This window comes from Ursus americanus, chromosome 20, assembly GCF_024610735.1.
Source record: "Ursus americanus isolate L20-20 chromosome 20, mUrsAme1.1.p, whole genome shotgun sequence".
NCBI classification, from domain to species: Eukaryota; Metazoa; Chordata; class Mammalia; order Carnivora; family Ursidae; genus Ursus; species Ursus americanus.
The window spans coordinates 7,174,102-7,286,003 of NC_142146.1; the positions used below are offsets into that span (position 1 = coordinate 7,174,102).

The 111,902-nt window shown below is 44.2% G+C and overlaps 1 protein-coding gene across 2 annotated transcripts; it reads right to left on the reverse strand.

The window, feature by feature from the left end:
- Positions 1 to 33,026: 33,026 nt before the first annotated feature.
- DCLK3 (doublecortin like kinase 3) lies at positions 33,027 to 79,844 on the reverse strand. 2 transcript variants are annotated; one of them, XM_045798276.2, is made up of 5 exons: positions 79,580 to 79,843; positions 57,048 to 58,843; positions 41,238 to 41,370; positions 38,466 to 38,633; positions 33,027 to 36,086 (listed from the first exon to the last, which is right to left on the reverse strand). In XM_045798276.2, exons 1-5 carry the CDS (start codon positions 79,644 to 79,646, stop codon positions 35,893 to 35,895), a joined length of 2,358 nt encoding a protein of 785 aa, XP_045654232.2. In that variant the 5' UTR covers positions 79,647 to 79,843; the 3' UTR covers positions 33,027 to 35,892. The 2 variants fall into 2 exon arrangements, with proteins under 2 accessions (XP_045654232.2, XP_087726205.1); XM_087870079.1 differs by lacking the exons at positions 33,027 to 36,086; positions 38,466 to 38,633; positions 41,238 to 41,370 and adding an exon at positions 44,366 to 45,849 and having other exon boundaries at positions 79,580 to 79,844.
- Positions 79,845 to 111,902: the final 32,058 nt, after the last annotated feature.

Sequence of the window (111,902 nt, forward strand, 5' to 3'; positions counted from 1 at the left end):
GTGAGCAAGCTAGTTAAAAGTGGATGAAAGGAGGGAAAGTTGAAGTTCACTTCCTTTTCCACTCTCCATTCCAGGATGCCTTACATGTCACTATGGACCTTTAAGAGAGTCTTCTTCCTCTACTGGACTTTGCAGTCCTGCCCATCAGTTATTCATGGCTTTGCAAATAGACTTTCATTTAAGTTCTCCCTACAACGTAAATGTGATTTGAAAAAAGAAGAAAAATTCCAATGAGGTTCAAAGTTCTCACTTTTCCAGGAAGGAGGAAGTAGAGTGGCCTGCCACCCATGGGAACTACATGAGGCCCAACAAGAAGCTACAGGGCCAGTCAGATTCCTAGATGAGGTAAGACTGAAAGGAAGCACAATATGCACCTGCTAAATATCTCAAAACACACAGCTTCCACTCTGCACAACTGGGTGAATCCTTCACATCTCATTCACATCCAGCTTCCTTCTTAAGAGTCGGACAGACCCTCAAAGTTGCTTGTCTTTAGGAAAGTGTACTATGTATCTTCATGAACCAAATGAAACCTGGAGACTTTCCAGAATCCTATAGTTAGGAAGTGGTGCAGAGATTAGAATTCAAGTCACCTGTCTCTCAGCTCAAAGAGACAAGCATAAAGACTACAAAGTAGACAGGCATCATTTTGCATAATTTGGAGAAATATAACATTTGAAGTTTATCATTCTATTAAAGAACAAAAATTCAACTGAGAAATTTGAAGACCTAATTGTCTTTATTAAACAATTGGACAGCATCCCATCTGGTAGAGAGATGCTCAAAGCAGTTGCACGTAGTGGAAGGTTTTTATAGGCAAGAGGGTGGGGTAAGAGTTATCAGGAAAAGAAAAGAAGGGATTGTTCCAGTCAAGGTCACCTTCCATTAGGGATGAAGGCAGAGGGTCATATCATGCAGATTACATCTCCTTCCTTTGGGAGATGGACAGCCCATATGACAGATTACCTCACTGGTGCTGATCAGAAAATTCCTGACTGACCCATTGAGACTACATTTCTGGGGGAGGTTGAAACTGCACTTAGGTTAGGTATTAAACCCTGGTTTGGGGACATGGCCTAGCATTAGCGACTACATCTTGGGCCTGTGGTTTTCTTTTTGACAATTACTTCAGCAATTTTTTTCCTTCTATCTTCCCTTTCTTTCTCTCTTTTTTCCATGGAATATAGTCATGCTGTGGATTTTCTAATATATAAAAATTGAACATTTTATTCTTATTATCATATTTTGCATAGCTGAACATGAGATTCAAGACCTAAAAGATCTTCTTTTCAATACACAAAGAAACTGATGACCACATTACCATTAATCATTATCACCAATCCTGTTTGGCAGAATTCTAAGATGACCCTGAAGTGACATTTGCTCTTTGTGAGTGGGAAGAACCTATGAAAATGAGAAATTGCTCTCATTATTAGGTTATGTTATATGACATAGTTAACTTTAAGGGTGATGGTCCAGACGGACCTCACTTAATTACGTGAGTTCTTTAAAAACAGAGAGTTCTCTTGGGCTGATAGCAAAAGCAGTCAGTGATTCAAACATCTGGAGCATTCAACATGTCACTGTTGGCTTGAACATGAAGAAGGCTATGTGAAAAGAACCTACAAGAAACTTAGTTGCTGAGGGTGAGCTACAGCCAACAGCCAGCAAGAAAACAAGATCTTAGTCTTACAACCACAATGAACTGGATTCTACCAATGATCTGAATAAACTTGGAGACCAATTCTTTCCCAAGAGATTCCAGGTACCTTTGAGCCCTGGAGGAGAGAATCCAACCATGCCTAACTGGACTTCTGACCTTAGTCCTGTGAGCTAATAAGTAGGTATTGCTTTAACCTTCTAGGTGTGTGGCAATTTGTTATGCAGACAACCAATACCCCAGTCTTAGATTTAAAATAAGTATATTCACACAAAGAGAATAAGATCAAGGAAAAAAAATTTCAAGAAACTTTGTTTCTGCTGGTAATCCAATGACGGGACATGGATTTATATACCCTGGATGTGCTAGAATTGGCTTAGGGAAGGAGTTATCTATTGAGAAAACATGATTGCTCTCAAAAGGTATGTGTAATTAACAATCATCCCTTCTGATTCTTGCAGTTACAAATCTTGAACTTTCTAGGGGAGAAAAAAAGCTTCAAAAAGGAGTAGTAAATGCTTCTAGAGGCAAAGACAAAGGAACAGGTTTTTTTCTGTATCTCATATTTGCATTTGAAACACAGGGGTCACTAGAAGTATTCACCATTGGCATGCTTATATCCAAAACTCATACACCATCTCCTCTAAAGGTGCTGTTACCAAAACAAAAAGTTAAACATGTAAAAACCAGGGGAAAAAATGATACCAGATGTAAATCTACAGTCGGGCAGTAAATAACAGGGATAAGGGTGAATATCTCCTGAAAAATATCTTTAACTGTCATTACTGGGATAGTAAATTCAACTAACTGTAAAAACGTGCCTCTTATAGAAATGGCTTTGTGAAATTATTCTCTAGGAAATATGAAACTTTATACATTCATTCCATCAGAAGAGAATTTAAAACCACTCGTCTGTTACCAGTTTATAGATAATGAGAGATGAAGGTTCTGTATCAGTAATAAAGATACAGCGCTAAGGTCAAGATGCTTTCACAATAGCAGTGCAAAAATGAGCCTTATAGCAGTTTCCCTGATCCTGAAATATCCTAACAATAGGGAGCTTGCTGGCTCACAAGGCAGGCTACCCCAACTGTGCCTGCCTAAGAGGCGGGAAAGAGGAAATTTATCAGTGAGACTGAAGAATCCTCCAAAACCTTCATTCCAATCTTCATTGGTCTTAACTTCCTTCCACTGCAGCTTTCTAGTTATAAAATACCAGCAGAGATGTATGTCTTTATACCACATTTGTTATATTCATCTTTGAATTCTGTTCAAGAGCAAAACTTTATCATAGTACATTGAATGAATAGAATCAATACATCATATACATGGAATGAATATAACAAGTTAAACTTTCGTAAATATTTCCCAATTCATGTCCTCTTACCAGTAAGACAATTTCTCTGCCTGCACGAAATCGATTATGCCTGAACAGAAAGCAGGGCAAATGTTGTATCAGCAAAGAGGAAGACATGACGGAGGGTAGCCCACACCCAACAAAAGAGAAAGGAAGCCCACCAGTTAGATCTGGAAGACCCAGGCATTTCATAGTATGTAGCAGGTGCAGAGGCTCTGGAGAAAAGCTGGATCTGTAATAAGAGAAATAAAGAAGCAAGCTTTTCTTTCCACATTTGAATATGATGTGAGTAAACCTGAAAGCCTCTCATACAAAGGTTTGATAGCAGATTGAACAGAGGGAAGTGGGAAGAATGGAGTTACCAATGGTCCAAAGCAGTAGAGGCAGAATGAACTCAGAAGCCTGCATCTTAGGGTCAAGGTTGGTGCCCAGTTTGCATTGCATGTCAATGTGTTGAGTGATCCAGCTTGACCAACTAGTCCTGGCTTGCCTGGGAATTTCCTGGTTTTAGCACAGAAGTCCCGTGTCTCAGGAAACCCCTCAGTCCTGCGTGAATTCTGTCTCTGTGTATATCAGCTTGCAACTGTGCATTATGAGTACATATAGTAGGAAATGTAAGACAGAGAAATTTAATTAGATTAGGTACCTAAATCACACAGATTTTAATAATGTGGCATTACTAACCTTATCTTCAAGGGAATGTAGAAGCCTAATATTCCTCAATGGATTCTCATTTAAACTGCCTTTTAAGAAGCACTTACTGGTAGAGTTTCGGCATGAGGTCTGATTTCTTAAAACAAAACAAAACAAGTCTAAAACTAATCTATATTGTCTTGACAAGTCCTTAAGATTACAATCATTCTTTACATTAAATGTGCCAGGATAACATACACATATGTTAATTTGTGTTTGCTTTAGCTGCTGTGGGACACCTGAAACATCCAGAATGGTGGGGACCAGCCAGCTGGAATAGCACAAAGGCAGTAGCCACAGATCTATCACTGACATGAACTACATCGGGCAGGGGGGGAGTGTGGGATGAAAGGGTCAGCCCACCACCTCTGTCAATGTCCTGTCTACATGCAGGAGGAAGAGCAGATGGAAGGTAGGAATGGAAGAAGGCTTAAAAGTCCCACCTCATCCTTACCCTCACCCCAGACAGAAGAGGTCACATGTCCACTGCCTTCAGCTACTAATTTTAGCTTCTAGAATTGATCGATGATATGCATTTCTCTCATCATACAAAATCAATAATAAACTTACCAATGGCATCCGTGCAAATTATGACTACTTTTAAGGGAAATGTGTCCTATTTAAATGAGTCACATTAATGTAAATACCATGTAGACAGGGTCAGCATATAATAATAAGGAGCTCATTATTAACCAAGCTCATTTGAATTTTAGACCCATTTGAGTATTACTTTCTCTCTTTTCACCCCCCAGTCCCCTGAGAGATGTGATAATTAAAAGTAAAATGATATCAAACTGCATGAATAATCAAAAAACTAAATAATTACCTTCCAGTAAAAACACATTTTTGTAAATATATTTTGTATCTATTTCTAGTAAATACATATATATATAGAAACAGGAATATGCTCATCTGCTACAATCTAGGGCTCTGACACAGTGAGAAATGAAATGGGAAGTCCCATGTCCTTGTAAATAAAAGATGCAGTGGACTGATGGTCTCTCTCCAGAGGAAAATGCAAAGCGTTGTAAAAGTGTCTTTTCTGTATTAAGTATGGGGAGGAAAGGGGCTGGGAGCACCTCCCATCAGGAGAGAGAAATGAAAATGGGAAGGACTGCCACAATGTTAAATCCTGCTAAAGCTACCCCTAACCACCATGCTCTCTCAGTACATAAGACTCTAAGGGGATGTTCCTGGCAGTGCTCCACCCAGATCCCCTGGATCTTCCCACTGGTTAGACATGCCCCTCCCCAGCCTCTGTATTCTTCATTCCTAACAGTTTACATCTGGGGATCTCTTCAGAGAACTGACCTTGTGCTACCAGAGCTGTATTGCCACAATATACATAAAGAAAGCCAGAGGTTCCCGGGAGTTTATATCCTCCCTCTATGGCCCATGGCCAGTGACTGACAGGTAGGTGGGTATAAAAGTCTAGCTCCCTCCTTGAGGGTAAACACATGCTGCTGTGTGGTTTATATCCCAGAACCCCTCTCAGAATTAAGTTGAAGCAGGACTTCCCCTGAAACCACACCTTTGCTTGGCTTCCCATACTCTCTCCTCCTTCTCCTGGGAGAAGTTCCTTCATAAATCATTTGTACATAAATCCTTGTGTTGAATTCTGTTTCTGGAGACCCAAGACTTCATTCCAATGCTTCTTTTTGGAGAAAGGAATCTGAAGTTAAGTGTTATAAGCCCACATAAGCCTCGGTAGCGTTTCTAATGGAAAGACAAGCTGATTGAATTTTGTGTGCGAAATCTGGGACCTGAGAAGAGAATCCAGACATAGCCAATGAGCCAGCTACTACCCTCCATGTGGAGTTAAAGTTCTGTGTCATTCATAGTTATTAAGGGGAAGAAATCTCTATCAGTCCAGATCATAAGGTGACAAAAGAACTAATCCTCTACAAAGTTGCACATAAGGTCCAAAGTTAGGCTGCCTTCCAAAAATTCAGAGAAGGAAGGTGTCAGCCTTTCCCTTTCTTCAATAACAGTGAAAACATCAAATGTTACTATTATTCCTAAAAATATAGGCTCTTTTGCCCCCTGGTCCTGTCCAAAGATTCAATGGGAAAAGCATGGGATAGGCTGGAATCAAAACCCATGTTGTATACCAACAATGAACAATTAGAGTTTGAAATTGAATAAGTAATACTATCACATTACACCCAAGAAAATGAAATATGTAGGTAAAAATCTAACAAAATATATACTACCTATTGCAGAAAAGTTATGAAACTCTAATGAAAGAGATGAAAGATCTAAATAAATAGAAAGAGATTCATATTCATGCTTTGAAAAATTCAATGCATGCTATTGGTATTGGAAAAAAGAACATAGCTATAGATATATGGGAAATAGATCACATAAGTATTATCATACTGTGAGGAGGGATGAATAGGTGAAACACAGGGAATTTTTAGGGTGGTGGAACTATTCTGTATGACACTGTAATGGTGGACACATGACTATGCTTCATCAAAATCCACTGAACTTTATAGTACAGAGTGAAGTTTAATCCATGCAAATTTTAAAAATTATTTGGGAGGTCAAGAGGATCCTAGAATGGAAAGCAGAACATAGTAAAATAACCTAACTGTATTTAAAAATGTAAGAAATAACTTTGCTAAAGGGGTTGGGGAGGAAAGACGTTGATCTGTCTTTGGAACTGAATAGAGTATGTAAAACTAAAGGCAAAAAAAACAAAAAACAAAAAACCTGTGCATCGGCACTGTGCTCTGGTTGATAAAGTAGTTTCCTACAGGAATAATGAGTTAACAATTCTGATACTGCATACATATATGCAACTGAAAAATTAAGTATATGGATGGCAGATGGTAGGAGCCAGGTTTCTCACTGTTGGAGTGGGAATTTACAGTTAGGATTAGAAAGGAGGCTAGAATGATCCATGTAGTAATAGAGTACAGTTGGAGACATCGGTATAAACTTATTTAGCTTAGTATAGATACAGATTGTTATATACAGAAAGATGTATGGGTATGTATATACATCTAGATGGGTTAGTATATACATATATATTTTCTTGCTCTGTCAGCTTAGAAGATCTAACAATGACACCCCAGTAGCAACTAGCACATCCAGCACCCAGATCTTGGTTTCTAAAATCATTCTCCAACAAAAGGAACCAGGGCTTCTTGGAGAAGTGGCTGATTCAAGGACTGGAGCAGGAAATATACAACATGAGCCCAGAGCATGTTGCAGTGTCAGGAAGTAAGGCAGTACTTAAACAAATAACCACACGATGATGGGCGTGTGTGAAAGGGACACAGGAGCCAGCTGAAAGAGCTTCTAACAGCACAAGCTGGAACAATTTGAGCAGCAAAATTAAGTCATATTGGATTATAACCAAAGTATAAAATAACTGTCCTTTGAAAAAATTATTTTATTATGCTTTGAAAGCAAAGGAGAAGTAAATACTTTCCCAGATAAATAAAAACTGAGGGAGTTGATCACCACCAAACCTACCCTCAATGGTAAAGGGAGTCCTGCAAATTGAAATGAAAAAATAGTAAATACCAAAATGAAAACATATGAAAAGTAAAGCCCACTGGTAAAGATAAATATATAGGTAAATACAGAATACTATAATACTGAAATGGTGGTCCATAAGGCACTTTCAATTCTGGCACGCAATCTAAAAGACAAAAGTATTAAAAATAACTATAACTTTAAGACTATGAGAAATGGATATACGATATATAGAGATGCAATTTGTGACATCAATAACATAAGGTGGGGTGGAGAGATGTAAAAGAATAGAGTTTTTGTGTACAATTGGAATTGTTACTAGCTTAAAATTGTTATAATTACAAGATGTTTTACATAAGCCCCATGGTAATCACAAAGAAAATACTTAAAGAAAAATACAGAAAAGGAAATGAGAAAGAAATCAAAGCATGTCAATACCAAAAAAAAAGTCAATAAAACATAAAGGAAGGCAGCAAGAGAAAAAAGGAGGAAAAAATAACTACAAGAAAGACAGAAAACAATTAACAATACGGCAGTAATATGTCCTGCCCTATAAGTCTTTATTTTAAATGTAAATGGATTAAGGAACCCAATCAAAAGAAATGGAATTGCTGAATGAAAGTAAATAAACAAATAAGATGAAACTATATGCCATCTTCAAGAGACTCACATTAGATGTAAAGACACATAGGCTGAAATGAAAAGATGAGAAAAGGTTTCCTATGCAAATGGTAACCAAGAGAGCAGAAGTGACCATACTTACACCAGAGAAAATAGACTTTAAGTCAAAAACAAAAGTCACAGGAGACAAAGAAGGACATCATATAATGATAAAAGGATCAAGTGACCAGGAATATAGCAATTATAAATATGTATCACCTAACATCAGAGGTCCCAAATACATGAAGGAAACCAATATTTCCTTCAGTAGGAGATTTTAGTACCCTACCTTCAATAATGGATAGAACAACTACAGAGAAGATCAAAGGAAATAAATGACTTAAACAATACTAATTGGATCTACAGGTATAAACAGAACGCTCCATGCACCAGCAGCAGAGCACACATTCCTCTCAAGTGCACATGGAACAGTCTGCACAGAGATCACATGTTGGGCCACAAAACAAGTCTTAACAAACCTAAGATTGAAATCATACTATCTTTCCAACCACAATGGAATGAAACTAGAAATGAAGAGTAGTAGGAAAACTGGAAATTTCACAAATATGTGGAAATTAAGCAACACATTCTTTTTTTTTACTTACTTTATTTTTTTTATTTTTTTGTATAATTTTTATTTTGTTATATTAGTCACCATACAGTACATCCCCAGTTTTTGGTGCAATGTTCCATGATTCATTATTTGCATATAACACCCAGTGCACCATGCAATATGTGCCCTCCTTAATACCCATCACCAGCCTATCCCAATCCCCCACCCTCCCCCGAAGCCCTCAGTTTGTTTCCCAGAGTCCAACAACACATTCTTTTTTTTTTTTTTTAAAGATTTTATTTATTTATTTGACAGAGATAGAGACAGCCAGCGAGAGAGGGAACACAAGCAGGGGGAGTGGGAGAGGAAGAAGCAGGCTCATAGAGGAGGAGCCTGATGTGGGGCTCGATCCCAGAACGCCAGGATCACGCCCTGAGCCGAAGGCAGACGCTTTAACCGCTGTGCCACCCAGGCGCCCCCCAACAACACATTCTTGAACAACCAGTGGGTTAAAGAAGAATCACAAAGGAAATTAGAAAATATCCAAGACCAATAAAAACAAAAACAAAACATACCAACACTAATGGAATAAAACAAAAGAAGTTCTAGGAGGGAAATTTATAGCAGTAAATGCCTATATTAAAAAGGAAGATCCCAACTCGACAACCTAACTTCACACCTTAAGGAACTAGAATAAAAAAAAAAAAAAAAACACTAAACCCACTCTAGCAGAATGTACGAAGTAATGAAGATTAGAGCAAAAATAAACAAAATAGAGATAGAAAAAAAATGATGAAACAAGAGTTGTTTGTTTTTTTAATAGATTTACAAAATTGGCAAGCCCTTAACTAAATCAACTAAGAACAAAAAGGGAAGACTCAAATAACTAAAATCATTACGACTAAGGAGGAGACATTACAACTAATACCACAGAAATACAAAGGATCATGAGACTTCTATGAACAAATATAAACCAACAAACTGCATAACCTAGAAGGAATGGATAAATTCCTAGAAAAATACAGCCTACCAAAACTGAATCATGACTAAATAGAAAATCTGAACAGATCTGTAACTGGTAAGAAAATTGAATCAGTAATCAAAATCTTTCTAAAAAAAAAAAAGTCTAGGACCAGATGGCTTCACTAGAGAATTCTACCACACATTCAAATAAAAGTTAGCACCAATTTTTCTCAAATTCTTTTTAAAAATTGAAGATGGAATACTTCTAAAGTCATTTTATGAGGCCAGCATTACCCTGATAACCACAGCCAAACAAAGATACAAGGAAAAAAGGAACTATAGCCTATATCCCTGATGAATATGGGTGCAAAAGTCCTCAACAAAATACGAACAAACTGAATTTAACAGCACTTTAAAGGATCATACATCATGACCAACTGGGTTTTATCCCTAAGATGCAAGTATAATTCAACAGACACAAATCAATGAGTGTAATACACCCACATTAACAGAAGGAAGGGCAAAAAAATCACATGGTCATCTCAATAATGCAGAAAAAACATTCAACAATATTCAACACCTTTTTATTATAATAACACCTAACAGACTAGGATTAGAAGAAAATTACCTCAACATAATAAATGCTCTATATGAAAAGCCAACAGCTAAAATCATAAGCAAATTTGAAAAGCTGAAAGCTTTTCCTCTAAGGTCAGGGACAAAGTAAGATGCTGACCCTTGCCACTCTTACTCAACACAATACTAGAAATCCTAGATACAGAAACTAGGTAAGAAAAATAAATAACCTCCACTCAAATTGGAAAGAAAGAAGTAAAATTATCTCTTTCTTAGATTGTATATGCCATAACACAGATGTGCCTGGAGGTTATTAGGCTAAAGGAAATAAGCCAATCACAAAAAGACAGATACCATATGATTCCATTTATATGAAGTACCAAGAACAGTCAAATTCATAGAGAAGAAAGAATGGTGGTTGTTAGGGACTGCAGAGAGAGAGAAATGGGGAGTTGTTGCTTAATAACACAAAGATCCAGTCATGCTAGATGGAAAACTTCTACAGATTTGCTGAACAACAATGTGCATATAGTGAACTATACTGCACTGCACACCCAAAAATTGTTAAGAGGGTAAATTTATGTTACTTGGTTTTTACCACAATAAAAAAAAATAACTATTATATCAGTGACCATAGGGGTAGAGGTGGTAAAAAGGTAGGGCTTCAAGAATTTTAGATTCATGGGTTATTTTTCCTGTAGACATTTTAAATAAGAGTTTTTCTTTGTGGTTATATCCCATAGTTGCAAAATCAAACATCACTGAGCTCATATAGGGTTTTATTTCCCATGGCTGTTGGGCAACACTAATGCTCATGTTTCCCTTTCACCACCAGCTCATTTAGCAGCCCTGGTCTCTTCACACATTCATATCACTTTTATCCTGCTTATAACCCACTTGTAATGAGTACTCTCCATTTGCTGCACCCCAGCTCTTGTCTACATTTCCCTGCCCTGCCCTTGACCTCAGAAGGCTGACCTTGGTGCAATGAATCACCCAGGCTCTTTTTCCCTCTAGCTTCTGTTGGCAAATGGAAATACCACCAAGCACCAGAAGGGCAGGGGAGAGAAGTTACGTGCTTATTCCCTGGCTCCCTCCTAGCTAGACGACACCTTGACAAATGTCTGCATTTTTCTACTCAAGATTACAGCTCCTTTCAAACAGCCCCTCTCTGACAGCCACAGGTTTTGCCACATTCCCATTGCCATTCCCACCCCTTGCCCACCATGCAAGACAATGACTTCACACTGATTTGGGTCCCTCGGTGATTCACTATCCCTTGTCGGTACCTTTTATCTTATCTACACTTTTATAAACACCTTCTCATGAAACTCTCCTAAATTATATTTGCATGTGCCATCTGTTTTCTGTGGGACCCTGACCAATCCACCACTGTCAGGATAAACCAAGCACAGAGCCACCCCAACAAAGTATGGGTTGTGAGAAACAACTTTTTCCTATATTCATGGAGAAAGCACCATGTTAGAACCAGTATCTCTCCACATTGCAAACCAAGCTTCCTCAGTAAACTAGCACATCATTACCAATCTGCATTATGAAAGTTTGTGCTAGAGAGAAATGTCTGTATTGTGAAATCCTGCCACAAAGGACTGAGTCGGCATCAAAGAAGAAGTATTCCAATGTCAGAGAAGACTGAGGGTGACAAGGGGTGGAGGAGGGGCTTGCTGGAGGGAGCCAACCTTCAGCAGGTGGTGTCAGGGTGGGTCAGAACCAATCTCGAGGGGTTAATTCAGGCTGTTCTGAATGGCTGGCCCCAAGAAGACAATTCAGAGCAGGTGACACTCATAAGCAATAGGGCAGCCGAGAGTTCTCATGGTGATTAATGAAAGCTTTGGTCTCTGTCTCCCTCAAGCTCACAAAGAAAATTAAATTTTCCACCATATCTCTCTCCTGCCTGGGGCTAGAGAAGCCAGTTGTTCATCCCCTTGGGATGGAGGCAGAGAAAAGAGTTATCATAAGAATATACAATTACCTGGGTGTCTAGAGCTGCCTCACCTTTCTAACTGCCAAGCGTCAGCTAAGCTACAATGGAGCGATAACCTGTACCAAGCCTCCTGCCATGTGTGGAGCACTTTCCACACATTGTCTCCTTCAGGATGACTCTCTGCATTGTCCTGCAGGATGGCCATAGATAGAAGGAGCCCTCCTGGCCTTCCTGGTCAAACAGAAGTCAAGAAGCAAAGACACTCTAGTTAAATATTCCAGGGTCATAGAAGAGTGTCCTGCCTTTCCTAATCCATTTATCAAAACAGAGCAAGGGGGTTTCAGAAAGGGGAGAAGGGAGGGTAGGTGTGAATAGGTGAAGCACAGGAGATGTTTAGGGTGGTGAAACCATTCTGTACGAAACTGTTATGGTGGGTATATGTCTTTATGCATTTGTCAAAACCCATAGAACTGTATAACACAAAGACTGAAAAATTAATACAACTATGGATTATAGTTAGTAGCAATGTATCAATATTGGTTCATTGATTGTAACAAATGGACCACACTAACACAAGAACTCTGTGCTTGTTATGGGGAGTGGGGAAGGGGTTAACAATGAGTATATGGAAATCTGTGTACTATCTGCCTAATTATTCTGTAAATCTAGAGCTATACTAAAAAAATTAAATCTATTAATTACAACGATGTGTAATAATAATCCCACACACTGAGCACCTGCCCTTCCTATTGCTTTGTAGTGGGTCTGGCCTTTCTCCCAATGAAAGAATAGGCTATGTTGTGACTGAGAATAGTGGCTGATGTGTACATGCAGGACATGGGGGATGGTCCAGCATTAACGTGTACAGCTGCAATGAGTATCAGAGGATGCTAAGACCTCAGTGGGGGAAAGTGGGAGAAACCTCCCGGTCAAACGTCTCTGAATTAAGGCTGAAAGTTATAATGATAGGAGGACTCCTTCTTGATAACACTGAGAGCATGTGACAGAAATTGGGAAGGGCTGTGAAATGCTCCTGTGGTTACATTTCATTTTGTTTCTTTTTTTTTTTTTTTAACTTTCCTTCATTCATTAGTGAATGTTTCTGAGGTAGGGAGGAGATAACTGTGTCGAGATTCCCATAATTTAAATTTAAATTAAAACAAAGAAAAAACCTTAAGATTCTAGAAAATCCAGACCTGCCTCTGGATTTTTAAAGATATCCCAGGAACCCAAGTCCAGTTACTTAAAAGAATCTTGTGTTGCTTTGGGTTCCCAGGAGGGCAAAGCTGAGACCAGTTTATTAGAAGAGTGATTCCCAAGAAGTACGGTGCAGAGTGAGGAGAAACAGGAAAGGAAGGGAAACCAATATAGGCAGGATAAAAGGACTTAATGCTGTCAACTGCTTGCTGACAACAAAAAACTTCCATAGACCCCCAAAAAGAATCAGATAAGGCCACTCATGGTAGGTCAAGACAAAAGCAAGACCACTCCATAATCATGAATGAACACAAAGATAAGGATGCTGTGTGACCATGAAAATAATCAAATATCCCCTTTTTCTGACATGAGTCCTGCTTCTTTATCAACAACAACCCAAGATCTGCTTTGTTAGTCCTGCCTCTTACATAAAAATTATTAAAATATGCTGTCATCAAATTGCCCTGAGCTCCCAATTCAGCACTCAATTCAGGAGTAGGGGGATCAACTCACTTCTTACAGTCCTTTTCAAAATCACCCAACACAAGTCCTTCTGTACTAAAATCTCTTTAACTCTCTCACAGTCGCCCATGGTATGTATTCTCCCTGTGGCAGCAAACTAATCAACCTCACTTTGACTTTGGATAGGGTCCTATGACCTTTGGCTGATGGACAGTGACACCAATAAAAGATGAGTTACTGAATTAATTACCATTGTGGGCAGCTGGGATTCAATCCCACTGTGGACACTAAAGAACTACATAGAACACATCTCAGAATTAATTGTGCCAGAAGATGGAAGAAACCAGGGAATTGATAGCCGACTCTCACTCTCCTTTACTTGAGAGTCTTCCCTGGGGTATTACTCCTCTGCGTTTTTGCATTGTCCCTGCACCAGTTGGGCAGCCTCCCACAGCTTCGGAGGAATCCCAGGGACAGCAAAACAGAGAGGCATCTTGAGTTCTGATCTCAGATGCGTTCTGCGGACTCTGACGAAGTCTGTGGAACTGTCCACCAGAGGTGTGCTGATCCCAGGTGGTCCAAGAAGATGTAGTGCAGTGTCCTACACTGCTAGTGATCAGCCACATTTTACAGATGCAGAAACAGAGACTCAGGTTAGAAATGTTAAACTGGGGTCACTTGGCCTATCTCTCAATGTTAAAAGAAACAACATTTTTTTCTGCCAGAGACACATTTCTGCTCATCTCTCCTAGATGTGTTTCTATGATACTCTAAACAAAAGAGAATGTGTTAAGCCCCACTTCTCTCTTTATCAAATTGCGGAATGAGGTTTGGAGATTATCTGCTACCACAGACCATCTTAAAGAATGTGCAAGACCCTTTGGAGCAGTGATTTGGAAAGCCCTGTAGTCGTGAAACCTCTTTTCTCTTCAGAGGCAATCTTATGGGGAACATAGAGCAGAGATGAGGCCCAGAGCTTCTCCTACTTCATGACCTCAGTCAGCTTGTGAGGCTCCTCCGAGAATGCCCAAAGTTCATAGAGCACAGAAGTAAATCAAAAACGAAAGATTCAGGTGCCTGCACCCACCTGACTTCTATCAGCTTGTTACCCTGAATGCATTATATTATTTTACCTCTGAGACAGGGCTCCTATGGCCCTGGGATTCCAGTGTCTCTCTTATATTACATTGTAGAGCTATCTCTGTTATCAACCAATGATTGAGGGCTAAGTGAGCTGATTAAACAGCCCAACCCTGCTGACATAATTCACAACTAATCTTGTTCATTCTCCAAGTGCAGATTCAACCACTTGATCCTCACCATACATCAGTGGCGCCTGCTGCGGTGCCCACCCTCCTTTATTATGTGTTCAAATACAGTGTCTTGTGCTCCATGATATCGTTACAATAGATACGTAGCTGAACACTGAGGCAAAGCAAAACAAAATCCTTTATCTCTTGTTTGCTATTTCCCTTGGGAAACAAATGGAAAAGCATGGCAATGTCAGGTGATTGTCTGTGAAATAGACTGAGCAGAAACCAGGAGGCTTTAGGAGCCTAAAGATTGAGGGAGGATGGAAAAGATAAAGGATAGGGGAACACTTATCAATAGGCTGCTACATGTATTTAGGGGTGAAATGGCATGACTTTGGGATTTGCTTTAAAATTCTCCAATATGATAAAAAGTGGGAGGACAGGAAACAAGATTGGCAAAAGTCTGCTAATTATTAAAGCTGCATCTTGGGTACATGGAAATGTGTTCCTTTCTGTGAAATTTTCCAGACCTAAAATCTTCATTATAAAAGGATGTGGTTGGTTGTTTTTGTTTGTTTGTTTCCAAGTGTGTGTGATGCCCATCTTAAACGCTTTGCACGTTATCTCATTTAATCTTTAAAAATCTGATTTGCTTTACAGATGAAGAATCTGAGAGTCAAAGCAATGAGGTAATTTCCTTGGAGTGCTGGAGCCAGGATTTCCCTTGAGCTGTCCAACTAGAATGAGGGGCTCATGAAGAGGTTGAGTTGGAATTGGACCTTGACTTCTCAGCATATACAGGCATCCTGGGAGAGGGAACCACGTGAACAAACCTCCTCAGATAAGACCTACAGGATGAGATCCACACTATGAGAAGATGGTTTTGCAACTCATAAGTGCATATTTTATTACCCAGCTGATACGAGCTGATTGTCTCATTGCCTGATCAATTGTGAGTAAACTAATAGAGGAAGAACGATGAGAATCAGGTGTTGAAGCAGATGACTGAGCAATCTGAGGGTGATTCTGGGACTTGAACTGATCCAGTGACTTGCTGTCTCAGCTGTGTCCTAACTCCAATGTGAGAATGAAGGGGAAGAGGGAGCCCTGACAGCTAAGTGAGGCAGAAGCTCTGGCTCCTCCCAGCTTTTCAAAGACTAACTTTTATTTCTCCTTCCTTTTCCACTCCCAGCTCCTGGCCAAAAAAAAAAAATATTTACTTAACATACTTACTGTATGCTGGTCAGGGTGCAGGCAGGATGTTGGGGATTTACAAGTGTAGTAAGTCTGTTTATGCCTTCAGGGACTCCAAGCCCAGACCGGCAGCCACAAAGGAGGGTGATAATGTAAATTCTGAAGGGGAGGTCTGTGTTGGGGTGGGGCTACTTAGAGGAAACAGAACCTGCATTCCACTCAAAGCAAGGGTAGGGCTTAGGCAAACAAAAACTAGAGAGGGCTACTTAAGGCAAATGTGGACATGTTTAATATGTATTTGTCTGGGGAGTAGGCAGAGAAGGGCTATAAAAAGTTACAGAGGAAGGTAAAGAAACGAATCCCTTTAAATTTGAGCACTAGACTCAGGGTAATGCAGAGTCAGTGATGTTTTCTATGATTGCAGAGAAGCATCTCATACACAACATGGTAGATTACATTCTGGGGGCCAAATTTTTATACCTCCCTATATCCATACCTTTTCCCATATGACTTTGCAGTTTCCCCATGTAAGCATGAGTGAGTGCATTTCCCCATCTATTGACTTTGAGATCAACTATAAAACTTGCTTTGGCCAATGGGATCTTAGGAGATGAGACAAAGCTAGCTTTTGCAGAGGCCCCTCCCTCTTGAACTTCTGCCTTTGCATGACAAAGATATGCCCTGGATGGGCTGTTGGTCCAGAGAGGATGAGACACACTGCCTGAGATCCACAGACTTGAGTGAGAACTGGAAATTCCCCAGCCATCACAGCCAAAGCTGAATGGCTTAGCCATGCCCCACTTTGATCAGACAACCTCCAGCCAATTCGTGATGCTAAACAAGTCAGGCTGAGATTAACAGAGGCATATAGCTGACCCACAGATGCATGAGCTGCATAAATGCTTTTTGTTATATGCCACTGGGATTTGTTTGTGGTTGCTTGTTACACAGTAATAGCTGACTGATGCACTCACCATGCTTCTCTCTCCCCAAAATTCAGAGAATTTTGTCAAGACTAGTCAGTTCATGGAAATCATGGGCACCTGAGAAGCTAAAGTTAGGGATTATGTCTCTCTTCTTCTCAGGCTCTAAGTAAGAAAATATGCACACAGTCCTCCTATGTATTTGACCTGGCCTAACTCTCCCTAAACTAGAAGAAGCAATGCTTTTTCCTAGAGATTAGGAAATTAGATTTCCTAGATTCCTAGAAGATTCTGAGAAACTTTCAACCAATCCTGGGAGTTGGAAAAAGAAAAAAAAAACTGCTCTAGAAAAGTAAACATTCTAAGTCCCAAAACTTCAGACTCTTACACACACACGCACACACACACACACGCACGCACACAACACCTTTCAAACCTAAATATTTCTAAGGTTTTGCATTGTGCAGGGATAAAAACACATTCTTATCATATAAAGAGAATTCCCTTTATAACCAATCTATCTTCTTCAACATATGAAAACTCATGCTTTGGAACCCATAACCAGTAGGGTGTCTTGAGCACATTTCACACTATGATTTTAAAATGTTGGCTGACCCTTAACTATTTTAGAAGGTTAAAATGGTAGAGGCCTCACAACTGTCAACAACTCTGTTATTAGGGGGGAAAAATGTACAATTTGAACATTTCAGCCCGAGATCGTATCTCCTTTTCATGACAGCTAGTTCCAGGCAAGATTGGACAAAGTAGCCATAAGCTCTTATTGCTCCCCTAGGAATCAGAGCTGTTAGCTGTTGAGAGAGAGAGAGAGAGAGAGAGTTGTCCCCAGAATGGACATTCAAACCCTAGTGAACTTTTTCTTTCTCACAGATGGAGATTTGGGCAGAAATGAACCCAGACTGCTTTGTACCTTTGAATGTGGCCACAGCCCCCAGCTTGCTTCATGTCCCCAGCCCACATGCATCAGAGACTGCTTCCCAGCAGATGCTGCTCAGCGTGTGTCCTGGTTAATCCAGGAAGAGATGATTTCCCTGAGCCTCCCATAGAACGAATTGGGACCTTTCAAAGCAGCTATTTGACAAGGCTCTTCTAATATTTAGGATGTTTTTATTTAGTCTTTTAAGGCATATATAGAAACATGGACCTTATTAAAGTATTAAACTATTCCTTTTGAATGTTTGCAGGGTGTGTGCTGAGCCCCTCCCACAGCTGCACCCAGGCCTTTGGTGCACTGGAATCTGAACCTTTCCCCTTTAACAGCCCAGCCCTCTGACCCCCCAACAACTTCGTCTCATCCTTCCCCTGGCCCTTTGCCCGAGCTCCAGCCCCTGCCTGGGTCTGTCCATCCACACCCCCTCTCACCCTGATGTCTGGGACAGATGGGGCAAAGCTAAGTCAGGGAGTCTAGGTAAGGACGGGGGCAGGGCTGCACACTTTAGAGCTTATCCATGAAGCTTTTCATTGCCAGGAGCAAGAACATCTTGTTACAGTGACACAACCCTTATCTTGTCTGACAGAAATATCCCATTTTGAAAGACTAAACCTAGCAGGGCAGAAAATGAGAAAGATACCAAACCCAGATTGTCAAGGAAAGCATTTATCAGAAGCCAATACAACAGAGATCCCTCAGGTACAGGGTCAGGAAGCAGAAGCCAGACCCAGGCATTGTTGCGCTTTGTTAAACTGAGGTCGTCCCTGATCAGAGCCACTCTGAGTCCTCAAGCCCAACACAGTGCCCTGGGGACAAGGACAGATTCCAGGAAAACCTGCCTCACCTGGTAGTGGCCCTACAAGCGCTGCTCACAGCGCCATCTAGTGGCTCCTTGATGACATGTCAGCCTGCAGAGCCTAAAGACCCCAGCAAAATCTCAACCAGAAGGGTTCAGAAAAGTCAAAACCTCACCCTGCCTTTAGTTATTTCTCCCACCTGCTCACTCTTGTTTAATTGTCAAGATTTCCTTGTCCTCATAACGAACATGGTGAGAAAAAATTCCTCCAGACCTCAGTTCTATTTGAAATAAAGCAATTAACCCATTTGCTTTGCTGGGATGTATTAGACATCCCATCAGCCAGACCAGTGCTGGAATGTTCCAGCCCATGTGGAGTGCAGTGCTTTTTCCCACTTGTCCTCCCCTTCAATGACTTTGCAAAGGCAGGAGATGAGGATGGGGAGAGCCTCCCCCAGCTGCCCCCCTGGGCCTGCAGGGTCCTCTTACTCTCTGAATGTGATCTCCAAGGGCTGTCCTCAACCCAGAAGGAAAATCTACAGCTGCGAAATGTTTTAGTGGCCAGTGATACAAAGTCAAGGCCTTTTTTTTTTTTTACCTTTTCCAGTCCTCATTCAAATACATCAGAGCAAACCTCTCCTTACAATTAATGTTCATCCCAGTGTTAAAATGCCACGAGGAAACAATATCCAGGTCTCCTCAAAAATCTTACTGCAAACACGAGAAGATGGGTGGGGTAACCGAGCAGTAACACCACTGAAGGCAGATGCCTCAGCTAAGATTATTGTGCTCTGAGGGTGTGTTCTTCCAGCTCAACCAGGCACAGGAAGTGACTCTTTTCAGGTAAAAATATTCACTACACCCCTTCCATAATCATCCTGATCATACCAGAAAAATCACAGCAAAGAAGGGGATACAGAACATTCTGGACAGTGAGCAAGAGAGAAAATGCTAGAGCATCATAAGCAAAACAGTCCATCGGGGTAATATAAACATTGGCAGAATATTTTTTTGAGATATTGGCCTATGTTTTTCTCATGCTATTTTAATATCCTTCAATTTCATGCAAGTAGCCTTTGTAATTCTTCCCCTCAGGGTATTTTTTACAGAGCAGGATACTGATGGGACTTGAGGTCAGAAGCTTATCCTTTTCCTGTCCTCTGTAATGACTCCCTGATAAATACTAGGTGTCCCAGGTGTGGAGTGGACAGAGAGAAGCCTATGTTGGCAAGGAGAGAATGCAGGACAGGGCTAGGAATATCTATGAGTCCCATATCTATGATGCCGGGAATGTCTGAGTCATGAGGATAGCACTCCGAGGCAGGGTGGGGGATGAGGGGGTCACAAGACCTCAAGGGGATACTAGGGGAAGGAATGCTAGACCCAAGGACCCAAAGCTCAAAGCCTCACCAAAGATTCTGGCATTCCAAATTAATCTTGAACATCCCCAACAGGCTGGGACAAGGGGTATGTCTCAGCACTAATCAGTGCAGACCCATGACTGATGACTGGAAAGACCTTGCCTTGGCTTTACTACTGTAAGTGACCCCAGGACCCTGGCACAACCCCAGGGTCTAGAGGTGCTTACAGCAACCAGTCCACCCAGGAGAATGGGGCTCCGCATTAGGACATAGGAAAGGTGATCCTCCCCACACACCTGAGTTCAAGATTCATATTCACACTGCTTCAAACGTACTGGCAGGAACAGACTTTGCAGGAGCCTGCCACTAGAGTTACAGAGATCCAGAAGGAAACATAAAATGGAGACTGAAGGTAAAGACTCAGCAGTATGGAATTAAAATCCAAGCGTTTGAAGCCCAGAGCCACACACAGTGCCCTCAGTGGACCTAGACAGGCCTGGTGTTTGACCACATTGGTGAGGGTGACTCCCAGATTGTCAGCAAGGACACACAAATCAGAGCCTGTGGTAGGCAGCAATCGCGCTTTGTGTGGCCCCCTTGCCTTTTGAGACCTTAATAACACTGGCCCCAATCATCCTCTCCCACAAGCTGTAGGAGGCACGGTGAATTCCTGGGACACTCCAGGGCTTGGTCCTCTTAAGAAACTCAGGAGAACCGACAGGGTCATGGAGATGTCAGTCTTCCTCCCTTTCCAGACAAGCCCTGAGACAGTGATTTGCCTTCCTTCGTACAAATTGTATTACTCCATCCTCCTTAAGACTTAGATCTATAGTCAGGTTTGTCCTCAAAAAGCAATTACATGGTTGTCAAAACCCATCAAGCTGAATACTTAACATTGGTGCATTTTATTGCATGTTAAATAGCCCTCGCCTTAAAACACACACACACACACACACACTCATGCGCGCACACACACACTTGCTATGGGCATCTCTAAAATCTGGAAACAGACAAATATATATATGTCATCAAAGACATCTTCAATCTGTAAAAAATGATACTTCCACGCTTTAGGACCCTCGAGATTTGGATTAGGTTACTGAAGACAGAATATATATAACACTCGCATTCTAGGTGCAGGTTCAATCATTCTCAACACTAGGCATTACCTGGGTAGGACAGAGCAGGTGAGCAGCCCATGACATTGTGCTGGCATGGTGACGTGCATTGAGTTGGGGCTGTAGTGGAGGAAAATATCATTATGACTTTTTTAAAAGCGGGATTGGGAGGGGGGAGAGCTAAACTCATTACACACCCACTGTGCTCCCTTGAGCAAGATGATTTCCCCTCCCCACGCATTAGATATTCAACGGTAAAAGGAGTAAGATGGGTAAGGTGATCTCTACATTTTAAATTTTATGATCGATTCTGTATTTATCTATCTTGTAGCACTCGGGTGACTTGCATTATAAATCATAGAGGATGTAAGTGAGGCTTCTGATAAGTGACCGTCCCCAAGGAGATGCTGCTATTCCACGTTTCTGAATGGAAAACCAAGGCCACATAGCAACTTGAAAATGAAGTGCCCTCTGATATCCACACCACTGAAGAAAAATGCACACTGGATTTCCATGTTACTAGGGGTAAAATCACCATAACTGCATTTATACAGGCTCCTTAGACTGGTTGTAGACCAGAGCAGACCCACCCCCTTGCCGTAGCACCAGAAGCAACCCTCCAGCCTGCAGGTGTGGGGCTCTGGAGTAGACTAGAGCCAGGAAGCCGACTGCCTGTGTCTAAAGAGGGCCCGAAAGTATCCCAGCAAACCATCCGCTGCTAGGCTAGAACCAGGACTGCATACATAGCCTAGAAAAAGGTAGAACACAGCCCAACGACCAAACCACAGCCTGGTCACCAGCCTGTGCTGCATTAGGGCTAAACTTGGCCCAGATAAGGTCATTGCAGACAGGGTGTATTTTAAAAACGAAGAAACAACAAACCTACTGCAATGCAACACCAGCAAATTGTATCCAAAGCTGACCCGGGAACCCAGCACTGCAGAATGCAGTGTGATTCCGAATGTCAAGAGCACCACCTGCTGCCCAGATTGGGGAAAGCCTGCTTTGTCGGTCTGCCTGTCTCTTGAACAACACCAAACAGAGAGTGCTTTCATCTCAAACTGGGTGCAGGTGCTCAGGATCCGAAGTTCTCTCCAAGACCTGTGAGCTGTTTGTCTGTTTTTGTGTTTATGATGGCCTAAAAATCTTTACACAAACTCGGTCACATGCTGGATCATTGGACTGATAAAGGAAAGGAAAATCATTAAAACATGCCTGGCCTCTATTTTGCATTTGTTAGGATATCGCTAGGAAGTTGTGTCCGGGCCTACTATTTTAACTGTGGCATGTTCCTGGATCAGAACATTGGTGGACAGCCTCCTCCAGGAAGTATTTATACTAAGTAAAAGCCAAAGGACTCAGCTTCGAGCTTCATAGCGATTGTAGAAAAACGGGGTGAAAACCGAGTCATCACAGGGGACTCACAATGGTACAAGCACACCTAACTCAGAAGAATGTAGACAGAGCAGAAAGGACCATATCTGCAGTGCACAAGGCAATTTAGTGGAAATAAAACATCATCTACGCCATCAAAGAGATACAAATTATGATGTAGCTTTATTTGAAGCTAATTTGTAATTTGGTTTTGCTCCTGTGATGAAGTATGAATCATAAGGATAAGAAATGTATACCTAGTATTGTTTGAAATATTTGTTAAATTAGGGACACCTGGGTGGCTCAGTTGGTTAATCTCCTGCCTTCAGCTCAGGTCATGATCTCAGGGTCCTGGGATTAAGCCCCATGTCAGGCTCTTTGTTCAGCAGGGAGTCTGCTTCTCCCTCTCCTTCTGTACACACTCTCTCTCTCTCTCCCAAGTAAATAAATAAAATCTTTAAAAAGAAAAAAAAGAAATATTCGTTAAATTACATAAAAATGATTTACTTCTGACTCCTAACTGCTCTCCTTAGCTCTATCTTTCCCCTCCAATGTACACACACACATATTCAGTGTTATTCGTTGAGTGAATGAACAAATTCTGTCGACACAGAGGGTTCACTAGAATTTTCTCCCTCTAAAGGGGCCGCATGTATGACTCAGCATCAGTCAGGTTTGGGCTGCAGTGGTGGCGTGCTACATAACAAACAATCCCAACTCTCACTGGCTTACAGTGACAACTGTCTGTCTTTCTCACCAACAAGTGTTGTGGGTCAGTTAGAGCCCCTCCGGGTCTGCAGGCCAAGTTCAGGTTTGCTCCACGTGTCTCTCATCTTTGAACCTGGCTCACTCTTTTTGGGGCCGATGACAGGGGCACAGAGGCCACATCAAACAGGCGGACACATCTAAGCCTCTTTGCCCATCACATCTGTTCGCGTTCTTTGGGCCAAAACAATAGGGTAAGGAAGTATATTTCTGCCATGGAAGCGGAAAGAAGCCAGGACAGGGGGGAGGAGGGAAGGTAGAGTTGTGTACAGACCATACAACCTATTACAGACCCACATTTTAGAAATACTGCCTTTATTTTTTTTTTAAGATTTTATTTATTTATTTGAAAGAGAGAGAGACAGCCAGCGAGAGGGAACACAAGCAGGGGGAGTGGGAGAGGAAGAAGCAGGCTCATAGCAGAGCAGGGAGCCCGACGTTGGGCTCAATCCCAGGGCCCTGGGATCAGGCCCTGAGCCGAAGGCAGATGCTTAAAGACTGAGCCACCCAGGAGCCCTGGAAATACTGCCTTAAGGAAAGGGATCATTTACATTCCTATTGCTCCCTTTTAGAAATATGTGTAGAATCTCCAACCCAAGTGGTAATTAAGTCTCTGCATTTTACCAACAAAAGGGCCCCTCTGGGAGGAGCTCTGGCCTCCTCCCGGCCTGGCCTGCCGCACAGACTTCCAGCAAGGGCCCGCCTGGAAAAGTGAGAGACGACTCCAGCACCCTAGCTCTCACCGCAGCTCTGAACCGATGTGGTCGTAGACAGGGGTGAATGGTGTTGCAGTCAGCCAAAAGCAAAATCCAACAACAGTGGCCCTCGGCCTGCTGCCCACGCCTGTGGGAATGGGGCCACAGGGTGACCTTGCTTCTCAGAGGCCCCCCTGAGCTGAGGGTGTGGGTAGGGAGTTGCATGGTACACAATTCCTGCTGAGAATGGCTTTGCCATGGCACTAGGCAGGCTGGCGAGGGCATCTTGATCCCAGCAGCTTCCGTCTGCTGACATGCACATGGACGGGAAGGGCTCCACGGAAAGGAGGGTCTCCCGTGGTGAGATGGCTCCCTCCATGGAAAGGAAGATCCGCACTGGCTCTCTCACAGTGTCCGATATTATACAAACCAGACCAGTCTAACCTATGAGGAGGAGCAATCAGAAAATGACCTGAAGGAGAGAGGGTGGGGGAGGGGCAAAACAGGGGAAGGGGAGGGGGAGGCCCAGGCTTCCAGTTTTGGAATGGGTTAATCCTGGGGATGAAAGGCACAAGATAGAGAACATTGTAAATGATCCTGTAATCGTGCTGTAGGGTGACAGATGGGAGCTGCGCGTGGGGCGAGCACAGCATAACATATAGACTTGTCAAATCACCATGCTGTATACCTGAAACTGATGTAACATTGTGTGTCAACTGTACTGCAATTAAAAACGAGAAGAATCACCGGATGTACAAAATGACTCCACAGTGTCGAAGCAGCAGCCCATAGTAAGTGAAATACAGGGCTTCTGGAACATGGGTTAACAGGTTAATGAAACTAAATATAGTCTAGATATATTGATGCATACATTGGTTGATTGAATGCATAAGAAAATTTAGTATATAATAAATAAGATATTCATGAAATTTTTTTTAAATGGGTAAGTCAAATAACGGTGTCAGGACAGCTGGCTAGCCACTATGGGGAGGAAAATAAAACTGAACTCCTTATCTAACTCCTTGCACCAAAATAAATTCTGGATAGATGAAATAAATGTTTAATAAAAATACACATAGGAAACAGTTTTAATATTTAATCTCAGTGCTGGGGGGGTGCTGCTCTCCAGGCAATAGTTCAACATCAGAACCCAAAACAGACAAGATCAGGGAGTCCGACCACCAGAAGAGCATTGTGTTCCCTTGAAAGGGAAGCTTACCAGGGTGTGCCCGGAGCACTGAGCAGCAAGCAGGAAATGACACCTAGGGATGGCACTAGAAATGCTGGCTCTCTCCTGCCCAGCGTACACTGTCCTCTTCTTAGAAAAACTACTCTCCATTCATGCTTCTCCGGAAGGGGCAGCCCACATCTCATGCCACCTGCCACCACCATCACACACAGCTAATGGGGCTAGGGGTGGGCACCTGACCCAAGCCAGCCAATCGGAATTCCTCTCCCAGGAATTTGGAAACAGATCCCTGTGGGTGAGCCAGTTAGCTCCAAGGAGACATGCTATAAGGTCACAGAGAATCCAAAGCTGGAGAAGGCACAGGACGGCCGTAACTGTGAGCGAGCAAGACCCAAAAGCTGGCATGAAGCAGGATGATGTGCAGGGTATGAGGAGAGAATACCCAGCCCAAGGCCTAGCAGAAAGCCCCTGGGCTACCTCTCCGTGAGGCTGGACAGTCAGTGCAGGTGACCTTTGGTTCTTGTGAGACCTTCTTGGTGGGGTCCCCCATGACCTTGCAGTATGCGCCCTCTCTACCTGAGTCACTTGAGCTGCTCATCGCCCTTGCAACATCATGATTCCTAATGAAGATGCAGCTTATCAGGATGCACATGCTAAGAAAAGCACCCTAAGAAGGAAGGAACAAATCAGAGCTAAGGGAGGTGCGGGGAGGACAGGTCACAGCTGGCTCCATTCTGTTTGAGAGTGATCAGAAGGGACAATGAAGCAGACCTAAGAAAACCAGACAGTGGAAACAGCGTGCAGTCACTCAGCCTTCAGAAGGTGGCCTGCATCCCAGAGTTTGGCAATAGAAAATACTCAGAAGCCATAAATGTGGGACAAAACATCCCATGGTGCTTCTGTTATTTTCAAGGGAGTAGGCAAAGCAGAAAAAACAGCGATGTTCAGCCCTTGAATGATTTTTAGGAAGGCTGAAAAGCCTCGCCAGGCAGCTTGAAAGGGATTGCCTCCCGGTTTCAAAGGCTAGGCTCTCTGATTCCAGGCAGGGGGAATAGCCCTGCTGACTTTTCACAACCTCCCATTCTTTCCCTGGGATTGGTTTCCACCCCGGAGGGCAAGTGTAAAGAAAGAGGCACAATAAAAGGAATTACCCTCTGGTTTGAAGATTCAGCTCCCCTCCTCAATTAGAGTGCTGTGTGGGTGCCTTGGGCCAAAGTAGGGCCTTTTGTAAAAATAGAATCAAGCTTCACGGATTACATTTTGGAGAATGGAGACTCTTCTTGAAAAGGTGTTTTTGGTTTGGGTTTCTGTTTTTAATGAGTGCAAAGCTGCAGAGCAGCCCTAACCAGAAAGAAAGCAGTTGAGCCTCAAAGAAATGAGGGAAAGGGAATGAAGAGCCTTCCAGAGGGTGAGGGGCCACTCTCCTTCCTGTTGTGATTTTTCTAGCCAGGAAGGATTTGTCAAGTGGCCGTGTCTCCATAGCCAAGAATCTGAGCTGAAAACAATTTGAATTCCTGCTGCAGCCTGCAGTGGATGAGAAAGCCGGTGTCTTCCTCTGGGCACACTGTCCAGGAGCCTCTCCATGTGATCCACAGCCCAGACAGGAGAGCTGGACCGCATTCGAGAGAGAGCCCCACCCTCTACCTCTGTGTGGCTCCGTGTGTCTTGAGATGTGAACTGATGGTTTGTCCTCCCTGCACTTCCCTCCCTCTTTCCTTCAATTCTAGTCGGTTCTCAAAAGGTACATGGAAAGACAGAAAAGACAAGTAAACTGCAGGATCTTCTGGTTTTGTGTCCAAAATCCATCCATGGCAGCATTAAGGTGAGACAGGTGAGGCACCATCCTCAGCTACAAAATCTAAAGAGCCACCAAGAAACTCAGAAGTCAGGATAGATAATATTTTAACGTTATAGTAGGGATTTTCATTCACCTCACCCTAATCCCAGCCCTGCCCAGGGGAGAATCTGGAAGACCCATGGAGGGTGTAAGGAGGGAGAAAGGAGCTTACAGAGAGAAAAGGAGAAAGCCCCCCCCTCCCGCCCCAGCCATACAAAGTAATCCTTCCCGGCTTGAGGAAATAGAATCCTACAGGTTCCAGAAGCCCCAGGGATCCAAGTGCAGCCCCGCTCAGGGGTCAGGACCCCAAAGAAGAATAGTCAGTGCAACCAGATTATGGACTATTGTACAAAGGATTCCCAAGCCCTGGAGTGGCAAGGGAGCAGCAGAGAGGTGGGCTGGGACAGAGGGTGTGACAGCAGGAACCCGGGGGTGACTGATCACTGAAGGCTGCCCCCCTCCATGTGACACTTGACAAGAACCCAGAACTGTGATCACATGTGGAACGAATGGCTGAGGTCACTGCCCAGCAGCCAGCAGGATGGGGGTACAGTCAAAAAATCATTCAGCTGACAGAAAATAAAATTATGCAAGAATTGTTGCACACCCGTGGTTTCAGACTGATAGTAACACCTGCCATATCCAGACAGGGAAACTGAAGCCAAAAGGTTAATTAAGCAACTTGCATTAAGCTTGAATTAAAAAAATAAAATAAAAAAATAAAAAAAGACTGCATGAATCTACATTTGACTGCAAAAATATCCATTTCAGCATATCAATTTAAAATGACATCCTTAGTTTTAGAAAGAATGATTATTAAAATATTTCCTGTTTCCTGAGTTACCTCCATGATGCTCCTGCATAAATCTCTCTGTCAAAAGCCTAGGAGGGGCGCCTGGGTGGCTCAGTCATTAGGCGTCTGCCTTCGGGTCAGGGCATGATCCCAGCGTTCTGAGATCGAGCCCCGCATCAGGCTCCTCTGCTGGGAGCCTGCTTCTTCCTCTCCCACTCCCCCTGCTGTGTTCCCTCTCTCGCTGGCTGTCTCTCTCTCTCTCAAATGAATAAATAAAATCTTTAAAAAAAAAAAAAAAGGAAGCCTGGGAGCCTTGGTGAAGGCTGATGAGAAAGGAGAGCGATCTAAGAACCACCTGCCTTCTCGCCCCCCTCCCCCCGAAGTTCTTTTGGGAAGTTGGAGCTCAGAATTTATGCACATGCTTCCTTCTATCAGATCAGGGGAGGGCCCAAGATCTCTCAAGTGAAATACACTTTCAGATCATGATGAAACTATTGGCTTTCTGTTGACGTAAATTACACAGGTACCACAATAGATGAAGCATCATTTTCTCTGTGCTGCATGGTTTTTATAATAGCAGCTGGATTTCTCAATGTAATTTTTCTTAAGGTCAAATATTCTTCTCCAAGTATATTCGGTGATATGAAACTTGTCAGAACAAATCTAGATATATCTTTATGTTCTTGTATTATTCACTTCCCAGATCGTATCAGGGAGATAGACAAGGAAGAAAAAAATGTACCATTAACAACAAAAGAAATATCTGATGCTACTCTGTATGGTATCTGTGTAAAACTGAAAGAATATAACCCACGGGAAAGAGAGAAATCTCCACTCTTTATTCCAGTACCACTGCTTTCTTGAGAACAATTACAGAGTTTTCACTGCTATTGGTTTCCGGATTCTAGGACACCACCACTGTAGGATACACCCTAGGTTTAAAAAGAGCTTTCAAGGGGCCAGGGAAACTACGCATCATTTGTAAAACGCACTTCGATTGAAGAAATGCTACGATATGGGAAAGTGTCCAATTCAAATGAGAGAGAACAGCCATGGAGATTCTATCGCACGGCAACTCAGCTCTTCGTATTTGCCGTTAGATGGGTGGCCACGGTGATCCCACACTGACACCGAAGGCCAGCTCATAACATGTGGGACTGAGATCCAGAAAAGGGGAGAGGTATGGTTTCCCAGGTTCTCTAGGCAAGATGCCATGGAGGGAAGAGCCACGACCTTCCACAGTTATGGGTTCAGGTCTCAGCTCTGCCATCTGTGTGACACGGGTCCTCAGTTTCCTCATCAGTAAATCAGGGATTTCTTCATTCATGCAACAAATATTTATAATGAGCCAAAATTTTCCAGGCACTGTTCTACACACTGCTGATACCTAAGGGAACAAAACGGAGAAGGTCCGCACCCTCCTGAAGCCTAGGTTCCAGCAGCGTGGAGGATAAGGAGGGGCAGACATCAGGCAACGAAATAAGCATCTGAGACACTGGGTTCACTGGAGGAAATTAAACAGCAGAAGGGACGGCGTCTCGGGGAGGCAGCATCTCCAGGAGATAGCCTTTGAGCCGGGATCTCAGAAGGCTGAGGAACATCATTCCAGAGAAAGGAAAGAGCCGGTCTGAAGGCCCCAGAGGGTGCTGACTGGACTTGAGGAGGCACCGGGGTGTTTGAGTGAGGACAGCAGCACTAGCACAGGCAGAGGGTGGGAGATGCGATCAGTGTGGGTGGGAAGTGTGCTCAGCTTCTATAGGCCACAGTGAGGAACTGGGTTGCATTCCAAATGTAGCAGGAAGTCATTTTAAATGGCCGTGACATGATTATATTTCTGTTTTTAAAATTCCACTCTGGCTATGAGCATTCATGCAAGAGGTGTGGGGTGGGATACTAAAGCCTCTGGGATTCGCTGAGAAAATATCAGGGTCCTGGCAGAGTTCCTGGCTCCGCATCTGTGCTCCTAAATGACCACTATTAATTATAATATATATGGAACCCTTTGAATATCTCCTTCATTCCATTTAATCATTGCATGAAATGGTCAGCTTTGGGGCCTGTGTCCCCGACAAGACATAGCTTCTTGACAGAGGATAGCATGCTCTATCCATCATCGTATTTTCAGGACCTGGTACAGTGCCTGATTCATGACAAGCACTCTATCATGTTTGCTGAGTAAAGAGCTGAATGCACAAATGATTTTTTTCTTGACGGAAGGAACCCCAATAGTTTCTGTTCTTCCACCATGAGTATTAAGAGAGACTATGGACTCTGGGAAACAAACTGAGGGCTTCGGGGTGGGGGGCGGACTGGAATAGGCTGGTGATGGGTATTAAGGAGGGCACATATTGCATGGTGCACTGGGTGTTATACGCAAGTAATGAATCATGGAACTTTACATCAAAAACTAGGGATGTACTGTATGGTGACTAACATAATATAATAAAAAATATTATTATTAAAAAAATAAAATAAAAGTTATATTAAAAGCCAAAAAAAAAGAGAGACGGAAATTCAGGTTTGCAAAGATGAGTGGGTTAGTAAAGATGGTTGATGCTCCTTGCTGGGCACGGTAGATGTGGTAAGATGCCAAAATGGCCATGGAGTCTAATCTCATCAAGCTTCTTCCATCAAGAGTTGAATCCTGTTTCTTCGCCCATTAAATCTGAGCTGGCTGTGTCAATTGCATTAGCCAGTAATGTGGTGGAAGTGATGTTATGCGAGCTCCAAGGCTAAGCCTGAAGAAACGTCACAGCTACCAACCTCATGCCTGGAACCCTTCCACCACCATGTCATCGAGCTCAGGCCAGCCTGCTGGCTGGAAGATGAGCAACCATGTAGAGTGAGGAGTCCCAGCCATCCCACCTCCTCTAACCAAGAACAACAAAGCACTGCCTAGATCAGGGCTGCCCAGCTGAGCCCAGTCCACAATCACAGTCCAAAGTTTCATGAGAAATACTAAATTTGTATTCTTTTCAACCATTAAGTTTGGTTGTTTTGCAACAAGAGCTAACACAGCAGAGCTAGAGTAGAAATCCAAAGCAAGTCAGCAGGGGAAGAAAGACCAGTTAAAATGAGGAGAATATACAAAAGGCAGTGAACTCCAAAGCATGAATGAAGAGCCAGACTCCTCTTTTACTCCTGCATGCAAATAGCACACCACCCTGCCCCATTTTAGAATGGAGAGGGTCCCCGTATTCTGCTGCCTTGCTGACATGGCCAGATCCACTGTTGGACTGCCAGCCCCCTCCACCTACCTGCCCTTTCTAAAAGCCTGCTCCTTATCTGTCCTAAGATGTCACTGGTGGCATCTGCCTTTATTCCCCATCCCAATGACTGGAACTCCCCCGCCTAGCTGGGTTGGAAGAAATAGAAGTCATAATTTTCCCCATGTTCCCCAAATCAATCTCTGAAAAGCATGCAGGCAGAAGCCTCAGGGCCCTGTCTCTCTGGGCCATTTAAAAGTTGTCACCAAAATGGCTCACCTCCAAGGATCCCATGTGCCTCTGACACCACACATCCAGGAAAATAGGCTGCCAACCCCAGCGAGTGACAATCCCAGCCAAAGGATAATTTAACAGCATCCAAGAGCAAGCCCCAAATGCCACAACCTCCACTGTGATGCCATGGATTCACGAGGGCCCTAAAACCTCTCCAGAATCACTTTGATCCAGTTTTCTGTCATCCTTGTCATCTTTACAATGTCCCTGCCCCCCCCCCATGGCTCTGGGGCACTGAAGGGAAGTGTCAGCACCACAGCAAGTGTATAGTGGCTCCCACATTTCCCAACTTCACACCAACACCATGCATGCCGTGCCCAAATCCTGGAGGCCCTGCATCCTCTCTTCCTGTGTGTAGCAGCACCGCCCACTGTCCTATCAGTTACCCAGAGGCCCCCCCCCCCAATAGCTGTTACAAGTGCCCCCAGCTTCCCATGACTCTGCATGAAGGCATCAACAGATGTGAAAGCTTTAGCCCAAAACAGGCCAGAAGTGGCAGGGAGTTCGTCCATCAGGAAAATCACTCCACCGGTGGAAGGACGGGCATTGGTGGTTAAAACCCCAGCTCTCTTTCCCAGGAGTGGGAGGATTCTGAAGTGTATCCTACAGGGTATCTCAGAGCTCCCCTGCCCCATCTGGGAGCAGGCCTCAATTGGCCACAGCAGTCCTCAGGCATGAACGCCTGCTTTCTCGGCTTTTCTCCTTTTCCAGACTCCCTTCCCCACACTCACCAGTTCTTGGAAGACATGTCCCTGTCTCAGCCTCTGCTCTGGAGAACCTCAGGTTCCCAGAATTCTCCCAGGCAGGTTTGGCTTCCTCATCTCCTGGCCGGAAACCTCCAGGACCAACTGCTGGAGCTTCTTCCCTCCACTCCGCAGCCCAGCTACAGGGCTGGAGCCCCATTACTCACACAGGCTCCAAGAGTCTTGTGGACACACTGGAACTAGTTCATATCTCCCCCTTGGAAGAAAGGAAACCAGTTGAGTCTGTAACCCCTCTCTGAGCTTTGTCGGTCCCTGAATTATATGACCCTGCCAAAGTTACCAGGGTCCACCCATTCAGGGAGCCCTGAACCCAGAGCCATTCTGTGCCCTGGTACCCTGGGGTTCACCTCAGTCTGGGCGGCCAAGCATTAGGGGGTCCATTCCAGGTATGGAGGGTCCCTGTCAAGAGGGTCTTCCATGGCTTTTTGTGAGAAGGTAGATCAATTCAAAATCAAGTTGGCAATACCCTCCAAGTTAAAGTTTTTCTAGGTCTAAAAGAAACTCTCCCATATGTGCACAAGGACATGTATATACAATGGTGAATGCAGTGTCTTTGTAACAATATAGAATTAGCAAGAAACAACCTTGATGTCCATGAGGAGAGGAACTAAGAAAGTTAAGGGGCCAGAGTCAAGGAACACTAAGGAAGTAAAGCCAGTGGGGTTGGCCTGGATTCGAGGTGGGGGACAGAGGTATCAAACTGGGTGCCTGTGTTTTGAACTTGCTCAGCAGACCCACTCCATGCAATAGGGAACAATGGAGAAGGGCCAGGTGTGGGGTGATAATTACACATTCTGGTCTGGAGGAATTTATGTCCACACAGATGGTCCGAGCCATGAGGAGAAGCCTGGGAGGAGGGGGGGAGGATCATATGCAAATTGATAGCAGGTACAGGTGAAGGGAGAGTATGGGGGTAAGGAAGAGGGTCTAGGACTGGTCTTGATGGAACTACAACCATTTTTTTAACAGCTTTATTGAGGTATAAGTGATACACAATAAACAGCACATATTGAAAGTGTACAACTTGATAAGTTTTGACATGTATACACCCATAGATCTAGTATTACATTCAAGATAATGAACATATCCTTCACCTCCAAAGTTACCTGGTGCTCCTTTGTAATCCCTCCCTCCCTTCTGTCCCCAGGCAACCCCTGATCTACTCCATTGCTAGAATAAGTTCTCATCTTCTAGAATTGTATGTAGATGGGACCACACAAAATGTAATCTGCTTTGGTCTGACTTCTTTCCTTCACTCTAATTACTTTTCCTTTTTGTTTCTGTTTTTTTTATTTTGTCCATGTTTGTCGCTTGTATCAAGAGTTTCTTCCTTGTTATTGCTAAATTGTATTCATTGTATGGATGCACCACAATTTGTTTATACATCGTCAATGTATGGACATTCAGACTGCTTGCACTTCTGAGCTACTACAAACATAGCACCTATGAATATCTGCGTACAAGTCTTGGTGGGGACATACACTGTATCTTCACTTGTAAGAACCTAGGGGTGGAATGGCTGGATCATACGGTAGGCATATGGTTAGCTTTTAAAGGAACTGCCAAATTGTTCTCCAAAGGGCGGAGACTATCGAACATCCCCACCTGCAATATACAAGAGTTCCAGTTGCTCCAACTCCTCACCAACACTTGGTAGGTCAGTCTTTTCATTGTAGCCATTCTAATAGGTATATAGTATTATTTCACTGTGGTCGTAATTTGCATTTCCCTAGCTACTAATGATGAAACAACTTTTAGTAACTGGAAGAAGACTGAACCTATCTATTCAGGAGAGCCAAAGGAGAAGACAGAGATGCAGGAAGAAGACCAGAAAAATGTGGCATCACAGAGGCTAACAGAGAAATGGCTCAGAGAAAGTGGTCAAAAGAATCAAATGATGTTAATGTGGCCTGAAAATTCTCGTTTGGATTTAGTACCTTTGGTGATATTCCAGTAGTAACTGGTTCCACCTTCCAGCCTCTCTCCACCTTTGCAGAACAAGAGTCCACGGTCCTGCCTGCTGGGTGGCACCTTCTCCTCAGGGGTGTGGGCCCCAGCTCCGTCCTCGGAGCCCCTGAGGTGAAAGCACCAGCTGACACCACCTTAACAGCAGTCCCACGTTTCCAGAGGGGGGCACAGGCTCTGTCTCCTGGGAGGCCGACCGTGACATGGAGATTAGCATGCAGAAGTTTCCCTGGGGACTATTCTCCGGCCGGTCACCTCTGAGAACAGAAAAAAGCAAGCCTGGGCGAGGAAGACGCTGGGATGCTGAGGCTGGGATGGCCCTTCAGTGTTGTCCCCACTGGGGGCAAGGGGGCCGAGCCTTCCTTCCTTGCGTGGCCCAGTCACTGGACACAGCTTGCCCCAGGAGGGAGGTGTGACCCTGGGTGTGAGGCGACTCTTTCAGCTGAAAGTGAGGTCCGTAGATAGTTTCTGCTGAGGACTGCCAGCCCGGCAACCTATCCCTTTCATCTTCAAGAGGGATCAGGGTGGCACACTCGGCATCCACTACAAGCGGTTTCTCCTCCAAGTTTCCAGGTTCTAATCACCCAGTCTCTTCTTTGGGCTCCCCACCTCGGACTGGAAGCCATTTCCTGCCGTTACCATTGCTAGATCACTTCAGAGCCTCTGGTGCATTTTTGCAATGTTCCAACGCCCATTTAAGGGATTCCTTACACTAAACACTCTCTCGCTCTTCCCGGTTTCCTGATGTGCTCCTCCAGCCCAAATGACTCCAACAACATTAGGGAGAAGGCGGTGGGGTGAGAAGCCCACGCCTGTGAACTGGTTCTGTGTCCCACTGGCTGGGTTACACACATAACCCAGAAAGGTCAATTTGGGAAATATCAGGATTATGTTTTGCTTTCGGCTCATGCATACCCCCCAGTCGGCTGAAAAGACCAACATTTCCATACAGAAATCTGGAATGAATCAGAGAACATGTACCCTGAGCCCTCCGTGCGTCTGCCCTGCAGGTAGGAACGTGCCTGAACTCTCTGAGCAACTTGGAGCCTGAGTGTAATCCATTTATGGCACTGCTGACATATTAATGCACTAAATGGCTCCCTGGTGATCTGCAAACGTTAACACAGTCACAGCCTGAGTGCCTAACTTCATGTGGAAATGACTCAGGCTCGGGGATAATCGGCTGAAAAACGGTATAAAGGGGTGCTGTAGGGGCAAGAATACATCAGTGACTTCTCCTTTCCATTTTTCCACCAGCACCAGAAAGGATTTTCAGTCAGCGCTGCACAGTGAGACCAGCACATCCTGAACAAACAGGTGCAGCCAATTAATCAAGGGTCCATCACAACATTTAGATGTAGTCACAATGGTTTTAGGAGGCATGTCTAAACTCTACTTCCCTGGTTCCCCTCACCAGCATTAAGAAGTCATCAGAATACAACCCACTTTTGTCAGTCAGAGCACATTTTATTACTACAGACAGACCATGATTCACCTTGTTCATCCTCATAGGGGGAGTTTAGACCCTGGTAAGCACCACTCATGTCGTATACCATGAACTTGAGGAGGAGGAGGAAGCAAAACACAGCATCATTACCAAAAAGTCCTCGCTGATAGTCTTAGCCCCCTCCCAAAAGAAACGTATTAAAGTCTTCAAATATACAAATCTAAAAATATGTTACAACATTTAACATTAAGACTCAAGTTTGTTTTTTAAAATATGCTTTAAAATATACTAAGCATCTCTCTCCTTCCCCTGATTCTCCAATGATGGGCAGAAGTCTTCCTCACAGTCGGCCTCCTGGATTTCTGTCTCGTTCTCTGTCCTTGGGGGGAAGGGGCTGCATAGCACCCGAGGCGGCCACTACGAGGCTTGCTCAGCAGACCGCTTGTGCTGGCTCCGGACGTGGCCCTCACTGCCAGGGGGTACCTCCTTCTGGAGGTTCGCCGCGCTAGTCTTTCCCGCCGTTTCGATCCAGGGGTGCTGAAGGACCTGGTGGGCAGTGTAACGCTTTTTGGGGTCTACCACCAGCAACCGGCTCACCAGATCTTTGGCAGCTGTGGGAGTGCGAGAAGGAGGGGAAAATTAAATGAATGCAGGCTGTTCCAAATTTGTCTGCCCCTCGAATGAACTGAGATCACAAACAACCATGTCAGCACCACACACTAGAGGGCGCTGTCCCACAGAACTTTCTGTAATGCTGGGAACCTTCATGTCTGTACTATCCATTGAGCTTCTGAAATATGGGTACAGAGGGGTGCCTGAGTGGTTCGGTTGGTTAAGCATCTGCCTTTGGCTCAGGTCATGGTCCCAGGGTCCTGGGATCAAGCCCCGAATTGGGCCCTCTGCTCAGCAGGGAGCCTACTTCTCCCTCTCTCTCTGTCAAATAAATAAATAAAATCTTAAAAAAAAAAAGATTCTCTAAAATACAGCTGTGGAGATTGAGGAGTGGAATTTTTATTGTTCTGACTTTCAACGAGTGCACGTTTCAATTGCAATAGCCATGAGTGGCTAGGGGGCTACCATGTTGGGTCAGTACAGCTCTAGAGGATGTCCGCTCATTCTAGAGTCACGGGGCCAGGCCTACCCCTGACTGCCATGGCACCCCAAGCAAGAGAACAAATGGAGGCCACATGCCATATGTCCACATATCTTACATTTTGAAATCAATCATCGGGCTGCTAAATAAAATCTGTTCAATCTCCTTCCTAAGTTGGTAAATATGCCTTCACACTGACAAAATTGAGAAACATGTGAAGGAAACCAAATTCGAAATGAATTTCATTTTCTGCCCAAGATCATAACTGATTCTAGAGGGATGGGGTAGCAACTGGCGGGCCAGGTGGCAGGCAAGGGGGAGAAACAACTTCTCTGGGGTTTGCTGGCTCTCCCTGGCCAGCTCCCTGAGCCTCCTTTTCGATCACGTGAGATCAACAACACCCACTTCTCCCCACCTTTCTTGGGGGATGACTCTTGCTCAAGATGAGCTGTGCACCCACCAATCAGCCCCTCCTCTACACCACTGTCCAGCTGCCTCTTATGCATGGCAGCCACAGGATTTCTCCCACCTCACCCACTTCAAACTGGGTGAGTTCTGCCCACAAAGCACCCGGGCACCCACCCCGACCAGCATCACTCCATCAAGATCTTCAAAGGACTCAGCGGGGAGTGGGTCAGGTTTAAACTGGGAATTCTCAGACTCACATGTACAAGTGTGGACAATTGGACTCCCTGCCAACAAGTCCAAGTTCTCTCTACCTCTCAGAACAGAGGCTCCTTGGCTATCCTGGGGCATGATGGGAAGTGTCTGGGTAAAGAGGTCTCCCCAGTCTTGGAACTGGGCCTGCACCATTCGGTCAGGGAATTCTGGGGTTCTGATTAAGTGACCTAGCAGAGGGCACCTGGGTTCTGGAAGGTGCATCTCCTTGGCTCCAGAGTCCCCTCACTCTGTGGGGTGGATGTAAACTGATTAGGGTCCTCTAAGGCATGAAACTCAGGGTAGGGGCCACTATACCCAAATCTAAGGACAGTGCTGCACAGAACTTTCTAAAATGATTTTCAGTCCTTCAATTCCCAAGTCACCAATGGCTTGAGTAGCTCAAGACCCTCACTCTACCTACAGCACACCACCCCTCTCCCTACCTTATTTAAGGAGGAAAAAATGAAGCTTTCTCCTCGCCTCTTCCCCAACCCCAAGTAAGGAGACTGAGGCTGGGGATGAGGGCAGTTCGATAACTCATCTTAGATGACGTGGTTGGGGAAATTGAGGGAAAATAAAGTTATCACTCCTATTCTACTTTATAAGCTAAAGACTCAAAGACTCAAAACCCCCGAATATCTAGTTCCCAATTTTACAAGGGTAGCGGGTGGTACTGACAAATCAGTAGCAAAAAGGGAAAGACTGCATTTGAAAGGGCCAAAAAGGAGGAAGACCTCTCGTGCCTCTGCTCCCCTGAAGGTAACTAAGACCACCCCCTGCCTTCCAGAGCCTCTGCGCTCCAGCTACACCCCTCCACAACACCTGGCTGTTTGTAAGGAAGGTATGCATTCCCCGTCTGCTCAATTCCCAGTGCTTGCATATACAAGATGACTGATCTTTCCAAATGAGGGTTTAGGTTTCTGATATTCTTCAGTTCTGAGGTCCCTTCACTGCCTTAAGGAAAAATATCTAGTGACTGCAACCAGCGGTCAGACTTTTTCACTGACTCTACAGCAGGTCTTGTTCCCCAGGGTGCCACACAAATTAATCTACACGAAGCCCACACTTCACAAAGGATGAAGCACAGGTCGACAGCCCCACTCGTGCCCGGTTCCGAGGTGGGCCCCCTGCACACCTCACTACACAGCTGACCTAAAATCTGCTCTGCCGTCGGAACCCAGCACGGGTTCCAGCTCTAACGTCGCCTCGTCTCCTGCTTGGGGGAAGCCCGTCTCACCGTCAGAAATATTGTCCCAGTAAGGGGCCAGGAACTCAAAGCGGCCCAGCTGGATGATGTTAAAGAGCTCGTCCTGGTCCCTCTCCGGGCTGCGGAAGGGGGGGAAGCCACACAGGAGGATATACAGGATCACGCCCGCGGCCCACATATCCACTTCCAGCCCGTAACCTGTGCGACGGCAGAGACACAAGCGAAACTGAGACCAGGCTGGATCAGACAGGAGGAGACAAACGTGGGGAAGGGTAGCTCTAGGTGACAGAGGACCGCAGCTTTCAGTAAGCATGAGCCACTTCTAAACACATGGGGGGGGGGCATTTGCTGCCAACCCCTACAAACGGGGGGTTGACACCAGTGTTACCCAAAGCTTGGTCCTCAGACGAATGCCAGTTTGTAATCCTTTATTACTGGTCTGGGATAAAATGAACATAGAGACTGAAAGTAAACATTTGGAAACTCTAGCAGTGGGGCATGGCCATGACATCCAGCTGTGTGGTCAAGGACACGTCTCACAGAATGGAGTATAGGGCAGAGTTCAGGGTTTGTCAAACACGTGGTAAGTCACGTGGCATGAGCAGTGACCTCGCCCTGTGTAGCAGGGTCCGCACTATATTAGAAATTTTAAAACCTTCACCAGAGATAGTTCGAGAAGCCCTGGTCTACCCCAGCGGCCTCTCCGTCCTAGTCATTCATTATCTTCTCGCACTGAAAAAATATTTTTAATGGCTCTCTCCTATGATTATAAAGAGACCGACATTACTCGCTATATCCCCATGAGCACACAGACACACACAAACACACACCCACACACATTTATACTTCCTGTAACAAAATTAGGATCCCACTGGACATATTTTATACCCTATTTCATTCACGTAATATATCATGCCATTTCCTATAAAGAATATTAAAAAATTCTTCTAAAAATATGACTTCTAATAGCTGTCAGTATTCCCCTTATATAATGAATGCTCTATGCTGTAATTTAAGTGTTTTTACATTATAATTCTGTGGTGAACAACCTTATCTATTAAATATTTGTGCACATCTCTGACTATATTCTTGAAATAACTTCCCAGAAATTAAATGCACAATGTAATACACAGTAGAGGTTTTTCATACATACTGCCCAATCATCCCCACAAAACCCTGTAACAGCAGTGTGGACATTTCCAAACACGTTCTAACTTTTTACCTTTGGAAAAGGAAACCCCTCAGCAGCTGTAATCTGGAAGTTGTATATTCATTATTAAGCCCCAGAGCAATGGTGTCAAGACAAATCAGCAAAAAAAATATTACAGAAATAAATCATTGCTGACCTCTCTCTGGCCAACTTTACTGGCCTTTTCTCAGTTCTGTACCACCTTTCACACTCAGGAGGGTCTGGCTCAGCTTGGCCTCCCATCTTGAAATTTGCCTCTCGACCTCTGTGACACGATCCTTTCCTTGTCCTCTTCCTGCCTCCACTGCCTTGTCCCCTGCCAACCCGTCCTTCCTTCTCTCATCCCCCAACTCTGAGCCTCCCTCCAGAGTCTGTCCCCAGCTGCCCTTGCTAGCTTCAGGAGGAGCTCCTTATCTTGCCCACTTGGGCTGCCGTTTCCAAGTCAAGGAGTCTCAAAAGCACCCGCTCAGCCCAGCGCCTGACCTCCCTGCCAACTGGACAACTGCATCTGTCCGCCTCATACCTGCACCAAATCAGTGTGTTTAAAATCTCAACCCACCCACCCATCCCCCAAAAGAGCTTTCCAACACCCCGTCTTAGCTGGTATTAGCACCAAGGCTGTGGTTCCCTCAGCATTCAGGGAGACTATTTGCTTGCCTTCTTCTCTTACCCAGGTCATCAACGCCTCCACTAAAATGTCTATGGTTTCTCAGCATTCTCCTGTCCCACTGTCACCACGCTGCCATGGCTACTCTGCCGGCCACATGGAGTTCAAATTCCTCTGCTCAGCCTCCCCAGTTGTGGAGACTCCAGACTCAACCTAGTCAGCCAACTAAACTTCCCTCTGCAACACTGAGACTAGTCTTCTCAGTGGCTCTACCACCCAACCTCCGTGCATATTCCTGCCTCCCTGTCTTCCCTTCCCTGATGCTCCTGCTGCTGGGAAACTCTCTCCCTTCTCCCCACCAACCCCACAACCCCCCCAGAGCTTTACCATCTTACATACGGCACCTGAACTGATTTCTCCCAAAGTGCCACGATGGCTAAACAGTCATTCATGTGATCTCACATAGCTCATTTGGAGCCATGTGATAATAATCACGGTTTCGTTTTTATGTACTTTATAGAATGTGTCACTAAAACAGTTCATTGGATCCTCATATAATATTAAAACTGGTAATAAATATTACTCGTGGGCTTTGAAATGGGACACCCTGTTCCTTAAAATGCAAATTTGGTGGAGGAGTTTTTAAGCTGATTACCATAGGACCTGCTTCAAAATTTTTCCAGTAGAAGTGGCCTTGGGTCAGTGGCACAAATGGCCTTGCTTGCTTGAGTTTCCTGGCAAATTTTCATCATCTTTTATCTTATTGTCCTGCCAACACACACACACACACACACAATCCCTCCTCTATAAGGGCAGCCCAGATGAGGAAAAGGTCCACATGCTTTTGTCAAGATCTGTTTCAAATATTCCCATTAAAATCCATGTGCAAGCCTATTGCCAACTCTGAGATTTCTGATTGCTCCATATTGAAAAATATTAAATATTAAAAATGAGACATTTGTTAGTAAGTGAGCCAGAGTCCCATGGAGCAATGTATAACACGTACCTTTCTCAGAAAGAATTTCAGGAGCTACGTAAGTCGGAGTCCCACACACAGTGAATATAGGTCTCACCACATGCTTTGCAAGGCCAAAATCAGCCAGTTTCAAGGTGGTAGATTTGTCCTCATTTCGCTGAACCTGTAAGAAAACAAAATCCCCAAATCACCAAAATTGTGATGAGAACAAAGAAGAAAAACTAACGAGACAACAAGCATGCAAGGTCAGGATAATCAAACGATAAACCTACTCGAGCTCATAGTTGATAAACCCAACCTGATTTCAGTGATGGGTACTCACATTTTCAAGTAAAACAAGTTAGATTCACTGTGCTGTCTGCTACGGTAGCACCATATTGCCACAGATGGCTATTAAAATTCATATCAAATTAAAAATTTAGTTTCTCAGATGCACTAGTCACATTTCAGGTGCTCAAGAGCCATTGATGGTTAATGGCTACCATATTGAACAGTGCAAATATAGAACATTTCCATCATCACAGAATCTTCTATTGGGCACCACTGAGTTAGAACAAGGATCAATGATATTTTGGGCACGGATTAATGTTAGTGAGGACCAGAAAATGCCTCTGGGGGATGTGAAATCTGGGCAGAGGAAGAAAGGAAAGGGAAAGAACCAGGAATTAGGAGGAAGAAGTAAACAAGCAGGGGAGAAACAATAGGTACAGATCCTAATTTGGGTGCGGGGAGGGGAGGCATTAAGGACCAAACAGACCAGGAGTCTTCAGTTCCAAATCCAAGATTTGCCTCTAGATTGTCTTGGACAAATTTCTTTACTCATCTAAGCCTCTGTTTTCTCCTTTAAAAAGGGAAGGAGGTGATCATTTCCAGCAATTAGGCTTGTGTCAGGAGTTCCAATCAGTGTTCATAATCTACCCTACAAAGTCCTCATCTAAAGTAACCAACAGTCCCAGGCTGCCAGGGACTGAAGCATTCCCAGGATGTGAGATTTTCATTTTTAAAACTAGGACAATTTCTGGGGTACCTGGGGGGCTCAGTCCGTTAAGCTCCCGACTCTTGATTTTAGCTCAGGTCATGATCTCAGGGTTGGGAGATCGAGTCCTGTGTCGAGCTCATTGGTGGGTCTGCTTGATATTCTCTCTCTCCCTCTATCCCTCTCCCACTCTCAAATTAATTAATTAATTAAATTTAAAAAACTAGGACAGTCACAGGCAAACTGGGATGATATTGTTGTCCTTGTTTGCACAGAATACAGAATTAATGCTGTATTAATTAATGCTACTAAAGCGGAATTTATTCCTATATATATATGAGAACTGACAGAATGGGTTCTGTTAACGTTTTTACATGAAGGTAAAAGAAGTTAGTTCTGATTCTTTAGACCCCACTTCCACTGGGTTTTAGAGAAGGGGAAAATCAGTCATTTTCAGAGCACAGAAAAGACAGCTACCCTCACTCTGAAATGAAGGAGAACCCCTGCTTTCCTTTGTCCTCCTCAAAATGGATCCCACCTGCATCTCATTTTTTCAAACAAACCCCGGTGACTGGCTTTCTGATCATGGTAAACCAATTCCCACTGCCCAGCTAATGCGTACTGTCCTCCTTCACCCTCAAGGTATCTGCATGCTAGATGCTGTGTTAGGAAGAGGTGGGTCTTCACCTAAAAGAAATGAATCTTAAGAGGTGAGCCTAGCAGGTATTTAGACTACCACGCAAGACATGATAAAAGTAAAGATATGTTATATTTCACGTAAAAACCAACAGCGAAGGGACAAATCTAGCATATTTTGCAGCAAGTAAAAGATGCATTGGTTCCCTCCATGCTACGCAGGCCGTTTTCCACTCTGGGGAAAGGTTAAATCTTCGGGCACATCAGACTCCAACCTTCTGCAATGCTAGTTGGCACCCAAACAAGTAAGGTAGAGGGTGACTCATAGGAGGTCTGGCCTCCACACATCAGAGAGTGTTAAGACTCGGAGCAGCTGCCTTCCCCAGGAGCTTCACCTTGACCGAATCTCAGGACACCAAGAAATAAAGGCACAAGCCAAAGGTGCCCACAGCCCCTTGTTCTGGGAGGCAAGAAGCAAAGCACAGCCAGGCAATACCTGCCTGCTTCCAACTCTGTAGCTAAAGCAGCCCTGGGCCCCGCTCCAGCCCCACTCTGCAGCAATCCAGGCAGCCACACCTGGCAGCTGGTCTGTGCACGCCTGGAAGATGCTGGTTCCCTGTGGGGAAGGCGTTCCAAGCCCCTTTAGCAGCCTTGCCACCCATCATTCTGACCTTATGTTCACAGAAAGCAGCCTACGCAATCTCTAGCAGGGAGCTTTGAATGGTAGATTCTGCAAGTGTGGCATCTTTTCCTCCCTCCTGTCGTCTGCCTCTTGGGAAAGGTGCAACCCACAGGACACCTGTCATCACATCCTGCCTGGCACCTTTCCTCTCAACAGAAAGGACAAAGCTGGGGGCTGCCAAGGTCTCAGGCCCGGAGGGGAATTTATCCATAGAGGGCAGAGCGAAGAGTGGAATCTTAAAAAAGAAAGAGAAGAAAGAAAGAAAGAAAGAAAGAAAGAAAGAAAGAAAGAAAGAAAGAAAGAAAGAAGAAAGAAAGAAAGAAAGAAAGAAAGAAAGAAAGAAAGAAAGAAAGAAAGAAAGAAAGAAAGAAAGAAAGAAAGAAAGAAAGAAAGAAAGAAAGAAAGAAAGAAAGAAAGAAAGAACTCCTAGAAATAAAAAGTAGAACGGCGGTCACCAGGGACTGGGGAAAGCTGGTGGTCCAAGGGTATCAGCATTCAGTTGTAAGACAAATATGTTCTGGGAATCCAATGTACAGCGTGGTGACTGCGGTTAATCATTCTGTATTGTGTACTTGAAATGTGCTAAGAGAGATCTTAAACATCCTTATGGAAAAAAAAGCCACAAAAAACAAGGCAGCTCTATGAGGTGATGGACGTGGAAATCAACTTGAGTGTGGAAATCCTTCCACAATTTATATGAACACTTCAAATATATTACAATTTTATTTGTCAATTATACCTCAATAAAGATGGAGGGAAGAAACTAATGCATAGTTTTAATTAAAACAAATTTTGTTAAATATAAAGTTAAGTAAATTTATACTTTGGGGTTTTTTTTCCAAGGCACATTCTCAACAATTATTTTCTGCTTGAAAAAATAATTACAGTCCCTATGGCTGTCTTGAAATCCAGACAGACAGCCAGTGATCTGGGGATTCTGGCTACACAGCAGAAGTGTCCCCAGGAAGCCAGCCACCCTCCCCCCTGGAAGGAACCCCTCTTGGACCCAAAATGAGAAGTGTGGGAAGCTGTCCTTGATATCTTCCTTATCCAAACCAAAGGCACCCATATGGGGCAGGGCCCTGGTCCATCTTCTGCTGTGTAAGCTTCACCCCCTCTCAACTCTTGCCTGCCCTGCATCTCATCATAGAAGCTGAACACTCACAGCAAAGGTGAGCTGAGCCGTTAATTACTGAGCTACGATAAAACAGGGACAAGGCTGGCTGACAGCACCCCAGGGGAGAGGCTCCTTGGGACCACCTATAGGTGAAATTATCAACCTGTCTGTAGGCACATGCTCTCCCATCTCTACTGCAATGGGGACAAAGGTTCCCAATGCTCCCACCAGTGCCTGGGGGGCCAAGGGCAATGGGAAGACTCTGGCTCTCCCTGTACCCCAACAGAGCCATGGACACAGCAGCACCCAAAAATACAGGGCAGGCACTCCCCAGTTTCCCCAGACAAGAGTGAGTTCTCTGCACTTGCTTTGGATTCTGCCAGTGAGCTTACATCTCTGGGAGCAGAATGTGTCTTAATTACTGAGTCTGAGTTTACCGCAGGGCAACCTAATCGATGCCTCCCTAGTTAACCTAACTGAAGGGAAAGTCACAGATGCAGTCAAAAATGCGACTCGGCTGTGGTCTGCAGAGCGAGACAGATAGAGCCCAGAAGGAGACGGGGAGGTAATGATTAGAACAACTTAGACTAGAAAATCGAGTTTGGAAGGGAAGGACAAAAAAGCAGTGTGGTGCCTAGAGTTTCCAGCTGGATCATCTAGAGTAATCACATTTGCTGGGTAATTGCTGAAAAAATATGTCCCCCATAAATATTTGTGAATATTCTCCCAACCAAATGATCAGCAGGAAAAGCATCTGGCTGCCTTGATACACCAAAATAAAATATGCCCCCATGAGAAATAACAAACTAGTCCCTTCCTCCGAGAAACCCCCCAACTCCAAACCCCGGCTCCACTGAAGTACCAGCAGTTTCAACACGGTGGAAAGTCCGTCTTTTGTTTCGCACATTTATTAGGTTAAATGTCCAGATGCTGGTGCATGCATTTCCAAACACTAAATCCGTGTTTTATATTATTCCATGGCCTTTCTAACACATAGTATGCTGCTGCTTGTCTCTTCACGGTTTTGTCTTGTTCCTTGTCTCGGGCATCCCCGTGGCACCCCCCACAGCAGACGCTGAGCCCCAGGCTGGTTGAGATCTGTGGACTCGTCTGTCCCGTCCAGAAAGTGGCTCGAGACCACCGGTGTTTTTAATTCTGCTCTCTCCAGCTTCTGCTCTCAGTAGGGACATCACATCCTTCAGAGCCGTCCATGTGACTTGAGGCTTCTCACCTATTTCATCGACATGAACAGCTTAATTACACTTAAGGTCCTGCACTGACTGTGTGAGTTTCATTTTGCTTTGTTTCAACAGGCACCTCCCATTGTTGGCCTCAGAATAATTCCTACCCTAATCGTGAAATCAAATGAGTGACATCCTCCAGGATAACCCTTCTTCCTAGCATCTGTTGGACTTCTGAAACCATCAACTTTTCCACCCAGACAGGAACTTGTGTAAAAACGACTGTTCACCTCTGATTGAAATCTCAACACAGAAGGATTCCCACAACTTTATCCGGCATCTCATCCCATTTGTGGCCAGTTTAACTTGCGAGGAGGTTCCCCTATGTTGATTCCAAATTCCAGCCCCTACACGATTGTCTAAGTCTGCCCTCTGGGAGGGTACTGAAGAAAGACACACTTGTCCCACAGGGAAACAACTATCGTGGTCCCCAGGTCACCTCTGGTTTCTCTAACTCACATCTGAGGATACCCCAATTGATCCTTATAAGACCCACTCTCCTCGTCATCCTCCCTTTCTCGCTCCTTCCTACACTAAGTTCACTGCCTGAACCAACAGCACAGTCATCGCTTGGGAGCTGGGCAGAGATCCTGGCTGCCCAGACCCACTGAACCAGAACCTACATGTCGACAAGACCTCAGGGTGATTCGTGTGCGCAGTCAAGTTCTAGGCGATCTCCATTTCATCGATGCCTCTTTTAACAAAGAACGCCCAGAAATGAACACTACATGCCACGTGTGATTTGATCAGGACAGCGGACCTCAGGCCTCAGAGTGGATGGGATGCTGGGTTGCCATAAAGACAAAGACTCCACTCAGAGTCCCATTCTGATGCCCCTTCCTCAGAAAGCCTTTGTAGGGGATCAGAACATGCCACTCCAAATTATGCCGCTTAGACATGTTGATTATTAAACAACTCCTATCTTCCTCTAGTTTTCCCATAATTTTACTTGCCACAGTTTGCTTCCCCTAAAAGCCTAGAAACCCTTTTTGCTTTATCTTGTCACTTCTCAAAAGATTTATTGTTCTTTTAAGATGCTCTATAAAGCCCCAAATTCTAACTCCCCGTTTGAGTTACTCATCCCAGAGTTCCTCCCATGTGTGTGCTGCATATGTGCACGCGTCTGTTTTTCTTTTGTTAGTCTGTCTTTTGTTGATTTGATTTCCAATGTCCTGCCAAAGAACCCATGAGGGTGGAGACAAAAGGGGTTTTTTTCCCCTTCCCTACACCCTAGTGGGCCAGGTTTGGCTGAGAGCCCGCCCACCACCCCAGCGCACACATCTGAACTTGCTTCACTGATATTTCCATTTCTCTGTCTTCTGGCCCATCGAAACTCACTGCTCTGGGTCACGTTCCTTCCAGAGCTCGGTTTTCAGCTCCTCTCCAACTGCAAGGGTGTTAGAGATGAATTCACACGGCCCTGTTAGGACTGCTGATCCATCTGCATCCATCACCCCCTGTCCCAGCCACACCAAAGTTCCCTGATTTGAATCCAGGCGGTCTCTATTATTTACATAAGCATCCACATAACAAACACCTGGAGGGTCTCAACGCTTCAAGAGGAATCTTTATTTTTCCGAACAATGAACACCTCCTGTACTTCAAGGTAACCTCAATTTAAATGTGATCTTGCAATGTTCATCTCTGAACAGGAGATGGCAGCAGACTATAGACCAAACAGCAAGCAGCCACCCTCCCCCCACCCCCCCACCTCCCGCCAAGAAAAATTCAGATGTGGTTAAGCCTACTTTATACTGGATTTTTCATGGTCCTTCTGGCCTTTCCCTCCAAGGTTCCATTTTCAACTGGCTATGAGGACTTTATGATCTTAGAAACCAACTCACACTGAAATATCAATGCCTAGAATCAATTTACATTTCAACAGCAAAAGATACCAAAATACAAAACAATGATTGAAAGCATCTGTGGAAACAAAGCCTTCCCTGGGACCTGCCATGACAGGCCAAAGACAGGCCTTCATCCCAGGACTTTTCTATTTAATTAACATCTGATATTCACCCAACAAATATTTAGATGCCTACCCTGTGGCAGGTACTGTTCTAGGTACTAGGAATAGTGGATGAAACAGGTAAAGTCTTTGTTCTTATAAAACCTTCTTTCTATTAATAAATGATATTCAAACGAATATGTATGGTCCCACAGTGATAAGTGTGGTAAAAAAAAAAAAAAAAAAGAAAAAGTGAGATAAAGGCTGTGTTGTCTGTTAGTTTCCAAAAACCACATGTGGCTATTTATTTTCAACAAAATTTAAAGTTCAGTTTCTCAGACACACAAGGTACATCTTAAGTGTCCATGTAGTAGTGGCTACTGTACTGGGCTGTGCAGAGACAGGACATTTCCATCATCACAGAAAGTTCTAGTGGACAGTGCTCGAACTGACAGCAGCAGGGGCTGCTATTTTAAATGGGGTGGTTCAGGCAGGACTCACTGAGAAAGTAGCATTTGAAAAAAGTCAAGTGTGAGCCATATTCAAATCTGAAGAGAAAGCTTTTCAGGTGGAGGAAACAGCAAGTGCAAAGGTCATGGTGCAGGACCTTGGAGCTCACAGAAATGAACTTGGAGTGTGACAGAAAGCCCGTGCTGACTCTGAGCAGAGGAGTTATGGGGTCTGATTTACATTCGGAGATCACTCAGGCTCCTGGGAGGAAGACGGCCTGCAGAGGAAGAGGGAGGACCAGTGAGCAGCCACTGCTGCAGTCCCAGCAGGAGATGATGGTGGCTTGGTCTCCGGTGGGGAGAAGTGCCATCCTAAGGGCGAACAGAAGGCTTGAACGGGGAGGGCGAGGAAGGAGGCTCCGGGGCCACTGAGGTTCCTGCCACCAGCAGCTGGGCCGGTGGCAGCCCCATGTGACAGAGAAGGGGGCTGCGGCATAGTATGGGGATGAGAGCCCTCCTGGAGTTCAGGATGGAATGGAACGGGAAAACTGCAAACAAGGTGGACAGACACCTCTTTCAGGAGTGGGGGGGTAGTCCATAAAGGTAGGGTAGTAGCGGAGGGGGACGTGGAGAAAACAAAGTTTGTTTCCTTCAGTTGGGAGATAGCACCCTGTTTATGTGATGATGGGGCCGCGCTCTGGGCCAGAGAGGTCTGGGAGAGGCGCAAGTTCCATGTGAAACCCAGTTTCAGCATCCTGAGTTTGAGATGCTCAGCACATCAGACAACCAGGCGGTGACCTGAAGTGAGCGCCGGACGAGGGGCCCTCCCTACGTGACCCAGGAAACATCTCCAGTCCACCCTCCATTCCTTCATCAGCGGGGCTGGCCACATCTGAACCTGACACTGAGTTAAAAACACAGGGCATCCAGGGACTACCCCACAGGCTCTGTGGCCAGACCTCTGGCCATCCCCTCAGTGTAGTGTGAGGCCTTCCTCATAGGGTTGATGTGAGAATTCTATGAAAATGCGAAGTGCACAGAATCGTGACCAATGTGCCAGACTGACAGGACCATGAAGTTTGTGCCTGCTCTAATGGGACATGGGCTCTAAGCAGGTGGGAGCACAGAGCACAGAGTCAATGTCTCAGTGCAACAAGGATAGGCAGTGATTCTCCAGCAGGGACAGTGGTCCACCACCACCCCAGAGATACCGGACAGTATCTGGTATCTTGGTTATCACAGCTCGGGGGATGCTAGCGGCATCTAGCGTGCAGAGGCCGGGAAGCTGCTAAAGCTCCTACAATGTTCAGGACAGCCCCACAGCAGGGTCAGCCCGCCCAGACGCCAACAGTCCCATGGGGGAGGATCCTGGTGCAGATCAAGAGAAACAGAGCCATCATCGTCAGGTTCAGACCAAAGTGGTAACTCCCTGGTAAAAGAGACCACTGAGGTAACTAGCAGGAGGTTTCCAAACCAATGCTTGGACTGACGTGTGATTTCCATACTCTCCTATCTCTCTGGAAACACAAGGAGTATGCTCCTCCCCACCAGCCTCCCAGTCTGGAACCCACCCAGTTTCTCTGCTCTCAAAGGACCAAAATCCACATTCAGCATTGAACTTTCTAAGGAAATCATTTAATCCAAAGTCAAGCAACTGAACTGCCAACATGTATTTTGCAAAAGAGCTCAGAAGTAAGATTGAAATTACTTGGATTTTTGTTTTAGCTCTGCTTACACCAAAAGAGCCAGATGGCCCCCACCTTGACTTTTTCTGAGCCTATGCTACCACCTATAATATAGGAGAGGTCTCTAGACTTCCCATGCAGACCTAACTTTCTGTGGTTATGCTACAATCAACCAGGATTTGAAACCATGCAGCAAGAAAGGATCTTTTTCATCTCGGTTTTAGCATTTAGGGACAGGAAAAAAAAATGTTAAGATCGGCCAAGCACCAGTCTAGTAGAGTGCCCAGGAGCTTGGATGGGTCCTGGGTTCAAATCACGCTTCTCGTTTGCTGTGTGACTCTGACCAAGTTACTCAACCTCCCTGGGCCTTAGTTTCCTCCCCTGTAAAGAGAGGTAAGCACACTTACTGCACAGGGTGTATATATAGCAGGCAGCAGGAGCAAAGGGCCTGGAGTAGGGCTGGGTCTATTGCAAGCACCATGTACCATGTCACAGGTATAATTCGGTCCCTTTGAATTACTTAACCAAAAGGAAGTAAAGATTTTTTCAGTCTCCCTGATTCTATCCTTCACCACCTTGAGTTCCTGATATTTGTTAAAACTAAACTTTTATGTAAAATAATATGAGAAACATTACCATTTTGCAGCCACACCTAAGTACCTAAAAGCTAAACAGCTTTCACTTGCCCCACCCCAACCAGTGATTGTGGGAGGGGCTTGATCCGCAGCTAACAGACAAACTGACACATAAAATCTAAATCTGAAAACAGAAAAACTAGCGGAGGAGGGTGGCTGCAACCACAAGGTCATTCTTGGCACAGCCTTTGAATAAGCTTCCCTATGGCAAGGACCCTTCTCATTCCCTACCAGAGACCACTGCCCCCACACATGTGGAAACCAAGACCAAAGGGCATGGTTATCCCAGAGGCAGCCACAGCTGGACAAGGAGACAGTGGGGATCAGAGCAGGAGGACTGGGGCTCTGTATGCAGAACAGCAGGGTTGTTATCTCTCCACCAGGGCAGGTTAAACAAAAGCAGGCCGAGAGGAAGGGAAAGCATTTGAGAGATGCCTTGTCCCATGGGATGAGGAGGCCCAACTTTCCATGAAGTTGGGGGCCCCTAAGAGATCCAGAAAAATTACCCATGAAGTTTGGATGATTCTAGAAACAGAGACCTGGAGGGCACTTCTTATCTATGGCTTCCTGAAAGCTGTAGTCTCCCAGATTTGCCCTACATTCAGCAGTCCCCAGATCTCCTGAGAGAGGACTCGGTAGCATCCTTGTGACCCCACAATGGAGATGGGGAGAAGAGTGAGGGAGGACGTGGCAGCTCCCCCCTCCAAAATGACCCTGAGCCAGCTCCATGCTGAGGGATGCATCCTGGCCAACGAGATAGAACAGGAAGTGTACTGAGGAATCTCCTGAGCCAGACTTTCCTCCTCTTGAGAAAGGGAGAACACCAGCAAGAGTCCACCCCCCCACTTTTCCTGCCATTTATGTGAGTGTGACAATGTGATCCTTGGAGCATGGTAGACATTTGGGGACCCTGAGGGAAATGGCAAAAACTGCCTTGAGATCTCTGATCTGCTCCATTAACCATCCCTGTAACCACCTGTCTCCAGGCTGCTTGTCACTGAGAGAACTAGATGTCTTCATTGTTTGAGCCCTTGTTCCACAAGGTATGCTCTGCAGAACAGTAACATCACCTTGGAGCTTATTATAAATGCAGCATCTCAGGCCTCTCCTATACCCACTAAATCGCATCTGCATCTTATCAAGATCCAAGATCTGGGTGATTCCCATGCACATGGTGGATTTAAGAAGTACTGATTTACCCCACTGTTAGTCACATGGTCCCACGGCAGCTGGAAGGTAGCTCAGCTGTAAGCGTGTCCGCTCCCTCTCCTGAGCTGCTTCATGGCCCTTACAATTCATCCCACTCCCCTGGATGCAAACATTCAGGCAGTGTCTCCACTGGCACACATCTCTATGTTTCTGTTTCCAAGTCCTTCCCAGAAAGGTAATGAACTGACCTAAAACGCCAAGCCCACCATAGTATGGCCGTGAACATAATTTATCAAAATTCACAAGGTCGAGGTCCTACGCAGTAAAGCCAAAGTTATTATCAACAGAATTACTATTGTCATGGTCACCATTACTTATTCATGGGCCTCCAGTGTGCCCTGGGATCTGACAAGGTCAAAACATCAGAGACGGTTCCTACAGGAGAAATTTACCACCTTGAAAAGGCACCTGGGGTCAAATGCCTGAGTGTTGCCCACATGAGATTCTTAGACAAATAATCCTTTAACCTGATTCTATATATTCTATCTGACTGACTGAAAGGGATTTTAAGAGTTTTATCTCAATACGGGAAAGTGGAGTCTCCTTGCCCAAAATGGTAGTTAGAAATTAAAGGTTGGGGGGCACCTGGTGGCACAGCGGTTAAGCGTCTGCCTTCCGCTCAGGGCGTGATCCCGGCGATCTGGGATCGAGCCCCACATCAGGCTCCTCCGCTATGAGCCTGCTTCTTCCTCTCCCACTCCCCCTGCTTGTGTTCCCTCTCTCTCTGGGTGTCTCTATCTCTGTCGAATAAATAAATAAAATCTTTAAAAACAAAAAAAAAAAAGAAATTAAAGGTTGGGGAGGGATCAACAGTATATCTGCACCCACACAGAATGCCCAGTTCTACCCAGTCCTTAGCCAGACGGCCCGGTCAGAACATGCAATCATGTCGGCAAGGTTTAATGCATGATACACAGCTGAGTTGTCCCCTCCCCACCTCTATCTCTATGCCTTTATCTGTTTTAATCTCTCCCACCCCTCCCTTCCTTCCTTCTTTCCCTCCTCCCTCCCTCCCTCCCTCCCTTCTCTCCATCTTTCCTCTCCATATCCTCACATAACGCCTAACACGTAGGACATCTGGAAGAAGCTGAAACAGAGCCAGGGGTTTTATATTACTGCAATTAGACAACCAGATCTTAGACCCTGGACACAAATTTGCTTCCTCAGATTGAGGGCATTTTGAAAATACAGATTTTTAAGAAACTTAATCTTAGATCCTCAAATGGCTCACAAGAAATTGCTCTCAGAGTGGCAACAACACACATGAACACAAGTATTAAGAGGACATTAGCGGACTGCTGTTATTTACCTTGACTAAAGGACCTGAACTTCAGGACTCCTTGGGGAAATGGAGTCGCAATTTTAGAAGTGATTTAACAACCTTCAACAACATTTTCAATCGTGCTTTAAAGTTGTCTCTGTTGCTGATAATTTACTACAAACAGTAAATTATCAGACATCCATCTGTGTGGGTGACTCTTTCAAAAGGAACAAACAGAAGAAAATCTCAGTTATCAAAATGACCCAGTATATAGAATTTTGAAGGCTTTAAGAAATTTCCTGAAATTGCTAGCTGGGTAGTCAAGCCTTAGACAATATATGGGTTCACTGACTATATGGATACTTTTTATCTTCCTGGAAACTGTTAAAGTGGAGCCACTCTCACTCATACAAACCTACAGTCATAACTCTGAGGTCTCCTGCTGGAATTTACCCTGGGATTCTTGAGAAGATCTCTTATAAACCTGTCTTCTCACAAACTTGATCAATATTGGCCAATGACTTAAAGGCTTGTATCACTGCACTTTTTCTTTAGTGATTTCATGTTATTGCTGAAATTCCCATTTCTTGATTTTATTAAGACTATCTTAACAAGATATGCTTCATAGGCACCAAATATTTAGTGAATGCAACTGGTATATAAATGCATTCATGAATACTTGGACCATTAAGGAGAGGACCTGGACGTCTCTATCTTAGATGCTAAGGGGAAAGGAGATTGAAATTGGAACTGGAAAAAGAGAAGTCATGCTGGCCAGGGAGAATTGTGCATCACAGAACCACTCACAGCACTAATTACTGAGTCCTTCTTGTGCATCCCAGTAGATGTGGAAAAAAGAACTTAGAGAATTAAAATGAACAAAATGACTGGATAGGTTTCTTTTCAAGGGAGAATGGGCAAGAAGTGTGTTGGACCATTTTTTATCTTCCCAATGTTCCTTACCAGCCTTGGGGACATCAGTCACTGCCCTGTCCTAGTTGCATTCAGCTGTTAAAAATCTAGAAAAGTCTGTTCCTTCCCAGAACCCCATAAGAGGCCAGAAAGAGTACAGCCTTTATTCTTGATGAGCTATGACCTGTCCCCACAGCTGCCCACCACCATTTGCCCTGGATTTCAAGGGTCTCTGCCTGTCTGACATCTCTTCAGTGTCTTTCCCCACCCACTCTCTCAGCCTTCTTTGCTGTAGGCAATATCTCAGCTGTTGGCCATCAGGAGCCTGGCCTGCCCACTTTCCACCCTGTGTGAGCTGCTTTCATCGTCCTCACCTATCTGGCTCCTGTCTGCCCCCTCCCCTCCTCCCAGGGCCCTGTCAACACCACATAGCACATTCCAACCCCACAAAGGGAGCACATACTGCTAGAAAAAGCAATTAACATTTCTGCAAGCTGGAAGTTCTCATAATTAAAACTTCTTTTGCAAGATCTCAGGAGTCGAAATAACCCAAAGGGAAGAGGAGCACTAGCATCTTATCAGGAAATGTGATCAGTTGAAATAGATAAACTCAGTAATATAGGCCTAAAATTGTACCCCAGGGCCCAATTATTAGACACGAATATTTCTGTTGATTAAAATAACATGATAAGCTTGCTATATTCATAAAGAGCTCTTTGCACATCCAGAAAGTCTCTAAAAGAAGCAACAGTCATAATCACTCATGTAGTCGGATATTAGTTCTAATGTGAAATCACTTTCCTAAGTTTAGCAAAGTCAGGTCTTAATACAGACAGGGGCCATCTGCTGAAGGATAAAGCAACAATCACTTTGATAATACAAAGCTCAGCACAGGCACAAAACACTAAATTAAAGGCAACTGAAGAATATTCATTGAGGGACAGTGGTCACCACAGTGGTATTTAGGAATAGTAAGTCTTAGAAGACCAAGCAAGTTTGTGATGTGGTTATCAGACCAGCAAGTTGAGAGATGACACCCTTCTAAGCCCAGCAATGAGACCACTGCCAAATCCAACACTATCCAGAACTCTGTCTGAAAAGCCAAAAACATTGACATTAGAGAGCATTTAGACTTTTGACATAACAATATGTTGAACTTTCTCAGAAAAAGGACTAACGTGGCTTATAAATGTGACAGACCTGTTCATTTTGACAAATGCAAGCTGACAAACTATCCACAGGACAGAAAAGATATTAACCTGTTTCACAAAAGATGGCTCAAATATGGAGCCTTTTGCACTTTGTGAAGGAGCCATGCCACCACGAAAAAAAGGTGGTAGTTTTTTTTTTAAGTGGGCCTTCTTTGAAATCAGAAAAAAGAAAGGATCTAAATACAAATTACAATCAACACCAATAAATAACTCATGTATTGAGACTGGAAAATTACGGCTCCCCTGCAGTTGCGCCTCTCAGAACACAGGCGCACACACACACGTACACACTTCATTGCCCTTAAAGGCACTAAAAACACACATGTCCTGACATTTAAATCCATGCAGAGTTGTCAAATGACCTCTCAAAGGCAGTCAGCTTGTCCATACTAAACATGTTCCTTGCAGTTTCTCTAATTCTTCAAGTAAATTTCTCCATGAAATCTAAACCGGGGCTTCCTCCATTTTAAAAACTGCTGACAAGTAAATCCCATAACACAAGTGAGAGCCGCTACTGCCCAAGAGATAAGCTGGCTCAACGCACTGGTTCTGGGACCTTGTTGAGAAAATGCACACTGAGATGACTGTTCCCAAAAGAAAACAATCCTAGAGGATACCTTATCTCATTCCACATACTCGAGAACTTATATAACCGTTATAAAGCTTTATTGGGCACACGCCCAAAATGTTCAGCAGAGGGGCACCCACCCAAGCCTCTAATCAGACCCTCTTCTGCTGAGACAGTTCAACGAAAATATCAGAAGCTCATTCCAACGTGTCCATGACAAACAGTGCACAGTGCACCACACGGAGAACACTTGGACTTGGACCCAAAGACAGAAACAATCAAAAAAGCCACTGAAGAAAGGATGAGAACACTCAGCTAATGCAGAAATGAAATTTTTTCAAAGGGAGACACCCGAAGATAATTCAGACCTCTCAGGAAAACCAGTCAAACTGTCTCTTCGATTCTATAAATTTGGTCAGAAACAAGGTTGCTCAACTTAGTGGTCAACATAGACCTCATATCACCAGATAATTAGTTTGATTTACTTGTTATTTCTGTTGGCTTGTGGGAACAGTTTACAGACAGATGAATGCATCGTGGAGTGATGTACCCAGGCTGGGTCTACAGGCATGAAATTTAAGAAAACAGACTAAAGACCTGCCAAAAAGAAAAAAACAAAAATGTGGCTTATGGAGATCATTGTCCCCATTCGCTGCTGCTCTATCTGCCTGCTCATGATATCCACCTTAACATCAGAGTCATTTCTAAAGGAATAATAATGATGGTAGCCACCACTGACGGAGTACATGCAGTTTGGCATGCAGCATGCTATGGTCTGAATTCATTCCTTCATCTAACTGCTATTTAAAGATGGTCCACCAGGGCTCGCCTCTGCCGTCAGTTCCGGTCACGATCCGGAGTCCTGGGATGGAGACCCGCGATGGGTTCCTTGCTCAGCGGGGAAACCTGCTTCTCCCTCTCCCACTCCCCCTGCTTGTGTTCCCTGTCTCTCACCGTCTCTGTCAAATAAAAAAATAAAACCTTAAAAAAATAAAGGCGAGGGGGGAGTTTCAGTGGGAGGGTGACACAAAGCCCACGGGAGAAGCTGTTGCTGACACCGAGGCCAGAGGCTGTGCAAGTCACTGTCAAGGTGGAAGCATTTTTCTCCCAGGAACAAGGAAACATTTCCCATTTTATTTAAATTGGAAGGCTGCTTTTTCAATAATTTCATCAACATCAACGCATCTCAGGAAACCAGAGTTTTAAATACTGGCGCAAGAATGTTAAAATAACATCAAGGCAGCGCTCCAGAATGTGGAGATAACAGCGTAGGAGATGGACTTCCCGACCATCAGGAGGTCAGGGCTTACCAGCAGGTTTTCCGGCTTGAGGTCCCGGTGGACGATGCTCTTGTCGTGCAGGTGCACCAGCGCCCTGCACAAGTCCATGAGCATGAGGGCGGCGTCGCGCTCCGCGAACTTCACGCTCTCGATGATGGCATCGAAGAGGTCCCCGCCCTGCACGTACTCCATGATCAGGTAAATTTCTGCCTCCGTCTCGTACACCTCGTGCAGCTTCACGATGTTAGGGTGGGAGAGGCTCTGAATGATCAGGATCTCGCTGTCCACCATGTCCTCCTTACCCTTGAGCTTGGACTTGTCGATGATCTTCATGGCGTAGGCCTGCCGGGTCTCGCGGTGCCGGCACTCCTTGACCACGGCGAAGTTGCCATCCCCGAGCACGCGGCCCATCTCGTAGTGCTTGTGCACATCGGTCGCCAGGAGCCCCACAGGCCGCCGCTTCCGGCTGCCCCTAGACTCCCTCTCCCCTCGAGCGGCTGGCTTTCTGGCCCCTGACGCAGGCGTACAGGGCTGCTTCTCCCAGTCCGCGTCCTGCTCACCCCCGCGGGTACCGGGAGGCGCCTCGGGCCTGTTCCTGCAGGCGCTCCTGGCCTCCCTCCTCACGTCCCGCAGCCCCTCCTCTCTGACCGGCTGGGCTTCCCCAAGCTCCCTCTTGGCCCTGGTAGCTGCCTGAGCATGACCTTCATGACTTTCAGGGTCTCTGTCCTCCTTCTTGTCCGGGTTTTTCCCGGGCCTCCTCAGCTCCTGAGTGGGGTTCCTGGGGCTGCTCCTGTGGCTCTCGCCCTTCCACCCTTCCTCCCCAGATGCAGGGTGGGCCTCAGGGGACCGTCTGCAGCTCCTGGTCCTCACCAGCTTCTCCGCTGCCTCGTACCTGTGGCACTTCCCCAAGTCCAGCTCGCTGGTCCCCAGGGACAGCCGCTCCCTCTGCAGGCCCTGCTGGAGCTCCCTCTCTCTCTTGCACTTCTCACATCGGATGATCTCACCCGAGGTCTTTTCGATCTCCACACCCAGGTGCTTCTCTCCACTGGCAGGTCTCTCCAGAGTGGCTTCCTTGGGTGGCCTGCTGCTGGGCTCAGGCTCCCACTTCCCCCCGACCCACTTCTTCTGGGGCCTGGCCCTGTCCCCCAGCTCCGGCTCCACGGGGGCCTTTCCCTGATGTCTGATAGCCGCCTTGGATCGGGCAGCCTCACCACAGCTCTTGGCAGTCTCAGTCTCCCCACAGTGGTGCCCCCCTCTCAGGGCCCTGCTATAAAGCCTGCTTCTCAGCCTCGGAGAAGGGGCTCGGCTGTGCTGGGTCAGTGTCAGGGCCCGCGCTTTGCTGGGGTACAGTTCTTCTATAGCTACCTGAATGTTCTTCAGCGTCAACGGTTCTTTGCCCATGGCTATGAAAGCATCCCCTTCCCGGAAGAAATCGGAGACACTCCTGATCTCCCTGCCCTTGAGGTTAAAGAGTTTTCTCACGCGATCGTTCTTCCATCTGGGAAAGCCCAGGGCCTCGGAGATGTCCGCCAAGAGCTGCTCGAAGCTCTGCACGGACCGTCTGTTGAGGAGCAGAGTGATCTTCCGGAGGGGGTGTCCACCCAGCTTCACCACGGTCACCACCCTGGGCTTCAGCGTACTACTGTCAGCATGCACGGAGTGAAGGCCGTTCTGAGGGTTGAACACGGGCACCGCGGAGCCACGTGGCCCCAGGAGTGGTTTCTCCAGATTCCCTCGGCCAGCAGGCAGCCATGTCCCCTGCAGCTTCCGCTCTGTGATTCTCGAGCTTAAAGATTTTAGAGAATGGTCACACAGGCCTCGATGTCCTGCAAGAGGAAAATGACAACACGGTGTCAGTCGTGATGGGTTCAAAGAGCCCTTTGGCCTTCACTAAAACTTTACTAAAGGTCACTGATTCTATTACGGTTTTATAGGACTATGATCTTTGGGGATCTGCTTGAAATCTCGGAGCATGTGCCCTTTGGGTCTAATCCCCAGTCTCCCCTATAAGAGATCAGGAAAGCAGAACTAGTCTTGGTTGGACCTGAGTGGCTCCTCCGAGCCTCCCAGGAGCCCCCAGTATGTGCCACACCTTGGGAGTTCTCACTAGGCAAAGCCTGACCCTGGGAACACAACTTCTGCTACCCTAAAGTGAGCTGTCTTTCAGGGATATACAACCGAGATAAAAGGTCTAAGCTTCATTGCCCAGGAAATACCAACAGGAGGTCAGAACATTCTGGAACCTTAAAGAACTCAAATCTCACCCACCTCTTTGCCAAGAAGAGTTTTCTCAGCTTGACTTTCAACTTATTCGAGGTGAAAATGTGAAGAGGTGATGACCACAGACTCTGAGACAGATCTGGATTTGAATCCTGGCATGGCCACTGACTACTTGAGTGAATGTGGGCAAATTACTCATGTGTCTGTTTTTTCATATAGGAAGTAGGAATGAGAACACCCTCCTTCCAGCGTTTTCGTGAAGAGCAAATGGGAAAATAATTAAGTTCAGTTAAAGGAATGTTTGACACACAGTAAGGGTACAGTAATTGCTAATTATTAATACTGTCCTTTTAGTCTCAATATCTCTTTTGTATGATAATTATTTTGGGAGTGATATATTATATTGGTAAGGCAGAATTCACTTGGCATCACAAGAATTCATGGACCAGCCTGACATGGTTGGTATTTCTTAGGGATGCAAGAATGAAATGGAAGGGAGGGAGGGAGGGCAGGAGGGAAGGAGGGAGGGAGGGAAAGAAAAGAAAAGTTGAAAGACATTTCAGTGTAGGTATAGAAACTTTCTTCTCTAAATGGTTTTTCTTCCTGATATTAAAAAAAAAGGAAAGAAAGAAACAAAGGTTATATATTAATGTTCAGAGCTTTAATAATGAAAATGAGCTCATTCTCAATGTATTTCCTAATAAACTGCGTAATTGAATAAAACAAGATGTATTTCCTGATCAGCTGTTCCCAGCCAGAATAAAGCAGTTGAGGCAAAAGTGGTTCAATTTCCATTTCATCCAGGTCAGGAAAGAGGAAAATGACAGAATGTGTCACTGAGTTACACCATGAGGGTGGGCTGTGGATTACTTACGTTACCCCACAGGATCCATCTATCCTACCCTATATGTTGGAATCTGCTGTTTATGCTTCCTTTAAAAGGAGATTAAAGATCATTATTTTTATGTGCATTTGAATCGTAGCAAGAACCCCTGTTGTGCCAGGATGCGCAATTTGGCCCAGCATATTTACACAGAATGTTTTTTGTTTTTTAATTATAACATACAATCTGTTCTGAGATGATTTCCATCTAGACACAGGTGTCAGATTAGATGACAACTGTCTGGTACTGATCTCACATGCCATAAATTTATGAGCCCAACACTCACATTTACAGTTCAACTATTTATGGACATCTGTTATTCCTTTTCTTCTCATAATCTCTGTAATCTGCCTCCATTTTTGTCCAAAAGAGTTGAAAGATCTCCAGCAGTAACACTAGTCTGTGTTTCCTCATGGGGAAAATTCAGGAAGGATACCAAGGAAGATGACCCTCAAATGTGTGTGTGCAAGGGGACTAGTGTTGGCATTTGTTTTCCTTGTGGTGCTTCTCACAGAGTAGGACTTACTATACATATTTGTCAGGCTAACTCAATGGAAAAGAATTCTCTCTTCCAGGGAAGGGAAAGGAGAGGGATTTTCAGGGATGAACCAGAAAGACAAGGGAGCATTTGATGAATGTATTAGGGATGCAGGAAGAGTTTAGCATGGAAGGGGGTTCAGGAGGGTCCCAGAGAAGGGTCCAGCATGGGATGTCAGGGAACCATATAAGAGTCCTCATGGAACAGGACAGACACTGGTAGTACTCACACATTGAATGGTGACCAAGGATGTCAGTGAGGTGAGTTGTGATGGGACCTGTGACCTCAGGGTCCCAGTGAAACTAGGAAGTTTGGTTATGGTGATCCATGACTTGGTCCCGTGGTACCCAGAGTTGGGGTGGGGGAGGGGGCATGCTCTCTGGAGGTGGCAGTGCCCAGCCAGATTCAACAGACCTTACCTCAGATCCGGCCCTGATTCCTAGTGGTGAGGGGAGTAAACTTGGAACACCCCATCCCTGAACCCAACAGAGGCTCCATAAGAGTGGCCCCCAATCCCAGGACACAGACACAAAGGACATGAAGACAGAGCAGCTCTGCTCCACCACCATCAGGCATGCTCAGTCCACCGCCCAGGCAATCACAGACTCATTCAAAACCTCTGGTGTCTGGGAGCAAGAGTGAGAACTCAGTCCCTCATGTCCCCAACATAACCAGGTTCTGGCTGCATCAAGCTTCTAGGGAGTGCTGGGAAAACACAACCTCAAAGTGCAAGCCCTCCTCCCCTCTTAAAAATCCTTAGTCCAGAGCAAAGTTTTCTTCTTTAAAGATGAGAGAATCAAATCAGGAGACTCTGAGTGCCTGGTCTGTAATTAGGGAGAGAAGGAATATAGCAAACCTTTGGGTCTCAGTCTCCAGCAACAGCCTCACCTCCTGAGGACAACAGCACAGTGGTGCATTTAGGCTAATTATAAGCAGCGGTGTCCTGGTATCTACCCACATCAAGCCAACCAGAAAGCCAAAGACCAGCCTTTGTCTACTTATTGCCAACAATTTACAAAATTGATTAAATGGAACTATGTGAAATTGCCAGTACTTCCATTTTGACCTGCAAAAAATGGAAATTTCATGTGGCTCAACCTAAAATGATCTAGGTTAATAACCCCTACTCTGTCCCTACATTAACCATAAATAGTTAAAGAAGGTACAGATAGTGAAAATTAAACACCCTAATTCCCAGTCCTCGGTCATCAAGCCTGCAGCTTCCCAGAAAGTGACACAGAAAAAAGATGCTGTTGTAACACTCTGTTTTTCTAAGTTTCTACGGCAACATAAATTGGTCTTGACTTGACAATACTGCTGCTTTTGCCTCATACACCCTAAATACAAATATTTATAGGGTTTCTCCCCAGAGTCAATCTAACCCTCCCTCCAAAACACACACACAGCAGAATAGACACTGCTTTCACTGAGCCACTCCTCTGCTCAAGAACCTACAATGACTCCTTATTACCTTCTTGGGGACCAAACTGAAACTACTCCGCTTGATATGTAAGGCCCTCCATAATCCAGTGCCTCTACCCATCCTGACCCTACACCCCCCTCACTCCTTACACCCACCCAAGTCTCACCATCTTGTAAGACCACCGCCAAACCTTCCCTGACCTCACTTTCACAGTCAGCTCCCTCCTCTGAAGCTCTGTGCATTCCTTAAGCCAACACTTCATGTGAATGCTTGAGACCAGATAGTGACACTTGGCTGCCGAACATCTGGTCTACCCCTCAGTACATCTCACTATTAATGATACTAGGCACCACAGATTTGGGGAACCAGTTCCCAGCACTAACATCCAACATGAGTACCAAGTCTCAGTCTGCCAGCTCTCCTTGTAGACGACTGAGTGTTACTCCTTTCAGCTCTGGTAGACATCACACCCCAGACCTCATAAAGAGATTAAATAAGAGAGGTAGAAGAAAGCACAATCACAGACATCCATTCGCTACAAGGAAATCTGCCAAAGCAGTGTTTATAAAGAGGGACTGATACAGGCAAGGGAGAGCATTTCTTCAGAGTTTGCAATAGCTTCATTTTAGAGGCATGCAAAGAATACCAAACACAGGGTCAGAGATCTCACTTAAATCCCAGTTCTACCAGACTCTTCCTAGCCATGTGACCTTGGGAGAGTTATAGAATCTCTCTGCACCTCAGTCTCCACATCTGCCAACCATGATACCTCACTCACACTGAAGGTGCCCAGCGTGTCCTTGTTTTCTTCCCTCTCTGAAAGAAAACAGGTCTTGTAACCTGGGATTTCCCCCAAATCCATTGTACATCTCAAGAGCAAAGAGAAAACAACGTTAAATGTGACTCAGCAAGTGAATTTGTCATCCATGTAGTGATTGAAATAGGAAACCAGTAAGAACAGGATAATAAGAGGAACATTCCAGCAAATTGAAGCGTACAGCAATCCTGGGAGGCTAAATGAAATTCCTGCTCACTGATCTTAGGACTCTCTGACTGGTGTGAGCCAGTAACCACACGGGCATTTTGCTCTTATTGCCTCTAATGGCTTTGGCCCCTGGCAATCCCGTCTCGCATCTGCTTCCACAATTCAGATGAGCTAGCATAACCTGATTCTACAAGGGTCAGGTCTACACCTTACCATGCTGACCAGGCTACCACAATGATGGGAAGTCACATTAATCCAGGTTCCTGCTTGATCATTTAATAACACTTTCTTTAGGCTGCTAATCATTGACTTTAGGATCAAGATTTTTAAAAACAGAAACTATTCTGCTAAAATTAATCTTTTACTTGTCTTTTTAAATCAGAACAAAAAGAGTGTACCTCTTCCTAGTCATTTTTAAATCCTAATCCACATGTCTAACAAAGAAAAACTGTGTCTGAGGTCAGCACTAACTTTGGAATTCTCACCTTGGTTCCTTGAGAGCTATAATGACACATGAGAAAAAGAAATGGGAGAATCACACCAAATCACTATCAGGCATAAGTAATACACAGTCATTTTTTAAGTATTTATAAATTATGAGTATTAAAGAAACAGAAATTGGTGTTTCAAAACATCTGGTAATAAGCAATACAACAACAAAAAATGACTAGAAAGAAGTCAATGCATCTAGTGGTGTATAACCCCCTTTCCTGGCAGGGAAGCTCCTCCTAAAATACTTTCCTTTTTATTGACCTCATATTTCTGAGTGGTTTCACCAGATTGATCACGTGTGGCCCCAGGACACAGTGCTGAGAAACTGTTCCCTTCCATTCTTCTGTAGAAGATGAAGAAGGACCAGCTGGAATCATTTTCCCTTTCACTGAGTAATCATTTGTCCTGGGCTTTTTCCAGGGGCTGTTTGGGAACACACTCATTTTGTTCATATGCAGATTATGAGGCAGGAGAAACATTTGTGAACTTACATTTGATTATGCAAACATCCCAAGGAGGGTTTTCTAAACGAATAAAAAATTGGAATGCAGCCTCCAAGTCACTAAGCCTCAAAAATGCTACCGTTCCGTAACTTGCAAGCCTGGCCAACGTCCGTATTGATCAAAGCCAGAGAAATTAATAAAGGTTAGGTAATAAGATGAACCTGCCATGCTATTTATCGGCCATCATTGCTGATGACACTTCAGTCTCTAATTAATGCTGTCACTACTTAATCTTTATTACCAACAGCACATCAACCGAGACATCAGAAACAGAGTAATTAAAAAGACCTTTTCCAACTCTCATCTCAGAGGTGCCCCTGGTCTGGATTGTCTTATAATCTGCTGACCTATTCATGCCAATTTTCCTATGTGCCTCCCAGCTTATTGGCACAAGAACCTTGTATGGTCTCTGAGTGAAAGATATTTGCCAATCCTTGTTATAGCCCACCTAACAGATGCCTGATACTTTTTTCCTAAACTACTCACTGATTTAAAGATGGAATTTGCTAAACAAACAAACAAAAAGCAGAATCAGACCCATTAATACAGAGAACAAACTCGTGGTTGCCAGAGGGGAGGGGTTGAGGGGATGGGCAAAATGGGGGAGAGAGGGGGAGGCACAGGCTTCCAGCTATGGAATGAATAAGTCATAGGCATGAAAGATACAACACAGGGAATATAGTCAATGATATTGTCATAGCAATGTACGGTGACAGATGGGAGCTACACTTGTGGTAAGCACAGCATAGCATACAGATTTGTGGAATCACTATGTTGTACATACAAAACTAATGTAACATTGTGTGTCAACTGTACTTAATTAACAAAAAAAAATCAATGAAGAAAAAGAAGAAAGCACACTGGATACTGACCAGGCAAAACTAATAGTTGCTTATACAACCTTGTTATGGGTGGAATTGTGTCCCCCCACCCTTGAATTCATCTGAAGTCCTAACCCCCAGTCTTTCATAGTGTGACATGATTTTGATAAGGTTTTCACAGAGGCAGTCATGTTCAAATGATATCCCTGAGATAGGCTGTAATCCAACAAGACTGGTATCCTTATAAGGAGGTTAAGTTTGGACACAGACAATCATACAGGGAGAATGCCAAGTGAACATGAAGATGGTCATCCATAAGCCAAGAAGAGAGGCCTACACCGGCTCCTTCCCCCACGGTCCTCAGAAGGAACCATCCCTGCCAGCATCGGATTTCAGACTTCAAGCCTCCATAACCAGGAGAAAACAAATTTCTGTTGTTTAAACCCCCCCCCAAAAAAGAACTTTACTCTCCCAGCTACTTTGGAGTTGTGATGAGTTAGTTAGAAGAGGGTTTTAAAGTGAACAAGCTTACCTATCTCCTCACTTCCAAAGCTCCTCCCAACCCCCTCGGTAGTACTCCTCCTCCCACCCTTGCATTTCCCCGCACCCTGATCCCCTGATCTCGTCCTGCACGCACTACGACCCACCCCATCACCACATCACACTTCTCATCTCCCCTTCTGCTGGTTTTATTTTGTCTGAAGAACCTTCATGCTCCATGCAAGCCAGAAAGCATTTTCTGCTCTCCCCAAACATCTCAGGACACCCCACGACAAAGAGAACTGATGACCAAGGGAGGAACTTTTCCCCACTGTCACTAATGTGCCTCCTTTGGCGTCCAACTAAACTGGCTAAGCCAGCAGCTCCCATCCCCGATGTACTGTGTTCCACAGGGTAGGACTTCTCACGTGTTAGTGTGCACACACACCACCTGGGGACTGCGTTCACGTACAGGAACTAATTCAGCCAGTCAAGGTCTAGGATCGGTCCTGAGATTCTGCATCTCTAACAAGGTCCCAAGTGATGCCTGTGTTGTTGGCTCATGGACCACACCTTGAGAAACACAGATACAGAGACAAGTTCCAGTGCATCCTTCTGGGAGTGCCAGTCACCTATAAGCAATTTCAAAGTGGCCCATAAACCAACTCCTTAAAGTAGTATTACAACCCACAGCACCTTTATTTTCATGATATGTGTAAGGAACATATGGTATGTCATTAAAACATGACATCACTGGTGCAGTGCAACAGAAAGTCCCATCAGAATTTCCTTGCCTGAGATTTCACTTAAGTACAGCAAACAGAAGTGAAGGAGGGAATGACCACTTTGACGACCCAGAGTGGTCCCGGCCCTCACCGGGGAGCTTGTTGGAAATGTAGATTTTCAGGCCTCACCCCAGACCTACAGGATCAGATTCTGCAATTTAACAAAATGCCCAGGTGGTCTGATGCATATGGAAGTTTAAGAAGCACTGCTGCAAACTACCTCTCACATCACCAAAGTGGCAAGCGGAAGCAAAATACTCAGACCATGACGGGGGAGATCACTAAGTCCTTGCGCTAGTGCATATCCCTTTGATTAATCCTGAAAGCATGGCAGCATGACCCAATCAAATCCAATGTGGGATCCAGGGGTGGCTCTGGCCCAGGGGTGGGTTTATTTCTCTGGAATCTTCGTGCACCGGCTGCCGAACAGGCAGGCGAGGGAGTGAGTGAAGGGAGAAGGGGGTGTTTCGTGCACAGGCCCCAGATACCTGGGAGGAAGTAAGAAGATAAGAGACAGTGACAAAAGAGGCAGTGGAATGGCATCTGCAACCTGCTCTCCTGATCCTTGGAACATAGGATCAATGAGGGACCCTAAAGTAGTTGGGTTTCAAAAGCCTGTGTGAGGCTCTGGGACCCAAGTGAAAAGGTACAAGAGTAAGCAAAGATAGCCGCCCCACCTTCCCCAGCACAGCAGATGAAGGCAATGTGGGGCCTTGGGGACACATTGACAGCAGGGGTGGAGGGGTGAGGAGTGACTTAACCTCTGGAGAAAGAATAGGAGCCGCAGTGTACCTGAGCACAGGTGACATCCTGTTCTGGGGCCTCGGAGGACCCTGGCTGAGGTCCCATGTAGGCAAGTGAGGCCACTGGAACTCCAAGCCGGGCATTAATATTAACGTGGCCTCATTTGCTCCCTGGGCTGGTGAGGCCTCAGACATTCCAGGGACCACGAGAATAACCATTTCTCTCCAACAGGTTTTCCTCCAGATGAACCCTTCTCCTGCTTTCCAGTGATTTCATCACATGAAGCTTTTATGCTCCTCTTTTCCCCTTCAGCTCTGGGTTTGCTGAGACTCACCAGATGCGGCGCTTCCGCTCATGTTGTGCCTCTTTGCGACATCCAATGTTGGGTTGCTTTGACGGAAGCTTCCCCTGGGGACAGCTTATCTTTCTGTCTCACCCCTGCATTTACTGTTTCCTCCCAACACACCCCGACTCACCCACGATCTCATCCTTAGGGTGTCACCTCTCACTCAGTAAAATTCCAAAAGGGCGTGGCTCCCAGGCTGGGCTGTTGTTTTCTATGACCTGAATTTTTATTCCCAATTGTCTGCTGTGGCCCAAGAAACTTGATTTGGGCTGAATTTTGCTTTTCTCAGTGCTGTTCAGGGAGGTCTTTGGAAGGAGAAAGTACAGTCTCCAGCTGACTTGATGCCTCCAAGACCTCATATTTTCCTTTTTCTGGCTGGTAATCACACCCGAGGGCCTTCCTCAGACCACCAGTCTCCAATGGCCTGTGTCGTAACAATATCTACACACTGGGCTGGCTAGAGCTACACCATAGTCCATTTCTATAGGGGAAGCAGCAAAAAGAATTCTACAAGCAAACTCCCATCTTCTTTTTTCTAGAAAAACAGCACATCTGTCCCATTTCTGCATCTTCATGCTTTGGTTTGGATGGATCTCAGATTGGTGTGGAGACACTGGGAACATTTGAACCATCTGAAAGTGCCTGGCCCTGCAGACTCTGACCCCTGGTTAATCAGCTGCTTATCTGTGGGGCCAGTGGACACCTCCACTAAGCATTATTATACAGGCCAAAGGAGGCAAAGAGCCCGTGGATTCCTTAAAAAGCACTCTTTAAATGAGGTTGACCTCTTGATAAGACAACCACCATGTACAACATATAATTAAATAGCAAGCAAGTAAAGCAACTTAAAAGAAAATGTTTCAAAAAAATACACAGTTTTCCCTCATATTCAGGAACAACAACATATTTGGAAAAGTACTGGGGCCTTTTACACAAAATAATGATAAGGGAATACTATGAATTATTTTATGCCAATAAAGAACACAACTTAATAAAATGGATGGATTTCATGAAAGATACGTATTACCAAAGTTCCCTCAGGAAGAAATAACCTGAGTTGCTCCACTGTGCTCTTTATCTGCGGTTTGGGTACATCAGACGGAGGAATAACTTTCCATAAATATTGAAGACACGGTCATTACACGATTGATCGTGTGTACTGGTAAAAATTCTCAGAAATTGCTTATGTTGAAATACGCATCCTTTGTAAGCAAAAGTAATGCCTTGGATCCATTCTAAGGAGGATGCAAAGGGAATCCTAAGGAGGATGTGTGGGAGTAGAGACTGTGTGGGTGAAACTCTGTGTATGTTAGAACCAAAAGGCCAGTAACCCAACACCCTCAATTTTTAGATACAAACATAGACAAGAGAGGATATGCAATGGGCCCAAGGCCACACAGCCAATTAGCAACAACAAAAACAATCAATGGCCTCAGAAAAATTTAGGGGTGTCATTTGTAACCGTGGAACAAAGCAAAGCTCATGGGACCAACGAGAGGAAACAGAGCAGGATGCCAACTCATCAACAGGACCTAAGCAAAGCAGCCTCAGTTTAGCTCTGCCCTAATTGTTAAGGCAGCCAGCATCCCAACTGGGCAAAATAAAGTCACACAGTGTTCCTGCAGCTGGCAATAAACAAGTGAGCTTTTCCCTGATATTCCCGTAGACAGGATGATCTAAAAACACAACTCCCCAAAGTGTATTAAGATTCTGAACAGAGTGATGTCGGGGTAAAGCAGATTAAAGTACAAACTTTTCTTCCTTTAAGGAGCTCAAACTGGGTTTGGTTTTCCTCTAACCTAAAGTAGGGAAGTCAATGTGCCAAGACCCTGGGCTGCAACAGGCACCATAAAGCTCTGGCAGTGGGCCCAGTACCCACTCTGAGAGCCAGAACCAAGAGGGACCTTGCCTTCATCCCTGCTGGCAGAGTACCCAGTGGTCCTCGCTGCCATGGGGGCCTGCATGGCCACCACCGGTCTGGCCTCCCAAGATGGCCACGAAGACTGTAACAAGATGACAGGCATAAGGTCACCTGCATATGTAAACACTCAGTACCTCATGGTTAAATCACACTGACAACAGTGGCACCAAGGCAAGCCAGCTCCTCTGCTAAGAAGCCAACCTCGGGGGCGCCTGGGTGGCTCAGTCAGTTGGGCATCTGACTCTTGACTTTGGCTCAGGTCATGATTTCGGGGTCATGGGGGCTCCGCGCTCAGCAGGGAGTCTGCCTGAGATTCTCTTCCTCTGCTCCTCTCACGCTCCTGTGAGTGCACAGGCACACACTCTGTCACTCTCTCTCTAAAATAAATAAATAAATCTTAAAATAGAAAAAAAAGAAAGAAACCAAACCCAGTGGGCAGAAATGTGTACAGTTCCTTCAAAGAGCCCAACTGTTGCATGTAGGTCTTTTGAGAGCATTACTTTTATCAAAGATTGGTGCCTTCAGAACCTTGATAGGAGTAAACCTTGGCAGTTTCTGCAGTTAAGCTTCTTCAGGATCCCTTGCAATGCACTCTTTTGACATTTGCCAAAAATATATCATTGGCAAGGATGATGTCTACTAAATAAATGGACCTTGCTTGGCAAGATTCCAAGCACACAGACCTAATGCCAGGCAGGTGGTAGGCTGGCAATAAACAGGTGTTGCATGAAAGAACCCAACAGATCCATAATCATGTTAATGACAACAACCTATCAGTTGTGTCCACAATTATCAGGAAGTTACACAATGACCAAAGCAATCCTACACCTTCCATCTGTTTCTGCCCCCAAATCTATCTAAAGCTACTCAGTCATCCACATTCTATAGGGCCAGCACAGTCATGGACGCAGAGGCCCAACACGATCCCCCTACCAGGAGGTGGACCCCACCTACCAGTTCTTACAAACGTTGGCTGTAAAAGGGCCACCACTACTCTAGTTTTCAGAATTACCTTCTGTTGACTGGGACCTCCACCCAGGAGGTTACACACCCTCATCCACCTTCGAAAGTGCAGCCCATAGTCAGTGACTGATGGGGACAGGGAAGGGTACCAAAGACCAGTCCCTCACCTAGGGGGGCCCAGCTCTGTGTGCAGTGCATGCTCCAGAACTCCCATGGTTTTGAGCTGAGGTTGTCTCCAGCGGAGACCACATCCTTGTTTAGCTGTGTCCCCTGCTCCCCTTGTCCTCCCTAACTCCCTTCTCTTGACAGCTCTCCCCTCAAAATCATATACACAAGGATCCCAAGCTCAGGCTCTGCTTCTAGGGAACATGAACCCACACCATTGCCTAAAATTATGAAAGGCCTTTAAATCTCAAAATAAGAATGAGCACTGAGTGTTTTGTAACATGTTTTTTCCAAATTCATTCGTAGAAGCCAACCCATCTTTCATGTTTCATTAAAAACAAAAGGTAATTAATTACCCAGAGATGCTTAGAGTGTCTTCAAAGTATTGCTGTCACACACACCATCCTTCTTACCTTTGATGTGGTCTGCAATCGATCATCTAATATCATTTCTCCAAGAGGCCTTCCATGAAGACCCTCAACCGTTCCATCCCCCTCACTCACCAACCCTGTGGCTGCTTCCCTCCCAGCTTACCACTACTGGTGTTACAATATTTACCTGATGCTCTAACCCCTGTCTCCCAGCCCTCCAGCTCTGTACTGGCTAATACAATAGCCACCGGCTACATGGGGCTGTTTGCAATTTCAATTTAAACTTAATAAAATTACTGTGCCTAGGGTGGGTGGCCTGGGAGACCCTCAGTAAATAAATGTGAGTGAATGAAAGAACAGTGTGTGGTGATCATCAGTGATTTCCCAATATCTAATTTGTAACTTTTACACTAAAAACTGGTATTTTCAAGGGTGGGGAAAGAACTGTAAGAACCTTTAAGAAAGAATTCCTTAAAAAGCACAAAGGATATGACTGTTACTGGTTGAATTTTGAGCGGATGGTAGTTAATTGCAGGTTAAGAAAGCACAATGCCAGCCTCCAGATCGAGGCAGCCGGCTAGCCAGAAACTGCTGAGAATTTTTGACCGTTATTCAAGGCAGCACAGAGAATGTATTTCCCTCTTTTTTTCCCCCTGGGATGGGCAGGTATTTAAAACTCCACTCCCTCCTCCCGATAGAATAAAAACCCATCGTGTATGTTTTTTTCTTTGTTAAAATCCTCACTTAAGACTACTTAAAAGCCCACACATCCTGTTTATGACCAAGCAAACATGCGGGTCGGGGGGGGGGCAAGATAAAGAGAGATATCACTCTGTCTCCCTACCCATCTCCTCTCCACCTCTCCACCAACACTCCACTTTCCTTTCTAAGAAAACAGCTTCACAAAGACACCTACTTTGTACTCATGATGCAGAAAGCAAGCTAAAAAAGAGAACCAGGCAGCCTCTGCTGTCTTTGCTTTGTAATATAGACAAAGCAACTGGGAAAAAAAGCAAATAACTAACAAATGTTCCTGGGAACATGGGAACCCCGGGGGTCTTTCAACTGGTTCTCAGATTTTTTTCATTTGTTCTTTATTTCTCCTTAATGTGAGTGTGGACTCCTGTTTCCCTTTTACACCATGGGACATGTCTGGAAAATACCATCTTGAAAACCAATAAGACATCTTCAGCTATGCCATTCTTGTAGAAAATGATCAACTCCTTTGAATTCTAAATTAATACTAATGGATTTAAAGAGAAAGCACTCCAAGGTTCAAAAGCCAGCACACAGCAGACTTAAAATTTTACTCAGGAGCTTCCTTTAAATTACATTCCTGGGAAGGTCTGCAACCCTTGGTCATCAGTTGACTCCAAGTTCCAAAAAGGAAAAGGAGCTTCAATCTAATGCACTCAATTGCTTTCTGTCTCCTTTTCCTTCTTAAATTAATATGGCCAATGTTTTTGGTTTTCTTGACTCAAACACAAGGTGAGCCCCTGACCAGGGCTGTGGTGTCCTTTTATTTTGCTCTACATTAACAGCTGACATCCTAGGCCTGTCTTTAGCCTCACTGAAGGTCACTGACATCATCTTTGTATCCAGACTCACAATATAAACATGCTACTACTAACAAGTATCAATCATCTAAGGGAAGACTATGATGTTGGGGCTAGTGATGCCTAGTGCCAGTCAGAGACATGGACAAGCAAATTTAAATGATTTTACATTCCAGAATGTGAAGTCTTAGTCAATTAAACATATCAGTTCTTCCCAGGGCACCTAGGTGGCTCAGTTGGTTAAGTGTCCAACTCACGATTTCGGCTCAGATCATGATCTCAGGGTAGTGAGATCGAGTCCCACATCGGGCTCCATGCTGGGCATGAAGCCTGCTTGGGATTCTCCCTCTCCCTACTCTCCCCACCCCATTTGCATGTTCCCTCCCTCTCTCTCTCAAAAAAAAAAAAAAAAACACACAACAACAACAACAACAGTTCTTCCCAACTGTAATTTGTAGGTTTGATGCCATTTAAGTACTGATGCAATTTTTGAGGGAGGACAGGAGAGAGATGAGAACGAGTAATGAAGATAGTAAAATATATTATGGAGCTCCAATTGCAAGATCTTGGTACTTACACAAGAATAGCTGGATTTTAGGAAAAAAGAAAATTGTAGCCCCAAAATAGATACCACTTCTCATGAGAATTTAATGTATAAGATCATTACAAACTAATCAGGAAGGTAAGAATCATTTTTATTCAATATTAAAACAATTGGTTAATAACTGGAAGTAAAATGAATTTGTATTCCAGATGACTTAAAAGCCACAGAAACACACAAATAATTTGTACTTTAATATTAATCAAACCACCGAAGGGAGAACGAGTTTGGACACTGGAAGCATTAAAGGAGGTCACAGGTGTAAGATCCCGAGCTTTCAGGCATCAGTACAGGATGGGAAAATGGAGGATGGACTGACTTCGGGTGTTGGCACCCCACAGGGACAGTGTTGGTGCCACATGGTAGGTAGGTAGGGGACACAACTGATACATGCCAAGCTCAGTAGCTACCATAAGAGTTCTTGCCTATATGAATTCCATGTGGACTGAGCAGCCCTCCTCCATCTCCGACCCTCCAAGGGGAATGGGACACACAGCACTTCCACCCATAGTCCAGCGGCTCCAGGCAACCCAAAAGGGTCTTGGGTTGGACCCTCCCAAAAGCAGAGCTTGGGGTGAGGATTTGAGTTGAGTTGGGAGGTGATCCCGGGAAGTGCTGGAGGAGGGTGAAGCAATGAGGATCTACAGCAGCATGGGCGAGCTGGTCGCTGCTATGGACAACCTGGGCTTAGCTCAGAGAGGAACCTTCTTGGAGAATGGGTAAAACATGCCCAAGGGTTGTCTCACCAGAGGGACAAGGTAACTATGATATTTATCCACCCATTCCCCTCCATGAGGGGTTGAGGGCGGCTTCCAGGGGCATTAACTCCCCAGCACTCCTGGCTTTCTTCAAGAATGGCCGAGCCATTCCCCTACAGCCAGAAAAAGCCCTCAAATAGGGTTGCAGTGGACTGCAGGGGAACCATAAGAACAGGAGGTAAGGCCAGGGCTGATAGTTAGCTTCTGCTAAAGAAGGGGAGCACATGGACATTAGGGGAGCACAAACTGTCTGCCACAGACGGAGAGACCCAAGGATTCTGGTTACACCGATCTAAAATCAACACAGCATCTGAACTAGATTGAACAACCAGCTCCACCCAACACATTCCCCGAAGAGACATTCCAAAAACCAGGCCACTGTGGCCAAGACAGCTACTCTTCTGAACAGCCCTGAGGCCTAACGGTGGCTCTCAAATGTGCCCTGGACTAGTTCATGGGTGTGGAACCAGCCCTTAGGAGCAATGCTCCACTAGTCTGGGGGGATTCCAAGATGAAAAGACACAGTGCCTGTCCTCCCATAGCGTGCGGTCTCTGGGGGTGACCGGTCAGCACTTGCTTACTGACCATTTGTCCCAAGTTCCAAAGAGATGCGGTTGGGCTGTGGGTCCCCTGGAGGACGTCAGAAGCTCGGCCTCGAAGGTGATGGCTGTGCCGAGGCCAAGAGATGAGTAGCAGTTGGTGGTGAGTGGGAGCACGCAGAATGGAAGCCGTTTCTGGTGGCTTGCTCCTGGGGTGGCCATCGGGGTAGGTTAGGTTAATAATTCATGCAAACAGGAAACACCAGGTTACACTTTAAATTATTTCGTGCTGATAACTTTAATTAATACAAGATCTCACTCTGGCCACCACAGAGATGTGCTTTCAGCTTGCAACATTTTATTTGTGTGTCTGTCCGGGTGCCCTCAAGTTCTCTGCCCTCAGCTTCCCCAGAGGGCAGAGTGTCCAGATTCCTTGTTACGTAATTACCTGGAGATCATTGAACCTGTGCCATGGCTGTTCTCTCCTCGGAGAATTTTGAGTATCTCTGTCCAAAAACACCAGACTTGGTGCTCTTCAACACTGAAGGCAGATAACGAATCTCACTTTATACGGTATGACAGCTTCTCTCTCAGAATCATCCGTGATTTTCTCAAATATTTTTCACTTTCTCGAAACATGGAGAAGACACAAAGTATGTGCCTAATTAGGCCACAGAGAACCTGCTCCGGTGGGTCCAGAGCAGCAGGCACAACACACAGGCTAACAAAGCCAATCATATCATCCAAATGAGCAATGAAAAGTCCTGGAGAGGAAAACACAGACACTGCAAGACGCTGCAGTTCCTCAGAAATCAGTTTGGGAAACCTCAAGTCAGTCAGGAAAGACGGGATGACGAATGTGGGTAGCCCAGCTCTGGCCTGGAGCTCTTCTGTGCTTCCCGTGGACTTGGGTGGGCCTCCCTGGTCAGTGGCACCGTCAGCCACTCCAACCCCATGGCGATGGGCCATCTCTGACTCCTCATCCCTCCCCTTACCTCCCACAGCCAATCTCTGAGTCCTACGGATTCCACCTCCCAAATCTCTCTCAAATCTGGCACCTCCTCTCCGTTCCCTTAACTACTTACTGCCTCGGTGCCTACCCTCGGCACATGGGACCTGAACCCCCTGTCTCTGGCCTTCCTCCCTATCCCACGCCTGGGCAAGCGATGTCTCTGAGCCATACAGCTGGTCACCTGTCTTCTTCATGAAACACTCCAGGGGTTTTTCCACCTGCTTCTCAAATTCCCGAGGATCCTCAGCACGTTCTAGAGGATTTGCAAGTTCTCTCAAATTATGTTTGTTTACCTGGGTGCGTCCATTTCCATGATAATCTTTTTAAAGACGATCCATAGAAAATCAACAGAAACATATTCTGGATCATGTGACAACCATGCGATGGCCAAGTTCTGCCACATCGTTTCACGGAGTATATTCATGCATTTATGATACACTTGGAGACCAGAAATATTTTAACTGGCATGGGCCAATAAAGTAACAAATCAGACTTAACATAGAGAACTAATGAGAAGTGAGCCATCAGGCAACCCAGGTGACACGCACATAGCACACCAAATTCACAAGACCTGAACAGTTGTTTTTAGAATCAGAAACAGTGATTTCATTGTAGTGAAAATAACTTCATCCATCACACTAAATTCATCCAGGTAATTTAAATTTCTTGACTTGTAGCCATGTTGATATTTTACATATATATTTGTTTTGGTTTTATAGTCATAGGCAAGCCCCAAGCATAGAGCATAGACCTATTTCATGCTACTACATCTCTGAACGCATTATAATAAAAATAATTTAAGCCGCCACTAGGAATCTACAACATTTTGTTTCTTTTAAAAGCATTCACATGTTACTCCCATTTGAGAAGCTCTGCCTTTCAGGATGAGGCTTAAGGTCCATAACAAGGCCTATGTGGGAGAGACAGTGGTGTTCTTTGAACTTTCCATCCACACACGCCACCCCCCACCCTTTCCCAGCCCCCTCACAGTGAGGTCTGACCAACGGGCTGTGGTCACAAGCAGCAAGGCATCAGTTCCAGAGCGAAGCACAGAGGAGTCAAAGAGCAATTCTCCCATGATCTCCTACACTGGTGACTACAGACGCCACATTTTTCCAAATGGTGTGTCTGCAAGGTGGGCAAAGCTCTGCCAACTTGGCCCTCTGCTGGCCTGGAGGGACACAGAGTGTGAGTGACGGGTAACCTTGGTTGGGTTCAGCTATGAGGATGGCTTAGTTGATTTGTTACTGCAGCAGAGCTGAGCCCATTCTGACTAACACATTCTCGGGAATGGAGCTCAGTCTCCCTGCTTAAGCCCTTCTCATCGTTCTCATGCTCCAAACAGCTTAGTTCATTGACCTGAACATACCAAGTTGTCTCATGACATCCTACCTTTGCATATGCTGTTCCTTAATCCTAGAATGCCAGCCCCCTTACTGTTCTGCTCTCCTCCCCCAGCCCACCACTGTGATACATCCTTCAAAACCCAGGTCAGATATAACTACCAGCGGGAAGTCTTCCTCCTTCTTCCTCCCATCTGATCCCCATCACCATTACCCATAGACTGTACAGAATGCTTGTCTTACCATGTAAAAATCACACGTTCACATGCCTGTCCCCACCCTACCCCCAACCACACTGTGACAAGGTCAGCGGCTTCCTCATCTAGACAAGCATGCGGGGATAGTAGGCACCATTTGGCCATTTGTCCAGGAAGAGCTTCCTCCAGAGGGCTGGTCTCAGGCACTTGAGGGAAGTTAGATCCATCACCCCTGCAGGGAACAAGTCTGACCTGTCTCTTCCCCAGCAACAGACCAGATCTGCTCAGGAGGCCCAACCCTCCCCCATTACCTCCTCAAGCACAGTGCTCCTCAGTCCTAAGAGGGGCCTAGGGCCTAGTACTCGAAGTGTGGTCTCCAAACAAGTAACACTTACAGAACGTAGGGGCTGGTGAGAAAAACAGAATCTCAGGGCCCACCCTAACCTTCTGGATCAGAATCTGCATTTTAGCAAGATCCCTAGATGAGTCATATGCCTAAGAATATTTGAGAAGCACTGGCCCAAGGCACCCAAATAGAATCTCTTCAGCCTAAAAAGTAACTTTAATATAATACTTTCCATTTGCAATAATATCTGTTAAGCACCTTACATCACTAAATCCCCAGAATAATTTGATCATGCCCATTTTAGCAATGAGGTAACGGAGGCTCAGAGTAGTTGCGTACCCTGCTGAGGACCACACAGCTTTGGAGTGATTTGGTGGCAGTCCCGATGAACTCAAGAGCTCTAACCCCCATAACTACACACTACAAGGCACCCTGCCATTTGCCAAGTTCTGTAAATGCTTAGCCTTCCAGACCAACCCAAGCATCTCTGAAGACCTTCCTGTCCCCTCGTACAACCACTGAACTGATTCTCTCTATCCCATCACTTACTGCCTACACCACAAAGCCTCCATACACACCACCGTCCCTGAAAGACTGCCCGTTGTCCCTGGGTACTGATTTTATGGACTTGCTCAGTAATTGTCTGATGGGTCAATGAAAATATTTCCCCTTTGATCATCAAACAACCTCTGAGGTCGGCTCGACAACTATTATTAAATAAAGAAAGTTGAAGCCACTGACATTCCCAGGGACGTTTAGTGACTGGTCTCCAGGTCACCAGGAAGCCGCAGCATCTGGGGATGGAACTCCACTCCCTGATCACCAGTACGAATGTCTTCTACCCCACTTTTTCACTCTCCCTGCATTTCCCTCTACTGACCTACATTACCAGGCAGTTAACAAAACATCCTTTCCAAAGAACTGCCCCACATATGCATCTTCAAAAGGGGCTCTGCTTCACCACCAGAAGGGCCAAATTTAGACTTTAGCGGGAGGCCACCAAAGGAAAAGGTGGGGAAACCGTGGGTACCACAGACAATGAACCTAGCGCTGAAGTTTGACGGTCCGGCATTTCTCTCTCCAAGCTTTGCCCACAGCCTGGCCACCATAAACTAAGACTTCATCTCTGTTATTCTGAGGGCTTCGTGGGGTTCTCATGTGGAGACTCTCCCTTCCCACACTTTTTTAGCTCACCATCAAAGAACACAACTCAAAGACCTTTTTAACCTAAATGAAGTGAGTTACAGAGCATCTTTCAGCCATCGTTTTCTCTTCTCCTTTCTTCTCCAGTGAAGCATTCTATCCACCCCCAAAGCAATTCAAATATTAAGTTGAAATGCTTTTCCGAAGTTGGGCTGCCAGGCAACCCCAACACGCCTTTCCTTTTTTATTTCCCGCAGCCCTTGCTTCTTGCTCCCTTGCCCCGTAAGGAAAAGCCCAGTACTTGGCAACCTCTTCCTCTAGATGCCTTATTGGTTGTGATGGTGTTTGTCAGCTCAGCACCAGCCCACCAGACCACCTCTCCAGGCAGTAACCCAGACTGACCTCACAGTGCCTAACACAGTCACTGAAGCACAGGACCATCTAATGCCAAGACGCTTCGTAAAACCCAGAGATGGCAGGAGGACCAGCTTCCATTTGACCACTGTCGTCTTAGACAAAACACGGAGTAAAGGAAGGAAATGGAATCCACGGGGAGGAGTGAGGTGAAGAGATGACTAACACTGGAGATGAATAACAACTGAGTTCCCTCCACAACCTCTCCTCACCCCCCCACCCCCAACTCCCAGCAGGCGGATCCTCGAGAAGGTGTCCCCAGCCGCCTCTGCCCAGCCCTGGCGCAGTCTTCTCTCCACCTCCCAACACCTCGCCCCCAGAGCCAGACGTAGAAGGCAGTGTAAATGCGGTCTTAGATTTGAAATTAAGTGATGGGAGATTTCACGAACTCATTTTTTTTTCCTGTTAATTCCCAAAAGCTTTGCGGGTGGTCTTCATCCTGATGGTCTTTAGTTCTTCTGTGTGTTTCCTTACCTAGTTCTAAGGAATTTCCTTTCTTTTAGCTCGGGTTCAAATCCCAGCTCTACCACTACCAACACATATGACCTCGGTCGGGCAAGTCAAGGGTTCTGAGAAAAGAGGGTAATTCCACCTTCCTTACAGGTTGCGAAAAGGATGGAGGGTGGTCAACTACAGCAAAGCACTTGACACACTGAGATGCTCAATAAACGTCAGGTGCCTGTGGGGCGCCTGCACTCTTCCACAGCCCCACCGCACCTCGAAGGACACCCACGCGTTTCCCGGGAAGGCCCCTCTAGCTGGCAACGGAGAGGAAACCAGTTGCGGACAGCATTATGCCCCTATCCCTGAGCAAGCGAGTTCCAGCGGGTGTAGACGCGCGCGCGCGCGCGCACACACACACACACACACACACACACACACATACACACACACACACACACACACACACAGCGCTTGGGGCACCCCCGCGGGGCTGGCACGGCGGCCCCACCCCGCACGGAGCGGGGTCTCTGCATCCCCGACCAGCTGGGGCCCGGGCGCGCGGCACTTACCCGGGGCGGGCGGCGCAGGCCGGGCCGGGGGCGGCGGCGGGTGCGGAGTGGGCGCGGCGGCGGGCATGGCGGGGTGGCGGGCTCCGGTGCCCGGGGCGCGGCGGTGGCAGCGCGGGCTCGCTGCTCGACGGCCGAGCTGGAGCGGGGAGGCGGGGCGCGACCGAGTAGCCACCCGCCCGCGCCCGCCTTCTCTCCGCTCCCTCCCGCCGCCCGCCCCGCGCCGCGCCCTGCGACAGCCACCGGGAACGTCTCCGGGGGCGCCGGGCTTAGCAACCGCGCGGCGCCGCAGCTTCGCTCGCCGCGCTGGCCCAGCGTGCGCGCAGCTCTGGGCCCTGGAGGCGGGGCGGGGCGGGGCGGGAGGGGAACCGGCGCCCACACCCCTACTCCGCCAGCTAGTGCCGAGAGGTGGCCCTCGGGGACCCCTGGGCGGTCCCGCCCTCCCCTCCCCGCCCGGTCCAGCTTCCCGCACTCTTTCCCCGCCCTGCGCGCCCTGGAGCCAAGCGGGATCCGGCTTTGAACGTGAGCCTCGCCCACGTTCTCTGTAGGTGGCAAACCAAAGACAGCCTCTGGAACCCCACAGCCCTTGCTCCTCCTGGCAGTTCCGAGTCCACACTTCCCGCACCACTTCCTCCATCCCACCCCATTCCCACTACTCTAGCACGCTGAGCCCAGGTCCCGCAGCCACCTACATACTGTGGCCCCCTAGATTCAGAGACCTGCTCACACTCTGACCACACCCACACCCGTGGCGTCTAAGACATGGGCTACAAAACAGCCCTCAGCCTCCTGTCTTCCTGGTACCATCTAAAGGCTGCTCAGTGCCCCCTTGCATTGTCGTACCCCTTCCAAGTACCATCCGCCCAACCCTCATATTTGCAAATATCTGCGGTCATGGTCCCAGGCCCAGGGGACCCATATCCTCAAGCACGGGCTCCCAGGCCCCTCCTGGGAGAGATGGTGAATGCAGGGGACAACCATACACACACCTCTCTAAGTGGCCACTGACAAGATTACAGAAGTGGTCTTGATTTTGCCTTGATCCATCAGGTCGAAGAGCAGCCTTGCCCAATGTTGATGTTGTGTGAAATTGTTGGGGTTCAACAAAACACCCAGGCTGAGCTGAGAGTACCATGCCGGGTCCCAGATGTCAGCATTTGTCTTTCTTTCTCACACAGAACAAGTCTAAAAGAAAGCTGTTTCTGCCTCTCAAGGATGAGTTTAGGACCAAATATCGTTCCAGGCTTCTAAATGCCCACCTTCAACAGATTGCCTTTTCTCCTCAGACTCAGGCTGTTGCCTCAGGGTCACAGAAGGGCTGTGACAACCTCATGAAGCCATTGTGTGAAAAAGAAACTTCTGCTTCTAGCTGGCATGATGACCAGACGACCCAAAGTGATCATAGTCAGCAATCCAGTTCACCAACAGTGACCAAAATGACAAGTAACCTGCCTCCAAGTCACTCACCCTCTAGTGAGAGGACACAGTTAATGAAATAAGCAAGTATGGTTATATGTGATATGGAGAAAAAGGAAGGAAGGAAAGGGGTACGTGGTTATTTTAAGTTGGGTAGTCAGGAAAGGCCTCACTGACAAGGTGACATTTAAGCAAAAGCCTGAAGGAAGAGCCTATTTGGAATTTTTGCTTGGAGGTAAGTGCCCTTCAGCTACTTAAATACTTTCTTTTTAGAAGCCTTTAACAGCCACTCCTCCTAGCCCCATCATTTATATTTTAGGAGTAAATAAAACTGAAACTGAGTTTGAGAAAAACATTTAACTTGTGGAAGAGAACTCAGATGACTTATATTTTCCTTCTTGCAAAAGCAACAGTCCAGCAGTGTTTAATTACTGGTTAGATAATCATATATATGTTAATTAGATATACAAAGAACACCTTCCTGAAGTCATCAGATTACCTCGCAACAGTGAGAGGTAAATATGATGCATCTTGTTGAACGCTGTGGAAGACATCACTAGTTGCCTAAATGCTTCTTCCCTCTTTCTGACCTAGAAACAGACCCCAGTGTTTAGTTGAGCACCCTGCAGCCTGGAATAAAGAATACATTTCCTGGGCTCCGTTGCAATCAGGAATAGTCACGTGGAAATTTTCTAGCTGATGAAATAGAATAAGATGGGTTGTGTGGGAGTTTCAAATAGGCTCCTTAAAGACGGATGTAGTTAACAGGTATGTTCCTTTGTCCCTCTCAACCTCCTTCTTTTGTCCAGGATTTCACACATAATGTCTGTGGTTGGTTCAATTATTATTTTCAACTCTTCACCCCATCCCTTAATAGAATTAGACAACCCACCCTTTATGGTACATGGACTGTACTTCCCAAACTTCGATTTTAGACTTGACCATTTTCCTGACTTTGGCCCATGAGATGTTATCAGACATAATAGGAATAGAGGCTTGGAATGTACTCCTGTGATTTGCTTTAACCCTTGTATGTCCTGCCAACAACCCCAGTAGTTGCTGGTCCAAGCAATATGTCAAGAAACATGTAGCAGACCTAAACTTGGACCTGCTACTGAATCCAGCCAATCTGCAGACTAAAGCAGGGCTACCCCACCAGACTTGCAGACCTAGGAGTGAGACAAAAAAATGCCCATTATTGTAAGCTACTGAGTTTGGGGCTGGTTTGTTTCTCAACATTATGGCAAAAGCTAGCAAACGTGATGGTTGATGATGGCTGGAGCTTCAGCAGCCATATTGGGTCATGTGGTCAGTCACCTTGAAGATGGAAGCCAAGTCCTAAGAATTGCAGAGCAGAAGAAATAGAACCCTGAGTCTCTTACAACATCATGCAGCTACCATATGGTGGTATGTATCAACTATCGACTTTGGACTTTCCTTTTAAGAGAGATTGAATCCTCTTATGTTTAAGTTACCATAGTTAGAGTCCATTGTTATTAGCTCCTAAATGATGATTTGTATCATTTCATTCAAAAAGGAAATCACTTTATTTTTATATTAAGAGAAACATTGATCACATGCATTTGTAATCATTTATGTCAAATAGAAGACAGAAAAGAACCATCATGCTTAGAGTGAACCACTTAACTAGCAACTCACTGAGCATAGCTGAAGAGAATGGAATAATACTGTTGGTCTAGTCGAGGCGTCAGAGCTATTCTGGTTGCAAGTGATCAAAATTCACTTAGGTAGCTCAAGGTGGCAGGGATCACAGGATAGTTGAAGGATATCTGAAGAAATCTCACAAACATCCAAAAGCAGATTGGCTACCACTTCGTGACCCGACTCTCAAATGTCCCCTGCAATTGATGCATCTGAGACTCCAGTTTCTCCAGTAGGGAATATACTCAGCCCAACTTATTTATTCTGACCAGGCCACTTATATCACTGGCAAGCCATTGGATCAGCTGCTTTTGGGTAGGTGTCCATCCCTAGTCCAAATAGCCATGGCTCTGTGGGAAAGCACAGAGCACTTCCTCTGTAAAGGAAGTGGATTGGAAGAAAAGGCTGGGGAGTGGGGCAATGAGAATGTCTCAGAGGCTGTGCCTAGGATATTCTAAGCCTAGAGGGGAAATTGCTAATGGCAAGGAAATTGACTGACATATCCAGGACACCAGGTAGGCTTTGTTGAAGAAAGAGCTAGAAAATTTCCAGGACGTCAAGCCCAGCTGGAATACCACTGCCAGAGAAACTTGCAGGAAAGACCTAGATAAAGGGATAATGAAGCCTCTAAGAGAAATTGCTCTACTTCCCAGCATTGCCCAGGATGACTCCAGATTGAGATCGAGGAAAAGAAGAAAAATTCAGCATCTTAACACAGACCACTCTTCAAACAAATCTGCAATGTGCCTTCCCCAGTGACACTTTACATGTCTCCCTACCATACAAATAGGGCGTTTCTCGGCAACCCCCCAACCCCAGCTGTCACCATGTCTCTCCTTCCCTCCCCAGGTCAACCTCCTGAGAGATTACTGCACATTCCCCATCTCCACTCCCTCCCTTCTGCCCAGCTCCTCAGACCTGCTGGGATGAGACTTGTTTCCTATCTTTCTGCATTGCTGCTTTAACTGCACTGCTAACGATCTTATCTGCCAGACTCAGTGAGCACAATACAGTCCTTGCTTTAGTTCATCACACTGCAGCATGTGATCAGTCTTGAAATTCTCTCTTCACCTGGCTTCTATGGTACCAAGTCGCTTTTCATTCTACCGCACCTTCTCAAAGCAAACATTTTTACTGCTTTGTGGGTGTCTCTTCCTCTGTTCAGGTCTTAAGTTGCTCTCTCTTAGGGCTTTGCTCTTGGCTTTAGTAGACTCACTGACCTGGCTGACCTTCTCCAATGCCTTAGTGACAACTTCAGACCAATTTAATCTCCCCTCTCCCAAGATCAGCTCAGTGGCCTACTAGATAGCTCCTCAGAGGCCTCTCTTAGACAGCTCTCACAGCACATCCAAAACAAAACATATCATCCTTTCCCCCAGATCTGTTCCTCCTACTGGATTCTTCGTCTCATTTAATTCAGTTGTCCAAGCCATAAACCCAGGAATGAATGTCAACTCTACATCCAGTCACTAAACCCTCTCTTGTCCCCTACTCCTCCTCCCTTCCAACCTGCCATCGCCTTGTTCACACTCTGATTACATCCCATCCAGGCCAGCCCAAGTATCTCCTCCCTTGCTCTGCTACATCTTTTCCACTTACTCCCAGATCATCAGCCTTACTGGACTCAAAGAAATCTTTCTCAATATTGTTGTATATGTTACATGATTTCTCCACTAAAAATCTGCCAATGAAAATAATAAAAATCTGTCCTGAGAGTTAAATTCTAAATCTCTTAGAATGGTCTTCAAGGCTCTTCAACCTCTGATCTTGTCTACATATCAACCCTCATCTCCTGCCATACCCCCATGGACACTCTGGGCTCCAGCTAGCGCACATTCCTTGCTTTGTCTTGACTGCCATGTTTTCCCATAGACTGCTCCATCTGCCCCTGATCAACCTTTACTCCAGCATCACCTCCCCCCAGTAAGTAAACTGCCGAGCCATGATTCAAGCCCTAACTAGTCCGCACTCACTACCAGCAGAAAGATAAGAAAGCAGGATGTTTGAAGTGACCGCAGTATGGCCAATCTGATCTCTCCCTAGTGCTGACAACTGACCCAGTCACTGGCACATTCCATTCAGCCAGTGATTCTTATCTCCCTGAAGTCAGCCCAAATGCCTCAGTCTGGCTTGAAAGACTCGTCAGGTTTGGCCTGAGTCAACACCTGTGAAAGGTTTTAAAAGGGAAGAAGTCAAAACTACAGCCTAAGATAAAATAAAGGGTTTCCTGTGGAGGTCCTTCATGCATGTAATCTCTCTTCTCACTCTAGTTCAGATAACTTTGTGTCAGCTGTGTGTAGACATGATTGAAGGAATGTATCTAAAATGTTACCACTTTTTCTGGATACAACCTCCTGCTAAAATTGCCATTTGGGCCCTCTTGATGCCCAAGAATAAGGCACTCGGTGCTGTAAAAGTAAGATCCAGATCATTGTTTCTGTACTCTAGCAATAAAATCAAACCCATTTGCAAAACTACTAATCAATTTTCAAATGTGGAATAGTAAATTGAAAGCATTCTCAACTCCTTATAGTAGATAGAGCAGTAGATTCTGGGCTAGAGTTCAAGTATCATAGGATACTATGTTACTTTGGAAACAAGCAGCTTTTCTCAAAACACTGGGCCTATCAGTAGATATAATCGCTAGAAAACTGAACTGGGCTTAAGTCTGAGAAAGCTAGACTGTTATATAAAAATATGTATAATCTCTACTGAATTACCACATTTGCCGTCAAAATGAGAAAAGATAATAAGTAAATGATATCCAGTCCTAAAATTCAGAATAAGACATGTAGGCACACAAAATTTAAAACGTACATAGGCCTATGCACATTTGCAAAATGTATACGTACGTATGGTTGATGCCTATATATTGGACACAGTGAAACTGAGAACCCTATAAAGGAATTCTTAAATTATGGGCTCAAATCCTCTTATATAAAATTTTAAAATAAATTTATCAGTGACTAGGTTGGCCTTAGATGAATTTTTCCCGTTCATCTAGATGTCAAATAGAAAGGACAGGTTACCTCAGATATGGGTGTTATCCTCAAAGATAAACAGAGAGAAAGTGGACAGACCTTTCTTGATTCTTTTTTTTTTAAGATTGTATTAATTTATTTGAGAGAGGTAGAGAGAGCACTAGCAGGTGAGGGGCAGAGGAAGAACCAGACTCCCCACTGAGCAGGGAACCTGACAGGGGCTCAATCCCAGGACCCAGGAATCATGACCTGAGCCAAAGGCAGACACTTAGCTGACTGAGCCACCCAAGCGCCCCTCCTGGTCCTTATATTTAGCTGAAGGGTTGCTGCTCTAAGGCAGGGATTTGCATATACCATACGGAACTCACCACCAAATATGGCCTATTGCCAGTGTGTGTAAATAAAGTTTTATTGGAATACAGCCATCCTGTTCCTTTACATATTGTCTATGTTGCTTTTGAAAAGTTGTGACAGAGACTGTGTATTCCACAGTGCCAAAAACACTTATTACCTCTTCTTTACAGAAAAAGTATACAGACCCCTGCTGTATTGTCACAACATTACTGTGGTCTGTCTTTGGATGGAATGGAGAAGAGCAAGCCACCAAAGTGTACTTATTTGTTGTATGTATAATTGCTATGAAAACTTTTTTTCTGGAAAAAAAATTAAAGCTCCTTATTCTCAGGTTCAAGACAGTCATTCTGATTTAATCTAATCCTTCCAGTGTCCAGCCACTCGGTAGATTTACCTCCTGTCTGAACATTCTCAAAATCCCCACCAAGGAAAGAAGTCCAATGCAAGAGGGAAGACAAGCATTTCTGAACTATCAGGAGCTTCCATGATGGGACACCTCTTGCAAACCTCGTAACTCTGTGAGATAGGATCATCTTACCATTTTTCTGAGGCTGTCCCGTTTTTAAACACTTAGCAACGCTGAGAATTGGGAAGCTTAAGAAACTTACCCAGAGTCACACAGCAGCCTCATCAGTTGCAGAGGTAAAATCGGAATCCTGGTCTGTCTGACTCCAGAGTCCATGCTTCTTCCACCATGTCTTGCTGCCTGATGAATTTATCCACTTATTCATCCAGTAAATAATTACCAGGCACTATGTTCAGTCACTATGTCACTGTGCCTGGTGATGAGGACGCAAAGATCCTCAAAAACATTGAAGAGTGATTGATCCCACAATAAGAGATATTCCAGGTAAGATTGCTGTGACCCCCCACCTCAGAATCCCCCTCAATCCACAATCTAAATTTAAAAAATTAAGAGTAAGAATATACTTGTGACAGTTCCATGATTTTATTTTTCTAAAAGATGTAGTGTTGAATAATTAGGTTGTAACCCTGAAGTCTATCCATTATGTATTGAGCGTTGGCATAATGTCAGAGAAGGAGCTCATGAAATCTGAAGCAATTTCTCAAGACAATTCAGTTTTTCTTATATCTAGTTTACATTTGAATTTCTATTAACCACCACCTCAGACATAATTTCGTTGTCCTGTTGGCATGGAACCCACCAGACTGTGATAAGTCAGACACAATCACTGTGCTGTGCTTTCTAACTTGGGTGTCATTATTCTTTCAGTATGGTCTTGGGCAATCTTTCTTGTCTGGAGCTTAAAATATTGGAAGTTTCTTCTATAATCTTGATAGAGCATCCTATATTTCCAATGGCAGTTCTGGGTACTTAAGATAATTATATTTATTTCTTTCCACTGACTCTTCCTAGCTGTATGAAGCCTTTTATAGAAGCTTAAAAGTGGTAAAGAAAATAGTATTGTAAACATTGCCACTCTAAATAATGTTTTTTTAAGTAATGTTTATAGTGTAAATAGTGAAGACTCCAGTAGAAGTTTCAAATATGATGTCTGTGCGGTGACAAGTGGTTGATGCTAGGGACTGGCATGTGATTTCACACACACACGTGGGGTTTTTTGCTATTTAGTTTAATAGCAAGTAGGAGGTTCAACAGTGAAGACATAAAATCTGACCATCACTGGATCATCAATCTACGGAACCATAATGCTCAGAAGCAATCTATCTTGAACCCCTGTTGAAAAAATGGCAGGAGGTCGTCTACACTTTTCAGTATTTTCAAACAAAGTAGAGTGAAAGAGCCACAGTTATAGGTTAGCCAGTTTCTCCAGACTCTCCCCAGAACATTACATGTCCCGCTGTGAAACTGACAAATTGTTCATTAATGGCTGGAAGAAAGAGCAAGGCTGCAGGTGTGTGACTCCATGCTCTACTCCTTACAGCGAAAACAGGAGTGAGTATCTTGTAAAATCAGCCACAGCAATCAAGACAGAATTATGCCTGGAGAGAAAGCAGAGAGGGATATTGGCAAAAGTCCCTTATCAAATAAGAATATGGGAAATCACATAAAATCAGTGGGATACAAGAGGAAAGGCAGTCTGTGCCATGTGTGGGTGTGATAGAAGTTACTTTGGCCTGGATTTGGACAAACCACTGCAAAATGTAATGCAGCTCTTGACCCAAACATGAAGGGAAAGTCCTCAATGACTCTCACGCTCCAGGAGAAGAGATTGTTTTGGCAGCTGTGCTGTAAACTGGAAAACAAGGGTTGGGGTCAGGACTGACGGAGCCACAACCACATGGGAAGCAAAAAGGAAGATTCAGGGCCAAGCCACACACAGCCTGATAACAGAGGATAGTCAGAGGTCACCAGCATGCCTGCTGGTCCTGGTATCAGTCGAAGGAGCCAGTGAAAATCATGAACATGATCAAAGAGCAGTGATTCAGTCAGTGTTTGCTTTCTCAGCACACTGTGAGAAGGAATGAGCATTAAGAACAACTCTGCTTTTCCCACAATCAAGAATGACCGCTCAAGAAGTATTACCGAGAACTACAGAGATGAGGATGAGATTGTAAAAGTGGTTTTTTTCGTGTCATTGATAACATAAATACGACCTCTTCTATGATTCCAAATGGCAAGTGTCAGTGACATATGCAGTATCTTAGGTGGAACTTATTATCTCAAAGCTAATAAATATATCACAATTGGAAATAATCAAAGATGAGATAGAATTCCAGAGGGAGGCTGAGCTGTGGCACAGATGAGTCCATCACTGAGTAGGACATTTACCCAACATTTTCTTTTCTTTATTCATCAGAGAAAAGTGATTATCGTATTATGGAGCATGTTTAAAGGCCACATTCAAATACTGCACCAGACCATGAAGAAAAATCTTTTCTGGGCCAAGCCAAACAAGAGCAGAACTGGAATGCAGGAAGGAATCTCTTCCAAGTTCAAAACATTCACCCTCCGGGGCTTGGTGTGCAATGTCACTGTCAACAGACTTTGAGTGTAGTCTTCAGCATGCGATTTCCATGTGATAATCCAATTCCAATATCCAAACAAACTAATAGAGCTATCAAACACCTGCTGGTTTCCTGAGTGCCTGCAATTGTGATTTAGTAGAAATAAGGAGTTAGGAAAGAAAACAGTTAGAGAGAAAGTGAGCCTGGCCTACTGTTCATGCTGGAGATGTAGATACCCTTGTGAGAAAAAAAAAATAGTCTTCTCCTAGGTGATCTGAAACTATTGCTGTTCATCTTGACTTTTTATGTCATGCTTTGTCATATTTGAAAATTGTGATGATTTTTTGAACCTAAAGTCGGTAAGTTGCATGATCCAAATCCCCATGAGTAGTCTAAAGTAAAAAACAGAGTAAGTTCCCAAATAAGCATGTTAAAAATAAAACTACAACCCCAACACAGCTATGTTTGCAGTATGAAAGCTGGGCAGTCACGGCTGGGTCTGGATATCCATTGTCTTTTGTAGTCCTTGAATTTGTCTTTACAGTTGCATAGAACCTTCCTGGTTTAAAATTTCAAGAATGCTGCAAGTCTTCCATGAATCTTCAGACCATCCCACTTGCAGTGAGAGTGGGTGGAGAACATGAGACCCAGGGAAATGAAACAGACTTTTCTGTGTCACTGAAAAGAGTAAGGATGAAAAAAAAATGTCCTAACTTTGTGTCGGTTCACTTTTAATAATATCATTTCTTGCAGCATTTAGCACCAAGAAAATTGGACAAAGCCCCCTCACATTATCCCTAAGTTTCAGAGAAGGTAGAATAATATAGATTTTTTTAAAGCTATTTTCAGGAAAGCATTTAAAAAGCACAATTATCTAACAAAGCAAAACTGATAATTATATAATTCCACAGCACTTGGCAGCATGATAACTTTCATTTAAAGGAATGGGTGGGATTTGTTTTATTCTTTCATGTCTACAGAACTTTGTGCCTTCGATCTCCAGAGATCTCTGGTGCAGAACAAGGTTATCACCAAGGAAATGTCTTGCAGAAACAGCCACTGTATTTCAGTCTTTAGGAAAACAGAAGTTGAAAAGTGCAAATGGTAATTAATGGTAATGAAAACAGACAAGATATGGTTTAAAGAATGTTTTTTTTTCTGAAAAACGAAAGCAAATGACACACAATTAGTGACAGAGGACTTGGTTCCCAGAAAGATAGCACCTCCTACACCTTGAACTTTAAGACGATATCACCTTGGTTCTTGGACAAAACCTCAGTTATAGCTCATCTATTATGTACTAAGTTCTGTGTTTCTAGCTTTATATGAATTGTCCTATTTACCTCTCACAACAACCTATTTGTGGAAATTGTTATTTCCTTTCCAAAAATGAATCAGACGAAGTGACTCTCTGAGACCACACAGCTAATAAGCAACAAAAACAGGATTTGAACCAAGGTCTATCTGAAACCAAAGTCTATGTTTGCTTACTATACCACACCATTGCAGGCTGGGAAATGAGTGTATTAGTTAGTTTGGCTGGGTAACAAATAACCCCAAAACTTAGTGACCTAAAATCACAATCACTTATTCAGGTCATGATTTGTGAGTTAATAGTTTAGGCTGGGTTCAGATGGGCAGTTCCTCTTGTCTTGGCTGGGCTCACTCATGCACCTGTAGCCAGCTGATAGCTTGGCTGGAGGTTATCTGGTCCAGGGCAGCCTTGGCTGGCATTCCTTATCTCTGCTCGATATGGTCTCTAGTCATACAACAGGTTAGCTCAGGCCTGTACACAAAGGAGCTGCTCAGTGTCCCAAGAAACAAGTGGAAGTGTGTGAGACCTTTTGAGACCAAGACACATCACATTCTATTGTCCACAACAAGTCTCAACACCAGCTCACATTCAAGAGAGAAAACATAGACTTCACTTCATGAATAGAGGAGCTGCAAAGCCACAATGTGCACCACCTCTGTGATTTTGTTCCCAGAAATACACAGCCTTTCTCTAACCATGAGAAAGCATCAGAGGAACACAAATTGAAGAATATTCTTCAAAATACCTGACCGGTGCTCTTCAGAAGTGTCCAGGTCATGTAAGATAAGGAAAGACTGAGGAACCATTATAGTCCGGCAGAGCAAATCAAGGAGACATGACAACTAAAAGCGACATAGGTTTGTGAATTGGATCCTGAAACAGAAGAAGGACTTTGGTGGAAAACCGGTGAAATCCAAATAAACTTATAGTTCCATTAAAAAGTAAAGTGTGCTGTTTGGATGATAAGTTATAAAGGTACTCTACTCATTCCTGACCTTAAAGAGAATGCTTTCCTTATTGTATCATTAACTATGATATTTTCTGTAGTTTTAACTGATGGCATTTATTAGGTTAAAGAAGTCTATTCCTAGTTTACTAAGAGCTTTTCATAATAAAAGTATGTTGAATTTTAGTAATTTTTTTCTGTGTCTACTAGAACAATCGTATGGTTTTTATTATTTCATATGTTAATTTACATAATTTCCTAGAATTATGACAATCCTTTTTTAAGACAATTTTGTATTCTTAGAGTAACCCAACTAAATAATAATATACTGATTTTTTTTCATACATTGCAGAATTTGGTTTGATAATATTTTCTTTAGGATGTTTGCATTGATATTTATGAATAAGGTTGATCTATAATTTATCTTCCCTCCTTCTTTCCTTGTAAGAGTTTGTTAGCAAGGTTGTGCTAGACTGCCTCTTAAAATGAACAGAAGTATTCCATTTTCTTATGTTGTCTATAGCAGTAAATATAAAATTGGAGCTAGCTGTTATTTCTATATTTCATAAAATTTGCCTGCAAAGTCAGACAGGTCTAGTATTTTCTTTGTAGAAAGATTTTGAATGCCTGATGCAAGTCATCATATGGCTATCGGACTATGTAAATTCTTTGCTCCTTAGGGAATTGGTTTTCCTAAGTTGTGTTTATCCAAAAATTCCCCCATTAGTCTAATTTTTAAAATCTATTGGTATAAATTAATTCTTAACACCCTCTCAATTTCTTTTTTTTTAATTAATTAATTTATTTTAGAGAGAGAGAGAGCACAAGTCATGGGGAGGGGCAGTGGGAGAGGGAGAGAGAATCTTAAGCAGACTCCACACTGGGCATGGAGTTCAACATGGAGCTTGATCCCATGACCCTAAGATCACAACCTGAGCCAAAACCAAGACTCAGGCACTCAACCGACTGGCCACCCAGACATCCCACACCCTCAATTTTTGTGTAATCTCTGCAGCACTGTCATTATGTTATTCTTTTGAATATTATTTATTTGAGCCCTCCCTCTTTTTGCATATTTTATTCATTAAAAAGAGAACTTTGAGCTTGATCAAAATCTGTTATATGCTTGTTTCATATTTCATTAATTTTTGCACTTACCTTTTTCTCTACTCCCTTTTACTTTTTTGGGTTATCCTGTCTTTCTTTTCCTGTCTTTTAATTTTTTTAAATTTTTTTCCAATTTTATTTATTTATTTATTTATTTATTTATTTATTTATTTATTTATTTATTTTGAGAGAGAAAGAAAGAGAAAGCATGGGGGTGGAGAGGCACAGAGGGAGAGGGAGAAACAGGTTCCCTCCTCAGGACCTCAGGATCATGACCTGAGCCAAAGGCAAATGCTTAACCACTGAGCCAGCCAGGCATCACTCTTTTCCTGTCTTTTAGAGTTAAATGCTTAGTTCATTAATTTGGAGGATTTCTTCCTAAGATAAGCATTTGAAGGATTTATAGTTTCTTCTAAGCACTACTCACAAGTTTTGTTCCATTCTAAGTATTTAATAAATTCCATTATGATTTCTTTTTTGACCCAGGAGCTGTTTAAAAAATGGGAGTCTTTAGGGGTGCCTAACTGGCTCAGTTGGTAGAGCATGTAACTCTCTTTCTCTGGGTCATGAGTTCAAGCCCCACACTGGGCATAGAGCCTACTTAAAATTTTTTAAAAATGGGATCTTTGTTTTTAATTTCCAAACATATAATTTTTCTAGTTATATTTTTTATTTTTTAATAATATTTTTATTATGTTAGTCACCATACAGTTTTTGTTGTAAAGTTTGATGATTCATTACTTGCGTATAACACCCAGTGCACCATGCAATATGTGCCCTCCTTAATACCCATCACCAGCCTATCTCATTTCCCCACCCCCCTCCCCTCTGAAGCCCTCAGTTTGTTTCCCAGAGTCCACAGAAGAGGGAATGAACCCCGAGAGTCTAGTTACATTTTTATTATCATTTTCTTTTTTTTAATTTTTTTTATTATATTATGTTAGTCACCATACAGTACATCCCTGGTTTTTGATGTAAAGTTCAATGATTCATTAGTTGCGTATAACACCCAGTGCACCATGCAATACGTGCCCTCCTTACTACCCATCACCAGCCTATCCCATTCCCCCATCCCCCTCCCCTCTGAAGCCCGCAGTTTGTTTCTCAGAGTCCATTATCATTTTCTAACTTAATTGTATATGTACATAATCCCAATCTTTTAAAAATTGCTGAGGATAGCTTTATGGACTCACATGTGGTCAACTTTTTATGTATTCAACATGTCCTTAAAAAGAATGTCCATTCATCCACTCCTGAATACAATGCCCTATACATGTCTTCTAGATTACTCTCCTTAACTGTGTTTCCAAATTTTATGTTATCTTTAGTGATTTTCTTACAGGCTTATGTACTAATTATTTAGAGTTGTATTTTTAATGTTGTGCCATGATAGTAGGTATGACAGCAATTTTCAAACATTCTTTTTTTTTTTAAACAGAAGACTGTTTTCCAACTGAAATCTTACATGGTATCTTAATGTATAAGACACACAGCAGTAGAATTATCTTGGTAAAGATTCATTTAATAAGGTCAAATTTATAACATACTCATGGTAAAGTTAAAGGATGAGTACAATGAGACGGTTTTGAGAACACAAAATTTTGAAATGAAAACTTATGGAATATATTATGTAAGTTCCAGAATCCAGAAGGCAAGGTGTCCCAGTATACAGAAGGGAAGGTAACCCAGAAGTCTGTGGAGTGTTAAAAATTTGTGGGAAAATGTTCAACTGCAGTTGCTCTCAAAGCAACATAATGCAGTGAGAAAAAAAATATGTAACAACAGACAGAACTTCTTTTTGTCCATAGTACTCAATGCTGACGAACGTGGAGAGATGAACGTTCTCAATCATTGCTTTGATAGTGGTATGGTCTTCAAAATATAATTAGCTTTGAGACTCTAAAAAAATAATTGCATTCTTTTCCTCCGAAGTTTCCTTTCTAAGACTCTGTGCTGGAGAAATAATCTTAGATACAAAAAGATTAAATAAACTAATATTTACCCCATACCTACTGTGTTAGACATTTTGCTAGGGGTTTTGGACCCTGAAAAAACCATGAGTTAGATACGAAATAGATACTATTGATTCCATTTTATACAATGTCTAAGTAACTTACCTAACATCACACGCACATTCCTGTCCAGCTTGACCTAACTCTGAGGACTACAATTTTGCGTCTTTGAAATTTCTTGATATCAAGCACTTATACTCAGAAGAACCACATTTCTCATACTTCTTGGTATCCCACCTCATCTTCCTTCTGTCTTACCTAGAGTCACAATGGCTATGACAAGCTGAGTGGGAATTTGAGGTTTCAAGAGACACAACTGAAGCCCTCAGCTGGAGGATACTGATTAGATTCCAAATAAATGTCATCAGATGTAATTTTACTCTTTTCACATTTGGGAGATAGGTAGATGAAAACATCTGGATTGAAAGGAAGTTCTGAGAGAAACCCAAGTGTGCAAGTGTGGGAGCTCATCATAAAATTCTCAATTCTCAATGAAAAGTCCATCTTCAAGTGCATAGAGACAGATGTCAGTATGTCATGGGAATTGGTCACAAGAAATTCACTTAATGGAAAAAATAAGTTTTGAGACATAAAAATAATTCTGCTGTTAATAGTCATCAACAACTCCCTTGAGACCTAAATCATGGAACATCCAACATGACTCAGGGACATTCTAGGGAATAGCGAATAAGACTCCCAAAGCCCTTTCTTTCTGTTCAGCCTACACGAGGCTGAGGAGGCCCATAAGGCTGGAGTGCTCTGGGTAGTCAGGTCAGGGGAAGAAGACGCTCCCCCAAAGAAAGGGACTCAAGGAAAGAATTCATAAATGGCTGCCATGCCACATCCTCCATTCCAATATGGACTTTGTGGAAAAGAGCACCAGGAGCAATGGTTGATGTCCATCATGCTGATCTGGGGACGGAGGCTAAAGATCACTTAGGTGTGCACTTGCCTCGTTGAAAGCCAGGGTCAAGGTTTGTTGTCCTGGTTAAGATCAGGCTTTATACCTTGGAAAGAAGCAGCAATTTTTGGCTTTTTTAAAAGAATAAAAAATATGAAAGAAAGTGATGGTCACTCGTGACCATAGCCTGTTTGAGCTTTTGCCAGGAATGAGGCTGCCCTCCCCTCCCTACTTTACCACACTTCTCTTACCTCTTTTCAGGTCTCTGGAAGCCCTCTCAGCCCTGCCAGCTTTGGAGGAGGCCTTCCCAGCATGGGTGCACTTAAGATCCCAGGTGATCCTTTGGACTCCCACAGGATTTGCATCCTTCCCAAAATCTGCATGAAGACAAGCCACAGAAAGAACAGGTCATAAAAAGATCTCTTGAAACACTTCGCCCACCAGCCAGACCCACAGTCTCTAAAGGTCTCTGTGCTTCTGAGAATTCTCTCACGACCAACATAATATTTATCCAAGTCCTTGCATTGTTTCATTTCTGAGTCATCTGCAACTTTAAAATTTAGAATCCCTAGAGAATAGGAAAGAAGCATCACATAAAAAATGAATAATAAAAAGGTCATATTCAATTACTGTATTGTTTCTTTTTTCTAAGTAAAACTTTCTTCTTTAGTCTTTGGAAAGTAACCAAAAAAAAAAAAAATCTTAAAGAAAATATATGTAATGAAAGCAACCTAAATATAGAATAGGAAGGGCTGGTGGGTTCACCAGAAATTTTCTAGCCACAATTTTTTTTTAGATTTATTTATTTGAAAGAGAGAGAGACAGCCAGCAAGAGAGGGAACACAAGCAGGGGGAGTGGGAGAGGAAGAAGCAGGCTTCCCAGCAGAGCAGGGAGCCTGATGCGGGGCTTGATCCCAGGGCCCTGGGATCACGCCCTGAGCCGAAGGCAGACACTTAATGACTGAGCCACCCAGGTGCCCCTCTAGCCACAATTTTTATACCTCCTTCTCTTTCAGCCTCAGCATCTAGTGCATCACAAGTCCTGTCAACTTACCTCCAAAGTGACCATCTCATCTACTACCACCCTCGTCCAAGTTGTCATCACAACCTGCCTCAGCCACTGCCATGATCTCCTAATTCATCTGCCTGCCTAGATTCTTGTTCTTCACCCACTTATCTCACACTAGAAGCTGGAGAAGATTTCTTAGAATGCAAATATGATTGGGTCTACTCCTGCATGAAAGTCTCCAATGACCAATAAACATTTGAAAAGTTGCTCCCTGTTTACTCATTAGGAGAATACACAGTGAGATGCCATTACAAAACAATCAGAAGAGCTAAAATGAAAAAGGGGCAAAAATACCAAGTATACAGAATATATAGAGACACTGGAACTCTCATTCTTGCTGATGAGAACGTAAAATGTTGCCATCACTTTGGAAAACAATTTTACAGTACCTACTAAAACTGAACATATATCCATGCCATAACTCTGCAATTACACCGTTAACTGCATATATCCAACACAAATATATATGTATTTATTATATTCACACACATTCCACACAGCATAATTTGTAACAGCCAAAAAACTAAAAACTTCCCAAATGCTCATCCACATTAGAATAGATTAACCACGTGTGGTATATTCATGCAATGATAATGACCAATCTACAACTATGAAAATAACAGATGAAACTCATAGATATTATTTTGAGTGAAAGAAGCCAGATATCAGAGAACATATTGTGTAATTCTATTTGTATAATGTACAAAAACAGGCAAACAAATACAGTATATGTTGTTAAAAGTCCAGATAGTGCTTACTCTTGGAAGAAGGAGTGAGGACTGGAGGCAGGTGCAAGGGAAGTCCTTCTTCATTTCTGGTAACGTTCTATTTTCTGATCTGGATGCTGATTATATGGGTATTCCATTTGTGAAAAATTCAGCAAGCTGTGTGTTTACGTGCACTTTTCCATATGTGTTTTTGGTTAAATAAAAATTATGTAGATTACTAAATCACTTCCCATTAAGAAAAAAATTCCAAATCCTTAGCATGGTCTGTAAGACCACAAATCATCTAGTAGTTGCCCCACACCTCCACCCTTCTTATAAACCACTCACCCCTGGCTTACTAACTCCGGTGACACTGCCTGGAATCAGTTCCTTGATTGTACCTCATTTCTTCCAACCTCAATGGCTTTGCGCCCACTGTTTTCTTGGCCTAGAATAGTGCTTGGCAAACTGTGGCTGGCCCACAGACCAATCCTGCCTGCTACTTGTTTTTGTAAATTAAGTTTTATTGGAAGGCAGCTAACCATGCCTGTTCATTTATATATTGTCTATAGTTGCTTGGTAGTACAAGAGCAACAGGGATTGTATGATCCTCAAAATTGAACATATTTACTCCCTGGACCTTAATAGAAAAATTTAGCAATCCCTGGCCCTGAACTTTCTCTCATGCCTGCTCTACCTTCATCTGTCTAACTCCTGATCACCTTTCAGAGTTCAACACACCTTCTTTGTTCAAGGAAGCCTAGGTCCATATTTTACATATTCCTGCACCTTTCTTTTATGGTTCCCTCCTGTTTCAGGTCATCAAATGGCTTCCCTTGCTCTCAAGAGTAAAAGGTGAAGTTCCTCACAGCCTATAACCCCACATGATTTGGCCCACATGTACCTCCCTGGCCTTTTCCCCTACACTCGCTCATTTTGATCTGATCTGAACTTGGGTCTCATTCCAAGACTCAGTCAAGTTCTTCTGTACTTTGGGGTCCTTGCCCATCCTATACCTTCTGCCTCAAATGCTCTTTCCCAGCTTTTCATCTAGACAACTTTTGCTCCTTCTTCACATGTCAGCTTAAAGATCAAACATAAGAGAGGCCACCCCCTTACTGGGTTTAAACAACCCAATGCTGGCAGCTCCTCATCCAGTTTGGGGCCCTGAGGTCCCACCCACTTCCAACTTTGAGGCCCTTCTTGACCTTGCCCACACTCACCCTTGAGTTCTACTTTCACTTTCCCCTCAACAGAGGCTGCTCATTCCTCAGACACGACAGTTCCTCTTGGCTCCTTGGAATGGGCCTTTTCTGGACACCTTTCCCAGCAGATGACCTTCACAAAAGTAGCTCCCATGATATCTTGCCCTCTGTCTTACTCCACAACCAGTTATGCCTCTCACTAGGAAGGGGACTGAGTTCCCTCAAGGAAGAGCTCTGGATCTTCTGTGTGCTTCAGATGTAGAAATGAGCCACCCAGGGTGCCCACCAAGAGAGAACATGTTGTCTATATCATCATTTCCTTCAGGATCAGCAGCAGAAAGCTGCCTCAGCTGAGTAAGGCAACTTCCTGGGGCAGTCCACATTGGTGACTGACTGAGGTAGGGACTTTAGGTTCTAGGCATTTCAGGCAACCTCAGGATACTCACTCCAGGATAGCCTGCCAGGATGGCCAAGACCTTGTTGGACAAGCATTCTCTCTCTGTCCAATCTTCTTTGACCCCCTTCCCATCCCAGATTTTGATTCCCATAAATATCTTGAACCCCATGCTCCATCTCAGCATGTCCTTCCAGATAACCCAAACTACAACATTTATTTCTGTGGTATTACGCGGTGTACGCAGAATTTGGAGTCTGACAAACTTAGGCCTTAATCCTACCACTGGCATACATGGGCTGGGAAGTCTTGGGAGAGTAATTTAAACTTCTAGCCTCCTCATCAAATGGTGCTGATAATACCTTCATTGCAAGTTTGCTTTTAGGATTAATGGAAATTATATTACATGACAGAACATTAACATGGAGTTTGGGAATGAGACCCCAAGTTTATAAATATCAGATACCAATTTGAATTGAAGGACCAAGCTCCCTGCAGGACTTTCAAAGTAGCTATCCCAAAATGGTCTGCAGGACCCTTAGAATTCCTTACATGCCAGTTTATAAATAATATGATTCCAGGATACATCTTAAAAGAGTAGTTTAGAGACTCATTCTTCATTTCTGGAGGTAAAGATGAGTGGTAATTTTCACTTTGCTTTGAGACAGGAAAGAGGGGTTCAGAAAGCTGACTGCCCTACAGTTATGGAGCTACAGTGGTCCTTACCTGATTCCCATGAGGGAATCAAGAGGGAAAGAAATAGGTTGGATGAATTGGACAGATAATTCCACTGCAGTGGAATTACCCTGTACTCCTTGAGCATGTCTAGGTAGAGAACATGAGAGTATTTCACACAGGCTGGATTTGGGGAATGCAGAAGAAAAAGCTAGTCTGTGAGTTGCCTTAGGTATTGTCTAGGAGGACAACCTAGAAAGAAAAATGGAATTTAGCTCTGAAGAAGCTGAGGATACTGCCCGAGGGTCTAACCATGTGACCTGTATTATCTTAGCTGACCTTGAGAAACCAAGAGTTAGCAGCTGCAATAAAGAATTGACCTGGGGCATCTGGATAGCTCAATTGGTTGGGTGTCCTACTCTTGATATCTGCTCAGGTCACAATCTTAGGATCATGGGATCAAGCCCTACGTCGGGCTCCACACTCAGCATGGAGTCTGCTTGTCCCTCTCCATCTGCTCCTACTCCCCTTTCCACTGCTCACACTCCCTCAATCTCTCTCTCTCAAATAAGTAAATAAGATCTTTCTAAAAAGAAGAAGAAGAAGAAGAAGAAGAAGAAGAAGAAGAAGAAGAAGAAGAAGAAGAAGACTTGACCTGGTTAGAGAGAACTGTGGGTTTGCCCAAGGATGGGGCTTTATTCAGAAAACACCCTGCAAGAAAAGGAGTGAGTGTCATATGCTTGCCACATCCAGAGCTGCAGAGACATCTTATGATAGCTCTAGCTCCTCTCAGTCCTTTCTTCCCCTATTCTACCCTGGAAGGACCAGAAACCAGTATTACCAAGCAAAGGAGCAGTAGAAATATGAGCAGAAATGCTCATGCACCTGTGAACATGAATTAAAAAAAAAAAACTAATAATACCAGTGCTGGTAAGAATGGGGGACAACTAGAATTTTCATACTGTGCTGGTGAGTGAAAAATGATTTGGAAAAGAACCTGACAATTTCTTATGAAGTTAAACATACACATCTTCTATGAGCTGGCCTCCCACTCTTAGGTATTTACCCAAGAGAAATGAAAACTACAAAGACCTGTACTTGAATGTTTACTACACTTTTACTCGTCATCACCCCAACCTGGAAACATGCCACAAAACCCATCAACTGGTGGATGGAGAAATTAACTACAGTCCATCCATCTAATGGACCACTACTACAATGGAATCGTGCCACACGGATGATTCTCAAACACATTTGCTAAATGTGCTAAGTCAGACACAAAAACTTCAAGTGTATTATTTCATTTCCATGACATTCTGGAAAAGGCAAAACTGTAGGGAAAAAAATCACATAAAGGATGGAAATGGAGGACAGGATTGGCTCCAAAGGGGTATGAGAGAACTTTTCGGGATGATGGAAACATTCTGTACCTTGACGCTGGTGGTGGTGATGGCTATACAATTGAAAACATTTGCCAAAACCCATAGAACTGTACACCTAGAAGGGGGGATTTTGCCGAATCTAAATGATGTTTTGATAAACCTATTTTTTTATTTTAATGTTTTTTATTATATTATGTTAGTCGATAAACCTATTTTTTAAAATGGACTGAATAGCAGTTTTCTTGCATTGAGGTTTTGTTTATTATTATGTAACTGGTGATACTGGACTTCAGACTTTCCTTGACCTGTAAGGGACCAATATAGGGAAGAATAAGCCCTGCTGCATAACTTTACATTAGCAGTAAAAAATGTGAGCTATGCTGGTTTCATATACCAGATACATTGGTAATGTGCCTTGTATAGTGTCTCATATTTAGTTGGCATTTAATAAATGCCAGGTTTCCCCCATGAGCCTCTCTCAACACCTAACTAGTAAATAGCGGCACTATGGAAATCAGAAAACAAAACAAAAAATTGGAAAGTGGTAGAGAACTTGAAGGAAATACAACATTTGAGACTGCTAAGACAAAGATATCCTTAGTGTGGTTTATTTTCTCACACAAATCTAAAGTACGATTCATTTAGAGATAATTAAAAGACTGGTGGGCAACTCTTAAAAATGAGGTAATTCTCATCCAAATCACATAACCAACACACAACCAACATACAGGAATGCAAAAATGTTCTCTGATCTAAAAACTTCATAGAAGGGGAAGATTCCGTGCACAAAAATATAACAGAATCAACTATTCAAATAGAAGAGTTCATCACAGATTTCAGAAACAGCTAATACATAAAAATCAGTTATAAGGGAGACAGAATAGGGAGATACCATTTAATGGGTATAGAGTTTCAGTTTTACAAGATGAAGAATTCTAGAGATGGAGGGTGGTGATGGTTGAACATTATGAATATATTTAGTACCGCTGAACTGTACACTTAAAATGGTTAAGATGGTCGATTTTATGCTATGGGTATTTTACCACAATTTTTAAAATTGAAAAAAATCAATAGCAATTCAATCATTTTGGTTAAGTATCTACTAAAAATGAACATATGCAAACCCAATGATGGAGCGCCTCAGCTCCTAGGTAGATACTTTACAGAAATATGTACATACGTTCACCGAAAGATACGTGCAAAACTGTCTGTAAGCAGTGTTATTCACAATAGCCCACAAACTACAAACTACCCAGGTGCCTATTGATAATAGAATAAACTAAATAGATGGTGATATATCCACACCCTGAAGTACCCGACAATAAATGAAAATGAACAATTTAGAGCCACAAGCAACAGTATATATGAATCTCACAAACACAAAACTGAAGAAAGGAAACCAGATACACGTTGTCTAATTCCATTTATAAATGAGGTTAAAAACAGGCAAAACTAATCAATATAGGAAGTTGAAAGTCAAGGCAATGGTGGTTATCACAGAGGGAGTTGTGACTCCAAGGAGGCACAGGTGGGTGCTGGTCATGTGCAGATTCTAGATCTGGGCACTGGTTACACGGATGTGCTCAGTTCATGGAAATTCATTGAGTTGTCCTCTTATGATATGTTCGTTTCTCTGCATGGTATATTTAAAATAGATAATCATTTTCCTTTAAACAAGTAAAACCAATTAGATAATCTTGTAGGACATAAAACAATATTGAAGGGGATCAGAATATGCCACCCTAAAATATGCCACTTTGGCATAAGGATTATTTTTTAGTCAAAAACATTTGAGATGGAACAGACGCAAAGGAAGCTCTCTACCTTCCCCCATCTGCCTAAAGGCAGGGTGTCAATTTTCCTTTGTCGAAGTAACATAAATCTGTCTCTGCACAGGTGTCTCCTCCCCTACTAGGAAGAGGAGGATAGCTTAGGTTCTTAACAACTCTTACCAGTAGAAAAAGTGAGAACTTGAATCTCCATAACACATCTTACTAAATAATCTTTATCTTCCATTAATTTCCCCCATATATTTACCTTTTCACACTTCCTGTCTTAAAAGAGCAGAGTAAAAGAAAGAAAAGTGAGAGCAAATGCCACCATCTCACCCCTCCCCAGGGCCAGAGATGGCTCCCACACAGACCCAGACAATAGTTTCCAAATCAAAGCCTGGAAAGTTTACAGAAGAGCATGCCTACAGACTCAGTTCCTCCATCACTTGCATTGTTTTATCACCTGGATCACAAGGGGATTCTGCTTTTCCCTTGGAAAGAACTCAATGCCATGCTGTCCAAGAGTCATTCCCTTATGCTGTGGATGCTTTTGGTGAGCTCACCAGTAGGGGAGTAACAGGCAGACTCACCCTGAGCAGCTAAGGGGCAGAGCAGGACTGCAAAACAGGTGTCAAGAGACTAGTACAGGGCCCTGGGAGTGCACAGGACCAGGAAATGAGAAAATGAGGATGCACTTGTAATATGAATGACAGATAACGACATTGGATCAGGAGACTTCAGTCTGATAAAATGGCTCCTGGAAGCAGTAGAGGTTGAGGCTGAGGAAACTGCAAGATTCTTTCTAGGTATCTCTTCCTGACCTGGTTTAATGATTTCATTTCACTATGTTTAGGCCTATATATCATATTCCCTGACCATATTAACTGTCCTCAGCTGTGACATTCCACAGCATGGGGACCACCTCACTGCCTAGGTTTTGCCCAGCACCCCTTGCTCACAGGATGAATACGGAAGCATGGGAGAGAACCCCATCTCAGCTGGGCCAGTTCTGCCAGTGGCTTGGTCTCAGTTTCTTCTTATCTAATTTATCATCATCACCACCATCATCGTCACATCATCATCACCATCAACATCATCACCATCATCATCATTATCATCATCATCATCATCATCATCAGATTGTCTAGCCCTTTCTCTGTACCAAGCATTATTCTAAGAACTTTATATATACTGTAGGGACCAAGGACAAGCTGTTCCAAGATGAGCCACTTTGGCATAAAGATTATTTTGAGTTAAAATAATCAAGACCCGGCAGATTTGGGGAAAGTTCTTTATCTACCCCCAGAACTGCCTAAAAGAATTTAGAAGGAGGAGCTGCTCCAGGAAGAGAGCTATTGCCATAGATAACTACATTATGATATGAACTAGGTATGGTAGACAGGGAGGAACCTAGAAAGGCCTGTTTGATCAAAATCTCTCTTTGTCCCACTGTTTCTGAATGGCTTAGCAAACATTCATTTACAAAACATGTACTCTTTTTCATTCTTCCTGAAGATTGCATTGCTTCCCTTTAAAGATCTGGACCCATACCCCTTTTTCCTTAGTTCAGAATGATATATATACCTCATTGTGCCTGACTGTCTTTCCATGTCCGTGTGGATTCCCTGTATGTACACTCATACACTATTAAATTTTATTTTCTCCTATTAATCTGTCTTATGGCAATTTGATTCTTAATCTAGTCAGAAGGACCTTGAAGGGGACAGAAATTCTTGCACCCTGACAATATTAACTCACTTAATTATCATAAAAACACTAGGAAGTAGGTACTAATACCATCCTCATTTTATTAATATGAAACCAGAAACACAGAGAAACTAAGTAACTTGCCTAAACTCACACAGCTAGTTAGTGGTAAAAAGTCTGAATGCAAGCTCATGCAGTCCGAACTCAGAGTCCCTGCCCTTAACAAATAGTTTCAATCATATTTGAAACACTGATTAATATGTAATTCACTAAGAAGGGTTCTAAAATCATGTCTGGACTCAGGAGGAAAAGTGCCACAATTGATTAGCAATATCTACAATGATAGTGTCTATACTGTCTTTTTTACCATTATGTTATAGAATGACAAAGACTTCGCCCTTAACCAAACTTTAGTCAGGCTCCTCTGAGCCCTCTTTTCAACTAGGCTTCAACATTGACCTTCATCCTGTGTTTGGCCTGCCTATCCTGGTCTTAACAAGAATCTTTCAAAGTCAATTTAGCAAGTTAGGGTAACATTTCAACAAGGGCAAGTGCTGAAAGCCTTACGCCAATGTCACATACTTAGGGGTGGCATATTCTGCTACCCTAAGTGGGCACAGCATGATGAGGGTCTAAAAGTTTCTCTCAATAAGTAAACAGTAGCTTGATAAGTGTTTGCCCTGGTGAATAAGATATAGTCCTGAGAAGGGAGCTCTTCAGGTCATAAGAATTCCCTGAAGCAAATGAGGAAGTACTGGTTCAAAGCCTTAATTCCCAGGCAAGAATTTTTTGAAGTGGACAGGTGATCTAGTTCTCCGTCCTTTTTTTTTTTTTAAGATTTTATTTATTTATTTCACAGAGAGAGACAGCCAGCGAGAGAGGGAACACAAGCAGGGGGAGTGGGAGAGGAAGAAGCAGGCTCCCAGCAGAGGAGCCTGATGCAGGGCTCGATCCCAGAATGCTGGGATCACGCCCTGAGCCGAAGGCAGACGCTTAACGACTGAGCCACCCAGGTGCCCCTAGTTCTCTGTCCTGATTGTTAAGCTGATGGATGAAAGTGGTCTCAGTTCTCACAAGAAAAAGCACAGTAGGGGCTGAGCTTTCAGCCTGGACAGATGGTGATCCCAGCAACCAAATCTGGGTCTGGAGGACGAGGAAAGGCCACATGGGGCCAGGAATTACACTTGAATTTGAAGGTGTTAAGTCTGAAGTGGCTATAAGCCACCAACATAGGGAGTCCAGTGGGCAGCAGGTGTTTATTGATGAGAGCTGAGCTGTTGTTTAGGGCAAGGGGGTACTGTGAGGTGTTGGTAGTTGTAGACAAGCCATGGGATCATTTCAGTGAAAAATTGGCAAAGACAGTGCTTTATCCACAGTCCTCAACAGCTCTTTCAGCTGTGGATCTGCTGGATCCCAGATGGAGCCAGCTTTCAGCCTGTTCCATGTAAAGGTCTCTTTAGAAAACTTAAAGAAACCAATTAGCCATGTAGAGCTAAAGATGGCTATATTCTGGACTTGATCGAAGACAGATCTTTTGTCTTTTGTTACAAGCATGAAAGCCTAGAGGCATCCAGTGGCAGCAGACTTATACTTGATCCTGTATGCCAACACCAAAATGGTTTGATTAACTGCCACACTCAAAATGATCTCTGCTCAGCAAACTGGCTGTCTTACACCCATTAGTTCTAATTGTTTTCCTAGGTTTATCCTTTTCTGGCAGAAGCCTTTTGAAATCCATTCTGCTTATGCCCAACTCTCTCAGACCTGGTTCTAAATTTGAGTAGAGCTTACATATGAGTTAGCAAGACCCTTCCAAGATGTCATGTCAGGGATGTGAAGTCAATCTGACTACAACATCTGTCAACCCATTGATTGCCAGGATTGATTTGGCTGATCTGGCTGGCTAGGTGAATGTCCCCTTCCTTCCTCACCACTCCACATGGGTTCCTTCCAAAACTGCACACTGGGTCAAAGAAGACAACCTTCCCCAGTAGAGACTGTTCTTTGCTCAAGGATATAAGAGTAGCTGTGCTCCTCTGCTAGACCCTCAGAGATGTTAGGTCAAAATCCTTGCATATGGCCCAAATGGAGTTCCATCTATACCACTTTCTCCAATATGCTGATTCAGGGAGCTTCCAGGCTCCTGTCAGGAATAATCCATTGGAAACCTAGGCTGGGGATCAGGTTTCCCTACTAGATCAGTCAGTTTTTACTAGGATACACTGTGGTAACAAACAAAATCCTGGTGGCTTATATCAGTGGTTAATTTATCATGCATCTGGCGTGTCTTCTGCAGCTCAGCTTTAACCTCTCTTTGTCCTTTTCATAATAGGATCCATGGCTGAAAAAGCAAACCTTATCATGGCAGAGAAAAGAGAGCAATGTCAGGACAGCACAATGGCTCCCAAAGTTTCTACAGCAAACAGCACTCATTGGTTCCATTTACATTTCCTTGGCCAAAGTAAGTTATATTTGGTGAAGCCTGATGTCATTGGGGTCAGAGAATCTTTTCCTCCTACATAGAGGAGACTGCAAGTTACATGGCAACCATTAAGGGTAAATGTCCTCTTATAAGGAAGGACAACAAATAATTGAGATCAATGATACATTCTATGCCAGTTTCCCCTCTTGGTCACAAATATTCTCTTCCCTGCCTTACACAATCTGAATCCAGTCATCATTCATCCAAAACAAATATGCCAGGGGTGCCTGGCTGGCTCAGCTGGAAGAGCATGCGACTATAGGTCTTGGGGTTATGAGTTTGAGCTCCATGTTGGGTTTAGAGATTACTTAAATATATATGTAACTTTAAAAAAAAAACAAAAAACAAACAAAAACAAAGCAAATATGCCCGAAACCCATTCCAATCACAGCACCAGGCTCAAAGTCCAGGATCTCATTTTAGCAGATTGTAAAAACTGCTCTTCCTTGCATCTTCAGCCTTGCAAAAGGATATTGGCCATCCACAGATGGTCACATTACAGAGCAAGTTTATCGCTTCACCCACTGAATCTGGGCTTCACCCACTGAATCTGGGCTTCACCATGAGACTTACTTTGGCCAATGGGACATTAGCAAACATGACACAGGCAGAGACTTCAAGAGGACTTGACCACTGGGGCTTGCCCTGTTACTGCACTTGGATTAGAACCACCATGTGAATGAGCCTATGGGTGTTTACTAGATGTTGAGAGATAAATAACCCTGTTATCCCTGACTTAGCTAGCAACAGCCAAACACCAGAGATGTGAGTGAGGCTATCTTTGACCAGTCTGCCCTCAACTAACCCACCAGCTGAATGCAGACACCCAGCTAAGCACAGCCCAGACTGTGGACCCAAACAACCATGAATTAAATGAAAGATTGCTGGAGTGCATGGGTGGCTTAATTAGTTAAGGAAACAACTCTTGATCCCATCTCAGATCTGGATCTCAGGGTCATGAGTTCAAGCCCTGCATTGGGCTCTACATTGGGCATGGAGCCCACTTTAAATTAATTAATTAATTAATTAATTAAAGGATTGTTGTTTTCAGCCATAAAATTTTGGGGTAGTTTGTTATGAAGCAAAAGCTAATTTAGGATAACCTCTACATCAGATTCCTAGGTGATTCCTCTTGATCTGATCACCCCCTAAATACACTACATATCATGTCTGTACCAGTCACTTTGGTTAACTTATTCTATGGAAAACACCAACAACAACCACCTGAAGATCTCCATGGCTTACAGCAGCAAAGGATTATTATTTGTTCTTATTACATATGGACCATGTCAGCTACAGATCTGCTCCACATACCTCCTTCATTCTGGGACCCAGGCTGAAAGGACGACCCATCCCTGTGACATACAAAACAATTCTGATGTTGTTGGTAGAAATGTAATCCATCCACATGCAGGAGCACCCACCAGGGAGGGGCACCCAAATGATAAACCTGGTGAAGAGCAGGAACTAACAATCAGGAATGATATAATATACCACAACTGGTGTTTAGTTCTCTAGTTCTGGCTCAGCTCTTCCTTTTCCAATCTCACTTCCTCTGCCATAAAGTGTGTGTGTGTGTGTGTGTGTGTGTGTGTGTGTGTGTGTGTGTGTGTGTATGAGGGTAGAGGAGGAGAGGTGGGAGGAGTGAGCCTCTAAAGTTCTTTTCCAGTTTTGATGCTGATTTTTACAGTCCCACCCCAATCTCTAGATTCCCCTCTTATTGGTCCAACTGGGTTTAGAGCCGTAAATCAATCCCTCTTAGCCTAGTAAACTGGATAGTTAACATAAACCAACAATTTCCAGTCTCCCCCATTACCCTAAGATTGACAGCTTCCATGCACAACATACCCTGTAACCATTTCCAGTTTTACATAGATAGGCTATTGATTGTACGTGTGACCCAAAGTGGCAGATCACCCTCACCAGTGTCCCTCACCTTTGTGGAGGCAGTCAAGAAGTTCCGACTTACTGTCTCTCACACACAAGTGTCTACCTGCTAACACAACCCACTCCTGGTTCCATCTACTGTTCCTGATAATTACTGGCATCTCCCCTTGAAATCCTCATAGCTGTATGAGAGTTTGTATGTGGCTGGGGGAAGGAGATGGGGGACCCTTGCTCTTCTGGTCCCATTGCTTCCAGAACCCCATAATATAATTAGGGTGAATTCTATCCATCCATCCTTGAGCCAACCTGAATTGCTAGTCCCTACCCAGACCAAACCACAGCATCACAACATACACATATAAGTTTCTGTACCAAATAGTTGGGACAATCTCAGAGTAGTGGAAACTTAAGGGAGAAACAGAGCAGGGTGTTGGGAAAGGTCATCAAAAAGATGTTGCCACCAGTTGACCCATGAGTTGGACCCAGGCACTCAAAGAGACTCCTTACCCCCTCCTCATCCTTGGAATGTGGGTTCCCTTTGCCTTTCCCACTCTCAAAGCCTGCTCCAAGGACACAGCCTTAAGATGGCGATGTGGTGTTGAGAACACCTGCACAGTATCCGTGACTAAGCCCAGTTAGGGCCTCTTTATGAACTTCTAAGATTTTGGCAGCAGGTGCAGGGGTACGTTTGTCTTGAGCTGCCCAAGACAAGCCTTGTATATGAGTCCCCTTCCTTATTAAACCTGCCACCCGCCAACCTGGAGTGACCTGCTTCTTTCTTCCATCTCTCCTTACTCTCTGCTGGTTTCAGATTCCACCTGGGAAGCTCCCAGAGGGTTGTGAAAGGGTTCTTGGCTTTTTCCAAAGGCATGGTCTCCATGGAAGCTTCCAGCTTCTTCACTCAGTCTTTTTCCTATTGGATCTCCACTTTTCATATTCATTATTCTGAACAAGTGTCTCAATTCAGTGACCCCAACCACTACCTTATTTAAGGTGACCATGGACACAAGAGGTAAACCAAAAGAGGGTGCAAAAGATGCAGAGTCAACTTAAAACAGCAAAGACCTTCATTGTTAAAGGTGGTAAGAACTGTATAAGGAAAACCATGGGAGTGTAAGACACCTTCAGTCACAGACCTGAAGATGTGACACCAGGCAAGTTCTATTGGAATGCGAATTTCCAGCACTAACAAGATCACAAAGGTTGAGATGACAAGGGTTTCTTATGGACTGAGACCTCTTATGACAAACTCCTCTGAGAGCTGGCACAACCACACAGAGAGAATGTTGCTTGTAACTGAGTGTCTCAGGGTCTATGTGACAGGCCACTAATGCACACTGGTAGGTGTGCCTTCCTAATGGCAGAGGACAGAGGGAATATTCTCACTGGTCACAAAGCCAAGCTCTCAGGATACAGAATGAGACAAAATGAAAAACCCCATCCAGTTTTTACACAGGGGACCCACCGCAAAGTTTGTCTAAACAGAGGTCCATCTGATGAGAACCGTGAACTCTATAGTCTGGTAGACTGGCTTGAAAAGCAGGCCGATGGGTCCTATGCCTGTGTCCTACCCTTTGGGGGTTTTTTTCCTTATGACAAATGGCACAACAGACAGAGACAAAGAAAAACAGCAACCATCTCTGGGAGGAAAAGGATCAATAAAAACCAAGAGTACTCACACCAAATCGTCAGCTGAGTCCCCATACCCAAGGAACTAGTTCCACAAATATTTTCTCTTGCTGATCTAAATTTAGAAAAAGAGAAAAAGAACTCTTGTATTTTGGAGCCATCAGACCCTGCAGACAGAGATCCAGGAGGCTGATGGAGCAAGAATTCTTACCTTCTGCCGACTTTGTGTCAGAGGTCCCAGGATCTCTTTGTCTGCAGCAGTTCTGGGAGCAAGCAGTATCTGATCTTGCCAACCATTCCCAAACTGTCAGGGAAGGGAAATTTCTCCCTACCCTTCCTGGTTCTTTTGGCAGGTCTAATAATTAAATTGATCAAGACAGATTAACAGGAGGAAAAAAATTTTTAAATACATTCATACAGATGTCTCATAAATGTGCTACCCAAAGAAGTGACCAAAGTAGGTAGCTTTTATACTTTTTAGACAAAGACACAATAAATTTGTGAAGAATTGACAAGACAAAGAAGTTTGGGCTTGGGTTAGTAAATTAGTAAAGAATTAATAAATTGTGTCTTATGCCTTCTTGGCCTTAAATTCCCCATCTCTGGCAATAAGGGTGACTCCTTTGCTCCACATGGAGATTTATCTCCTGCTTTCAGGGAGACAAAAGAAGGTCTGAGTGTCCTTCCTGCATCAGCTGTTTCTTAAGTAACTATAATTAAAAATAATCAATATGCCACTTTGGCTATTTTGGGAGGGACTGACCTGGGCCCCATTATAAAATTCCTATAAGTTTGAAATTGTCAAAATAAAAAATGAAACCAGAGTGAGGAAGGCTAGGTAAAAAAAAATCTCAGCATGCCGATTTACAAAAGGGTAAAGGAGGAACCAGACCTATTCTCAGGGCCACCTCTGTGTTCAGTGGTTTGGCTAAAATGGATGTCTGCTTAGATTACACTAATTCTTTCACACAATAAATATTCACTATGTCTGAATATATTTAATGTCAGTGTTATGCCCTGGGGATACAAGAGTGAGCAAAATAGGCACGATCCCCCATTTATGGAAGTCAGCAAGCTAACTGGGGTTATAAACAAGTAAAAAGGCAATAACAACACATAAAACAAGTGATCAAACCTAGACTTGGGAGATGATGTAGTCTTCCCAAAGGGAGTAAGATCTAAGGAGAAACTGAGCAAAAAGCCAGAAAGGAAGGTGATTTAAAGTGTTTGCAAGTTTATATTAAAATATGCTTCATATGTTATCTGACTCAAGGGATAGTTAATGCTAAAATCTTGGCCCCTCCTGGAATCAACACTCTGATGTGGCAAGCATTTGAGCAGAGCAATGATGTTCCTTTGGAGATGTCTCTCCAGGCACTGTTCAATTCTCAATAAAGCAGACTCACTTTTCCCCCCATTCCATGGAAGTGGGAATGGGTGCTAAAACAAAAACCATCTTCCAAAAGTGACAAACTAGGCATTCCAGGAGCTCTGGGTATTTATCTGTAATGCCTTATAAACAGTTACTATGACAACAACCAAAGACGTTACCTCATGTATGCCTCTCAACTGGCTTTTACTGACCTGCTTACTTGTGCTCATGGTCCCCTAAATGTTGCTCCCATGGAGTCTGTGCTTTACTGGACATTTAGGGGATTCTGTGCTGAGATGATGTTACAGAGACTTGGTGTACAGAATGTGAAAGAACTCAAAAAAGAATAGCCAGGGCTATTTGGGAAAGAAACTGGTAACATAAAGTGATAAGCTTTTGTATTAAAATAACAAGTTAAAG

Excerpts from the sequence above, each read along its gene's own strand:
- DCLK3 (XM_045798276.2), bottom strand. The coding sequence starts at position 79,646 with ATGCCCGCCGCCGCGCCCACTCCGCACCCGCCGCCGCCCCCGGCCCGG. Across the intron at positions 58,844-79,579 it reads GCCTGCGCCGCCCGCCCCGG|GACATCGAGGCCTGTGTGAC; the intron begins GTAAGTGCCGCG and ends TTCCTCTTGCAG. Across the intron at positions 36,087-38,465 it reads CTGGGACAATATTTCTGACG|CTGCCAAAGATCTGGTGAGC; the intron begins GTGAGACGGGCT and ends GCACTCCCACAG.